The sequence below is a fragment of the Lepisosteus oculatus genome, chromosome 8 (assembly GCF_040954835.1).
Source record: "Lepisosteus oculatus isolate fLepOcu1 chromosome 8, fLepOcu1.hap2, whole genome shotgun sequence".
In the NCBI taxonomy this organism is placed as follows: domain Eukaryota; kingdom Metazoa; phylum Chordata; class Actinopteri; order Semionotiformes; family Lepisosteidae; genus Lepisosteus; species Lepisosteus oculatus.
In genome coordinates this window covers 37,548,757-37,692,935 of record NC_090703.1, presented here as the reverse complement: position 1 = coordinate 37,692,935, position 144,179 = coordinate 37,548,757, and the positions used below count along the sequence as shown (strand labels likewise).

General features: G+C 38.2%; 2 protein-coding genes and 2 long non-coding RNA genes across 7 annotated transcripts; 2 read left to right on the top strand and 2 right to left on the bottom strand.

The window, feature by feature from the left end:
- Positions 1-10,151: 10,151 nt before the first annotated feature.
- On the bottom strand, positions 10,152-12,112 carry LOC138241042 (uncharacterized). The gene is made up of 3 exons (XR_011190253.1): positions 11,873-12,112; positions 11,125-11,227; positions 10,152-10,591 (listed from the first exon to the last, which is right to left on the bottom strand). It is a non-coding gene; the product is annotated as an uncharacterized lncRNA (long non-coding RNA).
- Positions 12,113-32,416: 20,304 nt separating this feature from the next.
- Positions 32,417-50,049, top strand: il13ra2 (interleukin 13 receptor, alpha 2). The gene is made up of 10 exons (XM_015351104.2): positions 32,417-32,511; positions 36,838-36,945; positions 37,995-38,152; positions 41,143-41,296; positions 41,748-41,868; positions 42,552-42,736; positions 44,104-44,249; positions 44,670-44,814; positions 45,765-45,876; positions 46,533-50,049. The coding sequence occupies exons 2-10, from the start codon at positions 36,858-36,860 to the stop codon at positions 46,591-46,593; spliced, it is 1,170 nt and encodes a 389-aa protein (XP_015206590.2). The 5' UTR covers positions 32,417-32,511; positions 36,838-36,857; the 3' UTR covers positions 46,594-50,049.
- A 35,892-nt stretch (positions 50,050-85,941) lies between these two features.
- Positions 85,942-142,713, bottom strand: slc16a2 (solute carrier family 16 member 2). 4 transcript variants are annotated; one of them, XM_015351089.2, is made up of 8 exons: positions 142,676-142,713; positions 141,526-141,994; positions 107,879-108,023; positions 100,302-100,758; positions 97,148-97,291; positions 92,980-93,208; positions 88,762-89,004; positions 85,942-86,866 (listed from the first exon to the last, which is right to left on the bottom strand). In XM_015351089.2, the coding sequence occupies exons 2-7, from the start codon at positions 141,947-141,949 to the stop codon at positions 88,781-88,783; spliced, it is 1,623 nt and encodes a 540-aa protein (XP_015206575.1). In that variant the 5' UTR covers positions 141,950-141,994; positions 142,676-142,713; the 3' UTR covers positions 85,942-86,866; positions 88,762-88,780. The 4 variants fall into 4 exon arrangements, with proteins under 4 accessions (XP_015206575.1, XP_015206574.1, XP_006632705.1 ...); XM_015351088.2 differs by lacking the exon at positions 142,676-142,713 and adding an exon at positions 142,532-142,611; XM_006632642.3 differs by lacking the exon at positions 142,676-142,713 and adding an exon at positions 142,406-142,525.
- LOC107077832 (uncharacterized) lies at positions 128,815-134,487 on the top strand. The gene is made up of 3 exons (XR_001478814.2): positions 128,815-129,104; positions 130,376-130,455; positions 134,275-134,487. It is a non-coding gene; the product is annotated as an uncharacterized lncRNA (long non-coding RNA).
- Positions 142,714-144,179: the final 1,466 nt, after the last annotated feature.

Here is a 144,179-nt window from a genome sequence, read left to right as displayed (position 1 = left end):
GCTTCCTTACTAATTCTTGTAAGTTGAACCTGTCTATGTTGCAGAAATTATAAAAATGTTGGGAGGGATTTTGTCCCTTGTTTTTCACAGAAATATTTATATATATATAAATTGCACCTCTTAGTTAACTGTAATTACTGCATTTTGATTAGGAGAATGCTTTGCAACTCTGTACTCTAGATTTTTTTTTTACAGATAAAAATATTTTCAGTTGTTCAGTTAGATCCAATTAATGCAATAGAGGGACAAAATATGTACCGTGTATTTTGCCTAACCCTCCGAGCTGTGGGGATGGTGTAACTCAGCTTTTGATCAATATGTGTTCCCAGATATTTAATACTCTCCACAATCCCTACATACTGAGCATTGAGTACTATTGTCTGCAAATAGTATCACCACTGGTTTTAGCATTGAAAAGAAGCTCTTTAGTGTTTTGTGGACATTTGTCATAAACAAATTGTGGACATTTGTGGGAAACATTTTGCCAGCTTGCTAGAGTAACTTATATTCAATTAATACAAAAGATATTTTTTTTAATTGTTGAACAAACATATTTATTGCACTGTGGTTTTATGTCTGCATGAAGAAGAACAGAATCATTGTCACCCATTTTCTGTTTTTGTACATTCATATTGTAATGCTTATCATTATCTCTAGTCCAAATACTTGAGAAAATGATCAAACATTTTTTTAATATAAACTCCAACACAAAAGGTATCTGATCTAAACTGAGACTACATCGTCCTTACCTCTTATCTACCTAGTGCCTGTGAATGACCAGCAGATATCAGATGCTGAAGATAATAGTGGAAATCCCATAGGATTGCTCAGATTTCTCGCTCTTTATCCATTTTCTAACAGCTTCATCCAATTTAGGGTTGCTGGGGAGACAAAACCTATTTCGACAAGGGACGGGTGCAAGATGGGATACACCCTGGATGGGAGACTAGTCCATCATAGGGCACACACAGACAGACACATTCACATCAGGGCAAATTCTTTCCAGAAGCTAATCTACTAGTATGTCTTTGAATTATAACAGGAAAATGGAGCACCCAGAGGAAACCCACGCAAAGGGAGGAACAATTCCAGTTCCAAGATAGTTCCCCAGGTTCAGAATTAAGTCCAGGGCCCCAATGCTGCAAGGTAGCAATGTTAACGATTATGTCATTGCACCACCTTGATCCTTCCTCATTTTGGGCTAAATGTCAGTTCTATTGCTGTTGACTTGGCAAAATCTGGAAAACCACCTTCAGTGGAAAATAATTGAAAAATGTATGTATCAATTGAAAATATTATTGTTTGGTTTTCTGTTACAGTTCAATGAGCTTCCCACACCTTATCAAATAATTTTAATGTGTTCCTTGGCAGGCTCCTGTTATTTTAATATTTTTAAATTGTACAGGTGTAGTTCTCCTCCACAAGTTTTTATTAGCTGTGTTTGATACATATCTTACTCTCTCCTCTGTGTTCAATATTTAAAATGCTTACTTGTTCCCCAAGGAGAGCTTGTGTATAAAATGGAAACCAAAAGTGTATTTAGTCTAGTTACTTTCATCTGTCAACATGCAATGCATGGGCTTTGTTGAAACCTGTGTCCAAGATAGAAAATCTTGTACTTTAAATTTGGTTGTGTACTAGATGTCAAGATTGCATCATGGAAACTCATGATATTTGCCAAGAAAATGTTAGAATGTATTAAATTAGACAATACTACAGGCCTGATTTTAAAGCAATACCTACCCCATTTTGAAATGTAAAAATAGTCAAATAAATGCAGCTCACAATAATACAGGAGTATCAGAACTGATTGTGTTGATGAATGGTGTATAAAACATAAACTGTACCTAATTTTTAAAGCTCAAAACATGCTTATTAATCTGAAATGTAACAACAAATATTTCTTACCAGTTGAATCCAACTATGTTATTGTTCCATACTTTCTTACACAGGAATTACACCAATATTAGGTCTTCAAACGTATTGAAAAGGATAAGATCACTAGGTACTAAACCAGAGCAATAATTTGAAACAATCTGAGTTCTGAGCTACAATACACTGCTTTAGCAAGGCTCAGAACCATGACCTGACCTGTTAACCTTGTAACAGGATTTAAATTTATCAGATTATCATTTGATTGAATATTTTGCAAATGCTGACAATATGAACAAAAGACCAAGCAGCCGTAATGAAAGACATATTAAAACAAAACGCCCATTAATAAGATAATATCTAGAAAAATCCCTGAAGGAAGACAAGGTACTGTATGCACATGCCCCAGCAGACAATTGTCTTCACAAGGCTTTTCTTACAGACAGAAATCTGATACAGGCTCTTAGACAAAGTTGACAGTAGTGGCCATTTTCAATTTTCAGGTACTGTAGCTGACTACTCCAGCTTGTAATTTTAAAGGTACTAGAAGTCTTTCTCCCCACATGGGCTATCCGATCCCAGAGAACCACCAGTGCAACCACAGACCTACAAAAGACAAGGAAATTCAATAGATTTTCTTCCTATTGCTGCTCCTAATCAATAAAACAGTAGCAACAATTTTAACTCACAAAAGGAAACCAGGTATCAAAAACAACTAGTTAAAAAAACACAATCCAAAATAGCCAAAGAAAAATAAATAATAATATCCCCTTGCTATGTCACAAACACAAAAGAAAAAATATATCTTCCAAAGAACATTACATTCAGTTTTGCAGCAGAGAACCAAAGTGGCCTCTGTTTAAAACATCCAGACTTTGTTTCACACTTTTGCATTTACAGTGAGCATTTACTCAGCACTGTCCAGCCAGCCCAGCATACGTGTCATACTGAAGAAAAAAATCTCAGCACAATCCCCTCGTTGTACAGTATATCGGTAGAATCTTGCTTACTAGTCCCAAAGCAGTATGGTCCATTATACCTCCCTTTCCTTACCAGAGTGAAAGAAAATACTCTACTGGCCAGGGATTGTATATACTGTATCTTCTTCTGACCCGAGAGCCAGGACTTGACATGGGCAGGAATGTCCTGGTGATCAAGTGCTTTCATTGTCACTCTCTGAAATCATCATTCTGCTTCAATGCCTATTTTGTCTCTTCACAGATGACAATGTAAGACAAAATTGATTAACATCATCTTTGATCATCTCCACACCAGAGGGTTTTAGCTTTCTGGGCCACAATTGACAGTCTTTGCATCAGTTTGATCAGATGGAGAGACACAGTGCACAAATGTGCCACCCTAACCATTTGATCACATCCTAATGAAGTAACACCAGTACCTGCTATATTGCCACCATATCACCACATCATGTCTCTTGATCATCAAGGCCTGACTGAGCAAGTAGTCAACTTACACTCCAGAGTTTGTAACATTAAAAATAATAATGACCATTATTATTCAGTTTGCATTCGTGACACATAATTTAAGTATATAAAGGAATGAGGAAGCATTACATGTAATTGTATACATACACACACAGATATGTATTAGTTTATGACTGCACATTTTAATGGGTCTCTATCACAACAAGGTTGTTAATGAGGTGTGTAGAAATGTAGATAGGTCACAGAAAGAATAATGGCATAGCCACATTTAACTGATCTCTAACACTTTCGCTTTAACATTTTTCTACACACATATTCACACATTTCTCACACATATTCCAATTATTTGGACATGAATGACAGGCTAAAAGCTGGCTAGATTTCACACGGTTTTCCCCTCCAAGGGAAAACTGCCTTGTCTTCTGCACCTGCGTTCTACCAGCACAACATTCACTTCCACAAATACACAGACAATACCTTTTCGGTGTCTGTGGTTGATAGCCTTCGGCTATCCAGCCACGCTACATCACTAATGTCTCCAAAAGGCATTCATCTCTGCTGTCTAGACTTGCCATATTGCTGGCAACTACCTGTTGCCACTCATCAGCTCCCATTGCCCATAAGTTTGCTTTTCACCAGTTTCTCTGTCAGAGCCCCAGATGATAGAGTGAACTTAATTCCACCTACAGTACATTTCACATACCTCCACCTCCTATCTGTCTACTTGTCCTGCACCTCAGTGGTATCTGGGTCATTAACATCTGCTGCCCAGCCTCTTGTATCTACTGCCCAGCTTCTCTCCTTCCCTGGTGAACACACACACAAAAAAACATCCCCAGATCAGCCAATCTCTCTGTATCAAACAAACACTCCTTTGGGGCAGGTTTGGGAGAGTTCTCCACCAAGGAGGCCAAATAAACAGGACAACCCTATTGCTCTCCAAGCCATCAATTTCCCACAGCTGTGGCTTCCTAAATGGACACTGGCTGACGGCGTGTCACAGACTCATTAAGATGTGTTTCAGTTTTATAGTTTGCAGCAGACCGTGGCTTCTGTGTTCTGTCTCAGTGATTATAGAAGAGTATTTTTGTTACACCATTGAACATCTATCCAAGGGCAGAATCACACAGTCTAGCTTGATTCTGCATCATGGAAGCATAATGTCTCTGGATCAAGTTCCTTTTAACACCCTTGACATCTCAGAAATAATAATGGAATGCTGCCTTTAGAAAATGAAAGGATACTGGCTAATGTATTAAATGAATAGTTCACATTATTAGTCCTATCCCTCGGGAGGGGGATCAGAATACCTCCTGGGTATCCCTGCCTGTCGTAAGAGGCGACTAAAAGGGTTGTGTCAGGAAGGGCATCCGACGTAAAACCATCTTGCCAAAACCATGGTTGCAAAGAACACAAAGCACATACCGGATCGGCCGTGGCCCGGGTTAACAACGTCCGCCATTAGTGCTGTGTCCCAACAGGGTACTAATGGAAATTATGCTACTGTGGGGAAAACTGTAGAGTGGGGGCTACAGAAAAGAAACAAGGTGAAGGGGCCTGGAAGGAATGTTAAGTCAATGAGAGTGGGGAGTTGGAATGTTGGCACCATGACAGGGAGAGGGAGAGAATTGGTTGAAACTATGGCAAGGAGAAAAGTGGAGATCTTGTGTGTGCAAGAAACCAAGTGGAAAGGAAACAGCTCAAGACACCTAGGAGAGGGATACAAGATTCTATACACTGGAAAGAGTACAAAAATGAATGGAGTGGGTGTGATAGTGTGCAAAGACCTAGCAGACAAGATAGTGAGGGTGGTTAGACACTCAGACAGGATTATCAATGTATAGGTGGCTTTTGAGAGTGGGTTATGGAATATCATCTCTGTATATGCACCACAGGTAGGAAGACCACAGGAGGAAAAGGATAGCTTTTTGGAAGATCTCGAAGAAGTGGTTAGCAGAATCCCAGGAAATGAAATGGTGGTAATTGGAGGAGACTTCAATGCACATTTAGGAGAGAAATGTACAGATTATCCAGATGAACATGGTCAGAGAGGGCTAGGAGAGAGAAATGAAGAAGGAGGAAGGCTACTAGAAACACTCCAAGCTCTTGAATTGTTTGCAGTGAACACAGGGTTCACGAAGAATTATGAGCAAAAGGTGACATACAGGAGTGGAGGCCATGATACCCAAATAGATTACATATTAGTGAGAAGAATTGATAGAGCGAAAGTCCAAGATGCTAAAGTCCTGCCCTATGAGGCTGTTACCAGACAACACAGGCTACTGGTGATGGACATCACAATATTGAAGGAGCGAAGAATAAGGCAGAGGAAACACCCAGCACGAACAAAAGTGTGGAAACTGAGAGAAAACAAAGTAGATTTCAACAGGCTGGTGAAAGAAATGAAAAACAACACAGAGGAAACAGAGGAGCCTTCAGTTGAAGAAGAGTGGACTGAGATGAGCCACATCCTAGAAGAGGCTGCTACCAGGGTTTGTGGAAAGACAAGAGGAGGCAGACCGAGGGAAAATGAAGAGTGGTGGTGGGATATGGAAGTTCAGGAAACACTGAAGGAAAAGAAAAAAGCATACAAGGCACTGAAAGATGGCACTGGAGAATTACAAGAATATAAGAAACTAAAGAAGGTAGCAAAAAGAAGTGTAGCAAGAGCAAAGGAAAGAGCCTGGAAAGAATGGTATGAGAAACTTGAAACAAAGGAAGGAGAGGACCAAATCTACAAGATTGCTAAACATAGAGCGAGACAGAAAAAATATATTATCCGGGTGACGGTACTCAAGGATGGAGAAGGCAGAGTCTTGATTAGAACAGATCAAGCAAAGATGGCTGGAGTACTTCAAAAATCTGTTAAATGTAAAAAATGAGATGGAGAACCTAGTGGAGGCAGACGTAGTGTGTGGACCAATCCAAGAAATTTCAGTAAAGGAAGTGACAGAAGCTATCAAAGAGATGAAAGTGGGCAAAGCAACTGGACCATCAGGAATAGCAGCAGAACACTTTAAGAACCTCGATGAAGAGGGGATTCAGTGGCTGACGAGATTGCTAAACAATATTGCAAAGGAAGAGAGAATTCCAGAAGAATGGACAAAAAGCAGTATGGTTACCATCTACAAGGAGAAAGGAGACCCAATGGAGTGTAAAAACTATAGAGGAATAAAACTTCTGGAACATGGATTGAAAATCCTGGAAAAAATTCTGGACAAGAGACTCAGGAAGATAATCAGGATCCACAACTCACAATTTGGATTCTCAGCGGGGAAAAGCACAACAGATGCTATTTTTGTGATGAGACAGTTACAGGAGAAGACACTAGAGAAAGGGAAAAAGCTGTATGTGGCCTTTCTGGACTTGGAGAAGGCATATGACCGTGTGCCCAGAGAGGTGGTGTATTGGTGCTTGAGGAAGAAAGGAGTACCAGAAAGCATGGTGAAGTTAGTTCAAGCAACCTATAGAGATGCAACTACGAAGATGATAACACAACAGGGAGAGACAAAAGAGTTTGAAATCACAGTTGGAGTACACCAAGGATCAGCACTAAGTCCTTTCCTTTTCATAAACATTATTGACACACTGACAGAGGAGGTAAGAACAGAAGTGCCTTGGGAACTCATCTTTTCTGATGATGTGGCACTGATGGCAGACTAAGAAGTAGAACTACAGGAGAAAGTGTTCAAATGGCAGAGGAGTCTGGAAAAGGGTGGACTGAAAATGAATGCAGAAAAATCTGAAATAATGGTAATGGAGAGAAGAGGAGATACTATGACCAATGTTGAGGAGACAAATGGAGGAAAACTGAAACAAGTTGATGACTTTAAATACCTTGGATCAAAACTGGTAAAGGGAGGAGAACCACTGGAGGCAGTAAAACAAAGAGTGAAAGCTGGATGGAACAAGTGGAGAGAAATAACTGGAACAATCTGTGACAGGAAAATTCCCAGAAAGTTAAAGTGCAAAATGTACAAGACTGTGATTAGACCTGTACTACTATATGGAGCTGAATGCTTGGCAGTTGGAAAGAGGGAAGAGAACTTGATGAGAAGAACTGAAATGAGGATGTTGAGATGGATTCTGCAGATTTCAATGAAGGATAAGATCAGAAATGAGGAAATCCGTAGACGATGTAGGGTGGTGGATGTGGTTGAGAAGATGCGAGAGGCGAGGTTACGGTGGTATGGACATATCATGAGGAGGGACGTTGAGGAAGTAACAAAGAGGGTAATGGAATTTGAGGTGGAAGGTAACAGAGGAAGAGGCAGGCCTAGAAAGAGATGGATAGATTGTGTGAGAAAAGATATGGAGGTATGTGAAGTGAGTGAGGAAGATGTGCTTGACAGAGACAAATGGAGAAGAGCAACCAAAGCAGCTGACCCCAGGACAGTCTGGGACTAAGGCTGTGAAAAAGAAGAAGACATTATTAGTCCCCAATATGGCTCAGTCTAGGAGCGAATGGGGACTAATACAGTATATGAGCCAGGGATTAAACAGACGGAAATACACAAACAAAATAAAAACACTACTATTTCCTACAACCCAATACCCTCTAAACCTGTCTCCAAAGAAAAGGGGTGGCAAAGCCAAAGAAAAGTCTTCCACAAGCTAACGTATTACACTAAACTAAGGTGTAACGGAAAAAAAAACACAACAATCCCAATCCCCTCCACAGCCAAATAAACAAAGCCAAAAAATCTTCCGTTTACCAAATCTCACAAAACTTTGCTGTAGATTATTCCACACCTCTCTTCTACCCCTCTCTCCGGATGTCCCATACCGGCATTTTAAAACTGGACCGCTCTAGTGAGAGACCCAATTTAGGGACACTCCCACCTCCAAAAATGCCCCCACATACAGCAGGGGAGTAAAAAAAAACAGAACATAACATACACTATAGGTCTTTACTATGGATGAAATTGACAACATACCACAGGCTGAGAAAAGACAATCCTCTGTATTGAAGTAAGAAGAGGAAGTGCTAATGGTATAAGAAAAGCTTAAATTAAATATTTAAAATGGAACAGCACTAGTATTTGGAGCTGAATTATAGAACCACATCCGAAGGAAGCTCTTTTCAGCACTGAATAAACTTTACTTGTTCTTTTGTAGCCTACACATGCTGACGCAGCTACCTACTTGAGTTATAGGATTACAAGTACTATATGTGACAGATCCTCCTTGAATGGTAGCTAGGTGTGGAGGAATCTGCACACATTAAAACCTTTTTAACCTAAATTACTGTAGGTGGTGACTGGCATGTAAGTTGTGCCTGTTACATTCTTGTCGCTACAGGTAGTAGCAGTGGAAACGTTCCTCAAGCCTGTTGTTTCCGTTTGGTCATTGTCGTTCTTAACCATCTTCCTATTACCGGTGAGCCGACATGGAAACAATCAAGGCTTCTACTAATCAACAGCCTGCTCTCAATAACCTGCAAGAATAATAACTTGTAACCAAAAGTCTCCCCTTCAAACTAATAATGTAACCTGAGCCTCACCACAAGACCATATGAAATTAGAACCTCACTCCAAGGCTCTATTAATGTGCAATCCCACCCCCAGACTTCACAAAACACTCTATGTAGGTCTCCCCTTTAGACCCAGGCAAACAGGAGCCTCACTGCAATACTCTATATGCCCTAGTCACCTCTGGAAATGTTTCTAAAACCACATCTGAGGTTATGATTTTTAACTCTCTCAGGAATCTCCCAGTGAGACTCCATTTCTTACTGTCCCACAGTGAGGTTCTAACCTTAACCTGAGCCGACCACCATCGTATACTCACTAATATATAAGGAAAACCTGCTCTCAACAGGCAATGTCAATTCCCCAATAACCTTGTGAGTATTCAAAATAACTTGTTTTCCGTTTCTAAAGTGTATTGACGTCTTGGTGACTTAACCTTATTTTGACACACCAGTTTTGGCAGTTCAGTTCCACAGTAACACAAGAGGATCCTCCAAGGTGTCAGAAAAGCCAGATCTTGTTTAAAAAGTTTATTAGGATTTGAAAAAGCAACAGCAGTAATAGACTTCTGCACAGAAAATGAAATACTAGATTCTTGATTTTCAAAATATTCCAGCTGCAATTGATTTCCACTCCGACTACTAGTAGGGACAAGAAGGTTACAGGCACAGGTGACGTACCAGTCACCATCTACAATAAATCTTAAATGTAATTTAGGTTAAAAAGGGGTTAATGGGTGCAGGTACTGTACACCCAATCACAGTTCCCATCCAAGGGGAATAAAAGATCAAATCTCAAGCTAATAGAGTTAAGGTTATAGACAACCAAGTTAAATGTATTTGGATTTCTAAATAAACACATGACCGTAAGAACAATCAGAGCTAAAATATTTTGAGGTGATATTAGTGGACTACCACAGGGGTCTGTTTTCCATTTTATATTGCCTTTCCTAATTTAGATCAATGATCTAAATTCCAGGTTACTTCATATTTAAAGAGCTTTTAAACTGTTTAATACACCAATAAGTAGGTTAATTCACTCTTAATAGGTGACTGGAATGAAAGCCAGCAGAGAAATCAGCCCTTAAGGTCTGGAGTTAAGCACACCTAATCTAACTGCTGGAAGAGTAAATCTGTATGGAAGAAGATTAGTAAAGAATTTCAAAAAAACTGGACAAACCACTGTCAGGTGGCATTGAATGTAAGCCAGTAAAGTAGCAGGTAGAAAACACAAAAACTTTAATATACTGTATAGATGATCCTGAGTTTCAAGATGCTACGCGTGAAAATGTGATGTTTACATTTAAAAAAATCATTTTCTTGACGATATAAAGAATTAATAAACATGCATTATTTATTAGGATATTTAAGTGTAACATTGCAATCAATGGACTTTATTTTAAGGATTTTAAAGATGTATTAGGAATAGATCCATTTTGAACAATTGTTACCATTTTACGACCATCACGACTGGAACAAGAGCAAAAACCAAGGTCAAGGTCTAAAGGCGAGCAAAAAGTCAAGAAGCCAAAAGGTTACCGATCCAAAGAGAAACTTTGCAAAAGGTGTCCGAGACGAATTACAAAAATCAAGGTCAAAAGAGTAGGAGGGTATCACCGTGGAGTTTGTGTATGGCTCACAAGGCCTAAAGCAATACTGAGAACTAAAGGAACAGATCAGGGTTTAAATAGGCTGAAGAGAAGGCGTGGTGATGGGTTAATGAGGTCTGGATAACCAAGCCTCCCCAGAGAGGATGAGGTATGTACTGTCATTTTGGGTGCTGTCTGGTGGCTGGATGCTGGTACTGTAATAAAAGTAGTAAAAAGAAAGCAATATACATACAGTATATAGCTTCAGGCAATGTCCTATACTGAGATGTAGTCTTCATTTACTTTTCTAATTAAAATGTTAAAAGCAATTAGCTCCAAAAAGAACTGTCTCTAAACAATTACAATTCAGATTTTGAAAAAAGGAAGCACTCTGGTGCACTTCTATAATTACAAACTATTCATTTAAAACAAAACTCTGTGTTCAAGATTAAAAAGTTAATGGCATTACTAACAAACATATTTACACAAGTAATTGGCATTACTTACATTTCTAGTTGATAAGGAGGTGAAACCAACAATAAACCTTTATTTTGTTACTGTAGATACTATTTAATAATGTGAACCACTGCACCACTCTGCCAACCCCTTAGCTAGATATGTCTGCAGCTTTTGAAATACCTTAATCCTCACTTTGTCCTGTGACCCCTGAAACGTTCTAAAATCCCTTTCAAATCAAGTTCCAACAATGATTTTATAAATATAACAATGGAAAAAAGAAAAGCAGCACCTCCTCCTCCACAGTCTGGCCCTCCTGTCTGGACAGGCTGAAGAGTGACTCATCCGTGAAGAGGACCTGATGCCACTGCTGACGAGCATTGTTCCACCTGGACCTACAGTAGTTGTGTGAAAGTGCACCTAAGGAGCTTTTGCATGATTGGCAAGTTGCAATGCCTCACTGCACAAACTGTACTGCTGGTCAGAGGGCTTAAAGCAAATGTATACATAAGCTATAACTACAGTATTATCATTCCAGAAAATGTTCATTTTCTTTTTTCCATCAGTATATATTTCAAAGGCATTTTCAGCACCCGTTATTTAATTGCAATTAACAATATATTACTTTAAGACCAAATTAGGGTCTAATTTTTAAGCTTTCAATTATTTAAAAAAAGATTAGGTATTCAAGTCCAAGGATGTTGTTATTTTTCATTGTAGCTTCTCTGATCATCTTTAAATAATTGAATGTAAAAGTATAAGCATTAAACAGAAACAGAATAAAGCTGTTTGCACTATTCCCTTTATTTGCTTTTGTTACTGTTACGCATCCCACTCGCGTCTCTGTCCCTTCTTGCATTCCCATGCGCACACCCTTTTAACAAACGCTCACACAGCAAGTAACATGCCAATCGCCGTTCACTCCCATCCCTATTTTAGTTCTCCTTTTTCCTCATTTTCCCGCTCACTATTGCGGATTCTCTTCAAGCTCCCTAGTGCGCGTTTATCACTTGCTTTTCTCCAGTATTTGATCTCCTTACCTGCTTCTCGTTTTTGATTTCGCCTTGTGTTTTGGGTTGCTGCTTCCTCGTTGTACTTCCGTGTTCTGACCTACTCGCAATTCAGCTTAGTGTCTTTCTGTCTCCTGAGTCCTGCACAGGATCCATTCATCTTATCAGCCCCACTCTGCCAGTCATGCTTTATATTTTGTGCAGTTACCATAAGAAATTACTGGGAACAGCAAATATCCCTATGTGACAGGAAGGGGATTTGCCTTCTTCACCACAGCTCTTCCTCCATCTCGGCAGTAGCACTTCACCAACAGAAATTATGGTTGGATTCAATGAGACGACAGATGCCAACCGAGAGTACAAAAACAAACATGCATTGATTTAAAAAAGTATTGAAAATATCTTCTGCTTTGAACTAGCATCCCATCCAAGGCGTATCTTGCCTTACGCCCATTGCGTAGGGGTAGGCTTCACCTCCGCAGTAGCCCTGCAATGAATAAAGCAGTTAGAAATGGTTGGATGTAATTATGTTAATAATCACATACAAGACAGTGCTCATTCTTTGATAGCAATTTGCCTGGCTATTTCCAGTTGCTAGTTTGGACTCAGTCTGTAATCCAGAGGCTGTTTTGGAACTTCCATCCATCCATTTAACTTTATCCATTACAGGATAAAGGTTTTGTAAGTTGTATAATTTTAATGTTATTAAAAGCAAGGATTAAAGTGATAGTCCTACCACCTACTGTATGTGTAAAACTATTTAGAAATAAAATAACCATTTGTTTTTTGTATTTCCAATTTTTTTAACTAAAACCTACTAGCTTATTACTTGCTAATTTTGGTCCTCCCCCTCGAGTGTTGTTGGTTTTATGTAGTTTTGGAGCAAGCACAATTAAACAAGACCACGCATGAGTGAATACTTGCTGAATTACAGGAATCACAAAAGAGGTTTATTGCATTTATTTTAAAACTGATAAAAATTCCAAATTACTTTTAACATTTTTTTATAATATTTTGTCAACAACTTTATGTGAGAGCACTAGCAATGAATGCATTTGCTCAACATTTATCACAACCAAAATACTGTAAATGCTTACTAGTTTTTAACACTGGTTAAACTGGTGATGCAGCCTGCCATGCAGAATAATAATAATTTAATCATAATTATAATTGCTTACACTTATATAGCACTTTTCTGGACACTCCACTCAAAGCTCTTTACAGGTAATGGGGTCTCCCCTCCACCACCACCAATGTGCAGCACCCACCTGGATGATGCGACGGCAGCCATAGTGTGCCAGAACGCTCACCACACATTGGCTATTAGTGGGGAGGAGAGCAGAGAGTAATGAAGCCAATTCATAGAGGTGGATTATTGGTAAGAGCCAATGGGAAATTTGGCTAGGACGCCGGGGTTAAACCCCTGCACTTTTCGAGAAACCCCCTGGGATTTTTAATGACCACAGAGTCAGGACCTCAGTTTTACATCTCATCCGAAGGACGGCACCTGTTTACAGTATTGTGTCCCCATCACAATACTGGGGCATTAGGACCCACGTGGACCACAGGGTGAGCACCCCTGCTGGCCCCACTAACACCTCTTCCAGCAGCAACCTTAGTTTTTCCCCAGGAGGTCTCCCATCCAGGTACTGACCAGGCTCACACCTGCTTAGCTTCAGTGGGTTGCCAGTTGTGAGTTGCAGGGTGATATGGCTGCTAATGACAATGACAATGACAATGACAATTGACAGCCTCTTACTTCCAAATGGAAAAATTGTGAACCTCAAATTGTATTCAAAAACATCATTTGGCAGGTACGAAGGCCGAAACTTATTTTTTCTGTGTGATCCAGCAATCCATTTTAGAATTTAGTGAATTTGAGATGGGCTAGGGATCAGGAATACGATCGATAATTGGATTCCGGTCCTTTTCAGTAATAAAGCAAGGTTCTTAGAACTTCAGACAGGTTGGCCAGGCCACAGAGACATGTGATGAATGCTTGTTCTCTCAATATGTAAGAATGAGGATACATCATTATCTGCGATACAGTAGAATTGCATCGAGGGCAGGATAGTGTAACGCACTCCACGGGCCACTTCTGGGTTACTTTTTTCTCCAGATTACGTTTTTTATCACCTATACCCCAGGATCCACGAACATCAAAGCGGATGCCCTCTCCCGCCTTAACCATTCCTCTGTGACTGTGGTCCCCCCTGAACCTCCCGGCAGGTTTCTTGCTGCGTTACATTGGGACATCACAGATCAGGTTAGACGTGCCCGCAAGGCCACTCTATACCCCCCCCACGCCCACCTGACAAACTGTACCCAACTCCGTCCGTTCTGCTGTTCTTCACTGGGTCATGATTCACACATTGCCATCCTCCCGGGCACCAGAAGATCCATTGAAATCATCTCCAGGGACCTCTGGTGGCCTTCTCAGAAGACTAACGTAGCAGACTTTGTACAGGCATGTCCCACCTGTGCCAGAACTAAGACCTCTGTCAGAAGAAGACTGGCCTCTTGCAACCTCTCCTCAGTTCCTGCACGCCCATGGTCCCTCCTCTCAGTGGATTTTCTCACAGATCTACCCTAATGCCAAGGCAAGACCACTATCATGGTTGGTTTTCCAAATCTGCACATTGTTTTCCTCTCCCTCCTCTCCCTTTGGGCCGGTAAATGGCTGATCTTTTTGTCCTCCATGTTTTCCGACTCCATAGCATCCCGAAGGATATCATCCCTGACAGGAGTCCTCAATTCATATCCAGGTTCTGGTAAGCCTTCTGTAGAGCCTTAGGGGCCTCTGTCTCACTCACCTCTGAGTGCCGCCTACCTCTTCACTTTGCAGAGTAGCGGACCCCGTTGTTTCTCCACACAAAGAAGCCATCTCCGCAGCTCCGCTGTATCTGACAGCTCCAAGGACGCACTGCAACCCTGTCAGGCCGGAGCGTTTAAGAATATGCGCCAATGGTGTAACACGCCTACATAACACAAGACATTTTTCAATTGGTTGTGATGCTTTAAAACGCATCACAACATTGGTTGTGATGACCCCCCTGATTTATCGAGAGCGAAAAGTATTCACACATCAGTTTATAAGTTTTAAAGTATTAACACACAACGCAAACACAAATGTTGTGTTTCCCCAGAAAATAAATTTTAAACAAGCGGGGTTGGTCTTAAAGTTTTTTAAAATAACGTAATAAGACACAGTTTATTTTTAATAACACATTCGCAACAGCTTTTTTGAAAGTTTGAGATAAATTTCCACACAGCGCAAGCGTAAAAGTCTTTAAGGTATTAATAGGCAACAACTGATGGGGTGTTGTTCTTCATACTTTAACGGATTGGCCCTAAAGTTCTAAAATTACCTAGTAGAGATAATTTGTGATTTTTGGAGACGTGCGGTGTGTGGGGGTTAGTTAAAGGCTCTGGAATGCAGAGTGGGGGGGGGAACCCCCAGGGAAAGTTTACAAACATTTTAAATTCTTGTAAAGTTTTCTAATTTACAAGCACCACATGTATTTCACGCAAAAATGTTCTTAACATCGCAGCGCGAAAAAATAAAACCTCAAAACGTCAAGCTTGGTTTGTGAACACGTCCCTATAAAGAACAGATACATTTTCTTATAGTGTTAATAAAAAACATTTTGTTTGATAATATTTTTAGCGGTCTGTTGGTGAATCAAACACAGACATCGTGGCACATTTTCACCACGTTTTAACAGCTATGAAATTTAGACACCGTTGTATGTCTTAAAATAATATAGATATTAACATTATAACGGTCTATATTCACTTATCAGTTTATACGTTTTAAACTTTAAAAGTATTAACACACAACGCAAACACAAATGATGTGTTTGCCCAGAAAATAAATTTTAAACACGCGGGGTTGGTCTTAAAGTTTTTAGAATAACGTAATAAGACACAGTTTATTTTTAATAACACATTCGCAACAGCTTTTTCGAAAATTTGGGATAAATTTCCACACAGCGCCAGCATAAAAGTCTTTAAGGTGTTAACAGACAACAAATGGTGGGGTGTTGTTCTTCAGACTGTAACGGATTGTTCTTAAAGTTTTAAAATTGTTTCCCGGTAGAGATGATTTGTGATGATATCGGAGACGGGGGTGGGGAGGGGTTAGTTACAGGCTCTGGAATGCAGAGTGGGGGGTGCTAAAATTGACACCAGTGAAAGTTTACAAACATTTTAAATTCATGTAAAGTTTTCTAATTTACAAGCACCACATGTATTTCACGCAAAAATGTTCTTAACATCGCAGCGCGAAAAAATAAAACCTCAAAACGTCAAGCTTGGTTTGTGAACACGTCCCTATAAAGAACAGATACATTTTCTTATAGCGTTAATAAAAAACATTTTGTTTGATAATATTTTTAGCGGTCTGTTGGTGAATCAAACACAGACATCGTGGCACATTTTCACCACGTTTTAACAGCTATGAAATTTAGACACCGTTGTATGTCTTAAAATAATATAGATATTAACATTATAACGGTCTATATTCACTTATCAGTTTATACGTTTTAAACTTTAAAAGTATTAACACACAACGCAAACACAAATGATGTGTTTGCCCAGAAAATAAATTTTAAACACGCAGGGTTGGTCTTAAAGTTTTTAGAATAACGTAATAAGACACAGTTTATTTTTAATAACACATTCACGACAGCTTTTTCGAAAGTTTGAGATAAATTTCCACACATCGCAAGTGTAAAAGTCTTTAAGGTATTAACAGGCAACAACTGATGGGGTGTTGTTCTTCATACTTTAATGGATTGGTCCTAAAGTTCTAAAATTACCTAGTAGAGATAATTTGTGATGTTATTGGAGACGTGTGGTGTGTGGGGGTTAGTTAAAGGCTCTGGAATGCAGAGTGGGGGGGGGGAACCCCCAGGAAAAAGTTTACAAACATTTTAAATTCTTGTAAAGTTTTCTAATTTACAAGCACCACATGTATTTCACGCAAAAATGTTCTTAACATCGCAGCGCGAAAAAATAAAACCTCAAAACGTCAAGCTTGGTTTGTGAACACGTCCCTATAAAGAACAGATACATTTTCTTATAGCGTTAATAAAAAACATTTTGCTTGATAATATTCTTAGCGGTCTGTTGGTGAATCAAACACAGACACCATTGTAACGAACAGTTCTTTCTGGACCCTATGCGGACGACACAGTCCGACGGAGTGGGGAAACACTAGGGAAACGTCATGCAGGAAAACAGGGCTGAAGACAGGGGGGCGTGTCCAAGGTGCGCTGGTGCACGGGGGAGGTGTGGCCGAGGCGAACAATCCGAGAGAGTAGTCCTTTGGGAATATTCAAAAACACACGAGAAAGTCCAAAACCAGAAGATCCATCAGAAGAAGGAATTAAAAACCACGAAGGCCGGGTCGGAACCGGCGGACGGGGAACAGGAACGGGAACGGGAAGGGGAACAGAGGTTAAATCCTTAACGGGACCAGGCGCTTCCAGGTCCCGGACTCGCATGATATGGAAGTCAGATGCAGAGCCCGGATGAGCGTCATCGCCTGGCTTTTAAGGTGGGCTGGGAATGGGAAACAGGTGCACCGAATAAAGTCTTGAGTGAAAGGGCTGGAGCACCCTTAAGGAGCTTAATATATAAGGGGGGACTAATATCGTGACAACCATGGCACATTTTACCACGTTTTAACAGCTAGGAAATTTAGACACCGTTGTATGCCTTAAAATAATATAGATTTTAACATTATAACGGTCTAAAACGTTTTCTAAAATGTTTCTTAAAATAATTTCTACAGTCCAGTACGTGCACCCCCAACGATACCTAAGATTAATGGTTTTATGGGGGGGGGGGTTACTTAGAAGAGTTTATCGGTTTGGGTATAAGTACCAGCGGTTTAACAGGGGAAGTTTTGGCTGGATTCCAATTCTTACAGTCTCACGTTATCGCCTAACTCGTCAGAATGGATCACGCCGATCAATTACAACAGTCTGAACATATTCTATTCACAGACTTAACACTGCTTAACTTGATAGACGAAGACCAGGACTCCATGAATTTCAGCGGTATGTATATCCGGCTTTTTGTGAGACAATTACAATGTCACGGTGCATGTCTCATTTTTGCTATAGTTAAAAAACATTGTATAATATTTGAATACTAGGCAATATTGAATTATTATAATGGAATTACCAGGGAGTTGTTCCGTAATGTGGTCGTGACTGTGTGTATCCATTCATTTCCATTAGCCCCGAAAACCACAGCTGTAAAAAGGCCAGTTACGGCGCAGCCCAACACTGGTGAGTAATTACGACAATGTTTTGAATAACGCTTTACGACCATGTGAGTCTTAAAGACATCGGGGTACATACTCCACACCAAAACTCGTATGTGTCTATTCCGCAGACGCGGGCGAAGGGACAAGTCGCTACACATTTAAAAAACCTCGTTTGGGGTTTACAATACCACCGCAAAACCTTGGCAGCTTTACAACCGCCTATGCCCGCTTGGAGTTATACAATCTGCTAAATGCTTTGCAAGGCCGCTGTCTGTACCACAACACAGATTCCGTTATCTTTGTGAGCCGGGAGGGTGAGTGGAATCCGGAACTGGGTGACTACTTGGGTGAGCTGACCAGCGAAATCGCTCCTCGACAACACATCACCGAGTTTGTATCAACAGGACCCAAGTCGTACGGGTACAAACTGTCTGGAGGGAAAGCCTGTTTAAAGGTAAAAGGCATTACGCTCAATGTGAACAATTGTGAAAAAGTTAACTTTGAGAGTCTGCAGGACTTGGTTTTTGACTATGGCGTTAACCCTTATGGAGAGTGCCGGGAATTTAAACACATTTCTATTCAACAGCCGATGATCGTGCGTGTTAAAAAGGATTGGCGCATTGAGACCCGGACCTTAAAGAAAACCCAGAAGGTGGTGTACGACAAAGGGGTGCTGCAAGAAAATTTGACATCATTGCCGTACGGATATTAACACGATGGATGTCAGGTTAAAACACCCTTTTTCATGCATTTTGTCCGGACCCTCGAATTGCTGTAAGTTATTTTATAAAACAGCTCTTGGAGAATGGTGATACCATTATGACTCGTAAACCCGAAAACATAGTCTGGTGTTTCAGCTGCTGGCAACCTCTATACGCTGAGTTGCTTGTGAAATTTCCATACATTCAGTTTATAGAAGGACTACCGACGTCGTTTTCCGACGACCAGCTACTGCCGCCGGGTAGAGTAAATTTGATTATAGTTGATGATTTGATGGAGTCTGCGTGTGAAAATAATGAGCTAGAAAAAGCTTTTACCAAATACGTACACCACCGAAACCTCAGCATCATGTATATCGTCCAAAATGTGTTTTGTCAAGGCCGGAAAAGTAGAATCATCGTGTTAAATACAAAGTACATGGTGCTGTTTAAAAACCCTAGAGATAAACTACAGATTACAACCCTGTCCCGGCAGATGTACCCCGATAAAGCCAAATTTGTTTTGGAAGCATTCGATGACGCTACTAAAAAACCTTTCGGTTACTTGTTGGTGGATTTAAATGCCGACACCCCAGATGACTATCGCTTGCGAACAGGTCTTTTCCCCCCAGATGTACCCACGGCTTATGTATTTAAAAAATCTAAAAGTCGGTGATCTCGCAACCACAGACTCAGTCGAAAAAACACGTTCCGGGCGTCGTCATGTCTTCACGCGTTCGGAGAAACCTGACTCTCTTTCATTTTCTGGTAAAAGCAGCCCCCAAGCAGTGGAAAGCTATTCTCTGTGGGGCTACAAATGATCTTGTACAGGCCATAGCTGAAATCGCCTTGAATACCTTGAAAGGGAACATACCATTATCTGCTAAGCAGTTTGGGACCCTGAAGAGAAAGCGTAAGCTTATAAAGACTTTGAGTCGAAAGGGTCTTTCTCTTAAAAGAAAGAGACTCTTGGTGAACCAGTCCGGTGGTTTTATCGGGACCCTGTTGAGTATTGCAGTACCACTGATTACGGGGCTTCTACAACGTCAATAATGGAGCACGCTGAAAAAATGTACCTGGTACCTCAGAAACAGCTTGATCGACTCCGAAAGCGGTCTGGGTTCGAAAGCGATGTAAGAAAAATAACAGCCCGTCGGTTGGATGATGAAATGTGTGACATTCTTCAGGACTTGCATCTGGCCGAATATGAAAAAGTGAAATTGTACAGCCAGGTGTTACAACGGTATTTGACATTAGTACACCAGGAGACTTCCGAAAAGGGAACTTTAACCGTTGTACTACCGGAAAATGCGCCCACCGAACTATCACGCACGTTAGCACAACCGCCGTCATCGAGCAAAGCTGACTTTGGGTATATTTTGGACAGCGTGTCTCAGCAGTTCCGGAGAAATGCCGAGATATTGTTTAAGACCATGGCCCGCAATGAACCATTAATAGCCTGGAATGAAAAAGGGGAATTTGTGTACAAGGGGGCACCTGTTGAGGGCTCTCACATGATTGATCTTGTCAGGGCTCTCACGCAGCAGCAAGCAGTTGCGGTCGGTAAGAAGCCAAAAGGTTGGCATGTGTTCATGGAGGCTATGGCAGAAATCAACGTGCCGGGCACCTTGCTAGCCAACGCTGGTAACCGAGAGCTACTTGAAAAACTCAAGGCTGCCCCGCTGGGGTGTGCAGCGTCGGTCAAAACTTTAAAACAACTGGTAGAGTTGTCGACGGTCGACCCGGTCTCTAAGATAACCGCTGAAAGGAGACGATCATTAATACCTAGACCCACATGGTTGTCTTTGTAACATTTTTCTCTGGGTATGTGTGTTTGTGATAAATGACTTGAAATGTATATTAAAAAGCGTATGCAATATGGTTAAAAATGGCTTGGCTGTAACATGTATTAAAAAAAAGCTTGAGCGCTATAACAGCGAATGTATAATAAAAATATTGTGTTGATTTTAATTCATGTTTTGTGTTCTTTCTAAATAATAACCACACAGACATTTTTATTTTAGACGGTTGATTAGAAGAAATAAGGTTCTTGATCCCGAGATGAAGTAAAACAGATGAGTTTATTGCATCCAAGGAACAATAAAGCCGAAGTCTTGTTTCCCGCAAGAAACAACAAAACCGAAGTATTGTTCCCCATACTGTTACAAACTTTTGGGTTATATAGTGTTTTCTTCTCCGTTTCTGACGTCACTCGGTCTGATGGTAAAGAGGGGGGTTCATGGTATTTGGCCAGTTTACGATGTTCTGGGCAAATGGTCAGTTTAACATTACACCCAGGGGGGTTCCTAGCTTGCATCTGCAATCCTTATCAGTTAACCCCCTTTCCTGCCATAAACCCCAGCTTGTGACTTAGAAGTCTAAACCCCCTACAGAAAGGATTAAATTCAAACCCCCGTCTTCACATCTTTCTTCATTCCCCCCTTATAAAATATGGCATACGTCAGTGTAGCCTATTTTTATACATACAATGTCAGGGCAGATCTTTCCTTTCTTGGCGAACAGGTATGTATTGCCATGTCATTGTACGTTCCACGGTTATAGCAAGATGTGATACATGTTTTTGTGAATGTGATGATTACAATTATACATATAAACAATACTACTCCTACAGATAAACACTATAAAAAGGTTCCACCCCAGGCCCCAAACACAGACTTTACCCAAAACCCAATTCCCCAATTTTCAGTATAATAGTCCTGATATTTCTGTCCCTCATTGTAAATGTGTTGGGCCAGATCTGAGATGTGCTCAGAATTATCAGGAATATATGTGCAGCATTCAGTGCCAATTACTGCACAAGTTCCTCCTTGGGCCGCCAGTACATAATCTAAAGCTAGTCGGTTCTGCATGGCCACTGTTCTGCGGGCTACCATCTCATCATTAACAGCCTTCAGACTAGAGGAGGTAGAATTTGCTAATTCTTCTAAAGTCGAGGCCATTTGAATTAACTCTCGACTCAGAAAGTTCATGCCGGCTTGTGGAAATATTATACCTAAATAATATTCCCAATCAGCCAATTTTCTTTGTGGTCTGTGGTTAGGTCCGAAGGGGCTGTGGATTTGAACACGGATATGAGGAACCACATATCCTTAATAACATGAGCCAGACCACTGGGCTGGCAACCATGGGTAGGCTCGTTTTCCACAAATGAAAGATGTTCCGTTTGGCGCTCCCCATGCCTCTGAAAATAAGAAGCTTATACCGAATTGTGGGGTGTGCCGATCCCATCCTGGAATTTGGAAGGTAGAGGTGGATATATTTGCAGCTATGGTAAGGTTGCAACGACTCCATCCAACCAAGTGCAGACCAATTAGTGTGCTGAAAACATATGTTTCCCTCACGTTCCTTATTTAGAGTCAGGTATGGTGGTGTATGGCTTCTGTTATATTTAGGAGCGTAAGAGCCTGTGAAACTCGTGGGCTCTAAGCCTTGCTCCTGTAGATATTGTAATGTTGTGCAGGTTAAAGTCGTGTTATGGCAACCCCCCATAGTTTGTCATATTAAAATCTCCTAAATTATCCCTCCAAATGATCATGCCTATGACTTCCTCGAGACGCCAAGGAATGGCTCCCATAGGAAGTCCTCCCTGTACATATTTGGGTAATGCGGCACACACCCAGCAGGAACTTTGGTTGGTTTTCTTAGCTGTCAGATAGGAGAGGCCTAAAAAGGAATTAATTCCATGTTCTCCTTTGTGGGAGAGATGATCATTAATTCCTGCGGAACATAGTCCTACAGCAACAATTATTGTTATAAACAGAAATGATTTCATTCTGAGTCTGTAAATGGGGATGAGGCTCGTCGGCAGTGTGGCGCGTGGATCCAGCAATCTTTTCCTTCCACTCGAACCGCAGACTCGGTTGTCAACAGGATCTGGTAGGGTCCGTCCCACCTGGGCTGGAGAACCTGTGAAGGAAATTTCCTGATCCACACCCACTCTCCTGGGATGAGGTTGTGCCCTCCTTCAGGTAGTGGTCCCCACGCCTCCAGGACCTGCTCGCGGGCTCCTTGGGTGGCCTCTGTCAGCAACTTGCAATAATACAAAGGAATGGTTGATCCATCTGAGGAAACCCCAGTCTCAGCACCTGTAAGAGAACTTGTTTCAAATTATTAAAGGCGGCTTTTGCTGCGGGAACCAAGGCAATCTTGTCCTTGTACTGCACTCCCCCCTTAAGCAGATCTGTTAAGAGTTGTGCTCACCCTGTAAAAAACATTGCACCCAGGCCATTTTAAAATTTCACAATGCTAGACACAAAAGGGCCTTATCATAACTGCTTCTATTAGACACTCTAAAGCTGAAGCAACTCAGACTTGTGGGTTTCCTCGTCAGGGGAAGCACTCAGAATACCATCAACATACTGAGTGATCACAGCCAGTTGAAGCCACGTGATACCCTGTTCTGCATAGTCATTCTTTGTAATGCATAATATTCCAACCCAATAGATCTGGAATAAAACCACCCATTAAAATCTGGTACTCGGCAAGTAAAACTTGCTGTCCCAATACTCCTGTGGCCTCCTGCCATCTTCCCCTATACATTGCTCTATAGTACACTGTTGAACAGAGGAGTGAAACAAGCAGGACAGTAGTGCTCCAGTATCCCCTAACAGAGAAACCAACACTCCATTAACAGTACATTTTTATCCACTGGACTGGGACAGACTTAGGGAGGCTACAAGGGATTTACAGGATCTAATCGTTAGGTAAACATATTTTCTCACAAGACGTTATTCTCCCCAGTCTCGATTCTAAACCTACAGCGTTTCAGCATGTCTGGTTTCGAGACATTCGAATAAAACCAAATTGTTTCCACTATTGCAACTAATTGTATAAATTACAATTTATAATAATTTATAATAATACAAAAACTGTTTAACTACTTTTACGTCCACCTGTACTGTACTTATACGTTTCAGACGCTCTTATATTTTCCAATCTCCTTAAGTTGATTTTCGTCAAGTCTCTTTAGTTACGTCTCTAGCCAGTCCCGCTGGCTAAACACACTCACACCGTCATTTAGTATACCAAAACTCACAGTTACACACATACATGCCGGCACACAAATTCATAAAACACACATACACATCGAGAATATATTTTTCTCTTCGTAATACAATGTGCTGTATTCTTGTTTTACTTCTACATGAATCCTTTTAATTCCTGAAGCACACTCCAGGTTCGCTGCATTTCTAATTTCGGGTGCGGTACTTTAGCCCACCGGTCAATATCTTACGGTTTTGGATTTGATCGTATGGGGGAAATCAGGGAAGGTAGGTGCGATTGCAGACCCCCTTGACGGGGTGCGAGACAGTGTTAGAGTGGCGCTGTCATCAACGGCGCCAGCCCCTGCTACATCAAGTCCTTTCCCACTTCGAGTGAGAGTACAGATCTGCGGGCACCCTCCCTCTAACAGGGGAGACCCTGATCCGTCTTTATCACACAAATACCAAGTGTTATCCCAATCAGACCCCCCTTCTCCATATGGCCACTGAGGGAATTGATCCCAATTATTTTCATTTCCTGCCTGTTTGTTCCCCTGTGGGAGAGCAGGACATAACTTAGTCGCCGGCTGCAGCACATTAACCAGTGCAGCGTGACCAGGAGTTAATTCCTTCTTTAGTTTGTCATTCTCCTGTACTGCCTCTTCTAGCTTTTTTTTCCCTATACTCTTTTGTAGCGAGTAAAGTATATTTTCTTCCGGGTTTTTATTTTCCCCGTAAACACACTTTTAAGTCACATCCCAATTTCTTTGTTTTTCGTCATGTATCTGCCACCACTGGTGCCGGCCGTGCACCAGGGTGGGAGCTACATGCTTGTGCTTTTGCCAATCAATACTCATATATGCTTTCTTTACAGGCGTCTTCGCCCCAAATTCCCTCTGACAAACTCAGTTTTTCCATATTTTTCTCCTTCTTTTCCGTCAATTTACACTTTTCCGATATTTAAACGGACCCTTCCACCACTTTCTCAAACCATCCGTTAGCGCACATGTTCGGTCTCTTTAAGATTTACTTTTGTCGTGTGTGAGGTAACAGCTCATTCAGTAGGGGGATGTTTTCACTTGGAAAAACCTGTGCATTCCTGCACTCATTCAGCTAAGGGCGTCTGTTACCTCCAGATCTAAATGCCTCTCAGAGACTTTAGAGAGGACTTACACCGCACTGTTCACGGGTAAGAAATGAGACCTCGAAAACCCCCTTTCTTGATCAGTAATTCACCATCCCCAGAACGCCAGCATCGCTGCTTTAGCCCCGGGGTGGATTTACGCACTGAGCTCAATCAGGGCGATTCTCGGGTCTCAACGTCCTTTAAATCCTGCTACTTAATGCTTTGCTCTTTTATTATGAGGTGTGTTTATGTTAGTGTCGTGCGTGTATATATGTATTTCACAAACAAGGAAAACACCAAAAACATACATACATATATCTCTTCTACTCCTGTTTCCTTTAAAACAAAAAAAACCACGCCACGCCAGAAACCACGCCACTCCAATCTGTGCACGATCAAGGCATAGCTAATCTCAGGACCCCGGTCGTAATTAAAGCCCACACCAATCCTGGATTATACGTGCATTTAATGCACCACTCAGCTCCAGAACCCCGGGCGCAATTAAGGCCCACACCGATCCCGAGCCACAGAACTCCGGGTGCAATTAAGACCCACACCAGTTCTGACCTTCAGAACTCCGGGTGCAATTAAGACCCACACCAGTCCTGAACTACGTGCATTTAATGCACCACTTGCTCTAGAACCCCGGGCGCAATTAAGGCCCACACCGATTCAGAGCCTCAGAACTCCGGGTGCAATTAAGACCCACACCAGTCCTGAACTTCACGGTAAGGGTCCAAAACCTGTTCAAAACTCCACGCGCAATTAAGGCATACACCAGCTTCGAACGCCTGTACACAATACCGCGGAACCCCATCCAGACCAAATTCTGGGCTTACAGCAAACAACCCATTACATACACCGGTGCCTTCCCCGGGCCAGAGGAATTCAGAAACTCACGTTTACTCCGTCATCTCGGGCGATTCTCGCAGGGAGCAGAGATTTCCCAATCGGTCAGAGAGAGTCGGGACTTTTAAATAAAAGAGGAGTCCTTACCTCTTAGTTATGTGCGCGCTGACCGTCTCTCCTGCCGATGGGAAGTTCTGCGCCTTCTGGAGCATCCTGCCGACTACGCCAAATTTGTTGTAACAGAAGAAATAAGGTTCTTGATCCCGAGATGAAGTAAAACAGATGAGTTTATTGCATGCAAGGAACAATAAAGCCGAAGTCTTGTTTCCCGCAAGAAACAACAAAACCGAAGTATTGTTCCCCGTACTGTTACAAACTTTTGGGTTATATAGTGTTTTCTTCTCCGTTTCTGACGTCACTCGGTCTGATGGTAAAGAGGGGGGTTCATGGTATTTGGCCAGTTTACGATGTTCTGGGCAAATGGTCAGTTTAACATTACACCCAGGGGAGTTCCTAGCTTGCATCTGCAATCCTTATCAGTTAACCCCCTTTCCTGCCATAAACCCCAGCTTGTGACTTAGAAGTCTAAACCCCCTACAGAAAGGATTAAATTCAAACCCCCGTCTTCACATCTTTCTTCAACATTTATGACATGTTTTAAATTGTTGTAAACACCCGCATAATTGAACATTCCTATTTTCAAAGGGCTTGAAAGGGTACAGGGGGTCTCCGTCTCACATGACGTCAGTTTTTCAGAAACATTTCCACCATGCGGTCATTCTGGATTGCATTCGTAGAATAAAGTTCTGAAATGTTTCTAAAAGATAAACCTTTACATCTATGGTATAGAAAAAAGACGCAATGTAGACCGCAGGTCACTGCAAAAGAATCTTGCAATTGTCTGTTGTTGTAAAATATGGAGTTAGCATTTCTGTTTAAGAAATCAATAATGTTCTTGGGAAAGAAAAAAGGCTTCGGGTGAAAATTCGTAGGAGTCGAAAAATTCTGCGCCCTCGTCGTCGGGTAAGTAAATAGCCAGCCAGTGTTCACCGTGGCGGTCGTGTGGGTGAGTATTAACTATTAAACACAACGGGCGCCGCGCCAGTCTCTCGCGTGGTAGGGCATCACTGGGGAACACGCCTAGAAAACTGTCTCTGGTGTAGCGGTCTCGGGTTAGAATGTCTTCCAGCTGTTTGGTGTTCATCTTTATGTGCAGGTTGTGTGGCCTCCCGTGCTTTTTAGCTGAAGTCGTAAATGACTGTGGGTAGCGGTAGCGCGAAGCGTATTTCAGCTCTCAGATTACCCGTTTTGATAAGTGAATAATGCCCTGTGCACTCGTCGTCGGGGCTGAGGTTGAAAGCGAACAATGTGTAACCGCGCGCGTACTCCTCGCGGTCCACCAGAAGTGATTTGTCTTTCAGACGCTTCCCGGCTGTTTCCACCAGATTAAAATATTCACGGACGCGATGTCCATTCTGGAAGTCTGGTTGAAGCGGTTTAGTGGGGATTTGTTCACCGTCCGCGTAGAGAGCCAGAAAGTTAACGTTGTAGTGTTTAAAATTGAAGGGGTTTTGGGTAAAACTGCCGCTGAATGCCGCGTTGTCCACAAAACCCAAAATGACACTTTGGGTAATTGTCCGAGAAAGAGGTTTTCTTGGTTACACACACGGCTCCCTGCAGGCAGGCTGAAGACTTTCATCTGTTGGCGGTCTATGGGTTATTTAGCGTTGGCCGTCAGGAGTGCTTCGGCGTGTCCCAGTCTGACCCCGGGTGACACTCTGACTCTTTTCACAAACAAAGATGCAGAGAGTACGCTCAGTTTGTGTTCTCCGGCGTTGTTCATTAAGCAGAAAGCATCTCTGTTGCGCGTGAGTTTTATTTTCAGGTCTACGCCATTCAGTAGTAGTTTGTCCTGAAAAAACAGGTTGGCGTGAATGTGACCCAGGAGCTCCAGTTTTCGGCTTTGCGTCATGTATGATGCTCTTTTTCGGAACCCCTGATTGGGACCATCCAAACGTGTTCCCCGGCTGTGTCTTTGTAAAAGAGCCCTGTTGAATATTGCGTCTTTAGCGTCTCTTCACTGTAGTTCAGGACAGACTCTATAAAGGCTCTGTAAGGATAGCAGTTGTTGCTCTGGCTGATCAATCGGTCTCCTACGGTGATGTCAACCTGGCTGAAGATGGCAGCGATGGGGTAATTCACCAGGCTCACACGGGCTGCCGCATCAATGTCCCAACCGTCTGCTTCCGTTCTTTTACAGGTCAAATAGAGCAGGGTGTTGTTTAAATCTAAATAATCTTCTCCGTTGCCTGCGACGTAGAACTCCAGAGGTGCGTTTTCCGTTAGGGCCTTGAGGGGTGGAACTTCTATGTAAAAGCTTTTCTCTACGCTTGTTTGGGTAGGCGCTAATTGAAATATGTCCAGCTCCGACTTGGCGCATTCTGCAGACCCGCCGTAAACAAAAGCCATGTTTAAAATATGTCTCGTTTCGTGTCTCGTTGATTGCGGTGTGTCACGCCCTTCTTGGTTGACTTGAAGCTTTTATGAGTTGCCTGTCTGCGCTTAGCCGTTCTTTTATCAGGTTTCGGCGGCCCCTGACGGTGAGATGATGACGTCTGTCTTTTTCTCTTGACACCCCTGCGGATGTATGCTAGACCCGAACCTTCCTGCTGATGTGCAGCCACCTTAGACATGACCGTGCTTGTAACATTGCCGACCACGTCTTTGGCGATGTTTTTAGCTGCCGATGCCATGTGCGGCTTAGCTATTTCAAACCCGCGTTTCAGAAAAGGCATGGCTTTTCTAAATAGCGCTCTGAAAATACCCCCGATACCAGCGCCATACTGAACCGGTAGCCCTGAAAATCCTAGTAATCCATAACCAGCCTGTTGTTTGTAGTAGTGCGTATACAAAGAAGGATCCCCTTAGCTCTTGATGACCGTCATCCTTTTAGATGTTTGTCGCTTTCACAGGTCTGAAATGCAACTTGACGATGACCTTTCCAAATGCAAATGACACGTGTTCGTTTTGATCCGTCTTTATTCCAATAGTGATGTTGTTAAAATGGTCGATGCTCACCGGCATGTAATGGGGTTTGTCGTACAATACTGTGACGAATTCACCATCCACGCCTCTGAAGGGCACACAACACAAAAGCGGTGCGTAGATGTTGCCTATTAACTGGTGTTCTATGACATCGGTGTATATATACATGGTGTTAAATCCGCCAGTCATATCGACGGGGTGCGGTGATTTTACACCCCCGACACCCGAATTGAAACCCAACATCCTCGCCAGGCGGTTACGCACCTGCATAACAAACCGTTTATCACTAACAATCCTTACCGACCGGCTAATGGGGTTGTATTTAAGACTTACAGCCGTTAACTTGGATTTTTCTGCAGCCCGTTTCATTTCATGCAAGAGCTGCTCGATGTTGCTGTAGTACCCTCTCGGTAAGGTACAGCTCCATATAGTCTTGAGCTCCTCGCTGACGAACAGAAAAACTTTGTCTTCATCAAAAGTGTTTAGTGTATGCGGATAGTGCAGCTCGACCAGGCCCACTTCCCAGCCCCCGTCCAGGTCAATCGCCTTTGCCAGATGCTCTGTGAAGCACGCGTTGGTGTTCTTTGGAAACATCTTTGAGGATGAATTACCAGCCAGCGTCACATAGAAACCATTGGGGTTCATTTTTCACCACCATTATATGTCTCGGACCTCGGAAGCCTTTACCCAACTATTGAATTTATCGCTCCAGCCGCGCCACTTTACCAAAAGCTGTTTGTTTTTGCCACGACCCCTGGCTGCTAAAATCGTTTGGATGCGGTAGACGTTCTCAACATCTGGGTTTATCTTCTGTAGTTTGTAATTGGGTCTCAGAGCCGCGGTCCGCTCTTTGACAATGAAAATTTAATCTGTGAAGGTCTGTTCATATCCCTTCTCAAACGCTCCCTTTATTTTGGACACCTGCACGCGATCACCCACATTAAATGAAAATTTTGACGGTTTTCTCTTAAAGTGCTCGTCATAGACCATTCTCCACACCTCAAGGGAGTTGTCAGCCGTAACAGAAGCCGGGGTTCGTTTAATAGTCGTGTGGTAACTATGGTTATAAGGGTAAATAAGATCTGAAAGGACGTCAATATATCGAAAGGTGTTTTTGTGTGTCAGGTACCTCCACATTTTTGTTTTAATAGTTCTGTTAAACCTCTTGACCACGCTAGCCTTCACATCGCTGGCCGTAACGAAATGTTCAATATTCTCACGTTTGAGAAAATTTTGGAAGGTCCTGTTAAGAAATTCTTTACCCTCGTCCGTTTGTAGCTTTTTAGGAGCACGCCCCTCTTGCAGTGACCATGTCACTGGTTTTCAGCGGCACGGCCCAAGCGTATTTAGACAGCATGTCTATACACATTAAGATGTAACAGAAACTGTCGTTTCTGAATTCGCGGTGTTCTCTCATGTCCACCAAGTCGGCCTGCCACTGCCAGTCCATTTCGGACACCAGCATCCTGTTTCTCTTAAAACGTATGTGCACTGGCTTGTGCAGCGTATAAGCAGCTTGGCCAGACAACCACTCGGCCACCCAGCTGCGGCTGGCGCCGCTCACACCCCGGGATCTCGCGGCCCGCACAAGACTCCCCGCGCCACCGTAACTACCCGATTTCCTAGGGTTATAATAGAGCGCACTCAACCCTGCGGCAGACATGGTCCCCTTCCAAACCAATACACACTTTCACACACCTAAAGCAAGGGATGCGCCGCCTTGGGGCTTTGGGACCCTGAGGCTCCGAAACGACCGGCCAGGGGGAGGCGGGAGTTCCGACAACGACACACCATTGGCTCCTGAGGGGGCGGGACATGCACAAATAACAACACGCCATGGGCTGACAAGGGGGCGGGGCAGCCAACCACCGCAGACGGCCATTGGCTGGAAAAGGGGGGCGTGGTACCTGTCAAAAGTTTGACGAAAGGTGTCGCTTTATACTACTCCTCTAGTTACCATCCAGAATCCAAGAGCCAGGCTGAGAGGATTAATCAAGACCTCCTTACTTACCTCAGAGCAGATGTCTCTACCTCCCAGAATGATTGGGTCCCCCTCCTCCTCTGGGCCGAGTACACCCACAACTCTCTCTACACGTCCTCCACCGGTATGTCTCCTTTCAAGTGCTCACTTGGATACCAGCCCTCACTTTTTCCTAACACAATTCCAGACACCGATGTTCCCTCTGTAAAGGAATATCTCTCCCTTCCCTGAAGTCTCTGGAAGGCTGCTAGGACCACTCTGTTAAAATCCCCTCTTTAAACAGAAGACCTCTGCCAACAGACGTCGTCCCCTGTCTAAGACAAAGGCAATATGTCTGGCTTTCCTTTAAGAACATTCCTCTCCATCAGCCATCCGGTAAGATTCATCCCACCTTCCACGTTTCCCTCCTAAAGCCTTACCATAGATCCCCACTGCTATGATCACGACCATGCCAACCTCCTCCCAGTCTTATTCATGGGTCTGTGAATACACTGTGAACAACATCTTGGACATTCTATGGCACAGAGGTTCCATGCAATTCCTGATTGACTGGGAGGGTATGGCCCTGAGGAACACTCCTGGATTCCAGAGGCTGACATCCTGGACAAAAGCTTGATCCAGGATTTTCTTCGCACCCACCGTGTTCTTTCTGCTGGGGCATTCAGAGCCGCCCCTAAGGTAGCGGAGATACTGTAACACATTCCACATGCACCCTTATTCCCACACTCTCGCATTCCGCTCATTCTCACATATCCATGCACACCCACTTATTTTGAACATCCACCTCACTGCTTCCAAACATAAATGAGATGAGATTCTCCTTCTGATACAGTAGATTTAGCTTATGCTGGTGCTGGAAAGAGTTCATGGTTGTAGATACAATTTACTTGTTAAAACAGTAGCCTTTTACTGAATTGAACCATCTATGATATTGTGAATTAGAACCAGCTATTGATATTTATCTTAATAAATTATACAAAATATAGATTGTAACTGTACAATTATTCATTGCCCTATATGATGTATAGTTTATGAATATCACTGAGAATTCCATTTTAAAACCGCTTTATCCAACACAGAGTTGTGGGGGTGCCAGAGCCTGTCCTTTCAAGCAACAGGCATACGGCATGATACACCCTGGATAAGACAGTCCATCACAGGACAGACATTGACAATTCACTGAGTATGAATTTATTTCCTATACACTACCCTAGACAACTGCCAGTAAATAACCAAGAATAAAGAACCTCCTAGGTACTACTGTAACTAGTCTGAAATTTAACTTGATTATAATTAAAAGGTAGTGGTATTATCTGTTGTAGTGTCATTTATGTCACATGCCCTTTTTTAACTGTATCAATTTCACACAATGTAAACTCTGCATTGACATTACCATCCTACATATTCCGAAACTGCTGTTTCAGGCAAGCGTAAAGCTGTGTTTGGATCTGTGAATAGCTTGTAAGGTAAAAACGTCCTGTTCCCTCTCACAGCCACAGGGTAGAGCTGTTATACCACAGCTTAATCTGTACAAAGATGGGACGCAGAGTTAATTGTCATGTGTGTGTTTTAATACTGAAGCTTCCATGGAACTAACCTGTAAAGGAAGTGCTGATAATAATCAGGCATTAGTATTACTTCACCACACACCAGACACAAATCACTTCAGTCTGTGCCTGCTTTCTTCAGGGTAAGTTCTTTCCTGATTTTAAAGTGTGTGAAACAAGCCAACAAGTAAATTTCAAATGAATTGTTTTTTTTTATCCATTTTTTTGCGTTTGTATATGATCTTTATCATATTTTGGTTTTAGCAGAATTAGAGTTTTGTAATGAGAGGTGGAATTAAAGAAGGATGTGTGCTTCAAGTAAATCATTGTCAACCTACAGTTGTAAGGTTAAATAACAATGCAACATGGTAACAACATGGTAATGTTAAAATATTTTAAGGATATAAATAGTTCTGTGTATCTATTTTTATACATTGAAATACCAGATATTGAAACAATGTTATTTGACATAAATGTAAAGTTCTTTCTTTATGTAGTCTAGTTACATTATTTATTTATAATGCATTCTTGTTGTTTTAACAGAAGGCTTAAGGTGTTTTTTTTAATTGAAAACTTTTTGTTGGGTGTGTGCAGAGATGTACATACTATATTTACACTGAAGAATACTTACAGCCTTTTGAATTCAGCTTGCATTGCTTATTCAAGTTTTCTACTTCTGCTGCCTAGAGAAAAATGCAGATCACTTTCAGAAGTGCCAATGATATTATATATTTGACAATATAGAGCCCTAGCAAGGAATGAAAACATTTTTTGAAAATAATGCATGTTACTTATAAAAACAGTTAGGAATATGTTGCTTCATTCAAATGTTTGCTTTTCAGTATATCAGCTCTCTATAGAACTGTCCCAGCTACAGTACGTACTATTGAGCTATATGAATTTTAAAAGGAAGAAAAAATCTTGATAATTTTAATGGAATTAATTTTATGGAACATAAGGGTAGTGGCTGGTCATTTGTTAATGGTCTTTGGTGGCACAACTTGTGCTCAGACTTCACTTGTAGTGACGTGCATTGTAAGACATATTGAAAATAAAATGTTTCAAAAAAATATTTGTACAACGGCTGCTTTGTGCTTAGTCCTGTCTTTTGTTTTGCAACTCTTTTACCATGGGTTGATGCAAATGGTGAATCATCTAGAAAATATGTGTTGACACTGCTACTATTGTCATGCACAAATACAGTAATGCGTGCGCTAGAACGATGCCTCTGATAAAACAGACACAGATGTTTAATGCTTATAGTTTCCTGAAGGTGCTAACTGATCTAGTTTTTTTATTCTTCATTTTATTAGAGACCCTATAAGTACGTCAGTATTAAATTTGACTTCACTAGGAATGGCAACACCCAAGAATAAAGTGACCTGAGAGGATTATGGAGCGTTTAGTGAATTGAACTTGGTTGTTGTAATCCTTCCCAAAGTTTCATTACAAACTCCATTTAAATTGATTTCCAGTGTGGGGAGGTGTGATGTGTCAAGAGGCTTCAGTCTTTTATCCTGTTTATACTTTGTCCTGTCATTGAATGCTTGATAGATGGGATATGAAGCATACCAGTGTGCTGTTGTATAATCTAGTGATCAGTGTTGAATATCTAATTGGATTTAAACCAAGGCTCAATAGAAAGCCAAGAAAAAGCTGAATTGTCTGGGACACACAGTGTCTGAGGGTTCAGACCCTCCTGATGATTTCTTTATCTAGATATCCTGCTGAACCTGCTTGCTGTGACCTTGTTTTGGATAAAGTGGATAGCCTCATACTGAAAAGTAAATTATAGCCTGAAGCTACTGTATATCTTACTCCTAACTGGCTAACCTCTAATGCTAATGGAAGATCTCCTGGGAAAGCTAAGGTTGCTGCTGGAAGGTGTGTTAGTGAAACAAGTAGAGAGTGCTCACCGTGCGGAAAAAGACCCATATGCGTAGCGGCGAGACGGGAAAAAGGCCCGGGCTCATAGTGCAAAGAGTTCAGGAATACCGTATAGAAACCTATGCCCTCAGGGAGGGGACGTGGGGCGCCCTGGTGCTAGGCGGGTCTCAGGACATCCGAACGTCAATGCTGAGCGAATGACAGAGTGCAAGACCCGGAAATATATAGCCCAAGGGAAAGAGAGGGACAGGAAGGACAGCAGACCGGAAACTAGGGACAGGACAGAGAAGGAGCGCCCTCTGGCTGCAGAGGGCGTGACAGGTGCTGCCCTTCAGATGAGATGTAAAACTAAGGTCTTGACTTGATGTGGTCATTTAAAATTCAAATTTTCTTAAAAAGAGCAGGGTTGTTAACTTCAGTGTCCTGGCCAAATTTCCCCGTGGCCTTTACCCTTTTACCATGGCCTCCAAATAATCCCATTACTTCATTATTCTGTTCTCCTCCCCACTGATGTGTGGTGAATGTACTAGTGCTACACATTGGTGGTGGTGGAGGGGAGTCCCCATTACCTGTAAAGCACATTGAGTGGAGTGTCCAGAAAAGCGCTATGTACTGTAAAAGCAAGGAATTTATTATTGTTATAATTATTTGAGAAAAACACAACATTTAGGCTAATTAAGGTGTGTGTAGGAATGAGAGCAGAAATTTGAGGCAAATGGTTGGATAAGGTGAAAGAAGAAAGATAATATTGGATAAGATGGAAAGGTGGAAAGGGGTCTTACAGATGGAAATATGGCACATTCTGGGTGTAAAGAAGGTAGAAAATATGTAGATAAATAGATTGATTTAAGAATAAATTAGTTCAGTTCAGTTAAATTAGATCATTGAGAGAAGGTGGAAAGTTTGAAACCTGGTAAACTCTACATTCATTCCAAACTAGGAGTTTTTGAATCTCTGTTAAAGGATGCAGTCAGTGTACTCAAGGCCAAAGAGGTAAAATGAGAAAATACTGTATCATCTTGGAAAGATCTTTGATCCTCACTTCTTTCAGTTATTCCCAGGAAATGTTGGCCAGTCTTCTTACTGTTATGCAAGTGTACTTTGGCAGGGCATGTTCTGCAAGATATCTCGATGTTCCCATAAGTAAGAAGATGAATTTTAATATAGAAAATGTGTGAAGTTAACTATTTAATTGTGTAACAGGATTACAGTCTGGGTGGGACACCAGTCCACCACAGGGCAGACAATTAATTGAACTAACGAGTTTCTTGATTGAAACTACTCAATAGTTATCATCTTAAATTTCTCATGAAATGTAATAATGCAGCAGGTCTGCCACATCACTGTGCATTGAGATGTTGGTGCCATTATGTTATTGTACCAACAATGCTTTAAGGGAATTGATCTAGAGAAAACTTGCTCCCAAACAAATTTTGAATAACATAAATTGATGTAATTAATACGAAATAAAATATTAAAATGTGAACAAAAATGCTTAAAATCATTTTTGAATATTTTTCTTTTGTCTAATAAAGTTTATGTGGCATAGTTCTCTCACTGGAATTTAGTACTTTTATTTAACTTCCCTAGTGTAAAGTTCATTGTATAACATTTGATTTTATCAATTTGTTTTAATTTTTGTTTTCTGTTTTATAAAGTCTAAGTGTGAGAAAAGATTTCAGTGTGGTTGATTTCAGTATACCATGCATATGAGCTACGAAGACAATATTGTAAAGACAGTCTATTTGGGTTTTTTCCTGTCAAAAAGTTATCTTCCCTTCCTGTTCTCCTGATTACTTTAAGCGTTTGTTGGAATGTAAAATAAATTGCTGATATTGAACTTTATAGTATAAGCCAGGAGAAGGATTCCACTGATTTAATCATCTTTTATGAGATCAGCATAGTATATACTGTAAATGGTTTTCATCTAGGTCCAGGACGAACTGTCTTGTGTTTCACTCCAGATAAGTTCTTAATCACAGGATTATTAATACTACCTGGGGCATATTTGTGAATTTGCTCTCAGTTCTTAAAACAATTGGGATTTGTATTTAGTATCAACCCTGTATCAATCTCTGAGTCTTAGAGCTGACTGTAAGCTGCCAAAATTTTAACCAACTGGACTTGTGCAGAAGAAAAATAAAACACTCATCGTAGAAGTGTTTGGTCCATTGTCATTTCCACTAATTTCAATTACACAAGATTTTGGAAACAATACCCTCAACTCAAGACTGAGTACAGAAAACAACCAATCAGATCAATTAAAGTAATCAACTACCACATTCTCCCTGTGTTTGCATGGATTTACTCCAGGTGCTACCGTTTCCTCCCACAGTCAAAAGACATATGTACGGCTCTGGAGTAAGTGTGTGCATGTTTGTGTATGTGTATGCCCTGCAATGGGCTGACATCTCATCCAGGTTGTATCCTGCTTTGAATTTGTGTTTTACCGGAATAAGACATTGATGCATTGATGAATATATACTTGTGATTAAGTATGCAGTTTGGAGCAGTGATGTGAAAAACGTTCAAATTGTCACCTCAATGGTGTAACCCTTTCTTTTTCTGGTTCATTTCAACAGTTATTGTAGATATTTAAGTCATGAAGTTCAAAGCCACTTTGAAGATTGCAGTGTCTTTGATAATCACAATGTACTGGAAAGCATGCATGGCATCCAATAAAATTGCAGGTAAGCATCTCTTGGACATTTCATTAGAAACCTGGATTTCATTAAGAAAAGAGTAGAGTATTTGACTAATCCAACTCAATACTTGTTGCCCATCCAAAATGGTTTTGATTTTGAGTCTACTTGCAAAAATCATTTAACGAAGATTGCTTACATGGGCATATTTATTAATTAGACATTATATAAGACATTTTACAATCAAAAATACAATTGCAACATAAATAATAGAATATAGAAAACATAAACCTATATATAGAAAACAGTATTGTTTGTGGGTGAAAGCAAGTAGCGGAGTACTGGTGGTCACACTAAATGTCTTGCTAATTGTCGTTATTGTGGCAACACTAATTTGCCAGTCAAGCTCTTCGGTAATAAAAACTAAATAAAAATAAAGCTGTTTGAGATTGAATTTTAAGAATAAGAGGACTGCCAGGAACCGAGTAAAACTAGAGTAGACAAATGGAGACACCGAGAGATAGGATAATGAAGAGAATAGATAATATCAAAATTACTAAATTGCATTAAAGTAAAAACGGCAGCCAATGAGAAATCAGCATATTGACTGCAGCCCACAGTGTGCATTAAAATAACTTGTACTGTATGCTCAAAGGCTGATGCCCTGTCCAGGGTGTACTCTGCATTGAGATTGCTGGTTGTCAGGATAGGCACTGGTTCCTCCGAGACCCTTAATTGAAAGAAGTGGTTAGAAATTGGATGGTTAAATGGATGTTTTTTTGTTTAAATCCAATTAGTGGTGTTTTGTACTGTCTTTGTGCATCAGTAAAAGAGTTACTTCGTTATATAAAAAACTCAAAGGAACATGAAATGACAAGCATGCCCACCAGACTTTGTCAAGAGATCCAATGGCACTAATTGGTAAAAAAAAATTGTAGATTAAATACTTTATGTGACTGTATAATGCAGTATTAGGCAACTATTACTGTTACTATAATAGACTTTTCCAAGGTCTTCCTGCTGTTTTAAAGTTGTAACCTTTAAAAAAAGTGAAAACAGTTTGAATCAAATCAAAAGTACTGTATATCTCAATTTAGTTTCAGTTGACCCTCCAACCAACCTACAGATACTTGATCCTGGATACCTTGGACATCTTCACATTACATGGCAACCCCCTGCCAGCCTGGAAAATGTGAAAAACTGTTCAGTGCGATTTCAGCTTCAATATTTCAGCACCTCTGAAGGAAGATGGGTGGTAAGAAAATTATTCAAAATGTACCTAGAACTGAAAATTGGGCAAGATTAAAAGGATACTGGATGGAAAATGTCAAAATGTTAGTACGGTATGTAGATATTGGATGTGTTATATCTGTACTGGCCTGCTTCATTAATACAGTAAGTGAGTCCAGTTGTGGAACAAAGAAATCCACAGCAGAAGTAACTCTAGACATTCCCCTGACATCTCTCAATAGAACCATGCTAGATTTCCAATAGTTCTGCATTTTTACTCATCTTTTAAAACTGTGATCTGGATCAAATTCATTTTAAAAAATCACAGAGGCTACAACAAGTTGCAAGGTGAAGCAATACTGCAGCACAAGATGTAGTGAAGACAACCAAGGCAAAGTCAATTAGAACTTTTTATAATTCCACTACAGTAAATGCTCAATGCTGTCCACGTAGGGAATACAATGCTGTCCATGAGGGAATACAAAGTTGTCAAAGTTGTCAAGTGGACGAAGTATGCAGTCTGTCACAGAAGGCTCTTCTTCTGAGAATGGATGACACAGCGTCCCGTGGAGGTTTATAGTTTGGACCCTATGTGGAGTGGCATTACCAAGAAAAGACAGGAGACGGATTTCTGGAAAACACACTCGGGTTTATTAATGGTGGAAGAATTCAGTGACAGTTTGTGTTCTGGTGCTCAGGAAAATAAACAAGGCATGCAAGTCCAGGCGAATTCACATGGAAATTCAGGGTACAGTCCATAACTCCAGGCCGGGAAATCCATCCATCCAGACACACAGGAAACATAAACAATCCAGGAAGGCACTGGGCCAGGTTAATCTGGCCCTGGGCTCAGTGGTCAGGATGTCTCTGGTAAGGCCTAGGTCCTCTGGTTGTAACGAAAGCATTCTTTCCAGACCCTATGCGGACGACACAATCCGGGGTAGAGTTAAGGAAATACATTAAGGAAAAAGGCATGCAGGAAGCGGGGATGAAAACAGGGGGGCGTGTCCATGAAGTGCTGGTGGTCAGGGGAGGTGTGGCCGAGGCAAACGATCCAAAACAGAGTCCAATGCAAAACCCAGGACAAAAGCAAAAGGTCCAAAGCCGGGCGGTCCATCCGAGACTGACAATTAAAAATGGGAACCAGGTCGGAACCAGCAGGGGGAACGGGAACAGGAACAGAAACTTAAAACCATAACGGAGCCAGGCGCATCCAGGTCCCGGGCTCACACAATACGGAAACGAGAGCAAAGCCCCGAATGGAGTGGGCGTCTGGCTTTTAAGGGGGGCTGGAAGGAGGTTGGAACAAGGGGCAGGTGCACAAAATCAGGTCCGAAGTGAAAGAGCCGGAGTGCCCTTAAGGAGGAGGTACTATAATCGTGACACAGGCGTCTCCATAGGCAGGCCTTCAGATCCATGTTCCAATGTTGAGCCCTGGCCACAGGATTACCTAGGCTTATATACAAAAGTCCTAACAATACACACCAGGAGCTAATCCAGACATCAGACTAACATAAATCTCAGGAAAGGTTAGAGTGCCCTCTAAAGGAGGGATGTCAACCCTGACACTATCCTGTTGGTTAAGTAGCTTCTTGCACTCTGAATTGTACTTCTTCTTGGTGTTTGTGTTCAGCTGCAAATTGCTGATATTAAACCCATAAGAATATCTGAATAGAAGCAGTAGCCAGGTCTTCGGTTACCTTCACTTGTTAGAGAGAAGTGCACTAACAATTATGCTACATGTGAGATTACTTGCATTAGCCATCTTTCCCTTTGCAAACCACAATACAGAGAATACAAGCTGCTTTTACTTGCAAACAATGTATTCAAAACAAATGAAAAATGATTGTGCCTCAAAGATTGTTCCAAGCATTTGATGGTGTAAAGAGCCACAGCAGTACTGTATATACAATTGCTTCAGTTTTGCAAAATTTTAGCAACTGGAAATTCACTTAATGCTTTATAGTTACAGAATATTCCCTGTTAATTTAACAAAATATGTACATTTCAAATTTGAAATAAGGACAAAGCAGAATAATGAAGTAATTGTAATGTTTCTGGTCAAGATTATATTAATCTGATATCCAGCAATCCTATTCTATGGAATAAATGTATACTTTATTCAAAGAGGTGCTAAAATAGCAGGAAATAATATTAATATTTTGTTATCTTGAAACGTATTCAAGAACAATTGCTGTGTTCATATTTCAAAAGATTGCTTAAAGCTGTATAACTAATAGCTCATGTAACAACACCCTACTGTACAATTATGAGAAGATGGCCTTGTGCTGTTTTTATAGCCATAATCTAACATTATCAGCCCAGAGGGAGATGCTGTTACTGTTTTTGACATTACTGTTTTTCTCTAAATTCTACATGTGTTTTGTGTCATACAGTACCTTGCATCAGACATTATATACTGTATAAAAAATGACTGTAGAGTAAAACAGTGGCAACAATAAGAGTGGATATGCTCTGTGATCTGATTCAATGTAGCACAGAGGTTATGGCTCTGGACTAATGATGGAAAGCTTTTGAGTTCATATCCTAGGAGGGATGCAGTTTGTTATACCTATGTGCATGTCCTTCCAGTGATAGCAGGTTGCATAAGCAAATTCTGTAGCTATATACTGTACATGTAAGTATATAAATGTAGCTATATAAATGACATTGTCTTCCAAATTATTTATTTATTAAATAAGTATAGAGGGAGTCCAGGTCTCCATGAACAAAAGCAGATTTCATTAACTTCTAAACCATTCATATGACTGTGTGGATTTTTGTCTATGGAACTGCTAAGACACAGAATCAATACGTTCATCAGTAAGTGACAGCACAGAGTAGACATATCTGTAATAGTCCTTATGCTAGTCAGTCAAATCACTTTGTTATCCTAGTCTTAGACAAGGCAGCTTTTTTTGTTTGTCCGATCCATCTCTCTTTCTAATCATGTCTAATCATCATCCTGTATTGTGCTTCATCCAATTTACCAGAATGCACTCTTTTCTAATACAGACAATCAGAACTAAAAATTTCAACTACAGTGCACAGTTTGACCTTGGGAAAGAAGTTCAAGTTAAGATCCAGACTTTGTTGAGAGGACAGTGCTCTAATGGAACAGATGTGCTAAGCTTGCCAGCTGAAAAAACAGTACTGCCTTCCAGGAATGGTAGGTCAATGACTTTTGGAATTAAGCCATAATATACTTTACCAGTTCCTAGGAATCAAATTAAATTACATAAACAAACCAATGAACATCAAATAAATGCTGATTCCAATAAATGTTTAATACTTATAATTATGAGAAAACATAAACTCTGAAGTCAACATTTGCTAAAAATATCCTTAAAGTCATTTTCATATCTCTTTTTCCCAAAACCTCTCAGGGACTGGGTATCTGTGAATTATTTCATTACAGCCAAAATCAATGGCTATTGTATTGTATATTCCTTTGTTGGGTAAGAAAAACATAATCAGATTTATATTTTCTAATGAAGAATTAATTGATATCATTAATAAAAGCAAAGTTTCTTTTATTAATCATTACATTATATCATTAGGTTAAAGCAGAAAAATATTTGATTCTTTCTTAAACCACCAAAATGTTTTTATTTATACAGGATCATCAGAATCCAAGATTAAAGATTTCAGATGTATTTTCTATTACCGGGAGTATATGGAATGCACATGGGTGAAGGGAAATGAAGTCCAACCTCAGTCTGAGTACTTCTTGTTTTATTGGTATGTTTCATTTTTTTTTAAATGAAGCTATTTAGTCAAGTAAAAGTGAAACAAAGAATGTATTCAGGCTTTTTGCCAAGTTAAAATAAATGGCCAAGTTAAACTTTTGTTTTCAGTTAATAATTTAAAGTCATTGATATCTTAGTGTTTTCTTTTCAATTTAGCAAGGACCAGTTAGTATGTCTGTTAATACAGTTAATGTTAATGTCATCGGAAGTTTGGATCTGCCCTTGTGAAAGCTGTAATGCTCACAAACACCCGCAGCTTTATACAGGTTTGATTAGTAATTTACAGCATGTCACAACTGTGAGCCTGCATTCAAGACAGAACGCAAAAAGTGTCTGAAGCCTTGGAAGTATTATAGAATGGGCTTTGAAAGACCAGTGTAAAGTAAGATGCAACCAATATAATCATGGAAAATGCTGATGACTAGTGAGGGGACTAATGTTACGTGGCACAATGCCTAGAGTATGGGCTATTTTGATTGCCATCAAGGGATACATTTTCATGAGAAAACATTTTTCCTTGTCCATCTTTTAATTCCACAACCAGTATAAACATGTCAGCAATTAAAAGATTAATATAATTCCCTGTCAATGTTCTCAAAAAGGCAATAATGAAAGTAAGTTAAATTGTATTAACTTAAATGAATAGCTGACAATGCCCTTTGCACTTTTTACTAGGCATAATGGAATGGATCAAGCAATGGAGTGTCCTAAATATATCAAGTCCAATGGATTTAATGTTGGGTGCAACTTTTCCAGTAAAGAGCTTGTTGAGTTTGCTGAATTCAACATATGTGTGAATGGTTCTTCAGCCAAATCACCCATGAGAGCTGCATATTTCACACTGAAACCACAGAATCTTGGTAAGTAAAAAAGCTGCAGATCATCAACACATCACTTTCAAAAACGATCTAGCGTTTTTGGGACATTGTGGACAGAATGCCAGTCCATCACAGGGAACACACAGACACAAACATTCTTACGACAAGGGACAATTTTAGATAAGAGAATTAACCTACAGTACCAGTATGTCTTTGAACTGTGGTCGGAAACCGCAGGAAACCCGAGGAACAAGAAAAAACTTTTCTGGACAGATCATGCAACTCCATGTACTGTAGATAGCACCCCAGAATTTAAACCAGTGCTGCTATCCTAAACACTGTGGCACCATTCCACCCCAAAAGCTGAACAGAATTGAGAAACACACGCAAATACAGTGCATATACCTTTATATCTTATACTGTATGTGTGTGTACCTGAAAAGTTTGAAAAACATGTAGTTTGTCTGTTCTCCATGTAATTGTGTGGGTTTTTCTCTGGTTGCTCCAGTTCCAAAGACATACTGGTTAATTGGCTTTAGGTAAATTGGCCCAACCTGAGAGTGTGCGTGTTTGTGTCTCTGTACAATGTGCTCTGTGATGGACTGGTGTCCCATCCAGGGTTTACTGCTTCCTGAGAAAGTCTCCTGCTCCCTCTCCCAACACTTTGCTGGATAAAGCACTTAGAAAATGGAAAGAAATTTGACAGCTGTCTGCAGGGTAAGATCAAGGGCATTTTAAATAATTGCATTTGGTTAGTATAACATCCATCTGTTATTAGAAACTTGCTTATTTGTAATAAGAATTGGTCGTTGGGGTATCATACCCTGATCTAGATACCAATCCATTGCAAGGCACACAAGCACACAAACAAGAAGCACATAGGGACGATTAAGATTAACCCCACCAACATCTCTTCAAGAAACAGTAGGAATCTGGAGCACCAGGAGAAAACTTGCTTGAACACAGAGAGAAAATAGATACAACCCCTGGTCCAGATTTGAACCCAGGACACTAGACCTGGGATGCAGCCAAACTAAATTCCATGCTACCTACCATGCATAGAAAATATATTATATGTGGTTGTGGTTAAATTTGGGCTACAATCAGCAGTCTAGTTCATTTATATCAACTGTCCGTAGTCCTCTCAAGTTCTTTGAAAGTTATATGGCTTGTGCACTTCCTTTAACTATGGGCAATTTCATTGATGCCTTCTTTTGTAAAAATTTATAAATATTTTAATGTTTTCATGATCTACACTACTTTTTATTGGTTCTGGATGGAGAACCCACAATTGTGCAGTCAGTTAGGCTATTTGTAAAGATTTTGTTTGTATGTGTTTTGTTTTTCATGAGTATAATTACAGTGTACAGTATATCACATTTTTTTCTGTTTGCTCTTCTTTATCCAAGTGAAACCAGCTGCCCTTGAGATTCTAAACTTGACAGCAACAGACAATGAGAAAATCCTTTTGGAATGGACACCACCTACAGGAAAAATTCCTAAACATTGCTTGGAGTATGAGGTTCAATATGGGCGTGAAGACAGAGAATGGATGGTAGGCTCTACTATATTTTGCCTTACAGTCAAAAAGAATAGCTTGGAAAGTGTATCCGAGTTCTTGAGTTTTCTTTATAAATTATAACACAGGTATGGCAGTCCAAAGAAATTGCAATTTTAATGTGGAACCCAATATCTGTAAGGATTGCTTTAGATTATATTATTATATTTTCCTATTGGATGGCAAGTGTCACACCAGGATGTCACAAATGGCTCTACAGTGTTGGCTAAGGATGTTTTACTTGATAGGAATTGACCCGACCTGACACAACCGGGACAAATGTTTCATTTGGAGACCCCGTGCAGTTGATTTAGTTTCAATTAATCAGGCTTTGTTTCTTTCATCTAGGATTCATCTAAGAAAGCTAACTTATTAATTACTGAGATTGTCTGTTTGTCTTTTCCTTTATTTCTGCAGAATCACATAATTAAAGAAACAACATTTGCCATTGTTAGCATTGACCAAAGCGAAAAACACTGCTTTCGACTTAGAAGCAGGATGAATATGTTCTGTGCAGACAGCGAAGTCTGGAGTGATTGGAGCAACATTCAGTGTTTCCCTGGTAAACCGCTACAGTTATCCTCGATTGTTTCATTAGGAAGCTATACTGAACAAGTACCATTGTAAACACCAGTTATGAGCTCTTTCCTAGTTTTCCAGGGAAGTAATAATTTATGTAATGCTGTCTTAAACCAGGAATTCTCAGACAAGTTAGGCTGCTGGATCCATCCCAGATACTAAATATACACATAGGATGAATTTAAATAAATACATATAGCATGGGCGATATGGTGGTGCTGTTACTAGCATTGCTGTGTTGCAGTGCTGGGGCCTTGGGTTTAATTTTGGACCCAGGGTACTATCTATGTGGAGTTTGTACTGTATGTTCTTCATGTGCTTATGTGGGTTTCATCAAGGTGCTCCAGTTTCCTCCCACTGTCCAAAGACATACTGGTACAGTAGGTTAATTGGCTTCTGGGAAAACTGGCCCTGGTGTGAGTATGTGTGTTTCTGTGTGTCTGCCCTGTGACTGGTGTCCTGTTGAGGGTGTATCCTGTCATGCACCAGCTGCTTGATGGGATAGGCTCCAAATCCCCATGCAACTCTGAATTGGATGAAGCGTTTAGAAAATGGATGGAATATAAGTCTTTATCTAAACATATTTCTCCTTAGAGACCAAATACAGATGAAAGAAAAATATTTAAAAACTATTTCGCTTTACCATATTTGGTGTACTGTGTTGTCCCCTACGCCCATGTATTACATAAAGCTGATGGATGAATACGTATCCAAAATAAAATAACAATACTAATATTCACAGAAAATATTAAGACAGTACTCTAAAGTTCAGTTCCCTACTCACTGAAAACAGTGACTTACTAGTTACTAGTTTTAAAATAAACTTATAATGACTGGTCTTTGGCATTAATTTAAAAATAACAAATACATCATTTTTCAAATCATTTGTAGGAAATATTAAATCTTAAACTTTTGTTTTTTATTTCTTTGTAGGTGTAATGAAAGAAAAAGACACCGCATCAGAAGCTGTGTTATTCAGCGTGCTGGCTGCTACAACAATTGTCCTGTTCACAGTTTTCCTATGTTTACTGATCAGGAAACGAATGTAAGGATATTACTGTGCATTTTTTCCTTTACCTTTTGTCCTGGTGTTCATTTTGAAAATAAGAAAAAACTGCCCTTGTTTGAACAAAATATTGTAATAGAATGCTTCCTTTCTATATAAAAGCACTATATAAGTGTAAGCAATCATTATAATTAATTATTACAAGATTACAGGACTGTACAGAAGGTATAAATTAAAAACAAACTGCTTCTTGTCACAAGGATAAATGGTAAACATTCCTATCAGTCACAAATGAACAACATACAGTACATAACTGACTTACCAATCAACAAATCAATTCAATAACTTTTTCATTAACTATTTTTTCTTCAGTAACTAATATCTTCATTGGGGTAAATGATTGTTTTAACAAAAGACAATGATCCTACATATCACAGAAAGATTAATTTCAAAATTCTGTGACAACATATCATCAACCATTAATCACAAATCTTTGCCCCTACTGTATACTGTACTGTAAAGCAAATTCTAAGAAGGTTTTTACAACACATATAAACTAATAACATCAAACCAAATTAGTTAGTTGGGCCGAAAGGTTCTTCTCTTGTTTGTAACCTTTATTATATTCCTATCAGTTATGAAAACTAAAAATTATCTGATTCTCTAACTGTTTTATTATCTTTTTTGTCTTTCAGGTTCAAACCCAAAGGCATAAAAGATATAAGTCTGCTAGGAGTAGAGAGCAGCCAGAATTGAGACTCTCTGCATTTACCATGAATGATGATTTTTTCCACTTTGAACTTTGCTGTTAGAAAACAGGAGTGTGTTAATGCAGATACTGAACACCACAGCAGATGTTTTGTAAGTGAAGAGCATTAATAAATAAAAAAAAGTTGCTTAATTACCAACGATAAAAAGAAAGATCCTAGGTGGGTTAAAATTAACAACACCTACTAATTAAATTACTTAGATAAAAATTGAATCTGTTATCTACAGTAAGATCATAAAACCGGGAATCCATTCTCAAATACAATGAGTCTTTTGATTTGATTCTGGCAGAGATTGTTGTTGCTGGACACGATAGACATCACTGTTATCACATTTCTTCTCTTGAAATGAAAATTGTTTTCTTTTCATGAGTGTTCAAAAGTGAATGCTGGTTTCTTATGCACTCTAGCAATTCGATATCTAAGTGATGTCATTGTGCAGAATATTGTGAGCAATAGTCATGGAAAATTGCTTAGCAGATAATTCTGCATTGAGTTTTTTTCTTTTGTTTGCTCTTAGAAAAGATGTACTGTACGCTTAACAACGCAACCATTTACTGGATAAAATCCTAAATCTTCAACTAAAACTTCAACATCATTAGATATGTTGTAGCCTAATGACTGATCTCTTGTTTTATGGTTGCATTCAAAACCACAAATGTAAAGGTTTGGTTTGTTTTTGTAAGTTCCTTAAAACTTGACTGAGAGAATGGAAATGGAGTACACTATATAGTATATAATACACTACACTATATTGATATAGATTTAGTTTTCTGTGTCCAGTAGATTTTGTGCAGATTATGTTGTCATTCTAAAGCTTTGTTTATTCATTTAATGCTGTACAGATAACTAAGAGATCTGGAATTTCCAGAAAAATGATATACCACAGTTAACTTCACTTTAAACGTCCTCACACTACTTTGCCAAAGTGCCCCAGCTAAGCTTTTATTGTGACATTGTTGAAACAGTAAACCGAAATGTCTGTATCAACTTCAGATCCTGGATAAAGATGATTCCTCAAAATGATTTCAATATTCATAGACTATAATACTAGAAGGGAAGACCTGGGTGGCAGACTTACTGTGTATACACAGGCAAGTGAAAGTGTGAGAGATTAAGATCTAACCTTCTTCCTGAACTTCTTTTATAAATTCCATTAATTACCATTAGTTGTTTTCCTGTCCCAACAAGGTTGTTATCATCACCAGGCTGTTGCACAGTATCCCACACAGATTGTGTTTAACCTTAAAAAGGAGTGAAATACAGTAAGATTTAGATTGCAGTGAGAAAAAAAGAGCTGTGCAGTCTAATCATTAGCTTTGACTGATGAATCCTGGAAACCTTTTGGAATGCTGCCTGACCATTCCATCGAAAACATTGATTATAACGATTGCTGCTGTTGCTGTTTTAAAAAGGACCAACAACAGCTTGTGGTGGTATTCATAAAATCTTTTGAAAAAATACATGATAATAAGAAACACATTATTTGCCTAGCACCAATTGAAAAGTTTTTCTAAAGGTATAAATAGAATGTTCCTAATCCCATTCATACTAGCATGTTTTATGCCTTTTATACCTACCCAAATAGAGGTTATCCACCTTTATACAACATGTTGTTTCCTGTTTTATAATTAGTCCTCAAGCCATGTGTGTACATTACTTTGTACTCATGTGGTGTTTAATTTAAGAATTAACTTTTTGTGAGACTAAAGTTTACAGCAAAATTAACAATTTTAACCAAATCTTTTGTAAATCTCCATAATGTCATGTTCACTCATGTTATCAACTGCTCAAGTTGATTATTTCATTAATTCTGGTACGTTTAATAGGATCCAGCCTGTCTTAACCCACACTGTCAGTCTCTTAACAGTGCAGTTGTTTTTAAGTATTTTTCTAATGTACTGTAGCTCTAACTCTCATTTCCTAAAATTTACATATTCTAATGTAAGAGCCTGCATGAAACATTATTTACCATGTTACTCATTTCATTTTCATCTATTATCTTACAAATATTCTCCGTTGCTTGGTATTATAGTCTATGAATATTGAAATCATTTTAAGGAATCATCTTTAGAATGCTCTCTGCCTTCTTATTGTTTTCACAATTTTTCTATTAAACTATACAGGTTATGTTTACCTAGACTTGATCTTTTTGTTTTAAGTATAAAGTTTGTGAGCTTTAACATTATGATTTAGAAGTATAATCGTCCTTCTTCTATTATCTGTAATAATCTGTAAATCCATCAGCTCCAACTTCACAACACAGGCTTCGTTCCTTTATAGCCAGCTTTTCTCAAATTAATCACAAACGTTTGAGATTTAAAGTATACTGTAAATACATCACCATATTAAAGTCATAATTACCAAGTGGTTTCAATCTGTTACCTGTTATCTTAATTATATCCTGGTTGCTTGAAACCACCAAATCCACAAGACCATCTTTTCTCTTTGAAACCTTTACAAACCGGCCTAAGAAGCAATCATTAAACACCTCAGCCTGTTTCAGCTTCTGTGTGCCTCATCATTTATGTGTGAAAATTGAAATCTCACAGCCATGTAACAGACACATGCTATTATCATGTAACCATTACTGAAGTCTTTCACAAAAAAGACAACCAGGTGCATTAATTTACTTCACCCTTTGTTTAAATGCCCACTAAATGATTACGATGAATACTTTATCATAAAGCACTTTGCATCATGAAGATTAATATTGCTCAACAGTAAAATTAATGATTTGCCGAAATATATATTTGTGGGTTTGCAAATATGGATTCATTTACACAAATAAATTATACTTCATTTATACAAACGGGTCATTACATCAAATAAAATGTTATGCAGTTAGTTTCTTTACAGACTGCAGGCTTTAATGGGCGTATGGTTTTATTTTTCATGTTTATTAATTCCATCTACTATGTGAATATTAACAACACAAAATCTCTAAAACATTAATTGCATATTGCACCCTGAATTCAACACAGTTAGCTTATATATGAGTTGTTACATATTTTATGTTTGACAGATATAGGTATTTTATTTCAAGATGAAAAAATATAAATTAGATAACTGACGAGGCACTTTTACAAATTTACTTAGTGCTGTGTATTAAAATATTATTCCAAAATTAATTCAAAACATATTAACATAAATTATGTAACACTCTAAATACAATATTGTATAGTATTTGAGTATTCCACATACAGAAAATTATCAGAATTGCCGATGTTCTTGCCAGCCTTATTTAATTTGTGTTTTTATCTTTCTAAGCTTTGGAATATGTATTTGTCACCTATTTATTGCAGAAAATTGTCATGGTTAAAAACAGGATATATTTTTGTAACTTCCACATATTGATTGTTGGACCTAACTGTATTATTTCAAAAACACATTGTTAAATAAATTATTAATATTGCTTTAGCAAACCATTTTGGTGCTTTTTAAATCTGTATTGTCATGTCATGTCATTTGCCAAACTGCTTTAAATCATGTTATAGGTTTATTCCATGCTGAAAAAAAGAAGAAAGAGAACACAACGTTTCGGCCGTGGAGCCTTCTTCAGGTGTGAGAGAGACAGGGCAGTAGGCAAAGGTAAAGTAGCGGGAGAACAAAGGTTGGGAGGGAGGAGGAGTGAGAGGCGGGAGCAGGGGACAGAAAGAGAGGCCAATCAAGAGGTGTGAAGTCAGAATGGGTGCAGAGAGGTGTGAAATGATCTTTGATCTTTAATCAATGATAAGGGAGCCAGGGGAAAGTTCCAAAGCAGGAATACAGGATGTGTGAAAAAATAGGGTTGCTATTATCCATTTGAACAAGACACAAACCAAGGAAGTCAAGAAGTATAATTATAAATAATTAATCTATTTTCCAATTGCTTCTTCCAATACAGGGGTTACAGGGGATACAGAGCCTATCCCAGCAAGAAATGGGCATAAGTCACAGAACACACCACACAGGAGACCAGTCCATCACAGGGAAGACACACAAACAGACATATTTATATGAGAGCCAATTTTTCCAGAAATATTTTTAATTCACCCGTGTGTTTTTGCAATATGGGAGACAACCGGGGCACCCAGACCAAATCCACACAAACAAAGGGAGAACATATGAAGTCCACATACTGTAGATAGCATCCCAGGTCAGGATTTGAACCCAGAGCCCCCATACTGCCCAAATAAAACTTGTATTTAACAACACCCATTAATTGAAGATGATTATATTTCTAGCAGCAAGAAATTATTTCTATTTTATTCTGTAAGGAAAATTTGTTTTTCCAACTTTACCCTCATAATGGGTTCCCATCATGAAAACTATCCAAACTGGAAGTACTGCAGGATTAAATTAGGAACTATAAAAAGAAAATAGACAAGGACAAGGAAAGAAGAAAAAACTGTATCAACTCAGCTGTGGCTGCTAAACTGAATATTTGCTCAAGTGTATTTCTCCATTCAGTGGAAGTTTCATTTCACACCTCTCTGCACCCATTCTGACTTCACACCTCTTGATTGGCCTCTCTTTCTGTCCCCTGCTCCCGCCTCTCACTCCTCCTCCCTCCCAACCTTTGTTCTCCCGCTACTTTACCTTTGCCTACTGCCCTGTCTCTCTCACACCTGAAGAAGGCTCCACGGCCGAAACGTTGTGTTCTCTTTCTCCTTTTTTTCAGCATGGAATAAACCTAAAACTTGTTCCTTTGCAGCCTACGCATGCTGACGCAGCTACTCACCTGAACTGCTTTAAATCATATTGTGTCACGGGAAGCCAAAGCCTTCCTGGCAAGCTACAAGCTCCATTGGCAGTAGTTACAAGTCTTTTTTTATGTCTCTCAACATATGTTCACACTGTGATCATTCAAGAACATTTATTTACTTCTTGTTAATCCAGTTTAGCTTTAGCCTTGCGTTTTAGTTCATTGCTCTGCTGAAAAGTGAACTTTCCTTCCAATATCTTGCCCCATCCATTTTCCTCTCCAGTTTGACCTGGTGATGCATTGTATACCAAAAACAAATACATGAAATTTGAATTGGAAATTTTCAACAAAACTTTTCTAATTGTATCATGGCTTCTCACAAAAGCATTTGCCACATGTTTGTAGAACCACTTAAATGCTTTAAACTCCCAGATGGATCTGAGATGGGTTTGCCTGTCTGCCATACATGCCAGCTTTGTATAGTGACTGGGATATTGTTGTCTCATGAATATTTTCTCCCATCTCAGAGCCTGACCTCTGTAGCTTTTTGTCACAGTTAACCTGAAAATACATCCTCATCCAGTTTTCTGTTTAGAATGAAGCGCAAGATCTAGGAATATTTTTGCACTGTATACCACTGATAAAGAATCCTGATGTATTTTAAAGATAATTATATATCACATGAATTGGAGAGGAAGCTGGCAGCATTGCAAAAGAATGGGAAAGACATGAGTAAAGGTTACAAAAACTGATGCCAGCAGTACCTAAGAGATGCCAAGATGTGATTCAGTGAAAGGTACTGTAACCTTAGAATTCATTCCCAGTTCAGTTAACATTTATTTAGCCATGTGGAGGACAGATGAGCAAGTCACTTTTTAATTGCTTTTTGCAAACGAAATCTTTAGCACATATTTTTCTTGATGCCATTCCAAACTATTTTAATGAGGTGTTGTTACGTCCCAGTGTGTGTTCTGTGTGTGTTTTTTCTGTTATGTCCACACTGCTGACCCTTGATTGTTCTCCCTTCCCCATTGGCCAACCATCACACCACTGTTTCAATATGATGTCATCATCAATCAGCCCTCAGCCAATCAGAACACATCTTATTCAGCATATAACATGGAGGTTTTCAGCAAGGAGAGGCCTTTCAGTTGACTTCGGTCCCATTTGGTTTTGGTTATCGCGTCGCGTTGCTTCTGGTTATTGCTTCGGCTTCGTTTGTTGGTTTGTTTTGCTTTGTATGTGTGTGTATTTTCGTATAGCTTCGGCTTTGTTGTTTTGTTGGTTTTTTGTTAGTTTCTTTGTACTTCCGTTTGTTTGTGTGTTCATCCTTGTTTTGTTACATTACCTTGCTCCAGTGTTACATGTTCAACTTTTGTGTTCTTTTGTACCCTGCTCCTGTTTATTACTCTTGTTTTCCCTTATTTGTATTCCTGGTTCACTTGTGTTTTTGTGTGAACTTTTATATATAAGGTCAGTTTAGGTTGTTGGGTACACTTTACACACTTACTGTAGTTGATTTTGTATTAGTACACTAGGTTAGTACGGGTGAGTGCCATTTGTCTTGTATGGTTTTGGGTAGTCAGTGCAGATTAGATAGGGTTTCGAAGATGCTGAAGACCGAATGTTTCAGGTTTTCTTTTGTAGTCAGATTAGCTTTCCCTCACTTTCCTAGCCAGCTCCATTTTGTTTGTTATTTTCTTTCCTTTGGCACCACTCTAGTTCCTTACCCTTATCACGCTTCCTAGTCCCTCACCAAAACCCCCCTGCTTCCAAAATAATTATCCTAAATGTTACACCCCTTTTCCCCTAGACACTTGGGGTTGTAACAGGTGTGTTGCAATGAAATGACTTAATATTTTCAAACCATAATTATGAACTTTAATGGATAAGACAGAAAATTCTAGAGTATTATTTTTATTTTTACAGTCATAGGTAAAATAGGGATACAACAGATTTGTACCTGGTATTATTGTATGTGTCTGTTATGGATAAGCTTTGTGTATATTACTGGTAAAAAAGGGAGGTTATTTACAATCACTCCTCTTAGTGAACAGCTCAAGGGGAAATACAATGATCCATTATCTAAGGGTTGTACAAAGGTCTCCAGCATCTTATCTTCAGAACTGCTTCACAGTAGCCTAATTCATTAAATGTATGAAAAGTTCAGGTTTCATCAGACATTCAACATCTACAGGGTAGGTACTGTAGTTTAGTACTCACAAAATATATATATATACTGTATATAGGTTTCCACACCCAGTAACTTAAACGTTATTACTTTTTAGGCAAGGATAAAGGCAAACATTAAGAACAAAGGTATTTATTGAGGTATGTTTTTATTTAAGACAATTGACAATTAAATAAAAGATAAGTACCCAATTCTGATATCTACATTGTAGAAGCCTTATAGCAGAGGTGTTTAAAGTTTCAGGAAAAATGTTTTCATTTAATCTCAGCCTACAACCTCCTGGTTCCACTAAATGACCCATTTTAACAGCTTTTCTCAGTTCTCAAGATGTTGGTCATTTAAAGAGACCTATAAAAACTGCTTAATATTCTCTCTCTAGTGTGAAGACCCGAACACTCCTGACTTCAAGACTTCATGTCCTGATTTTAACAGAATATTTAAAAAAAAAATGGTGGCTCACAAGAATGGACTGAAGAATGTAATCCAATGAAACTAAGTACTGTTAAAGACATCTGATATGAATTTAATGCAGACTTTATTTGGTATTTTACCGAGTGTGTTTTTGTTAATGTGTCATATGTTTTATACTTATTAGACAGTACTTCTTTAGAATAAAAAATACATTCTCATCATTCAAAGTCTGTCTTTAATGAAATATTGAAATATTTTACTATAAAAATGAGACATGGTCTAAGGGAACACTGGAAACTTTAGATCAGTAGTCCTCATCTCAAGTTCCCAAAGGCCAAAAGTGACCAAAGGACCCTTTGATAAGTATTTTTAAATATTTTATTTCCAGAACAGAATTTGCTATTAATTTGCTGAAAGCAAATTTCTGATTTAAAATGTGCTCTTTTATATGTGAGAAATAGGTTGGCAAATTTTGCACTGGGAGATAAGCTGTCTTGTTATTGACATTATGAGGAACAGAAGTGAGGAAAACTGATGTAGTTGGAGAAAAATGGATAGATTTAATCAATAGTACAAACATCAGTGTGCGAGAGACAGGCTGCCTTTCAAAAGGAATGAGTGAACCTGTTCCTCTTGGAAAATCGAAGTACTCCATACCGTGCCAAATGTCCACTGTATGATATAAAAACATCCTGTGGGTTAGCTGAAAGGCTAACAAAATATTTGCAAGTATGTCATCAAAACTTTTAAATAAAGAGGTGATACAAGTATTGAGGAACTAAGACATATGATAAAGCAATTAGAATAAACCTGCATGGGAGATACTGTACATCTGCAAAAAAACAATAGATCTCTAAGAAGCGGATAAGGAGGCATGTCGCTTCATTATACTTTTTATGAGAAACTGCCAAGGGATCAGAGATCAGTTCTTATCAAAAAGAGATAAAGGTTGTACAGTATAAGATGTTTTTATTAAGATAGTGTCCTCCACTTTACAAGCTATATATATATCAGTGTCTCATTTGAAAATCACCTGGATGACTACTGATTGCCGATATGGACATTCTGCCCTTTTCTGCTTGTTTTTATCACCAAAAATGAGATGTCACTATTTGTTAAAGTTACTCCAGGCATGTTTAAACAGACTCAGTCCTTGGGTTTACTTAACAAGATTCACATTTGTTATACTTACAAATATATACTGTGAGGCAATAAAAAGTATTTCTGTGAGTGAAATACTTTAAGACTCTATGGCGTCTTGTCAAATACAGACCCTTTACTACACTCTGTACCAGTGCTGATCAGACAAAAGCTGCTGTTTGAATGTTCTGGATGGAAGAAACAACTTGGCATAACCATTTGTAAGCACAGAAAGCCATTATTTTCTGTAAAACCACTGAGCAGTGTGAACACAACCTCTTCACAAAATTGTAACACAAAACACATAATGGAGATATTTCATGCATGAAGATCCTCCACAATAGAATCAGAGTTAAGGTGCACAACAGAGATGTGGTAGCTCAGACAGCAAGCGCCTCTAGCTCCTAACTGGAAGGCCCTGGGTTCAATCTCAGGGAAGGGCAAGCAAAGTAGCTTGCTCTAATTCCTTCCAGATGGCTCCCAGGTCCATTCAGCCTGCTTTCCAAATGAGTAGTGGGGGCTAATCTTTCTGGGGGTAACAGGCCAGCTAGAGTGTAATGATGACCACATCACCTCCACCTCCAGTGTTGGATGGTCAAAGAAAAATGGTGGCCCTTTCCCCATGAGCCTTTATGGCCTGAAAAGGGACCTACCTACAGTACTTGTAATGTAAAGACAGAAACCTTGTTGTTCATGTTTTTATATGTTCACATTCCAATCTTCCCAGAAAGTTTGAAAATAAAGTTTAAATTTGTATCCTTTATCTTTACTATTTACAGGAAAATTTCAACATACTGTACAGTATAGTATGTACTATCATTCTTTTTTAGTTCAAAAGAAAGAAAATGCAAAAGTAAAATAAATGTGAATAATATTGATTAATTGATTTTATAATAACAGTACTGCATTTTAAGTTGGAATTTAGTGTGAGAATAAAAACTTTAATATTTTATAGCAATATCTGTTTAAATATTGCAGGATTCTTGCATTCATAACAGCTAATACATTTTTATGTAGTGTATGTAAACTCAGCTGAAAGTGGAGAGCATACAAATGTACTGTAAATAGGTCACAAATGAGAGGAGGTAATTTAGCCAATCAAGCTTGCTTGCTAATATGTGATCTGTGGTATCTCATCCAGCTCTTTCTTGAAGGATATCTTCAAAAGGATGTCTTGTTCCAGACACCCATAACTGTTTGCATAAAAAAGTGCCTTTTATTCTTAATCTTAAATGCACTTCTTCTTATCCATTTGCATTCTCTGGCTCATATTTAACTATTAATCTTAAAGAATTACTATACTGTACATCTGATTAACAGTAAATTAGGTGTTACTTATGTAAGGTACAATTTGAAAATAAAAACTTTCACTAGGAATAATAGAACCTAAGAATTGAGTGTACTGAAAGGATTATGAAGTGTTTTAATTAAACTTTGGCTTAACCAACTTGGCTGGCTGTTAAAGTCCTGGCAATAGGAAAAGGAGGGTGAGGAGTGATGAAGGGGTAGCTGTAGAGGTGGAGAAAGACATACACAAGAGAGATACAGATAACTTATAGTAATTATAATGTTTTATTTGAGGAAATGATGTCTGAAGTAATTGAGAATTACCGACAACAGAGTCTGATTGAGCTTGGTTGCTGTCATCCCTCCCCTATGTTTTGTTATAAACCCCATTTAAATGTCTTAGTTTAAATTCTTTATATCTTCTTTTCAAAAGCTGCCTTTCATGCATCACACGTTCTTTGACAATTCTTACATTTGTCTAGAATTCTTGGGAAATTGTCATTTTCAATTGGTGATAACTGCAGTTAACCTCCCCAATCCCCCCCCCCCCCCCCCCCCCCACAGTGCCCAACTGAGTTATTTTTAATTTTTAAGTCAAAACATAATCCTAATATTACTAAACACTCTTGATAGTCATTCAAAATGTTTTAGCGCCATTAATGTTTGTCACAGTTCATTTCGCAATGTATTGTAGCAGTGAACAAGCATTGCAGTCAATAACAACAGTGATCATGACTGTGGGATTAAACTGATAGATGATCTTATCTAATTAAAATGGCCTTGTTAATCATTAAATTATTATGTTGCAGTACCATTTTCCATGTATGCACCTTTGCAACAGACCTTACATCTTTATTCTCTATAAAGTTGGTAAATTTTGTTTCTCTGAATCATCTACCAATTTAGACAAAGTTACCTTTTTTCTAAAAACAACATTATCAATAGAGTGTAGATTATTGCATGAGATTAGTGAAGTATGATGAATCTACCGATGATGCTAATCTAGGCAGAAAAGCCAACAGCTGGGGTACATTAGTTACATATTCAGGGTGGAGATTGAATTCAGAAAGACATACGCCCAGCCTATAGTAATGGATGCATTAAAAGGCAAATTAAATGTTGATGAAATGAAATGTTGTGCTTGTGACAAAGGAATGTATATGACATTAATATGTTGTTGGTGACACAGAAGTAGAGTAATTGGAAGTAAAAAGTGGATGTAACTTATTTACTTTCTGTGCCTAGGAAATACACACATACAAGTTCAGAAACAAGGTTTTTACTATTTTGATTTTGTGAGTTATATAGAAATTCAATTTGAGATAATGTTGAAGTGCACTTGCATTATAAACATTGCTGATTTCAACTCTAACCAAGGTTTTGACCTAATTTCACAAGAAGTGACATCCATCAACATTTATTCTGGTAACTGTCCAATGATTAAAAAAACATGTTGTTTTGCTTCAGTTTTTCAAGGTCTTTTCAATAAAGAAATCCAATGACTGTGTTGCTTTGTTGATTGAATGGTTCAAAGTTCTTCCCTGTTCCTGCAAAAAAGAAAAATATCTTCCACTGTATAATGTTCAATGACGACCTTTCACTAAACTTTCATGAATACAGCTGATGTGGAAAAATAAACATCACCTGACACTGAATGATGACTCATTCAGCTTTTCTAAATTTCTGTGGAAAAAATTATTAATCATTGATGTGAAGGGACTGCCCTTATTTGTGACAGAAGTGTCCTTATTGGTTTATTTTTGTTTGTTGATATCCACTTCTCTTTTTTATTCATCCAACAATGATCCTTTCTTCTAGTGTTAATCAGGATTATTACCATTTTAATTCCCTCACATTTACAGTCCAATGGTGTCACATCTCTTTTTGTGCTTTAAATAACTTGTTTCTTTCCTCTTCTGGATATTCCAAACTTACATTTTGGAACTTACATTCCAGGTTTCAAATCTGTTTGTTCATACAGGAGCACCATTAAATTATTTCCTTTCAAGACACAAGGGCTTCCCTTGGATTTCCCCATGTAGAATCCGACTTAATCTAATGTTCTTTTTATTTTCATTTTTTTCTAATCCATTTACAATCGACAGTGTAGTAATTTACATTACTGCATTTCTCATAAAGAAATCAATTCATTTTCAGACCTGATCTGAGGCATCATTTAAGTTCTTGAACTCAGAAATACAATTAACAGATGTAAAGAAACAGATGTACTGTATAAATAACAGATATAAGGTTCATATATCAGATATAAGGTAATCTCACTCACTCTTTTACACATATATTTCACCTCCTGAGCACTGTCTGTATACACTTGATGTTTTACTCCTGCCAGAAATACTGAAGGTGTTTCTCACACTTGGTGTTGGAACCTTGCTTGTTCTTGTACATCCCCATGCTCCTTGCTCAGTTGCCACGTCATCTTCTTCTCACCTCCTCTTCAACAACCACCATTCACTACCTCCAAGCAGGGACAGGAGTCACTTTCTGGCTCTGCCTTGAACAAGCACCTCTTCAAACTCTACCTCTCCACTTCCTACAGAAAGAAACTGGCTCCCTGCATTCGCCAGGGTGTCAGGTGGGTTTTTCCACCTCTCCCGTCACCCTATCCCCAACCTCCAAAACCAAAACAGCCTCTCTCCCCCTTCTCCTCAACTCCACCTTCTCACCTCTTTGCGCCCCAACTTAACTTTGGCTGCAGCCTTTATCTAATATGTAAGTCCCTTCTCTTTTTCCAGTCCTCCTCTCCAGATGCCCCATAGAAGCCCACACCTGTCAACACTTATTCAGCCCTTTTTATTGTTATTACTCCCTTCTCCTTTCCCAATCCACCACTCCAACCTATTCACTGATGAACTTCAGGAAGTAGTTTTTCCACTACTATTTGCAGCAACTAATTTCTTGTCAGGCTAGCCAAAGCCAACCACAGCACCATAGCTTTGGCTTACTACTTCTGAGTCAGTGCAGCATCTGTACTGTCCATTGTGAAATCCCAGCCCCTACCACTGAAATGCTATATCAGCATTCCTCCGAAATCTTGTATATCCACTCAGTCAAGCTCAGACATCTCAAGTTCTCTCACTGAAGGACTTAACATTAGTGTTGTAGTGGTTTTATGATTTTACTGAGACAATTATTAATTGTAGCAGTAATCACGAGGTGGTTCGTTGTGGCATTTAGAAAATCAATCGTCAGAACAACTAACAACGCACACACACGGATTCAATACACGAGATACATTTATTAAACATAAATTGTGCACCAAACATACAGTATACCAGTCTGCCTGGATACAGGTGGGAACCCTTACTGTGAGGGTTATCAATATACAATGTATATAATCTCAAAGAGATGAAAACACAAAGATATAAACAACAGAGAATATATTTCAATATATCGTTCGGCTATACCAAATCACTAACTGTTATTACCCACTGTTACACTAGATTCGGAAGTAAATACATTACTCATGAATTAAATTGATAACAGCTTGTGTTGAGGTAACAATTAAATTCTCAAGACGCAATGTGGAACATGGGGTTTACTTATCCACAGTACAGATTCGGATTTCCTGGCACGAACACCAAACCAGCTGACAGGCTCTGTGGCAACCTCTGTTCCAGTGGTCGTCCAATAGGTGTCCGTCTAGCCGTCCTCTGGTTACCGGCCAACAAATCGAGGTGCAGCTTGGAGTAGGATGGGCGGAGGAATCTTACTGCGGCGCGCAGGGCAGTAGTTGCTCCCAGGGATCTACCAGTAGCCCGGCTGACTAGTAGAAAGTCTCTATGCACAGAGTGTGACCGCGGATCCTCGCAAGTCACTCTTTTGCATGGGAGTGCAATTGGAGGTTCTCAATTGGAGGTTCTGTTACCTTCAACCTTCTGGTCAGGTTGCCAATTCCTCTACCAGGGAAGTTAATCCTAGATTTGAATATGCTCACTCACTGGTTCTCAAACTGTGGTACATGTACCACTTGTGGTACGCGGAGCGCCCCCCAGGTGGTACACCAGATGTCCCTGGAAATGTGTTGTGTGCACTGAAAAATTGGGAATTAAAAATTGAATAATTAAAAAATTATGTAAATTGTTCTGTAATCTACTTAATCGGTTTTAGAAAGCTTGAAATAGGTTTTCATATTTTTTATTTTAATAAAATTAGTTTATGTGTCAAATACGCAAACTACGTACTTAGCTACATCGATACAGTGTGCACTAATACTTGAGTGTTCATACTCCTCTCTAGCTTTCAGAGACACAGTTTAGTGCCACGTTCGCCAACAGAACAAGTGATCGAAAATGAATACCTCGCAAAAATCAAGTATTATGTCATGGCTGAAAGGAATAGACGCCAAGAGTACTGACACTACCTCCAATAGATCACACACACCCGTTGAGAACAAGGAGGATTATACATCGGCCACTAGGGTTACCATATTTAAACATTAAAAAAGAGGACACCCTGAGAAACTTTCCTATTGCCTTATCTGGGAAGGGGCTCGAGATGGAGAGGGTTTTCAAAATATCCCATGTTTTATGTTCATTGGTAAAGTAACTGTGATGATGTTTAACTGTATGAAATGCATAAGTCCCCTCTGCTGCAATAACAGTATCCGTTGTTTTGCTGCCAGATTTTACAAAAGAATCTGCTAATTTGGTTGACAAACTCTCTCCTCGAATTGCCTTTTTGTGTTTATCTGAGTCAACATGAGCTTGCAAGTCAAGAACACCTTTATTTGACACGGAACCAAACATTCAGCTTCCCAGTCTTGTCTGACACTTTGAAAACAGAAATTTATTTTTAGTTCTTCTGTGAATTTACACTTTTGCTTTGGCATTGTGTTTGAGGGTAGGAAAACGAGAAACAAAATAGGGAGCCTTTCGAGGGAATGCTTCTGCATTGCACAGACTGAGTAAAGACACTGATATCGGCAACCGATTTCCCTCTTTCATGACATAATCATACACGTTGTTGTGGGAAATCTTTCATCAAAGGAGCAGGACACAGTCTTGTGTGGATTCAGTTGTTTTATTGAGCTCAATAATGACATTAACGTGCATATCTTTATAACGTTTGTTAACTATTCTTCATGGTGAAAACAATGTGATCGAAATCCTGGACAGAGCTTTAAAGATCAAAACAGATGGCTGGGAAAATACAGATTTTAGATATACTACAGTATGTGTTCTATACTATGTGGGGCCTATGTGTGACCAGGACAACCTCACAGCGCGATTGTCAGACTCAAAGGAATATAGAAGCTCATATGAAGGGATCATTTCCAATAGTTGTAAAAAGGGCTGCTAATGCAGTTGCATAACACCTGGCAGCAGAATGGGTTTGCAGTCAGACAAGGTCAATTAGACAAGCGGTTACTAAATACGGTAAAGAAAGTGTATAAATACTGGAGTAGTATTTGCCTTAGGTAATGCCTGAGGTCATTTGTTATGGTTCCATCTTCTTGCCAATAGAAGGCGCCACAAGCTCTGGTTGCTGGTCCAGCTGCACAGCAGAGGTGTAGACCACACAGATGGCTCTAGCCAATGACAGATCAAAAGGTGTACCTAGGGCTCCACCCCTCGCCTCCTCAAACCTATATCAAGAGCCATATGTGCTCTTAGTCCATTCAGCGTTAAGTGTACTTACTGTATCTATTTTTTTCCGTTTCTAATATTCTGTTCCTTGCCTTGCTTCCTTCTCTTCAGTCCTTGATTCTTTTTCTTGTTCTTCTTTTCACATTTTTACTTCCTGCTTTCACCTTGTTTCCTGTCTCCTGCCGCTGATTTTTTATTTATCTTAGAATTGCCTTCCAGGTTCTTGATTTTGCCTGTTTCCAGACTTCGATTGGGAACTGCAAATTACATATATTCTTTTACAATCCCCTATCAGTCGGAACCCCTACAGAGTCTCTTTTGTTTATTGGAGCTGTCTAGGCAGCCTTAACCTCACTGCAATGTTCAAAGATGAATCCCTGCCCAGCAAGACATATTCGGTACCATTTGGTACTGTGGATCAGAATCTGCATGTCTCTGTTGGCAGTCAGGATATCTTTAACTTGACTCAGGACCGTGACAACATTAAGTGCCTCCTATTCTTCCAAACTTCCAAATAGTTTTTACAACCCAGAAACTTAATGGGATTACTCAGAATAAACAGTGAAAAACTGTTTATTGTGTAGTCTGCTGTGGGTTATGGAGTGTGTAGTGTCCCATCTTCAAACAAATTGCCCCTGATGATTGCAAAACAGCTCACATTTGGACTCATCTGCGAAAAGTATTTTTCCCAGCTTTAATCACTGTACTTTTAATTATTTTTCCACTTTCAGTGACTATTTCAATCTTCTAATTTTGTTGCTTCATCTCTTCAAAGGTTTCCATGTCAGGACCAGGACCATGTCAAGACCATTTTGTGATCATGTGTGTCTTACTGTTCTCAAATAAACTTTAACACCTGTATCTGTAGCATTCATTTACAATATCTCTACTATATTGCTACCTAACATACCAAAAATATGCTCTGAGAAGTTTACATCACAAGTTTACATCATTTGTGGAGAGACTGGGATTTTGTCCTAGCCCACATTTATTGTTAATAGTAACACTTTCACAAACCCTCTTCAAGTACTGGATATGGAACTGGATGAAAAGACAAAATAGAGCTGAGGCATGTTCACTGTATGTTGGTGTGTACTTTACATTACAATGCAATGGAAAAGTATTCACCCTCTGCCATTGATATCCCTTTTTGTTATAAATTATGTATACTATACACATGTTTTTAATGTGAAATTTTTTAATCAAAATGTTCATGCTTGAATGGAATACTTTTGTGAGTAAATGGCAGCAAGACCTGCAAAGTAAAAAAAAAATATTTGAGTATAATAAGTATTCACCCCTTTGTTGTGCAGTTTTCCATCTGTGATTAAATATTAGTTGATGTTGCAATTAAATTATTTTTGACTGGAAAATAAGTTTAAAATTTTTCATTTTTTAATGTTCATTCATTTTTAACAGTTTTCATGAATTCTCATGCATTAAAACATGTTTTTGCAGATTTGACCACTTCATTTAAGGTTTTCAGAAGATCGTTCAAGTGCGAGTGGTGAACTAAAAGTCTAATGCCCTTCCATTTCCACTCACCCTGTCTGCAGTCCCTCTTTTCAAATTGTCATCAAGCCAAGTGCATTTTTCGGCACAGAACTTTTTGCTAAAAAAAGGAGTCACCTGATTAAGAGAACATGCATAGGCTGTTAAAACTATTAACTAGTTGAACTCAGTCAGAAGATGGCAATATATTCTGTGAAAATTTCTCAGAGCAAACAGCCAGCAAAAATTTAGCAGTAGTTCTTATTGTCTTAAGGGTGACAATAAGAGCGACCACTTTTTTTACCTTTATTAACCACTAAAGAGGGGAGCTGTATTTAAACAATACACTTACGTTGTCTGAGATACCAACATCTTTAAATACCAGACTAATTAGTTGCATCGCCAAGGAGAAAACAAGGTCAAGACTATGACCCTTCACATGTGTTGACCCTGACACACGTTGCAGCAAATTAAAGGACTCAGTGAGACTTAAAAACTCAATAATAATGGGATCTGCCGACTTACTGTATTAAGGTGAATATTAACATCACAAGAAATAATTATTCTATTGTACATTATTACTGTACATTGGAAGAAACGGAGAGATCCATGAAAAAGCTGTTTATCACTTTAGGAGGGCAGTGGACAGTTAAACAAAAAAATGAACCTTCATTGCAGAACGTTAAAAGCAAAATCTTCAAATGATAAAAAAAATCCCAATTCAAACCAGGTGGCAGTGAAAATATAATTTATGGATCTTCGCTTAGGCCCCCTGTGACCATTTGCTCTTGGTTTACTTATAAAATTATAGTGGGGCGAGGAAAGCCTCATAAGTGGGCCATACTCCCATACTCATCTTTCTATAACCCAAGATTCATTAACAATGAAAGTGTTCTGTCAAAGTGTTAAGTAAACTGGCAGGAGAAATAGATGTATAGTTAGTAGTAATCAGATTACCCAGAATTGCACCAGTGGGAGTTCTTATACTTTCTAGGAACTGCAACAATAAGAATGATCTTTTCATAAAGTGAGGGTGATATAGAGTTTCCCCGGCGGGAAGCTAGTCAAACGTTTTCACACTTATGTCAACATTCTTAGACAGCTGTTTGTGCCTGACTAGGTTGGAAACCATCATATGCAAAACAGCTTTCCCAGAAAGTATCCCAGTTATTAAGTCGTTATGCTGCACATGTTAGGGATATTAAAGAAGCCTGCACAATTTCTCACATCCATGATTAAAAACTGGATTAGGGCTTGACATCAATCTGTCACACAAACCCCAGAAATGCTGCTTCCATGTTTCCAAGTCCCGCAATATAAACTGATTTGTGCTGCAAAGAATAATAAATGTTGATACATTACTTTCTGCAAGCACACTGTTCAACTGTAAGAGTTGTTCTTTACCTCTAGCTTCAGGACACATTCCACTGATGTTTGCTAAACATTTCTCACCTAAACGGCACAAACAGTATGATGAGATGGCGTATTTGTTTCCTGCTCTTAAAAATCTAGTCATTGTCCCGGGGAGTGCGCTGGGTAGAGCACAGCAACAAACACTCTGACTGAACTAGGGACACGTTTTTAATAACACAGTCAAGTTTTTCTTCTGACTGTCTGGTATCTTGTAAATTTGTATCCGCTTCTTTTGGGAGATTTTGCGGGTGAGCTTCTTAATAAAAATGCACTTCTCACTCAAACTTATACTTGAAACTCACCCACCTCAACCAAAAGTAACAAACCACAGGATACACATAGTACAATCCTATAATCTTATAAGATTCTTTTTTTTGTTGCCGTTGTGAGTAAATAAATGTAAATTACTCCCTTAGCTATTAAGCTATTAAAAGCAAATTACTGAAAGAAACTGAGACAATAACAGTGTCAAGTAACACATAAACAGAAAAGAGTAAGTCATAGATAAATACTTACAAGTATACAAGTCAAGGTATATTAAATACTAGTTACAGTATAATCTCTGAGGATGGCTGTCTTTTAATTGAAAGAACCAACTGAATGACACACAGTTCCTCTGAATGAGTAATTAGTACTCAGATGGAGTGAAATTTGCACCTGAGGGAAAGGAGATGGTATAAGTGACTGTGTGTAATTGGTCACTCCTCTGGGCAAATTGTGAGACTAACAGTATAAGAAGAGCCAAGTTTGAGGTGGTGCACAGGACTGTGAGACTCAGAGGGTTAGGAATACTTGAGGAAATAAATAAATATATATATATATATTTTATTTGTACTGAGGGGCATTGCAGTTGCTGAACAAGCTGTTTGGTAGAACATTTGCCTTTAATGGTAAAGTAATGGTGAAGTTTGCTATAGAGAAACAGGATGGGCGAGCTACACCAGGTCTTCAGGTCCCAAGACTTCTATCGGGAGTTTGACATCATTTGTGAGTGTAGCAATGTACTATCCTCTCCTCTGGATAGTCCAGATGACCCTGAAGGTTCCATTTTCTTATCAGCTCGTAGATGAATAATAAGTGACTAGAGAAAATACATTTTTCTCATAACATGAGACATAACATGTTGGCTGTGTTGGTTATTTGGTGCTAAATAAATGAAGAGTTAAAATTGTGTGCCAACAAAAACACATTGAAACCTGTTGTAGAAAGTAATTACTGGAGAAGTTTGATTATTATGTTTCCTGGAAGACATTGATAGATCATATTCTAAAGAAAGTGCAGCTAAATAGTGATTCCACAGCAAATGCCTGTCCTTACTTGTATCTCATTTCCTTTGTGGACTATCATTGCAGTTTTATTAAACAAATTATATACTAATGTATAGAATTTTTTGTTCTATTTCAACACCGGAGTTTTGTTACAAAAATGTTTAGGAACATAAACATTCTACAAAAGAAAATTAGAAGATGAGGGGATGTCTCGGAGTAAGTGGAATACCAGCAAAAGATAAAAGGAAAATCTAACATGCACAATCTTAGCCAGCAGCAACTCTGCAATTCATAACTGGCAACCCACTGAAGCTAAGCAGGTCTGAGCCTGGCCAGTACTTGGATGGGAAACCTCTTGGGAAAAACTAAGGTTGCTGCTGGAAGAGGTGTTAGTGGGGCCAGCAGGGGGTGCTTACCCTGCAGTCTTTGTGGGTCCTAATGCCCCAGTATAGTGATGGGGACCCTCCTTTCCAAAAGCTGGCATGAACAAGTCTGATCAAGGAAAGAAGAAAAGAACTGTTTTACGTCACTTGTGAAGCAGATTGATAAATGACCATATCAAAAATGTGCTGTGAAACCCTCTGCATTATGTAATTTAGCTTAAATTCACATTATATTTTGAAAGGCTGTTTGAAATTTGAAAGGAAAAAACATATCAGATGACCCAAGATCATATCTTTCCTTTATCAGAAGGATCATGTCCCAGGCTTTGAATCTATTGCCAAGGTTCACCACATTAGCCATTTGCAGTTAATTGCTACTGTAAATGCTTTTAAACAAAATAATTTGAACTTTTGAGACAGTATTGTGAGGCTGCCATATGTATACCAACATTTGTTGCAGCAGATCTGACTGTTGGTATTTGCCAGATAAATATTTTTCTGGTTCACAACTGGAAGTTTTTAAAAAAGCATAGGCCAAATTTAATTTTTAAATGATGCAAGAGAACAACTTGTTCATTTTTTAATTGTCTTGTGCCAGGAATGAAACTTGCCAAGTCAGAATGTAATCAGTTTCACCAAAAGGAGCTTTGTTAATTATTGCTGCAAGTACTATACTGTAGTAAACATAAATTTGCAAGAATGGGATAAATATGTCCTGAAGTGTGATATCTATAGCTTATCCTAAAACACAGCACATACAGTAAAAAGGTGACAACTAGAAACATCTTTGTTTGCAGTTATACTTCCCATGTTAAATAATTTAATAAACGTTACATATTTCTCTGCTATAAGCAGAAATAAACAGAAAACAATTACAGTACATTGACAATACAGAAAATTAAAAATGTCTGGGGGAAAAAAAGCAATGAAAAATGTATAGTTATATTTTGTGTTTCATACAATACATTTCGTAATTCAGTAGAAAAGACAGCAAAAAAGGAGAATATAGTTCTTTCTTCTTTCCTGTAATTACAATGTTCGCTGATATCAGTTTTCTTTCATTTAAAACTTAAACTTTTCAAACATTATTACTGTAGTATTAAGTAGAAGCTGAAATGTAACCTTAATATTATTTTTCAGCTAATATACTGTACACATTATGTGTAGTTTTACAGATTTTCTAGTAACTAGGCAATAAATGTGGCCACCAATACACTTCTAAAACAATGTCTGCATACTAGAGGAGACACAATATAGGGGGTGCAAAGATATTAGAAATTCAAATATCAAATTGAAGAAGAACCACTAGTTTTGTGCTCAGTCTCTGCTTGTATTGCTTCCTAACAATACTTTCATTCAGTAGAGAAAAACCTGAAATACAAAAGAGAATGAAAGCAACTAGTACAGAGGCCATAAGATCTCCAGCACACTGGAGAGCTCCTCATCAATGTGCATAGTGTGTTTGAAGAGTAGACAGTTATCTGCTTGTGAAGGCATAGATTAAAGGGAAATTAGGGATTACAGTAAAGAATGAATGGTGTTTTTCTTTTCTCCAGCCTCTCTGTATGTGGAATTGGCCCTGTATATTTAAAATAGTACAAAGTGTATAAATCTATCACTTTCAAATTCACTTATTTCAAATTTAACTATGCAGTGTTTTCAGTCCAGTTCAATATTGTAATGGCTAACAAATTCACATTATGAATATTTATATTTCACTCTTGTGTAAGACGTTTATCATTCACTCTTCATCTTGACCACTAGTCACTACCTGAGAAAAACATATTTAATCTTTTATGAATTCAGACGATAATGTCTTTATTTATAAATAAAAAAATTATTCTGGTTATCAAAAAGAAGCATGCATGCAGGCAAATTTTGGTTCCGTGTGTGCATGGTTTTGTTGATGAAATAAGAAGTCTAATGAAGCCACCTAGTGGTAGATTTCTTGAAACACTTGACAGCTGCTGTTAACTAGCAGTGCAATATAATAATCATCATTTTCCCATTATTCACACTAAACCAATTACAAAGTTATATTACATGTGTTTTTATTCTTATTAATGATTCCTTCAAAATAATCCTGAAATTGTATTGTACCAAAAAATGTTATTGATATCAGCATAATCTGGCTCATAATTTATACATGGGCTACTGGGACACTTTTTTACTAATTTATGGAGACACTTGCAATCTGCTTTAATCTAAAGCTTCTGCTTCAGTCTTTCAACAGTATTGCTGTAATCCTGTTTTTTTTCTTTATAATTTGCCTTATTTCTGTTTTCAGAATAGTCCAAAAATGCAAAACATGCATATTTAAGACAAAGCATTATAAAATACAATACTGTATGTTAATACTTTATTGTCTGTTTTCTCCAAAATGGTATTGTATCCAAGCAGCTATGTTTCACACACACAGACTTACAGAAAACATACAAACAATACAAATAAACATTCTTCCATTTTTCAGTGTTTCTTCCGATTCAAGGTCACAGGGGAGACGCAGCCTATCCAAACAAGCAACAGGTACAAGACAGGGAACATCCTGGACAGGATGCCAGTCCATCACAGGACACACAAACACTCACACATAAGGCCAATTTCCCCAGAAGCCAACTAATCTACCAATATATTTTTGGACTGTGGGAGGAAATCTTAGAGGTTCAAAATTTGGCATTTGATCCCAATTAGACAGGATAAAAGAATTGAATATTTTTATCTCAAACAGAGAAGATTACAAAGGACAAAAATCTCAAGGACATTGACAAACTCAAAGCATTGTTTTTTTTTTTCTGAAAGAGGAAAGTAAGACCAAAAGATATAGATGAAAACTAAGTGAAAGAGAATTTACAAATGGAGAACAGAAAGTGTTTTTACACGAAGGTTTAAGGGAGTATGGAACAAACTGTACAGCCATGTTACTGAAATTGATACCTGGCTTCTATCAAGCAACTAGCAAAGGAACAAGTAAGTGGAGTTGAATGGCCTTTATAACATTTGTTTTTTGCATAATGTCTTCTTTGGTTGCTTCTGTTGTATATGTTAAAACACATTCACTGTACAATGTAATTTTTAAAATGATGTTTGTGCTGTATAATTTTTTAGGACCAATTTTTTGTGGGGTACTATATTTCTCCATTTAGCAGTGAGTTTATAATGTTTCAATTTAAACAAATCAATTGTGGTTATGGTTTCTTTGGATAAAGGTGTCAGTCAGATGAATAAATAACATGGTAATGAAACCTCTCATAAGGACTCTACTGTCGTTCTAGCCAAGTTCTCTGTTACTTCAACTCTAAATTAAATAATTTACAACATAAGAGCTCTATATTTTTGTATCACCAGGAAATAAAACCTAACTATCAGGCAAGCTGGAAAGATCTACAGAAACTTCAGATTTATAACTTTAACTGAGTTCTCCAGCGATGCACTCCAATTACAATAAATTCTGTTTCTTTTGTATTAAAGATTTTACCACTAGAGGGATTGTGCAAAAAGTGTTCAGTGGATATCAATACTAAATATTTCTAATTTACAGTACCTCATGCTTGGTAAAATGTGTTGCATATCAGCAAATTGATGTAGGCTAGTATTGTATAAATTTTCTAACTCTCATGATTTATGAATATTTTAGGAATTTAATAAAAGATATATACACAATCATATATTAAATAGACTAAACATCAATACTACCAACAAAAAATATTATTCAACCATATATGACAGGTTTGAGGGACTGCAATTCAGTCGGTTTTCTTAGTCTCTTCGATTTACAGTATCTGCAGGTTATGACCTAAGGAGAAACATCAAATTTGTCTATTATTGTTTCAGTTGATGCTCTATTAAAATCCACAGATCTCCAAGAATTATGCTGAATTGAAAATCTGATGGAGTTAGATCAGGAATCCCAGCAATATTTACTCAGAATTTCAAAACCAACAACCCTGTACATTAAAGACTTATATGGACAGTGATTTTAAGAGTAATGGCATTAACTCCAGAGTCCACATTGGACTTCCTCAATTTGGCCTGCTTCTTTTTTCCAATTTTATTTTAATTGGTGCAGTAATTTCTTATTTCTCTACCTGTTCTGCTGTTTAGTGGGGCTGCACTTCAGGGGTGTAAAGAGTGAAGGCAAACATAATATTAGGTTGTATATGTAACGAACAGTTCTTTCCGGACGACACAGTCCGACGGAGTGGGGAAACGTCATGCAGGAAAACGGGGCAGAAGACAGGGGGGCGTGTCCAAGGTGCGCTGGTGCACGGGGGAGGTGTGGCCGAGGCGAACAATCCAAAAGAGAAGTCCTTAGAGTATCCAAAACACACGAGTAAGTCCAAAACCAGGAGATCCATCAGAAGAAGGATTAAAAACCACGAAGGCCGGGTCGGAACCGGCGGACGGGGAACAGGAACGGGAACAGATGTTAAAACCTTAACGGGACCAGGCGCTTCCAGGTCCCAGACTCGCACGATATGGAAATCAGATGCAGAGCCCGGATGAGAGTCAGTGCCTGGCTTTTAAGGTGGGCTGGGAATAGGGAGCAGGTGCATAGAATACAGTCTTGAGTAAAAGGGCTGGAGCACCCTTAAGGAGGGGGAACTAATATCGTGACAGTACGCCCCTCCTTTTCAGGGCGGCTCCGAAGCCCTAAGAAACAAAAAAGGGTGAGAAAAAAAAACCCGATGGAATCCGGGCTGCCAGGGTGCCATCCGCGGGGTCCAGGTGTAGGCTCTGCATTCTGTAACGAACAGTTCTTTCCGGACCCTATGCGGACGACACAGTCCGACGGAGTGGGGAAACACTGGGGAAACGTCATGCAGGAAAACGGGGCTGAAGACAGGGGGGCGTGTCCAAGGTGCGCTGGTGCACGGGGGAGGTGTGGCCGAGGCGAACAATCCAAAAGAGAAGTCCTTAGAGTATCCAAAACACACGAGTAAGTCCAAAACCAGGAGATCCATCAGAAGAAGGATTAAAAACCACGAAGGCCGGGTCGGAACCGGCGGACGGGGAACGGGAACAGAGGTTAAAACCTTAACGGGACCAGGCGCTTCCAGGTCCCGGACTCGCACGATATGGAAATCAGATGCAGAGCCCGGATGAGCGTCAGCGCCTGGCTTTTAAGGTGGGCTGGGAATAGGGAGCAGGTGCATAGAATACAGTCTTGAGTGAAAGGGCTGGAGCACCCTTAAGGAGGGGGAACTAATATCGTGACAGTATAGATAAAAACATAGAATTGGAATTAAGGGATGTTATATTTTAAGTGTATAACACACCAGTAAGAGACACAAACAACCTGCTGCCAGTCGCTACAAGAGTTGAGCCCAACTCTTCAAATTTTATCCTGGAATTTAATATCAAAAGTTGAATCTTAATTTTTTGACAAACAGATCACAGAGAGTGAGGGTAAATGAGCTTATATCAGAGCAGCTTTGCTTGTGTTTCTTCAGGGCTGTGTGCTATCCCCCATCCTATACATTCTGTATAGAAGTAGCTGTAAAAGCCCATTTTTAGATTTTTAGACACATCATTAAGTTTGCCAATGGCTCCTAGACACAGACACTGATCAGTGATTGCTCCATTCTTCAATTTAATGTATCTAAAACCAAAGACATGATCATTGAATATAGAAAGCAACCACCAGCTCCAAAGCTTAACAATCACTGAGGTGCAAAACATTTTCACAAGTTACAAATATACTATAGTTCAGTGCCCAGTGTTTCTTTACTGTAGTGTTCTTCACAGTTTTTTTTTCTTTTAATCTGTACAAATTTAGTAAATTGAACAGTTTTGAAGCCAAGAACTTGAAGACTCACCCGAAACAGGAAGAAGGCTTTACAGGCATGACAAGATATATTACCCTATGCATTTCATCCAAGTCACACCATTTTGGGGCAACACTAAACACCAGTCTCATTTACGAGTATGTTACAGTGCAATGAAAGGATTGTAGTGTGCTCTCAGTTCTGTAGGGTTTGGGCATTTACTGGTACAATTATTAATTGTAGCAGTAAGTCACAAAATGATTCTTTTAATGGCTTTAGAATCCAACCATGCGATATAACTCAAACAACGCACACACAGGTACTAATACACGAAGATACATTTATTAATACATAGAATATGCATGTAAACCTAACAGATCTTATCGTGAGGGTTATCAGAATACAAAAGATATATATTCATTCAGTTACGAAGAGTTACACATATCAAGAGGACATACGTTCAGTATATCATTCAAAATCATTCTGGCTCAGTGCCAAGCTGTGCTGTGCAGCTTGCGACGGTGCACTGCTGATGCTCTCTGAAGACTGCTAGTTAGTTTTGGCTGAAACTAGCAAAGTTGTGCTCAGGAGAAAAGATGACTGTGGATCCCAGCAGGTCAGGAAGAGGACCAGTTCGTTCCTGATGAAGCGCTAGTTCTGAATACTGATTCAGCTGTCCACAGTTCTGACCTGTTCACGAGGCTTGCTGCTGATGCTAACCTTGGGTGGATCCTCTGGTTACTTTTTGGCAACCTCCGCTCTAGACTCTTAGAACAGAGGAAAGTTCTAGCACTCGGACACACTGGCCGTTCCGTGGTTGTCCGGGCTGAGTCTCAGGATGGTCAGGAGGTGCGCTGCGAGAATGTCCTGCCCTTGGGAGCCTTTCTGCTCCTGGGCCGTCCTGCCCTGGAATTGTCTCGCACCACTGGAATTCTCCTTTGAGATTCTCCTTCGTCTAGTCCTACAGGCTCTCTGTGTCGCCTGTTTTTACCTGGAGGAACTTCAGCTCGTTCATTGGCTGTAAGTTTCATGGGCATCAGAGACCCACGTGGGTTACTCGGCCCTACCAGGCCCTGATTGGTTGATCAAGGTGAGATATGAGTCACTTACTCCTGACGATTAGGAATGCAGTCCAGATGTCCATCTGGCACTCCCTAGACAGATAGGCGCCAATGGATGACCATTGATCATGATAGCCAGGCTTAGCTAAGTGCATCCCCATTTGGGAGCTGTCCCTTATCAAAAGTAAACATCTTTAAATCAGCCTGCATGAATAGCTTCTCTGTGGCTGCCCCACTGAGATGAAGAGAGAAGAGAGAGGCCTCATTTGGGAAAGCACAGCAACACTTAATTCTGTCTTATTAACAAGCATTGCCGCTACAGGATTTTAGTAAGGTTAATGTGTTTGGTTTGATAAAGTTGACATAAAGAGTTTCTTTGATACAGTGGCAGCATTATAATTCCACAAATGTGTACTGGTGATGATCACTTTTCCTTTAGCTCCCCAAGCAACATCATTTAATTTAATTTGTAATTTATTATAGGCACATGACCTCACCCATATGTCACACTATACTGTACATGCATGAATCAAAACAAAATTCAAAAACAAAAACTGGCCTGCCTACAACTCTTCTATAATAGTTCCAATTAAGTGGTTCAATTACAAGACACGACCGTCAAGACAGTCAAATTATTATTGACCTGCCAAGTAAAAATGAGATTTAAATTGAAAAAAAAATCTTATGGTCAATGCACCTCTTTAACATAATGCCAGTAAACATAGTAAAGGCAAAACAAGGAAATTACACTATTGACAGAAAAAGTTAAAGGAAATGTTATATAAGGGAAGCTAAAATGTCCAACATTGTAATTGTAAAAATCTAAAAGTTGACTAAATACCCTAAAATTCAATTAATAGAATTTTTGTCATGGTGGTGCCATAGTTAGCATTGCTGCCTGGCAGTGCTGGGACCCCGGGTTCAATTTCAGACCTAGGTGTTATCAGTGTGGAGTTTGCACTGGCTTCATCTAGGTGCTTCAGATTCTTACCACTTAGTCACAAAAAAATACTGGTAGGTTAAGTGTCCCTACAGTATGTCTTTGTGTCTGCCCAGCGATGGACTGGTGTCTGGTCTATGGTGTACCCTTGTGTGCTTGTTGCTTGCTAGGATGGGATCTGGCTTCCCTGCAACCTGGCAGTGGAAGTAGTGGTTAGAAAATGGATGGAATCTAGATATGTAATAGATTTCTATGGATACTATGAAGACAGAACTATGAATTCTGGATTGTACCAGCAAATTCTACAGGAGAATGTCAGGGTATCCGTCTGTGAACTGAAGCTCAACAGAAGGTGGGTCTTGCAGCAAGACAACGACCCTAAACACACAAGTCAGTCTACCAAAGAATGGTTGAAACAGAAGAAAATTCACATTTTGAAATGGCCGAGTCAAAGTCCAGACCTTAATCCAATAGAAATGTTGTGGCAGGAACTGAAGCGGGGAATTCATGCAAGAAAGCCTACCAACATCGTTAAGTTGAAGCAGTTCTGTAAGGAGGAATGGGCCAAAATTCCTCCAAGCTGATGTGCAGGACTGATCAACAGTTACCATAAATGTTTGGTTGAAGTCATTGCTAAAGTTCTAAAAATTCTAAAGGGTTCACAACCTTTCTAGCACCACTGTGTATTACTATTCACACAAGAGGTTAGGGTGTGTTTTTATGCAACTGTTTGAAAATATTTAAGTCATAGTGCCAGTAATTGTGAAACATCATGCACAGTATTAGCAAAAAAATGAAGGGTAGTTAACTGAAGCCTAGAATGTTGACATATTTCATTTATAGTGAGCAAAAGTTAATTAACAACAAAAGTCTTTATTCTGTTCCTACCAGAGCTCTTAAAAGACATGGCTTAAATTCGTAACTAGGTTAATGACAACAACACAAATGTCCCAGTCATGTCTTTTTTGTTGATATTTCCATTCATTGGAAAATTGTAAACTAGGCACATCTCTAATGGCATAAACACATAAACAGGGCTTTGATTTATGACTAGAATTATTGAGCCATTTTGGAGTACTGATCTGAACAAGAGCTGTGGCTATTGAACAACAGCTGACCCTATTGAAGGGTCTCTGAATATGACGACACACATTTTAACAAATGAATCTACCCAACAACAGTTCTTTTGTTAAGAATACTATAGATGGCTCTTAATTGCTTTTTAAGGACATCTTTAGTTGAAGGGTAAGAGATTTGTGAAATTTTAATCCTAAATGTTAGGCAATCACTGTAGTGTCATCAAATTGTCATTGCTACTTATTATTGCTACACTTACTTCAGCATGTATTCCTTTCTGTTGTACTTCCATCTCTCCCTTCATGAAAAATAATTTTGGATAAACTTGGAGTAAAAAGGTCCTTGGCTAGATCAAAATGAGGATTAAGATTCTATATTGACATAATCATACAATTCCTGATTAAATCGGGAAAGGAGTGAGCTCTGTAACCCAGCAGAGTGCTTTTTTCATCCTGAAGCTAGAAAGTTGGTCAGAAGTATTCCTGAGCTGAGCCCACGGTGGTTATTAGGCCAGGTCTCTGCAGGTTTCAGCTTCAGTATAAAATGATAAAATATAAAACCCTAGGTAACAGAATTAGCTCAAGCTTGAGGAATCAAAGGCAGTATTTAACATTGATAACTTTATAACTTGATAATATTGTTTTGTATATGTTTAATGCTACATTTACACTTTAAACTAGAGATAGAGAACAGAAAACAGAGGTTCCCGAACAGAGAAGAATAGGTCCTGCAGTTCAGAAGCTGCTGGTTCAGTTGGCCTTTGTCTATGTGGGTAATTTAGAGGTATTACAAAAGTCTTTCACAAAAACATGGTGTTAAAAATGCCTTTTATTCATTTGAATATTTTGATTTGATCTGCCTTGGACATTATAATATTATTGTAGGTAAGTTATGGAGATTGGTACTAGTCATTTCTTATTAATATTGTCTCTGAAAAAAGCACAGAGCAATACTATGAAAAGCATAAAGAGGATCTTAAAATGATTAAAAGACTGTTTTCTTTGTAATTTAAAAAAAAACAATGTACTGTATGATACACTGTTGCATCATAATGCAACAGGCAAATAGAATTAAAAATCTCCTCATATCCATCTTGAGATTTCTCTAGGCAAAAAGTGAGTCCAGGTGACTAAACATTTAACACTGTGCTGAACAAGTTAACTGCTGTCTACAGACTTTTTGTCCATTAGCTTTTAATGGTCTGGCATTCTGTACAAGGTGTAGTTTCAACTAGTGCACAATGCTTCCTGAATATGCTCTGTATTGCTGTGACACTATGGAATAAGCAGATTTCAGATAATGGAGGAATGTCATCATGATATCCGAGATATTGAATTTTCTGTGATGCTGATCGCTTATCCCTGCAGTCATATTGCTTGCTGATGGAGCTGGTTCCATTTTTTCTTTTTTCCCTTTATTCACAGTTACTTAGTGCATTACGTGGATTTATACAGATTATCAACATGACACAGCTGTTATAGATAAATTTGATTTTTTAAAACACATTAATGAACCGTATCAAAATGTCAGATTTAGTTTGTTCTCTCACGTGTGCATCTTGTAGCCAGGGGAGATAAGTGAATCCAGGCTTTAAAATGCGAAACAAAACATTGGAAAATCTAAAGGTCAGCCACGGATTCTATTTTTAACTCAGATAACATTGCTGAAGGTCACGAATGAAAGATGAATATTTGCTTCTTCATAACAGATGACTAGTAGCATGTAATTCACTCTGAGAATAATGGAACCTGTGTGTTTTCAGGGAAATCAGATCAGCTTTGTGAGACGTTTATATTTCTGAATATTTAAAAACTGAAAGACTGAACAGGAAAACTAAATAAATAGAAGACACCAAAATGCTATAAGGAATGGAGCAGTTAGACATAAAACTAAAGCTTAAAATTACAGAGATTAAATTTTGTTCTCCTGGCTGGGCAGTTGTGCATTACCATTTCAAACTTGCCACTCTTCACTGTCAATGATAAACCCTCTGTGTGATCCATCAATTACCTGGCTATAAGACACTTCCTAGGCTCACACTCTTGGAAGATGAACCACTCTAAATGACTATCCCTCCTACGCCACCAACTTTAAGATTCTAAAGTGTGCCTTAGCCAGAATAAGTAGCCAATGTTAAAACTTTGGATGTTTTAAACCACTGGATAAAATGAACATGGAACTCAGCCCTCTGGGGACTACCACAAATTGAAAAATTGAAAAAGAACCACAGCCTGAAGATTTTATTTTGTTAACTTGTTATTTGTAAGTAATGCCCCACACCACACAATTCATATTACTGCCTGGAGAAATAAATGTTCTATTTGATTTAAGGACAAAAATCTTTGTGTGTGAAATGTTGCCAATATTTGAAACAGATTTTTGTAATATGTTTAAAATGTACTCAAGAAATATTCACAAACATTTTAACATTTTATTCCCTTGCCATGTCTCCTGTGCCAGTTCTTAAACTGCGGGAGAGAAGAAAAAAATAATTTAGAGAAGGGATGGCCGTATCAGTTGTCAAAATGTTTTCAAAAGGAGGGCAATTTTGCAGCAATAGATAAGAGCTTCAAAACTGGCCAAGAAAGAAATTTGAGTTCATAAACCAACCTTGTAAAAATCTTTACTGCATGGTAGAATTTACAGTATGAGGAAATTCCCATTTCAAACAATATAGTTTTGAATGAAAAAAACAACAACAGGCACTTCAAAATATATTACCTTATAAAACATATTGCCTGAAATACAGATTACTTGATAATTTACCGTATTTATTTCCCGGACATATTTGTTGAGGTTTGTCCAGGTGAAAGGAAGCAGATGCTGTGCAGCTTGCAAAAGAATCTACAATACATGTCCATCATGATATTCCTACACTTCTAAACTGAAAAATAGATCTGCTTATTTTAATTTAGCAGGTAGGTTTTATTTTGTAAAAACATCATTAAGACAAGGATGCACAATACAAGATAAATTACCCACGGATAACAGAATTATTTGGAGCTAGCTCCATATTTTATATTAGTTAGTTAAATCTTGCCATTAATTTCACAATCGCAGGGGAAAGGCCCCATTGCCTTTCTTTATAGTGTGGTCTGGGAAGTGTTCCATGAAAGAAACAATAGCTCCCTCTTTAACATCTCCGTAAAAATGTGGCAAAAGCTTAATATCTGTTCCAGAAAAAAAAACTATAGTCTGGGTCACTAGAAAGATTTGGGTTCATTCCAGCTTAAGTAAAGTAGGTCATCTGCTTAGAACAAGCATAATGTTGTGGTGTAAAGGATAATCTTTGCAGCTTTACTGGCACTTGTGGCAGTTCATCTCTTAAAAGAAGATTTCAATGTCTGACTTGGACAAAGGAAGAGAGCAACTGTGTCTAGATTCTGTGTCTGAGGTACGGTGTTTAGGATGAACCAGTTTGCTGATTTACTTTCCAATGAAGTAATGCTGTCCTCATAAAGCTGACAAACAACAAAATGGTTATATTGCTATATGACTGAACAAAAGGTCTAACATACTAAATTACAGAGCAGTAATAAATCAGTGATCAATAATAAAGAGCAGTGATCAATCACTCCAAAATATGCATTCACTGTAAGGATTTCAAGGATCACACAAGGTAAGAGGTTTTCTCTTTCTCACATTTATTATTTCATAGAAAAATTACACTTAAAAATTACATAAGGTTCACACACTATTACAATTAATACAGAATTACCCGAGTCTAGCAGCTTCATACTTCATGTTTACAGTATGTTAAAAATGTTAACAGTCTTTCAGAACTGTACAGTGATGACAGGAGAGAGAGCACAAGCAATCTGGCAGCTGTCCAATGTGCCAGCACAAGGCAATGTGCAGAGGCTCATTCTTCTACTATGTTGCTGGTTTGCAAACACTACAAGAGTGAAAAACAGGAACAGCTTTTTCAAAGCATCTTTATTGGACAACTCAAATTAAATTCCACATTAAAGAGTGTGCCTTCTGTACTTATTGAACAGTGATATACATTGTGTAGAGCTGCAGAAATAGTCACACCCTTTGTTTTAATTGGTTAATTGACTAAATCTCTTAATTGGAATAAACCGATTACTTGTTCCTTTGCAGACTACGCATGCTGACGCAGCTACCCACCTGAACTAAATCAACCAATTCCTAGGATGGGCTTGATAAGCATTCAACAAAATGAAATAATCTGAATTGATATTGTGCTCAATAAATCAGAGAATATTTTATGGAGATTTTGATTATCAATACTTTGCAACAGATATATGCCTGTGTATACACATTCACACAAGGTACAACTGTACACAGTATACACAGATTTTGAGAAAACAGGTGACCAGTAGTGGCTACTGTACCTCACAATTGAGCTACCTTTGAAACTAGCCTCATTTTCGTATACTGAACAATTAGAATCATACACACATTTAGCCTGGAGACTTATTTAGCCCAATTTTATCTTCTCATAAGGTCATTTGTTGCTGATGATTTAAATACACCTCAGACACCAGCTGGACTGACATTTTGAAACCCAGCTTCATGATCACAAAAACTTCATGATCGATCTCTTTTTCAGTAACTCAGACTTAAAGGACTAACTCGGTATTGAAATGCCCAGACACAAACTTGCAATTCTTCTTACCCAGAATATCGTCTTACAGCATTTTACAATCAGTATGTTTTGCAGTCATTTTACAGCACTTTCCTTACAACGATTGAGTAATGATGTGGTTCATAGTTGACTAGTACTGATAACTACCTTGGAAGTTTGTACACAGTATACAAAATCTCTCTTAAAATATAAAACTCTTCTGGTTTTTTTTATACTCCGGAGGCTGCAGCTGTGCAGTTACCTGCTGCTGTTTCCATGAGTTTAAAATGCCAAACTTTGATTATCTGCCAGCTGCAAAAACATCTTCTGAAAAGCTTATTTTCAGGAACTGTATAAAATACTTCATACTGTATATGTTGTTCCTTGGAAAAGATTATATTATATATTTCTGCATTGTGTTTTTTGTGGGTCAATCTTAAAAAAAAGTGCATAATTAAGTAAACCCAAAATAACATCAAAATTACCTGTACCTATTACAACCATGCACTCCAGGGCAGAAGTGCAAAGTAGGGCTTTGAGTTTTGGCTTTGTTATGTACAGGTTGTGGATTCAAATCTAAGTAAAGATTTGAAGGAACGAGTAATAGGTTTATTCCATGCTGCAAAGAAAAGAAAGAAAACCAACATCTTTTGGCTGTGGAGCCTTCTTCGGGCGTAAGAAAGATAGGGCAGTCAGCAAAGATAATATAGCATGGGAAAACAGAAGCCAGGAGAGAGGAGGAGGCGGGAGCAGGGGAGAGGCAGAGTGGCCAATCAAGTGGTGCGAGGTCGAGAGAGGTGAGGAGAGGTGAGGAGAGGAATCGAAACCTGCAAATAAATAGAGAGAATTAGGTTTCTTAACTTCTATAGCAGAAAGACATCAGAAACTAAAATTATCCTGAAACTTGGTTCACACCTTCCCCCTGCTCTCAACGAGACTTGTTTTCTTCTTATTCTTTCTATTCATTTTTGGTTGCTATATTATCTTTTCTTACACCCGAAAAAGGCTCCTAAGCCGAAACATTGTGTTCTTTCTTATCTTTTCAGCATGGGATAAACCTATTACTTAATCTTTTGCAGCCTACGCAGCCTGAACTACTTCAAGTAAAGATGCTGTTATTATCCCCAGAAAAGTAATATTAAAATGACCTTCAATTAAAATGGAAGGTAATTATTACCTTCAAAGTTTCAAATCAAAATCCCTAAAATAGGACAGATAATATATTGTAAATCAGAAAGCTCTTTCAGTGTTCCATTTACTGCAGGACAGAATGGAGACTCTTTTAATCTCAGAGTAAAACCTGCTGGCTAGTTTTTACAAAAGTTTAAAAATCAAATATAAAACAGAACTGTCAGTATAGTAAAGGCAGGGTAGTTTCCTCCAAAATAACTGACAAAATTCACTGACCAAGATCCAGATTACATTAATACTTTGACAAAATTAAAGCTACCAAATCCCAGCACTGGGATATTTATTGGCCTTCATGCAGTGCTCTGCTTTGCTGCCTAACTTTTACACAGCCTATCCACCATCCTGCAGTCTGTTCCTTAGTGCGGTACTATGGAACTTACAGATGATCACCTGCCAGTTCATGCTGTTCCATGATAATTAAGTTGGACAATGCCCCAGCAGTCCCATGAGGCTTTGAGTCAGGATGGGATTTTAAAACTGCTCTAATTGAAATAAGTTCTTGGAAATTATGTATTTCATTTATAATGTTTTGTTTCAGTGTAACAAACTAGTGACACTGACTATTGGTTCACCATTCCTTCCCCACTGATCAGACTGAATTATACTTCTTCATCAGGAGATATTGCGCATGTTGAATCAATATAACAACGTTCTACCAAGATTTAATTTAGAATATTGTTCAATATTTGGTCATCCAGATACAAAAAAGATACTGCTGCTCTGGAATTAGTCATAAGGAGAGTAACTAGATACATTTCTTGCCTTAAATGTCCTAAATTTACAAGCTAAAAGAACTAGGTTTTTAATCTTGAACAGAGATTGAGTCACGTATTCAAACTCCTCAAAGTCATTGGCAAAGTCAAGCCAGAGAACCTCTTCCAAATCAGCAATGAAAACACTACCTAGTAGACACAAGTGGAAAGTATGTTAAAGTGCATATAGGAGACACTTCTTTATGTAAGGGATTGTGTAAATATGGAACAAGCGAAACCAAAACATTAACCTTAACGTGTACAGTATTTGCATATGAAAAATAATAGAGCTATGGGGTTATATTATATATTATATAATTGTATTATAATAGTATTATATTATACCTTGTAAGCACAAATCTTGAGACATACAGTATACTGTAGTGTACAGAGTAATTCTGATAAACTATCACCATATTTAAATGCAAAGAAAAATCCTGTATTTCAGATTGCCAGCTTCTTCTGCTTTATATAATATCCTACAGGTTGAAATGTTTAAACAGAATTCTCTTAAATATTTTTAAATTTAAGATGGGTCTCGGACTCCTTACCAGCTGCTATTGTTTAACATATCCATACATTTAGTTATTAATAATACTTTGACATTTCTAAAAGTGTTTAATCAACTAAACTGGCCATGCCTTAAAATGTCTACTCTATAGGACACAGCCATAGATCATAGTTCACAATACAATATTCATCTTCTGCATTTCTGAGGTCAGAAATTTCATTGACATGTTTATAATTAAGTTCTTAAGACAAGTTTTGCAATTTCAAAACTCAGTGGAAGCCGTGGAGGTTTGACAGTAATTTGTAATGTAGAAAAGAAACATAGTAACAAGATTTGTTGTTTGAGTGTGCAGTTTCTGCCTAGAGGAAGATATATACTAGGTCTAAATCTTTATTTTTGGAAGTTATCCAGTCATATAAAAGTACAAAAGTATGAGAAACAGGCATACACTGCTTCTTTGTTTTCCAATAGCAGTTTCGTTGTCATGCTGTTCTATTTTGGAGGTTAAATAACAAAACATGTAAAAGTTCTAAACCCTTAAATCTTAAACTAAATTAGCCCTTGAACTTTGCTATTATGTACTCTGATATAATCCTATGTTCAAACAAGTATAGAAGACATTTTACAGTTTTTGTAAAGTTTTCAAATGCTGCATATCATCAGATATATTGTACTAGCTATCTCAAAATTAAACTGAACACCTTTCCTGGTAATAGTATCTTTTTAAAAGGAAGAAGTTTTTTTTTTTCGGAATAAAGAAAATTAATAATTAATTAGCTCTTGCCATTTCAAAATACATAAGAAACAGAACTCTTAACAGACATCTAATTCTATGTTTGCATACAAATATTTATTTAGCAGTGACAGACAGGTGTCCTGACCTTTGGGGTAATTAGAATAGCATAGCTAACCCTCACCAGTGAAACAGGCATATAAAGTATCTTACAAAAGACACCATTAGTGTTTACAGCCTTTCAAATAGACATGTGTAGTTCATAATATGAAAATTACACTTACATGCCAGAACACTCTGATTTATGCAGTTTCTAGCTTTCTTCTTTTCCTCCACATCCCTCAAATTTCTTAAAAAATTTAATTTTTTTAGCCTAATCCACTGATCATGCCCACTCACTCAGTTAAAGGTCCTCATTAACCTTCTAAATCCTTGCAAGAAAATGTTTAAAACATATATCATTTTCTTATTGATAGAGTTCATTTATAGTACAAATCTAGATGCACCTTGTTATAATCACTATGTATAACTCATGTTATGAATTTTCTGTGTTCTGCTAAAAAATTAGCCAATGCAGAAAAGAGTTTCAGTATTAACATGCTTTTCTGTTTAAAAACATAGTTTTTAAAGTGCCAGGGGAAAGAACAGCACAGGATACATTTTAAGCAGAATTAAACAGTTTTAAAGGTCATGATGGAAAAGCACCTAGTGTTCCACTTAGTGATTTGTGCCATTAGTGGAGGTTAAGTTTTCGTGGTTCCAAGACCACCCTAGTGGCTCAGTATTAGTCACCAACTACCTGGAAGAAAGAGATAGTGTACACACACAGTGAAAGGTCAGAGCCAGATCAGCTAGTGATATAGCAGGGTCTGCAGTGGTAAGCAAGTAAATTACACCATAAATGGTAAAATGGTTGAGAGTTAATTTGAAAATAAATAGCAAGAGTAACATCAAATTAACTATTATAATTTAGAAAAGTCAGGTGCAAGGTATGGAACCTTCAGTTTTTGTTTTCTTCCATCTTTCAATAAAAAAAAAACTTTTCACACTAAAGACATTGACTTTCTCCTTATACATACAGTATATGTTTTCCATTCTATGAGGAGGGTCAGATATTTATATTTACAAATATATTACATATAAAGTAGATTTAAAAGCATGGGTATTTTCTGTTTTCTTTTCCCAGGGAGGAACTATTGAGAAGTAGGAAAAAATATAATTAGCATTTTTCTACTTCCCCAAATTATACCTATACTGTATATTAAACCTCCAGTATTGAATGGATGATAACATTCTACAGCCCATCATGGTAGTGAGTGTGTAGTGCCTCTAATTCATTTTATTTCTAAATCATTTTCTAAATAAGAACTATTAAACATACCAGAAGTTATACAAAATCACACAATACATAAACCAAATAAATCCTAGAATAAAACAAAATTTATACATTAAGGTATTTAAGAACAGTCTCTAATGGATTTGAATAGCCTGGATCAGTAGACCTTCGATTAAATGTAGGACTGTACTCATGCAATAAGTTCTTAAGGTAACCTGGTGCCTTATATGAATACAGGAGAACCTTAAAGGCCTTGCTTAATTTCACAGGAAGTCATTGCAATTTACAGAGAACAGAAGTTAAGTGGTGATTCAGTTAAGTGCAGTTATGCATATTTAGTACTAGATGTGCCTCTTTATTCGGATACAGTGAAGTGTATTAAATGCTGATCTTTTAAAATACCCCCAGGTATTTAGGGTGTTACAGTAGACCAATCTTGATTAAATTAAGGCTTACATTGACTTCTCAGCATAATATAGACAAAAAAAGACCTTACCCTGGCAATGGTACAGTATGCAGATGGAAAAGGTATTAGCACCATCAACAAAGAATCTGAAAATCTCAACTTTGTGGAGCTGTTGTTTGGACGTTGCATCTCGATCTTAATCAGACAAGCAGATCTAAAGCACAGAAACCTCAGCAGTATTATCCAAGTCACTTTGTAAGTAAATCATGTGGGTGAATATTTTAACCAACTGGCAACATACAGTATATATGGTAAATTATAAAGATCCCAGCAGAAAACCCTGTGGAACACCCTGAGTAAATGGCACTTTATCAGATTTAAAACAGCTAGGATTTACAAACTGGCTACAACAGGATGAATACGAGCCAAACCAATTAAGTACCATCCATCCATTTTCTAACTGCTTCATCCAGTTCTGGGTTGCAGGTCAGAGAAACGCCAATAATCCCTGAATAGTTTTCCATATGATTAAGAAAAATGCCATAATTCACAGTTTCAAAACTGCACCAAAGTCCAGATAGAGATAAATATTAAGTGACATAGCGTTGCATTAAATACTTTAACAAGGTGTGTTTTAATGTAATGCATGTCTAAACCCCAAGTGGAAAGATTAAAAAATCTCAGATCAAAATATTTGCTGGACAAATTGGACAACAATCTGGAATTAGACTCTTCATGATTGTCTGAAGCATTCTGCATGAACTCGCAAAAACACATAGCATTTAGCATTAAACATGTTTGTTTTTCAAACTGCCCCCTATTGAATTCCTACAGCATTTAATTAGCTGGTAAAGCAGGGGATTGCAACCATGAATAGAAGGTACAGTATTTTTTTCCTAAAGTCAATTTGTTTTTCCAGCATTGATCTCTTTATTGCAATGCATTAACAAGGTATTGCTGCATTCTAGCAGAATGTCTCATAGTCTCTACAGGCATTTCTAGTTCAGCCCCTATCCTTACATGCCCTAAGAAAAGAGGTTGAATTAAACCAACATTCTGCTTTATCCATTACAAACTTTTGGCAAGTTTGTAATAAAATGTCCTTCTGAGACAAAGTAGAATACTCCACAAAAAGGGCACATCTGACATCTAATTTCTGTGATGTAAAATGCGATTCTGTATATCATAGTTAATGAATATCCTAAAATGAAACACCTGAGAGGAGAAAAAAGACTATATGTGAAAGATCTGGGCAATGTGCAACAGGAAAATGCTAAATAGATGTTATTTGATGTTAAGACTCAAAACACTTATTATTGTGGTTAAAACTTAAAAAAAAAACTACAACTTAAAAACTTGGCAAATGTCACCCTCTATACTGGTATTTTGAAAGGTTCCAGAAACCCAAAGTAGATGCTATACTGAAGGTTTATAATGTGTTGCTGCATACTGTATTTCAAAAGGATTGTCCAGTCAGTGAAACATGTCCTGTTCAAACAAAAATTAATGAACATGTTTCTGTTTTTGAGAATTCTAGAAAGATTGATAACATTGGACTTATATTAACTTTTATATATACACACATATATATATATACTTGGTTTAAGTAGGAAATTAATATAGATTAATTACAACATCAGAAGAAACACAATGGCAAAATCTAGCCTATTCTAAGTGAAAGTAGATAATTAAGAATAACTTGAAAAGTTGGACCTAACCAATACATATTTATGTTACTTTTATCCTTGTTTCACACTGCAGTCTAGTGCCAGTCTGATGAATCTGGCCATGTGAAAATGCCTTCATATAATTCAAAAGATGATGGTCATGTTTGAGACAAGGTTATTAAATGTCTTCATCCACAAAGTGCTTTCTACCAGTAGTTGCTGCTCCTGAGTTATGGTCACGCAGTTGAGAGTACAGTACATCTGAAAAATGACCTGGGTCTGTCATTCCATAGGAATACAAGGACGCACAGAAACACAACTGGGAATGGTCATATATTGCTGGTGGATGGAATCCCTAAAAGCAAAAAAAGGAAAAAAGAATTTCAGATAACATCAGAATATTACATTTACTTTTGTACAATGTAAATTAAATGTACTGACAGTGAACATATTCTCGTGAAATTACAGAATTAAACAATGCAACTTATGTGCCCCTTCAGACGTCTCAGAACTTGGAAAATAGTTATATCGTAAGTCTTTCAGAAAGTTATAAAACAGAAGATCTTTGGGTTATTCAGTCTTTTTTAAATCCATTCACGGCCAACATGCTGCAGTGGTTTTATCTTTTGAGTGAAATTCAAGTTCTTGTCTAAATCTGTCCCAGGGTACCTTATTACTTTGTTCATGTCACCTCTGACAAACTGGGCTCAAAAATGGCCTACATGTCCTGTATGAAAACAAATATGGTAGATTGATGCACAATTCAGGAGATCAGCTACTTAAAAATGAAATAGTGTACTTCCCTAAAGGAGAGTTAGCCTGGACTGAGAAAAAATAGTGAACGAGCTAATAGATTTACTCCTTCTATGTTACAAAGAAAAAGACAAACCTCATAACGGAAGAGCCAATTTTACAGAGGGACCATTCAAAACACAGAATGAACCCAAGTGTTTAAAGGGACATGAGCTTCTTTGTTCGCTTACTCTCCTTTTTGCCTCGGGGGGTGAAGAATAGTGAAAATAATTAGGGTCTCCATTGTACAACTGTGCTTTATTTTTGATACAGCAATAGGAACTTTGATTTGCAGTCAAAGCTACTGGGTAAATATTTATTTTGGAATATTTCCATGACTTTCTGCAGCAGAGAATAGGACAAGAAATGCAAGTGGGCTACAGTGACTTCTAAGAACATAAAAGCCGCCAGCCAGACCAAGGTATGGGAAAAGGACAAATAAACAGGCAGCGCAGAAAGAAGCACATGCCATAGCAAGACAGGGCTGAATGGAGTATTGCTGTAGCTTTGAGTCCCACGTGGGTCCAGCGGGATACGTAGTAAGGGCAGACAGAGAACTGAAGGAAGCAAAGACAAACTGTACAAGCTCACAGAAGACACTCTGTTGTTAATACTGTAAATACAATGGAAGTTATGTCAGGGCACAGATGTGATGGAGCTCTGGAAGGAACTTCAGACAACCATTCCTGTGACCTACAGTACTGCAGTCCTTCAGGTAATTAAACCTGGAAACAGTGAACTTAGGCCAATGTAATGCATAATCAATTCAAGCTATTAAGGTAGAACAATGCAAGCAATCAATAGTTCATCTGGAACAGCATTATGACTTTTACTGCAATAAATGAAAACAAAAATTCTGACATAAATACTCACAGATATGTCTGAAGGCCTCTGTAATTTAAGTATTTCCTTCAGATCATACAGTACCTGAATTCCATTTATTGCTTTTTTTTATTTCTGATTTGATACTAAATACATTTACTTACTTGTCTGGATCCCACGTGAGCTAATATGATTGAATGGTTTTACAAATCATTCTAGGGGTCAAATTTAAATTACTTGCTCATAGACATCACTTTCCATCTTGAAATGACTGTCCATTCAGCAAATGAGAAAATATATTACAGCCAGCTATGTGCACAGTAAGTGGTCATCGGACATCACATTGTATGACACTGGTCCTTTTAGGAAAAACAAGTGAGTGTCACTTCTGAAATAACAGAGGCATGTTCTACATTTAAAACAAAATAAGTTGCCCTCCAGAAAGAACACTATTTTAATAATTATATATTAAATCATTTCAGGATCCTAACACGTAAACTCCGGTATATGAACAGATAAAAGCCCTGAAATTACTGTACATTATCTTTATAATAATATTGATACCTACTGTAGGAAGATTTAAATCAGTGACAAAACTGCATTGGCATTTTTCACAGTTCCATTGAAAAAGATTACCTTTCTTCATCAAGACACTTCAGATGTGAGTCTCTATGTCAGTGAACCCAGGCAGAAGCTCCCCATTGGCTGAGCTCCTGGGGGGCAACATTTTGCTCTTGCTGGGATCATCCCTTGGTTTGGGTCTCTGAAACTGCCCATGCACATATGGGACAAAGAAGAGCACCACGCCCCCAACCATCGGTGGGACACCCGCAAGGTAAAATGCCACGTGGTAGTTTCCAAACCAGTCATGGAGCAGCCCTGTGGAATTAAGTATTAAGAGAAGTAATCCATAAGTACATGCAGTACAATTAAGTTCAGTAAATACAACACTGAGACAGCGCAACTCCATCATCACACCTCATTCAGTCATGTACTCAATCTACTGAAAAATCAAAACCTTCCTTCTATAGTTGAGTCTCTTGTGCATTTGAAATCAATCCATTGTTAATCAAACAGATAATCCGGGAAATAAAATGTAAACCAAAATGTAGAAATGTAGACATGGAAAGAAAATGTAGCTTCTGTGACTTTTATTATTGACTTTAAAATGCTACACCCTGAAATTAAAACAGTAAGAAGACAGATCTTCATTTTTTGACATAGTTTGCAGTTTGGTATTAGTCTTCATAAAACACAGTACTCTGGGAAAATATGCATCTCTTCCAATGATATCTGGTTTAATTGAGTCACAGACTGCAAGAAAATATACAAAATTAAAATGAATTGATTAGAAAAGCAGTCAAGATCCTACTTAGTGGAAGCACCTTTGGCCGCAATTATAGCTGCAAGTGTTTTTAGATATAATCGGTGGTTTCAGCAAAAGTACTTATCGTATCAATGCTCTTCCATCTGAGAAAGAATCTGCTTGAGTTGATTTTTTTTTCCCCAGGAAGAACAGGATCCCAACCACCATAGAAATGTCCAGCTTTGGTTTAAATTTATGTTTTTCTGTATGTTCTGTTTGCAAAGATGACTACATTTCTGCAGAAAATTAAAATGTCTGCTGCACAGAACCTTCTAATAACTTACACACTGTTGTCTAACATTTTTAATTTTATTTTCCATTTAAACTTGTGCTTAACAAATTTAATTAGGACAAGGGCAAAGCTTTCTTAGCACATAATGAGAGGATAGGGATCATATCTATAAAAGAGTGCCAACATAGATTTGGTCAAATATAAAAGCTTTTGCAGCTGGCTCTTGGCAAACATTTTGCACCGTCACGCCTCAATCAAATATTGGATCTTTTTTTGCCTTTTCCTTTTTCCGGAAGAACATAGATCTGCTGCAAAACTTAACAGAGGTCCAACCATCATCTCTTTATCAGCATGACACTGTAACAGGGTAGCTGTCATTGTGATAGTAATTTGCATGTTAGTGGTGCCTATGGACCCACATAATGTATTAATTGGTTGAGAAGGTTATTATTATTAGAGATTGGAGCAAATGGGGGCACATGGGTTAAATGCTGTGTAGCTCGATGTAGTGATCCTCGTTACCAGTCTCTTTAAGAATGGTTGAGATTGAGAAAAGAGAGAGACATAGCAGGAACTGGAAAGATCAAAGAGATCACACAGAGAGAATGTCCACGAACAAACTCACTCATTCAGAGCCCAGTTTAACAGCAGTCTCCCTGAGATTCTCCTGATAGAAGGCTAAGAGGTGTCTCTTGTTTAAAGGTTAGTAGTAATTCATGGTTAGGTTAAGAACAAGGGAAAGAGACAGGGTGAGCTTTCTGGCTCCCAAGACACCAATATCATGCAAACTACCTTAACTTTGACATCTGCCCTGTTACAGATACCCAGATCCATCACACAAACAGTGCTCTCACAAAGATGATAACCTTTGCAACTGCAGTATGATTTCAGTGTTGTGATACCAATGGGAAGGAAACAATGAGAGAAATTATTGAGTTATGGGAAATTGATGGATGGATTTCGCAAACAATAGGACTACAATGAAATATTTCAATCAGAGGCTAAGACATCAACTTCCTTTAGTAGTTACTTGCTTTTAATAATTGACAGGAAACATCAATATATTACTCCTGCTGGTATGATTTGTACATCATTTGTAACCCTAGGTCCAACCTGAGATGTTCTTGGTGTTTTAGGATCCAACTAAATCATTAGTAAATGTCAGTCATACTAAGGAAAGGTGATGACTCTGCTGAGAGAGCAAGCAGCTGGTTGTGGGTATAGGTGAGTTTAGAAAGAACAGAGAGTTATATATATATATCATCATGTGGCTCAAGTCCTCCTCTAGTGCAACAGGGATCATTTGGTTCATAAGATGACATGATCCCTTAGAAACTTCTAAAAAGCCTTGAGTTTGCCCACAGTAAATCCTGGCCTTTTAGTACTAAACATTGAATGTGAGGTGCTGAGTGCCTCAGGACAGGGAGGCACAATGACATAGCTCTAGTTCTACCCTATAAAATCAGAATCTCTTAAAGGAAAAAAAGTCACATATAGTAATAGAGCAGAAAGATCTGCTTTAACTGAGTGGAGGATCTGCTACAATATCCATCCATCCATTTTCTAACCCCTTTGTCCAACTTAGGGTCACAGGGGAGCAGGAGCCTATCTCAGCAAGCAACGGACGCAAAGAAGGACACACCCTGGAGGGGACACCAGTCTGCCGCTAGGCACACGCAGACACAGACACAAACAGACATTCACATCATGGTCCATTTTCCCAGAAGCCAATTATCCTACCAGTATGTTTTTGGACTTTGGGAGACAACTGGAGCACCCAGAGGAAACCCATGTGAACACAGAGAGAACAAACTCCAAGCAGATGGTACCACAGCTCCATCCAGCTCCAGAATTGAACCCAGGGCCTCAGTACCATGAGGCAGCAATGCCAACCACCGCTTCAATATGTTCTTATATATTACCTAGCATAAGGGTTTCTGTTAAGCAAATACACAAATAAATGTGTTTTGACCACGTGCAATGATTTAATTTTTGGTATAATTAAGGTGCGGTTCTCAAAGCCATCCAAGAACCAACAGGAGGAATTCAGTTCCTATGGATACCTATGCAAATTCACAGACCACCTGAAAATCTCAGTGGTTGCCGTGCTGAGGAAAGCTGAGGACATCCTGGCTGACTGAAGTCTGCTTAACCCTTGAAGTACTTGGCCATGAACACACTGGTACTTTGTTAACTCTGGTCATAGTCAGCGAATATGAATTCTTTCAGCAGGTCCTTGTTAATTCTGCATCCTCCACAAATATATGTGCTGACAAATGACATATATTAACCAGAAAACAGGTATTTAACATAGTGGTGTTGACATCATTTCTCTCATTGTATTAATTATTTTCACCTATAAAGAACACTCCCTAAAGATTATAAAAAAAAAATAGTTATGTTGCACTATGACAATTAAGCAGTGATAACTGTGTATCATTTCATGGTATTTTGGTTGTAAATTTTAAAAATGAGCTCTATCCTAGATCAGGTGCATCACTGGAAACTGCAAATTTTGTATCAGGAGTAAAATGTTAAAAAATGCTGAGGTCATTTTTTAGACGTAAGACTTTAGGAAAACAATGAAATTCTCCTTGAGTCTGTCTGGAGCATTCCACGTCCGCCTTTAGAAACAGAAATTGAATGACTAATTCCTTATAGGCTACTGACCTCATCTACAGCTGTGAGAGGGTGATATTTCAATATTAATACTGGTATATGATGTAACCAGACATTGCATCTAAGGCCTTTTTTAAACACTGCATTATAATATTTATAATAACTGCTCTATTCTGTAAAAGCATACTTTATAATAGTTTTATAATTTGGTTTTGAGGTTCTAAGAGGAAAAACTGCATAGCAAAATATGATAAACACCAAGGTAAGGCCAGTAATGTATTAATCGCTCTTTAGCTGTTTAAGTTTAAAATTGCTTTTACTTAAAATTGCATAATATTTGAATGGATCCAAGTATTTTAATTACTAACAGCAGTAGTCCACTTTGGTTAACCAACATATTGTAATCAAAGAAACCCAGATCACTTGCTTCTATCCAAATGATAAGCCTATGCACTATGTAGTGAAGGAAATGTGGGGCACAAAAATGGGTTGATGAGCATTGCATCCAGCAGATGTTTGCAAATTGAATCAAAATAAAGGAAATTATTTCGAAAACTTGAATTATCCAACACCTTGCCTTTTGCATATAAATTCTGAAATTTCTGTCTGTTAATCGTTGGGATTAATTTTCACTGACCTGCAATGGGAGGGCCTGCAGTCATTGGCACAGCCATGAGACCCAAGAGGTAGCCAATGGCCTGGGAAGCCTGCATTGGTCCCACGAGCTCGAAGGCAATAGGGGCCATGATGGTGATGAAGCAGCCATCGCACAACCCCAGAAAGAGGCAAACAGCGATAACCCCCTCAAACACACGGCACTGAGGTATCATCATGGACATCAGACCAAGTACCAAAAAGGAGGCCACCTGCCAAAAGAGAACATTAACATTTTCACCATGCAATAAATTCCTGTTAGAATTCTGCAGCCTCGCTCCACAATAGATTAAAACTTTAACTTGCTGCTGAAACAGGAACAAAACGCTCGCAATAATAATTGGGCATGATTAGTAAAGCGGAGTTATAGCAGTATGAAATGACAAGAAAAGAAAAAAAAACACTCACTGTATATCTATGAATGGTGAAATTACACAATGTCTGTAAAAATGACACCATCCTTTTGGATTTTCAGTTACCCGTATGATTAAGTTCTCAGTAAACACACACACAAGATTAGCAAATATGCATCAGAAAATCAAGTACAAATCTGCATTACGAGGTTTCTCTTCAATTCACATGGAAAGAAAAGACACAGAGGACCATAGAAAAAAAGAACTAGACACACTTCATGTCAACACTTTTGTTGTGGTAGTAGACATGAAATTAACCTTACATATACTGTACATTTTATTTCTAGGTTTATTCCTGACTTATGTAGAGTTCAGTCAGGTATTATTACTTTATGTTAACAAAGCAGGAATCTGTGAAAGAATCCTTGACATTCTCAGACAGTTGGACCTTAGAATATACAGGACATTCTGTGTTGGTGTTGAAAATATTCCTACACTTTTCCTAGTAGTTAAACTGGGTAGACCCTATCTATACCCCATAAGATTTTAACCATAACATACTCAAGTTAAATGTCACACTTTTTTCATAACCAGTTTTTTAAATTTCTTCCAGATTTTGTTTTGATGAGGGCATAAAGGAATCTACTTAAAGACCCATAACCTTTATCAGTGTAGCTTTCTGCAGCAACAAATCATCATCGGAGCAGTGGCTCTGTGGCTAAGGATCTGTGCCTGTGGCTGGAAGGTTGCTGGTTCAAATCCTGCAGCTGGCAGAGGAATCCTACTCTGTTAGGCCCCTGAGCAAGGCCCTTAACCCCAACTGCTCCAGGGGTGCTGTTCAATGGCAAACCCTGTGCTCTGACCCCTGGCTCTCTCCCTGTCTGTATCTCATGGAGAGCAAGCTGGGGTATGTGAAAAGATAAATCCTGATGCAAGAAATTGTAAAGGGTTAATAAAGTGATGTTGTTATTATTATTATTATTATTATTATTATTAAATCATCTACGTGATACACACAGGGCATGTTTCAACTGAGTGCCTGGATCATTTTACACTTGTCAATGTGAAATTTCATTTTCAAGTGTTTTGGTTATGCCAGTTTGACAGTTCGATCTCACTGCTTCAGTGTTTGCAACTCCTGTGATTGCATCATGAGCAAGCTGAACTTGCTTCATGGCTGCACAAGCATCTAAATTTGTAATCGTTAATCATTAAGGCAAAGACTCATGATCCCAAAAAATTGTGAAATTGTGAAACGGATAAACGTTATACAAGGGTATTGGGAACCTTTGGTATAGTCAGAAGGGTAGCAAGACCAACAGGGAAAGTTACAAAAGCAGAAGGACAACTTGTACAAATTATAGGCTGAAGTTCAAAGAACATAATTTGGCAGATCAGGTAACAGGTGATCAACACAATGATACCAAAGATCATAAGATCAAACGGGCTGAGCGGTGGCACAGTGGCTAAGGATCTGCACCTGTGGCTAGAAGGTTACCTGTTCAAATCCCACAGCTGGCAGAGGAATATTACTCTGTTGGACCCCTGAGCAAGGCCCTTAACCCCAACACAGCCACCACTGAAATGGCATATAGTGGTTCCCTACTTATCATACAGAGCTGAAGATGTGAGAATGACAAAGTCAAATACACACTGCCAAGTCAACAACAACATTTCTGAAGAGATAAAGGTCTAATTACTGTAATAAAAACTAAAGGGGACAAAGGAACTGAGAGTGTGAGTATACTTTTTTTCCCATAAAAAGACATTTTGTAATATATGTAAAATTCTGCACAATTTAATGTGATACTACACAATGTAATGCAGTAAAAACATATCAATCACGGTAGCTGTCAAAAAGCCCACATTTGTTGTACATTTTTGCAATGTTTTGTTTTAATTATTGTATTCTTGAATGTGTTCATTAATTTCGAGCTGAAAGTTACAAATAAAAGCAGGGCATTCAGTACATCAAGATTGTTTGGTTGGTAGTAGTGGTTGCCAGGTTTTTTTAAGCACCTGTTGAGTCAAGAAAATGCAAAACAACATCTGAACTGGAGTAGCAGTGTGTAAAGGATTTGGTTTTGGATTACAGTACTGAAAATATATCTGGTAAAAACAATGTTTTTAAACCATAAATTTAAGTGAATTATGTATTTTGAAAGGGACCTTGGAAGGGATTAGCAGTCACCTTGCCTTGAAAAAGAGTGGACCTGCACTATACCATGCCAGGGAAATGTACCCCGCAACATTCCATAACCACCAAAACTCACCACTGTTAAAAACAAGTACTCAGGGCTATAGAGTTCATTAGGTTGGCCGCACATGTACACTCTTCCTTTTGTTGAGAACATGGTAAAGCATGAACTATCACATTTCTCAAATGCTTGGTAGTTCATTAGTTGTACTCTTGGTGAACACTGGAATCACCAATGTGCTTTGCTGGTATGATGAGCAATTTCTGCACTGCAACCCAAATATGGTACCGTGCTCTATAGAGTTTCCAGTGGACTTTTTTAATGAAAATGGCTGCAGGTTGATCTGCTGTGGCTTGCCTGTTTTGCCTCCCACTTCAAATTCCAGATTGGCATTTGTACACAAAGTTGTACTTTGTGGAGGATCTTTCCGTTTCCATTTTTCCCTCAGATTTCCTTGCCGACAATAACTTATACACCATTACTTGTGAAAAATGAGCAAGTTAAGGCGTCTTGGTCGCTGAAGCTTCTGTCAAATGCACCACAACAACCACTCCTCTTTCAAAGTTAGATGAAATGCTAAGAATAATTAGAGACAACAAGCCCTTCTAGTATTTTTATACAAGACCCTAAGCATGCTGGAATGTTATTTTCTTAATTAACAAATGAGCCACTCCTGTGCAGCAGCCCTTGCTTTCAATATACTTGATCCCCCTTATTTAACCAGGTAAATTCCGCTTTTTTGTCCATTACCTGTGTATATGCACACAATATATAAATTAGTCAATGTACCATATCATTTGTACACTAATATTCCAAAAAAAGTCCACAGGTTTGTGATTAGAGGAGAGCTAATTAATATTACAAATAATAAAAGTACAAATAATTTCTTATTATCAGTATGTGAGTCTGCTCTATTTTAAATTAACATGGTTGCAGTTTATGTAATTTTTAAAATATATTAACATAATATCAAAATTGATGGACACATCATATAAATGATATAATGAGTATATCCAGCATTTACATATTATATATGAATATAGGTTAAAAATAGTATTTACATAGGTGAATATTGCCATCTCGGACCTGGACTCCCTCCAACATGGGTATCAGGTATCTACTCATAAAGGTTATTGTACCAGCAACTGGTGGAAGATACAGATGCTGCCACAATCTTGGTTTTCTAAGGATGCACAAAAGCCATCACATAGTTGGATCACATAGCTGGACAGTATGTCTGGTGGATAGCATAAGTTTTGGGTCTGAAGTGCGTCTGATGTAGATGACATAGGACTTGCACTGGAAGAACTAAACACATGATCTGGTACAGCTGAATTTTTAGTTATTTCCTCAATGAAAATATCAAGACTGGTAAAATGACTTCTAAAGGACTTTTAGGTTTCAAAGAACTGTTACATTTCTCCAGTTCAGACCAATTTCCTAAAATATGGATATGCAGAAGCAAAAGTTAGATTAAATTACCCAGGCACAAATTTTAACAGCCCTGTTTCAAACCTAATTTAAATTAAGACCTTCAAAAGAGTGTATGAAATAGCAAAGGTGACTTATCAAAGGAAAAGCAGAATGATGATATTTTTACCTGCATGTAGATTTTCTTCACTCCTGGAATGAGATCTCCTATTTTACCAAACACTAATCGGCCCACTCCTGATGATGCTCCAATGCACACCAAAAGAATCCATTCTTTCTGAGTTTCTTTAAATTGTTCTTTCACATAACTTATCTGAAAGATGAGAGAATGCATTTTATTATTGCATAGAAGAGTTCTTCATTTCTCCTTCTAGAAAGCAAATGTCTTGTAGGTCTTAGGGAGCTCTTTAAATCATCATTATCTTAAGACCCGAGGCAAGAGATTTACTGGCCAATGTATGTCAATATTTATTTGGAATGGAATCCAGCAGACCATTCTTAGTCTTGGATGTTTCATAGAATTGTATTAACAGGTGCAGAGCTCCAGTCCTCAAGGGTACTAATTCAGCAGATTTAACCTGTCTATTTATATCATCAGCATCTGAAGACCTCAGTTAAATTGGTCCATTTAAGTCCATAATGAGTTCAATTAGATAGTAAAGAGCTTAGATGTAACACAAAAACCTGAAAAACCTGTCACACTACCAGGCTGAAGCTGTGCAATGCTTCTTTGCATTCTTTCGTGATCTGTAAACTGTATAATTATACAAAGACTGAGAGATTTATTGTACATTGTCTGAAGGAAACAGCATTCTATTTCTACTTGTCTTGGGAGTAAGGTGTGAATCGATAAATGGTTTCTAGATAATTACTGGAAAATGAGTTAAGTGATGGAGTATTTAAATTTCACTTCCATTTGATACGCCTTTAGATCTCACTGCCTGGTCTTCTATCTGATGTGAGCCTGGTACACACCTGCTGTTAAATTAAGGTACAAACAGACTTTAATACACTAAGAAGACTTCTCAATGGTAAATAAAATAAATAACAAAATAAAACAATCCTTAGAAAATATGGGGATTTCTACAGCGGCTGAACTCAAGCACAGGTCAAGTTTCAAATGTGACCTGAGACTCCAGGACAGACATGTTACCCATGACATTTTAAAAATTAGGTTTTTTTTTAAAAAATTAAAAAGCAGAGGAGTCAGCCTTCATTTCCTCATTCTCCGTTTTGTAAAGTTATGGGGTTGGTAAATGAGAGCCAAGGCAAGAAAAACACACAATTGTTTGTTGTAAATTGTGTGGATATAACAAAATAATTGGCAATTCTACATTAAAAAAATAAATCAGATTTTTTGAGAAAGTGACTAACAATCACTTGTAAATCCCTGGGTCTTCAAGCAACAGCATTAAAGCAAAATACCTGACTAAATTCCTTTCTTCACCACTGAATTAAGAGTCAATTTCCAAGAGTATTTACAATTCAGATTTTGCCTTTTCAAACTTTTGGAGATCATTTTGAAATGACAAATGTAAATACATTGACATACGACATATACATTCTGCCAACAACTGTAGCTCTCTGGACAGATGCATTTGGATTTTAAAATCACAGGTAGCACAAAAATAACAGAATCAATCAGGAAAAGCCTTCTAACTTGACCTCTATGGCATTGCTCCAAAATGATCCAAATATACCATGGGTATAGAAAATTTGAACTTTAAACAGGGAACAGTTTCTTATCTAAGGTTAGAACTCAGTTAAATATTTTTCTTCTTTGTAAGATACCAGAGAATGGATAGGATCTATGGCTTTGAAGCTAAATGTTTAAAGAATATGCTGTACTTAGAGTTTCCTGAGTCTATTTCTTTAATATCAACAGTCTTTCCGACACCTTGGCTTATGTTTGATAACTCTGAAGCATGAGTTCAACAAAAGCCGGGATACAGTTTATTTATGGATTGGAACAGCTGAAATAACACTGAGAGGTCTCGTTACATTTTGATAAATTAATCCTTCTTTTAATAGCCTAAAAGATATTTTACATAATACCACTGAACATTCACAACAGAAGCATGCAGCTAGCTGTTGACTTTTTCCAGATTGGAGCTTTTCTATAGAAAATAGCTATAGAATATGGAAGAAATGGAACAAGGGGAAAGTATATCTTTGAGTTTATTTTCAGCATAGCAAAACAAACCATCATTAACCAAAGGGCTAAAGTGGTTAATGCTTATTACTTGTTACTTTAACAAGTAATAAGCAGTACATAGTATGTAGCAGTATGTATTACTATACTTTCCAACTGTTTCTACAGTTCTTTAAATAATATGCACAGAAAATCTCTTTCTAAAGGTACATTTGTTTATTTTGTTTTTAATAGTAAAAGGTTGAAGGGATATTATAATTTACTTACTTAGCTGATGCTTTTATCCAAAGGACAATTCTAATCATTTATACAGTTGCTTATTTTGCTACTGGAATAATATGAGTGAAGTACCTTGCCAAGGGTACAGCACCTGTGGTTTGTGAACCCAGAGTCTTCCAGTTAAAAGTCCAGAAAGAAACATGAACCGTAGAGCTATCCTAAGATCCACAATTCTTCCTTGCTTTTGTTTAGTCCAAGTATCAGTTACTTATTTGGATAATTTTCTAATTAATTAGATAACTCTAATACTTTTCCCAGCCCACAACTGTTTAAAGATACTGTACAGGAAATGGACTGCAGGATTTAATCCAACAACCATAAGACAAAACACAAGGCACACTGAAACCCACCAGGAATTTAGTCTAACTTGGTGTGAGATATCTTAACCCTGTGAAATATGTTTTTTTCTATGTATCACAAATACCCTGTAAAGTAATGTTTAACCTATAAGAACACCTTTCTGCAGAGTTTTAATATATCCACACTTAGGCCAATCTATAAAGCTCCATAAGTATTGTTCTTTGACCCAAGTCGACCTCTCATAGTACCAATCATTAAAGTCTTGTACAAAAAACATTATATACATTCAAACGATAAGACAATAATAATGAAACTCAATCAACAGAGGTCTTAGGATGGGATAAAAATCAGAAAACCCTTTAGCCTTCACAGAGATGAGTTTAATTCCTCAAGGAGCAGTATTAACTAAATGAGCGTGGTGGAATTTACAGCCTAAAGAAAAAGGCAAGACTTTAAAACTGACATCCTTTTAGCGTTGACCTCAGTAAATAAAGATACTCTGACAGTTTAATGGGTAGACCACAGTGGCAAATATGGACTACTGTCCTGAAAAAACCTGCTACAAGAATTTAGGTGTAATGATTTCACTCACCAAGTGAACGTATGGCACAAAATAACCCAGAACAGCAGTGGCCACTCCAAATGCCCACACTCTGTAGGTGGTTATGCGGAACACCCGTAGGTTGAAGTACTTCCTGATCTGGGCCAGGCTTCTGTGCCAGCAGCTCGCAGTGTCAGCCAGCGGGGACCTGGTGGTGTCAGGGACTATGGGCAGCAAGGGGCGGAAGGTGAGAGCCAACAAGGCCTGGACCAGCATGAAGGTGCTGAGAATCTGGAACGTGGCCCTCAAGCCCAGAGGCTCCACCACCTCCTTCAACAGGACAGGCAGGCCCATGGAGAAAACACTACTGCCCGCTGTCACCACTCCATTGACCAGTCCTAGTCGTCTGCGGAAGTAATGCCCAAGGATAACCAGGGAAGGCTGGAAGGCAAAAGAGGCACCGCAGCCAAAGAGTATCCCATAAGTGAAGTAACGCAATCCCAGAGACCTGTGAGGAAAAGCAAAAGTTCAGTGTTTTTTTCTCATTCTGCTAACAATAACAAACTGTCTGCAAAGAGAATCACGTAAAGCATGGTGAGATACTTAAAAGTAAAACTCCTGCTCTCTCCATACATTATGCTAAGGGCTACTTATTTTTTACTTTAAACAACAAACAAAAATAAAAACCTCTTAAATGCAAAATGAATCAAATCCAAAAAAACAGGAGAAACACCACACTCTGGGTTCCATTATCATCACCCCTTTTCAGTGTATTTCTTGTAAATCTGTTTTTGTCAGATATATCCAAAAACATCAGAAAACAATACAACATTACCCCCACCCACCCACCACCACTCCTGCGATTTGTGGTACACCCTCAGTTTCTACCACAGGATTCCTAAAGTTAAAGCAATTAAGATAAAAGTTGAAGATTTCACTCCATCAGCCACAAAACCTCAAGTCTCTACTGTACAACCCCATCTCACAGGCACCAAGGATATGAGAAGTGAGCAGTAGATGGAGAGAGCTCCATATACAGTAAATAAAGTCAAGCCAGGATTTGACCTAATAGGGCTTAATTATGCCAAGATAGGGAATCCTTCATCTAACTTGTTTATATGCATTATAAGGATATTATACCTGCCTCCAAGCATGTTCTACTAGATGTGCTAAACACCTGTAGCCTAAAGCACACAAATGTGAGAAGAACAAGTACAGAGGCAGTGTGAAGGAATAGAAAACTGTTCAATAATTTATTTTATTTATTAGAATATATATAATATTTAATACATGCTTTTTACAAGTGAAGAAATAAAAGGTTGTTCTTTTGTTTAAACTAACATATTTGCTCTAGCTTAGTACCACTGCACCTAACTTTTACACAGTTGGCTTTGCACCCAGAACATAAAAGAGGAACCTGTCTTTGTCATTAAGCTAAGAGACATGACATAAGCAGGGAAATCCAAAAGGCAGGAGCAAAGATTTGGTACGAGGAGATCCGCACGCACGCACGCACGCACGCACGCACGCACGCACGCACGCACGCACGCACGCACGCACGCACGCACGCACGCACGCACGCACAAGAATTCTACAGTAGGCTTCTCAATAGTGAGCATGGGTTGGTGTGTAAGGGGACTTTAAATACTGAAGGAAAAGGGATGTGGTTGGATAATTGGTCTTGGGGTGAGAATTTGAGGAATCTGGTGCATGTGGGAATGTAATGGGTTCAATTAGGAATGAGATTGTGAAACAGTGGGAATGCAAGGGCATTTGCAAGGGAGAGTGTGGGGCATGAAAAACAGCTTGCTTCACTAAACCTTGCATAAACCTTATGTAATATATATCCATATATAGACATATTTCTGTATTACTATTAGGGGGAGTGTCACTATAGCTTGTTTGTTTCACTGTATAAAAGACCGTCTTTTGTTACTTTTCATTGAGTTTGGCTTGCAAGAGCTAGGCTTCCATATGCCTATGTAATAAAGAAGGCTTCTGCTACACAGACACCCGAATTGCTTTAATTTTGTTTGGCACAACACAAGAAACAGATTTAGAAATCTAGAGGACCAGTACTGGGAAGAGATGCAACTTTAAACTAGAAAACAAAGCTTTAACACAATTGAAAATACATGTTTTTGAACGCATTATCAATCATAAGACAAAAGCAAGAGACCCTCACCAATATATTCAAAGCAAAATTAGCTAAAAACGCTGATTCATCTATTCACACCATCTTTCATCATTTACACAAATTTAAACCCCAAAGGCCTTGATATGCAAACTGCAAAACCATAACCTCTAATTACGCTGAGCTGAATCTTCCCCTATCACTCAAACATAGTGTCACCATAAATTTAACACATAGTAGCCAACTATTGTGATGCAGTCTTTTTTTAAATTAAGGTCAATTAATTTCCTTAACTGAATAGATACAGATCCTTGATTAATATTTCTGATACTATTAATATCCATGCATAAAGAGGACTCATTCTCTTACTTAAAAATGAACCATAATACAGAATTGCCAATATCATTATCATTGATATTGGAAACTAGGTTATCTAAAGAGCGTAGTAGCTCAGCATCTGAAAAGAGTATTTCATATATTAGAGATTTTAAAGACATGCATTAAACAAATATGGTGGCAGAGTAGCATAGTGACTAGCACTCACAGTTCCAGGGTCTCAGGTTTAATTCCAGACTGGGGTAATTTCTTTGTTGAGTTTGCATGGTATCCTTGTGCTTGAGGAGGTTATCTCTAGGCCATCTAGTTTACTAATTTAATTGGCGTCTCTATGTTGTGCCTGTTTGATTGTGTCCCTTTGGCCAGTGATAGATAGATGTTAAGTGTAGTTCCTGCTCATTCTTTATGTTTCTGAGATACAGTAGGTCTAGGTTGCTGGGACACTTAATGGACCTTAAGACTCACCCAGAATCAAGTAGATTTCTGATGAAGGATGGATGGATATTAAGGATTCTGATTTCTAAACACATCATTAAACTTTCATAAAACAATATTTTTCAACACTTCTCAGTTTTCCCTTTAAAATGTCTCTTAAAATGATAAGAGTTTAGTAAGGTTTATATTCATCACTCATTCCTTTGTTCAAAGAAACATACTGTAAATATAATTTGATTTGGTACTTTTTAACATTTTACTGCGCACAAACACTTTAACAAAACATTTAATTGTATTGTTTTAAGCCAACTATGACACCTCCTAGTATTTAAAAAATTGCTGGGGGAAGTTATTGACTATTTGTATGTTATGAAAATTTTAATTTGTAACTCCGAATGTATCAAAGCTGTGGTATTCATTTTAAAATATGAAGACCAATTACTGTGTAATTTATGTAATTAATCTGTTCCACGGCTAATGACATTAAAATTAAAATACAATTCACATAACCCCTTCAGGTTCAGGTTGGCATATTATAATGACATTTTTGTGGAAGCAAAAACAGAAATGTTAGAAAAAGAAACAAGCTGAATTATAATCCATAATAACAGTCACCAGAAAAACCAAAGACACTTCAGCCTGAACTCAAGATCTGAATTAGGAAAAAGACATACTTCGCTACCCTATTGTCCAAAGCTTCCTATTTCTGTGAATCCACAGTCATTTAAATCAAACCACTTTCTCAAAAAAATGACTTTTTTTTGCTTCTCAGTCTATCATCTGCCTTCTGTCAGCCTTCTACAGTACTGTATATCTTTCTCTTCTTTTTGGAATTGTGCACAGTCTGTTAATTATTTATTGTTGTTGTAGCTGACATCCTGTAACAAGTTTGGCTCAGCCTAAAATTAATTACCTTTGATAAGGCCTATATAAATCTAGCGGATTTGCAAATGTTACATAACCAAACTTCAGACAAACAGCACTAACACAAAAGGAAACTCAAGAATATCCTAGTAGGAAGCTCCCACAGAAACCTTTGGAAAGGGTTGAAAAACTCTTTTAAAGGCATATAACTGCACATTTTTAATTCAAATCCAAGGCACAGTTCACATCTTATCATTTTAAAGGAGTGCCTTGGAAATGGAGTTATCGAATGAGGAGACCCATTAACCCTTATGAATGTTATTTATTCTTGAGCACCTTAATATAATCTACTGGAGCCAGTAAATGAGTGATAATGTATTACTTAACATATATTATATTATTAAGCTCTGAAATTATAAGTTATTTAGGTTCCTTATAAAGGAGATACCATGTAGGATGATGAAAGTTCAGGTCATTTAAGATATGAGTCATGAGATCAAAGTTAAGTGTACATAAAAAAAGACGAAGTATCCATCTTGCAACAAAGATCTAAATTTAATAATGTCAATAAGTAAAACATGAAAATACTGTAGTATGTAAAACATCCTTTTCTCACACCATCTCACAAACTAATTTTATGACTTTCCTGCACACAGAATGTATAGCTAACATTTTTTTAGATTTTATCAGTAAACTGGGTGGATTGAAATCACACATTCTAGATTGTCTAAATATTAAATTGAAAAGAATTGCCACTTCTTGTGTATCAACTCATGGACCAAAATATACCAGCAGAATAAACCTTGCTCGTGGAGTAATGGCACTGAACAGAATTGCATGGAAAACAAAAGTTCTCAGGAAATTATACAGTAATAAGCATAACTGTTGTAGCTATGCAGGAAATGTTTTGTTTTTCTTGATCCAGAATAATAGACTGCAGTATCTTAAAGTTATTCATAATATTCAAATTTCAAAGCTTAATCTGTCCTTTTTTCTATATTGGACATTTAAAACTTCTATAACTTTTTTAGAGACAGGTTAAAAATTACATAATTATAAGACATTAAGACCTGTTTCACTGAGGATTTCCAGTGGAGTTGCCTTAAAACGGTTTATTATTTATTTTACCTAGGTTAATTTATAAGGATAGGAGGTATCTAGTGCTGTTCATATGTGTCCTGAGAGGGCAAAGTTACAGGGGGGCGCCATCGCACCATATCTTTTAGCGTCTGCTGTGGATGGCTGTTTAGCAGTCTTATTGCATAGGGGAAGAAGCTTTTCCAAAACCTGCTGGTCTTGGTCTGTATACTTCGGTATTGTTTTCCAGATGGTAGTAGAGAGAGCAAGTTGTGGTTAGGGTGACTGGGGTCCCTAAGGAAAGACCAGGCCTTCTTGAGGCATCTAACAGAGTAGATATCCTTGATGTTTGGTAGCACATAGCCGGTAGTGTTTTGAGCCAGTTTCACCAGCCTCTGGAGTACCTTGCGCTCTCGAGTAGAGCAGTTACTATACCATGCAGTGATGCAGCCGGTTAGGATGCTTTCAGTGGTGCACCTGTTAAAGTTGAAAAGGATGTGTGACGGCATGCCGAACTTCTTGAATCTGCGGAGAAAGAACAGGCACTGCTTTGCTGTCTTGGCTACAAGATTGGTGTGGTGGGTAAAGGTTAGGTCGTCTGTGATGTTGACACCTAGGAATTTTAAACTGTTGTCTTTCTGCACTGCAGACCCACTAATGTGAATGGGTGCGCGGTCTGTTCCTCGATGCTTCCTGTAGTCCACAATCAACTCCTTAGTTTTACTGGTGTTCAGAGAAAGATTGTTGTCCTGTAATCTGTGATGCTCTGGATTTGATGGCTTTTCTGAGATCGGATCTGGATTTTCTGTACTTGTCCTTGTCCCTTGTCTCCAGAGTTGAAGGCGGATGTTCTAGCTCTGAGTTTAGCGCGTACTTTGCCATTTACTAACGGTTTTTGATTTGGGTATGTGCGAACAGTAATCCTGGGGACAACATCTTCTATGCATTTGTTGATGTAGCCAGTAGCATAGTCCGTGTATAGGTTAATGTTGTTCCTGTCAGGTTTGCATAAAATCCACCAGTCAGTGGTGGCAAAGCAGTGACTTAGAATAGAGTCCAATTCCTCCGACCTGCGCCGAATGGTCCTTGTCACAGGCTTCTCCTGCTTGAGTTTCTGCCTATAGGCAGGGAGCAGCAGGATGGAGGTGTGATCGGATTTGCCGCAAGGAGGTCAAGGAAGGGCTATATATCCATCCCGGAGAGAAGTGTAAACATTGTCCAACGTGTTTGTTCCACGCAATGGGCAATTTGTATGCTGATGCAGGTTTGGCATGATTTTCTTCAGTTTGGTGCCATTGAAGTCCCCCACTGTGATGAATGTGCCCTCGGGGTGTAAGTTCTCATGTCTGCTTAGGTGTTCGTGTAGTTCATCCAGTGCTTTTGTGGTGTTCGCTTGCAGTGGAACTCCCTCAGTAGATAGAATGAGCGACATTTAATTGTGAGATGTTCAAGATGTGGGGTTCATGATGATGAAATAGTCTCCACGTCTGTGCATCAGGAGTTATTAACCATGAAACATACCTCTCCGCCCTTGATCTTCCCCGAGTCTGTTGTCCTGTCCTGAAGGTGCATGGAAAAACCTCCCGGTAGAATAGCGGTGTCCGGAGCGGATGGGTCGAGCCAGGTTTCAGTATGTCCCGTAGGAAAACAAGGCTTGCCCTCAGTGCGTCCAGCTTGTTGTGAAGTGATTGAACCTTAGAGAGGAGTATGCTCGGAAGCGGAGAGCGATTCCAGCGTGGTCTCAGTTTAACCAAGACACCTGCCTGCTTACCTCTCTTCCTTTGCCAATGCTTGCTTTCGGGAACAGGTACAATTGGAACTCTGTACTCCAGGTTATCCATCATCGTATTCGGTGCAGACCTTTTTGGGATAGTCGATCTTGTGTCCATTAGTGTTTGTCGGTCATAGCTGATCATCAAGCAAGTATTATGTACAGTTAACAGTATAAAAGACATCATAAAGTAGAGTACAAGACAAAAACAGACGGAAGCTTTTAGGACAGCAGCCATCCTTGTCAGCACCATGTTACAGTGGAATACATTTACTTTACATGTTCATGGAGAAATTAAAATAGTGAGTTAAAAAGAGTGAGCTTGTATCCTTTCATTGTGGTCAGAATACTATTCTGGAAAATAATGACTTTAATGCACATTCTCTTGCAGAATTCTGCTAGTGAAAAGGCTGCTGTTAGGTGAAAGGACTGCTCTTCAGTTTGATTTTGATTTTAAAGGCACAGACAAACAAAACCAGAATCACTTAAATTTCAATGAAAAAGCTGAAACTGTGGTGACTCCAGTTTCTTGACCTGAAATTCAATTAAATAAATTGAATGAGCTTAACAGGAGAAAGAAACTACAGTATACAGTATAACCAGAATGTCCCTAGGACATGTTTAGGAGTGTGTTGACTGCTATAGATGGCGATCTACAACTAAAGCTGTATGAGAATATTAAGGTGTAACCATAAGAAAGTTTTTCATGAGAAAAATGTCCTAAAATACCTCTTTTATGTTTTCTTTTGAGAGGGTTAAAGCATTTTCTTGTGAATCAACATTTTAAGATGAGCCTTACTTTTTCAGTTCCATTTCAGTAAGACTGCATAACCCTACAACGTTGGCCACTAAAAATCAGTTTCTTTTATTTTTAATCATTACATGATACAGCTAAAAATCTAAATTTCCAATGTGGTGTGCTGAATTAATTATGTTTCTGCAAGGGTGTAAACTGTAGTCATCAGTGTCTACAAATCTGAGGATGGAAGCAATTCACAAAGTGCTCCTTACGTTGCAAAGGAGCTGGTCAGCAACCCGATGAATGCCACGACCGCCCCCAAGACAGCAGTCTTCCGGCAACCGAAGTGGTCTGTAAACATGCTGACAACAGGGGAGCAGAAGAAAATCATGCCCATGGCCAGAGCACCCACCCAGGCTGGTGAAAGAGGAACAGAGAAAGAGAGAGAAAGAACAGAGTGTTAGTATGGTTGGGACTGGAGGAAGCCTGAGCCATACACTCACACAGGAGCACAAATGCCGGGTTTTTAGCAGCTCACCACCAGGAAGTGTGTGGGGAAGCAGATTAGCATCACACCTTGCCTATAATTCTTGAGAAAGAAAAGGCATTCTAGGAAACGCCAACATTAGTAAGCTTGGAAATAATCTGCATAGAATCACACACAATGAAGCTAGGCCTAGACAGTGCTCCTGTATAACCATATGTACAAAACTGTTTGCCTTCTATAAAAAAAAGAATTTCCATGTGCTCAAAAGAGGTTCAAAGAACACAAAAATAATTCATATACTAAAATAAGTCTCATATACAGTACAAAAAAGTATTCATTGCTGCCTTAGACCATTGAAGACATTGTGGAGGTTTTGGCACAGTTATTGAAAATGTCGAACGAATTTGACAGAGGTATCCAAGGTAACTGCTTCAACATCAACATGAAATCTAGGACCAGAAGATAGTACGGTAACAGAAAACAGATGGCACTTATTTAACAAGAATGTTTGCTTCAAACTGTTCACCACTTTTTGCAAACTGATTCACTGGGACTTTTCAAAAAGCCTTCTTGGACAGAACTTTAATCAAATGTTACTATCAACCTAACCAGAAAGTTAGGCTGAGTGACCTCTTTTCATCCTTATCCTTTCTTCTCTGTTTTTAGGATTGTTATGTACTGAGAGGCATTAAAAAACAAATGTTATTGGTGCCAGTACACACTTAATAATATCCATACAGTGTGCCTGGGCAGTCACATTTATAAAACAATCTGAAAATATGACTGAAACACAGCTAGGGAAGGAAGAATCACAACTAAGCTATTGGTATTTATTTATTATTTATTATTGGTATTTATTAAGGTATTGGTATCCATCACAGCTGAAGAAGATTCTCTTCCATGAATTTGAAGGTGACTGTTTGGACCAATACAGGATCCACATACTCAGGCGGGTTGTGAAGGTCATGTCTTAGGAGATATCACTGCACTTTCCAGCCAAGGAGTATACTCTATGATGATGTTACCTTGCTCAAAGTGTTGCTGTCACTACTGTAATTCCTCGAACCTTAAGGGCGCTCCAACTTGTTCACATTTTAGTTGATTTTGTGCACATGCTCCCTGTTCCAGCCTCCTACAAAAGCCAGTCGCTCACTCTGTTCCAGGCTCTGCATTGGAACAAGGACGCCCAGAGGCCCGCCTACCAGCGAATCGCCTTACGTCCCCGGCTCGGAGGGCATTCGCCTCCTATTGGCGTCCTGAACCAGCCGTGTCCAGGACTTGGAGTGCCTGGTCCCATTCCCCCTTTTTTCCCCGACCCTTCGCTGGATCCCGCCCCGGTTTTTAACTTTGTCATGTCTGTCTACATCCCCTTGCCGGATCCCGCTCCGGCTTTTAACTTTGTCTTCTTCGTCTTGGATGGATCACTTGGCTCTGGACTTTTGCCTGCACTGGATTTTCCCTTCAGACTCCCTTTTGGACTATTTGCCTGGACCACACCCCCCCCCCCGAGCACCTTCATCACGCCCTCCTGTTTCGTCTACCAGCCCAGTTCCTCGTCATGTGTTCACTCCCTTCCGGATTGTGCTATCCGCACAGGGTCCTGAAAGACGCACCGTAACAGTGGATCTCATTCACAGATATTGTTCTTCTTTGCATTGGAAGAACAGCCATTACCTCCAAAGATTTGATCATTACTTTTGCATTTCTTCAAGTTTTCTGTTATCCTCTCATCGTAACACTTCTGTCCTCCTCTGATATAATTACCTTGTTTATGGTAAGAGAAAACAACTTCTTTAGGAGCCTGGAGATCCAGGCAGACATTCAGATAACATAAGCCAAGCAGAGCTGACGGTGAATGATCACAGCTTCAATGTCTGACTGGAAAGGAACACAGAAGATGGAAACAGCACATGTGATATAATTCAAATTCTTTTAATTTTCTCCCATGTGCTGTGCATGAAGTCTAGAAATCTTATTTTATCAATCCTCCTCCTGGACCAATTATGTAAGTTGGATGCAAGTAAAACATAACTCAGTTCTTTATCCATTTTTGTTCTTTAACATGAGACAGTTCATGCTGAAGGTTTTTATTTCCATCTTAACAACAGTTTAGGTATAGATTTAGGGATCTAGTGGACTGTCAACAGCCTGTAGGATGTCTAAGGACAAATTACTACTAACAGCTTTCTAGCTCAGTCTTCTCACCATAAGAATGAGTGTTTTCCAAAAAAATGCTCTTGTCCTCGTTGTCTGTATGAAATACTGTACTTATATTAAGTTCTAAAATTATCATATGCATCTCAGTTTTGGAATTAGAAATACCAGTTTTATTGCTTCATTTTTATTTCTTTAATCTTTTATTTAACAAGAAGAGTGAAATAAAATATTCTCCTTAACAATGACAACCTTACCAAGGAGCTTACATCATTAAAGAATTTTGGTGGGTAAATATTTCTCACAGTTGACTTTAAGGGCACAGAGGTTCACTACACCGTACCACATCCATCCTAAGCTAATTAAGTAACCTAATATGCTGATTCACAATCTAAAAAAAAAACACCAGGAAAATGATTTTCAGAGGCATGAACAACTCAAATGATGAATATTCAAAAAAATATTCTACCTCTTCTTACTCAAAAACAGATCACTTTAATTAGATACTTCCCCCATATATAACCCTTGCAAGGCACAGGTGTAAATGTTGTGCTCCATGATGAGGAAACACAGGATTGTACACCTGTGCTGAACAGCTGCTGCCTATGGCTCGGATTTGAACTGGGAATTTCCATCTGTACTGTATGTAGCAGCACGGCACTGCCCGATACTCCTGCCCAATTTCTGTTTTTAAGAACCACAATCATATTCCAAGACAGCTCAGACTTGGTGGCACACAGATGCCTTTAAAGATGTAAAACTAAGGTCCTGACTCTCTGTGGTCATTAAAAATCTCAGGGCTTTTCTCGAAAAGAGTAGAGGTGTTACCCCGGCGTCCTGGACAAATCTCCCATTGGCCTTTACCAATCATGACCTCCTAATAATCCCCATCTATGAATTGGCTTTATTACTCTGTTCTGTGTGGTGAGCGTTCTGGCTCACTGTGGCTGCTGTCGCATCATCCAGGTGGATGCTGCACATTGTTGGAATTGGAGGGGAGTTCCCATTACCTGTAAAGCGCTTTGAGTGTAGTATCCAGAAAAGCGCTATATAAGTGCAAGCAATTATTATTATTACAGGTGGGTAGCTGCGTCAGCATGCATAGGCTGCAAAGGAAGAAGCAATAGGTTTATTCCATGCTGTAAAAAAGAAGAAAGAGAACACAACGTTTCGGCCATGGAGCCTCGGACGAAACGTTGTGTTCTCTGTCTTCTTTTTTTCAGCATGGAATAAACCTATTACTTGTTATTATTATTATTATTATTATTTTTATTATTATTATTAAATTATTATGTGAAAGAGAAGAAATTGCAAAGCATAATATCACTCACAGATTAAAATACTTACATTTGTTAAAAGCCAGGACTGCAAACATTCCACTGGTTATTTAATATATGTTCTCAGACTTTATTCCTCTCTCAGGTAATTGAAATATGCACTTTAGAGCTAGATTTACTTTAGCAGTAAAACACTCTTTGCTCTTTCACAATTTTTTCCCATGAATTTGGTAAGCCACATTTTCTTTTTCATTTGATGTGTACTGTGGAATCCTGCCAGTCACGAAAATAAAGCACTTTTGCTTTGCTGTTTTTAAGAACCACAGTCATATTCAGAAAGGAAATTGTAGAGAAAGTATAGAACTGCAAATAAAATACGCAATGCACATCTTACATTAATGGGGTTAAACTCAAAACTGTTGAGTTTAAAGAAATTATTGCATTCCTGTCTTCAAGGTGCCAATGCAGTAAACACCGGGATATAAAACTGTATATATAAAAATCTATTAGCTACAGATTAAAATCTATAATTTACACTGAAATCTGAAACCTGAAACCTCAGATTATTCTGACATTCTGTTCAATCTCCATGTGTTTGTACGTTAAAGATCTTCACTTACAGACCATGTAAATCTAAAACAGTCAATCTGTGTGCTGTGGGAAGTGTTACACTAAATCCAAGTGATGTGACAAGTCCATCCATTAACTTTGATGGATCAATGTTAGTTCCAAGCAATGTTTTGGTGGCTAAACAATGCACTTTCCATAACATGTCCTTCATCAATATCAAGAGCAGATACCTTTAATGTTTATTAAATGTGTGGAAATAACTGGTTTGCCATATAGGAGGACCTCATTAGTTCAGGTCAAGCCAATTTTGAAGGAATACTAGTGTCCTACCAAGCATCTGGCTGGGTGTCAACAAACACCACAAAAGATAGCCCTTAACTTTGACTCAACTGCTAAGAGACTTTAGTGTCTTTTTTTACATTGTTAAATGCAGTGAATAACTGTGGGATACATGCCTTTCACTGTCTCAGAACCAGTCATTAAACTTCTAACTAAAACCATAAACAGCAGCTGTTCAGAAACCAATGCAAGTACTAAACTAAGACATAGACCTTGGCATAAATAAAATGGGGAATTTCATAGTGTTGCATATATGTGATTTTTTTCTCTAATACTCACCTCGTGATACTAATACTGTGATAGTTTCAGAAGTCTGTTTCAATTGTAGCCAGAATGCCATTATGCATATATTATTCTGTCTGCACTGATGATGTCCCAGCTTAGAAATCTTTAAACTTGTTTTATTTATTCAGTGTCAAGAATCTTCAAAACAATACCTCTCCATTCATGTAGTAAGCTAAGAGGATTCTGCTAGATGTCTAACACCAGCTCAGCACAAAAATAAAATACTAGCATCTAATCTGACATAATGTTTGGCATTAACACACACAACGCACTGCAGCAAGCTAGAGTGACACATATGGCTACATTTCTTTAAATACAATTAAAAATCTTTCCTCATAGCAATACGATGAGTGAATCAATATATACAGTACATGTACAGATCTATACAAAGATTAGCAAAAAACAACAGAAGGTGAAACAACAGAAGAAAAAAAGTGCTCACACATCACAATCCACCATTACAATGAGTAAGGAGAATGACAGGCATATTTATAGCCAAGAGGATCAAGAAATCTGATCAAATTAATCAAAGCAGAATAGGTATTTGCACAGAGTATAGGAGGCGAATCCCGCTGCCTCTGCTGAGACATCCAGATTTGCTTTCATATTCCCATCGAATATCAAGAAAGCTAAAAATATGTTTCAATAAGCCTAAGGAATCTAGAGATCAGAATGAAAATCAGGAAACAGAAAGGTACTCCCTCACCTCTGATAAACACCAAATTACTGCATTCCTTAACTGAAGCAGGAAATTCTGTTCTTACAGAATTGATTGTTGAGAACCAGTACCTTTTGAAAAACATAAAAGCCAAAAGAGAGCGGGGGTTGTTTTTGAAGGAAATAGTTAATGAGAAGAGGAAATAACTATGGCCACACCATCTAGCACTGTACACACAACTGATCAGGTGCAGCTTAGCAGTAGAAAAAAGAAATGCTAAATTAATGTTGTTTCATCTTTATGCCATGAAAAATGTTTATATTTCAATTTGCATGGATTTCACAATACCCAACCATGCAAAACTAGAGGTATAGAAATAGTCTCACTGTGGTATTTTATCAAATATCAAATGTACATAAAATTAGTTCAAATGTAAGCCCTGGTTTAAGCCCTCCAATTAATGACAAATACACATATCAGAAAACACGGGTTATTCAGAACGAAAGGTTTTAGCTTATGAAGGAAAGGTCTACTGTGTTAATGCAATATGGTGAACCTGACTAGCACATCTTTGGAAATATCTTCTCGATTTCTGGACTTGTACCAGTTCTCCAGAATTTTCACCTCTGAAACAAAACCTCCATTTCCTCTAAGGAGGAGGAGCTGCTTCCAGTTTATTGAAATACGTATTTCTGGACAACATCAAGTAAACCTAGATTTAGTTAACTGGAAACTCCCACATTGCAGGTGCTTACAATTAAAGCAAATGATCATTGATGTGATAACAGCAACAAACAGAAAACAACAAATAAGAGTGCCAGGCAGGTCAGCATTTTGATTCTCATCATCTTGATTGATGATGACATATAAATCACTACTTTATGATCTACACTCCTTTTGCAATGGTAAAGCTTCTTCCAACACAAGAATTAATGGTAAGACCTTACAGTGAGAGCTCATTTTCAATGAAATTACTTATGGAGGAATATATAATCTAATACAGAGTTGCTGAGGAGCCAAATGGTGGAGCTAAGTAGCTAACGGTGGCTCGGTAGCTAAGGATCTGTGCCTGTGACTGGAAGGTTGCCGGTTGAAATCCCACAGCCAGCAGGGGAATCCTACTCCGTTGGGCCCCCGGGCAAGGCCCTTTACTGCTCCAGGGGTGCTGTACAATGGCTTGTACAGACTTCAAGCTTCTCTCCCTGTCTGTGTGTCTGTGGCTCATCGAGAGCAAGCTGGGGTATGCGAAAAGACGAATTCCTAATGCAAGAGATTGTATAGGGCTAATAAAGCAACATTAACACATTACATTAACATTAACATTAAATGTCAACAAGCAAAAGGGCACAAGGCAGGACACACCCTGGACAGAACGCCAGTCCATCATGGAGCACACACAGATGAAAACCCACACAAATGTGGGAAGAACGTACAATACACAAACTTCACACAGACAGGTCCCTAGGAATTTAACCCAGGGCCCCAGTGCTGTAAGGCAGCTATGTTAAGCACTGTGTCACTGTGCTGCCCTTTGTCTTCTGTTCCTTATGAATTAATCATTGGAGGGACCTCTTAAAGTAACCTCTTAAGTGTGATTGTATTAACCAATTAAAATTGTGCATTTAAAGTATGAAAGGAAATGATCTAACACAAATGACTAAAAGATTACTCTCTCACTTTCATCAGTGTTAAGTCTTTTTTTCTGCATTGTAAAGAAACAATACAAAAAAGCTGTATCATATTGGAAGAGTGTATTAGAAGACTGGGTGACCTTCGTGTAATGTTGCCAAAACAACACACCTGTCTTGTCAAATGTTCTTGCTTTTGTGGGCCCATTGACAGTGTATCTCAATGGTGAAAGAAAAGAATCTGGATGAAGACTAAACAAAAATTGTGCAAGATGGAAGCACATGTTCAGGATATAGTCTGCAACTGTGCGACATATACCTGCTCATACACAATCTGTCACAATGAGAAATATGCCTACAAATAAGAGGAATTAAACGCATTCTGATCAGAAATGTTTGAAGGAAGGCCTTGTAACCATGCACTGGTAACAAAAATTCACATTTTCAGAATTCAGTGCTGCTAAAGCTCTAAAAGCATGCCACAGAATTAATAGTTTTAAACAGTTATCCCCAAACATGGTTTTGCAGTATCTCTCTTTTGTTTTTCACTCCAATTAAACTCCAATTAAGCTCTTAATTAATTAAATTTCATTGAAGCCTTAATTGAACCAATAGACTTTTTCCATAATAAAAGCTCACAATTCTTTTATGTGTGCCATTCCCAATAAACATAGGGAATATAACTTTGTTACAACTTGATTTAAAATGATCTTCCCCTATAGCTTTCTAAACAACCAGTACTGTTTATCAATTAATGATATGTAGGCACAGGTGGGAATGACACACAAACACTCTTGTAATAAGCACTCTTAGAGCTGCATGGGTCCATAGGCTAAACTCAGCCGTGTCTTTCATATGTAAAAATAAAGCAAACAGTTCAATTTAAGAGCTTTATGGGCCAGAATGAAAACTGGAAACCATAGGGGTACCCCATAACCTGGATTCCGACATTTAAAAACCATAAACACTTGATGTTTGCAAAAGGTTCTATCATTCTGCTGTAAAGAAATCATTAGAGGATTTTCACCTTTAAATTATGTATGCTACATAATGCTACAGTATATTTAAATGGTGGAAATGTTATCATATAGAAATGTGCTGGTTTAAAACCTTATTAAACAGACACACAAAAACTTATTGACTGTCTTGAAAAGTGCACTTGAACAAAGGCTGCATTTCCCAATGAAAGTTTAACCAGACTCATCAGTCTGTCAGGTCTCCTCATATAGCCTGCCAGTGGCTGGTACATTTCCCCCTCACAGTTCACAAAACTTGAGTCCTTATTTGAAACTGATGCACTCCAGGTTATCCACCTCTTTGTTAAACATTTGAATGTTTTCTCAAAGCCAGGTTATATTTATTTAGGTTTATAATGGAGAAAAAAGGATTATTTATCCAGGAGCTGTATCTAATCACCAGATAACTGCTTATGTCATCTCAGGTAAAAAAATAAATAGATGTTTTTTGCAAGGTTGGTGCCTTTTTTTGGACTTTGTTGTGTACTGGAAAAGCACAGCATTTCATTGTAAAACAAAGGGTCTGCTTTTCCAAAGTTGGTAAAAGGTCAACCAGGTCAGACTAACATAGACTCTCTTGTCTATTCAGTTTTTGAGCTTTGCAGTCACTAGTATATTGCAACAGTATTTTTAGTTTATTTGTGTGCTTTGCGGTGAAGCTTTAAAAAGTAAATATGTGTGAACTATATAAAAAATGCTTTTAAAAATCATACTTTACAGTTATGAGTGATACATGAGTAGCACTCCTGACTCTTTGTTTCATTATTTAATGTGAAATAGTCGAGGGGTTGACTTTGTGTGTACCTCTTCAGACATGAATTTGCTATAGCCTAACTGTATAGGATGTTCTTTAAAGACTAACAAAATTGTGGAAACTCTTTGAAATTTCTTTCTTTCAAAAGCATCAATCTCCCTTTTCTAAGTGAATACCAAAGCTAAACATACTATTCTAACATTACCCACCAACATTTTAATTACACAGTTTTTAATTTATATCCAATAATTCAATTGGCCTCACTTTTTGTTCAAGAGGAAGACTAGAAAAAGTCATTTAAATGACTAAACTATAACATTTAAATGATTTTGTGGGTTTATTCTTCAAGTTATCCAGGAAAGTATTATTTTCTTTAAACAAATCCAAAACCAAAGTTCAATATTTTTTCTAATTGTTTAAATTAGCACCTTTCACCACAAAAAATAGGAAATCCACAAATACACAACACTGAGGAAAAATATTTATGTTGAAAAGCAGTACAAGAATTATGAGACAAAAAGTACCCTAGTACCAAGCCTTCAAGCTATTCATGTCAAACTATGCCTATTGCAAATATTTTTTAAAAACTAATCGGATTGAACTACTTAAATTCTGCTGTATCAGAACTTTGATGGCTGAGAAATGAAATAGTGTTATGTACTAGACATTCTTCTTAGAATTAAATTTGGATTAGTTGAGATGGATGATCTCAGCCAACTGCAACATGTAAGATGTTTGAGACCATATTAACAAAACACAAACAGTACAAATGTCACGATTGTAGTCTCCCTCCTTAAGGGCGCTCCGGCTCGTTCACTTTTTAGTTGATTTTGTACACCTGCTCCCCTTTCCTGCCTCCCTACAAAAGCCAGACGCTCACTCTGTTCCGGGCTCTGCTTTGGAACACGGACGCCCGGGGCTCGCCTATCACCGAATCGTCCTACATCCGCGGCTCGGGTGGCATTTGCCTCCTTGGTTTCCTGAACTAGCCGAGTCCGGGACCTGGAGAGCCTGGTCTCATCCCCCTTTTTCCCCCTGACCCTTTGCCGGATCCTGCTCTGGTTTTTAACTTTGTCATGTCTGTCTACAACCCCTCACCGGATCCCGCTCTGGCTTTTAACTTTGTCTTGTTCGTCTTGGATGGATCCTTGGAAGGAGCACCTTCGTCATGCCCCCCTCAGTTCCTCTACCAGCCCAGTTCCTCGTTCCCCCCTGTGTGTGTTCACTCCCTTCTGGATTGTCTCGTCTGCATAGGGTCCTGAAAGACGCTTTGTAACAACAAAAAGCAGTTTTTATAACTACCAAGCAAGTTTCTTTGTCATGAAGTACACGTGGCACAGCAATGTGGCCATGGGATTGTGATAGCATTGATTTTAATAGCAAATAATGAATTCATACAACATATTTACATCTTTATTAATGCAAAAGATTATGTAAATCATGATGCAACAACAGAAGTCACATATATGAAATACTGAAGGAAAGCAATGAATTTAAATAGGGCTTTTTCTTTCTGGTGGTTATTTTAAATCAGGTGACGGAGCCGTGATGACACTGTTGTTGTTATTCATTCTTGTTTAATGGTGTTTTAATTTGTGCCAACATTGTCATAGATTGTACACTTTCCATAGGGAACAAAGTGGAGAACTGGTACAAATCAGGGTTTTATTCATCATGCTAAACTGAGAAGCTGCAAATGTTGATCTGTTAATACAACATGTAGCTCATAAACACTTTCTCAAGCACAAGAAACCTTTAAGTTTACTGCAAGTGAGCTAAAGAAGTAAACATTTTTTCATTATTAAAATCGTACAAAACAATAAAGAAGAAATTATAGTGCTTCACAGGTAACCATTTAGTCCTGCTTTTCCTTAAAGGAGCCCAGGGTTTGAGCCTAAACATGCTGTCATAGAAGCTTATAAACAGAGAACAACTTTAATGAGTACACACATTCATTAAGGGTACAGTTGTTTCCAAAATGGGAATAGAAAACAGGATTTTACAAGAGTTGAGGGTGTCTACAACAGGCTTCTCTGACAGGTGTATGGCATCAAACCTAGTGCCCCTTTCTGAACAGCAGAACCAAAATTTTTATTCACTTAGCTACTAAGCTTTCAAGCAATCAAGGTCTGTATTTGTTTCCTCATTTTCTTTGGGACCCTCAATTCGTTCCTATTAGGAAGTATATGCAAAACCCATGGATTACATAAACAGGTTTGGAGGCCTTGTTTTTCTTTCTGTCTTGCCTGTGGAAGGGACTTTTAATTCCCACAAAAGGTAGGAGACAATGGTTCCAGAGACACACAGGCGCCAATGCCAACAGGCACCACCCATGTTTCCTGTCACAGAGCTGCATCTAGGTTAACCACATCCCCAATCTGAAAAACCATTTAGATACTGGCCTCTCTCAAGAAAAAAAGCCATTTGAACTGGTTGTGATGATTATAGCATCTGGTTTAGCTGCTGATATGATCTATCCTGTTTAAAAGTACAAGTCTCCAGAGAAGACTGATTATTTAGTGAGTATACCCAGACCGATATACGTTTACGCCTTAAAAGCTATTGTGATATAAAAACTTAGTTTGATAATATATTGATATGTTGCCATTTCAGAAAAAAACAAACTTACTGATACACAGCTGTTTAAAAAGCCATTCAAAAAGAAACTGCTTAGTGTTTCAAGTAGTAAAAATCCTTGTTCAGAGAGCAAGCTGAGCTTTTTAGCTCAGATACCGGACTAAATATCTTTAGGATACTGGCAAGAAGTATCCTTTCTATGTAACTTTACAGACAGCCTTAAGTTGCACAGTATGTTATTTTATGATATAAAACAACTTTTGGCAGTACAAACAACAGGATGATAGATTCATTGCAATCAAGCTACCAAAAGAAAAAATACGATAAAGTATTTTTAGATAACTGTAATTCCAAAACTCTTTCAAACAAAAGAGGCTCTTGTCTGCTCAACTCCTTCCCATTCAGAAGGATCTCAAGGATTTGGCATGTCTACCTAAATCAGAACAACAGGCTTCATTGCACAGTCATTTTCCCCTGCCGCCTATTACAGTATGATTGAGTAGATGCCAAATGTATCTTTCACATTTTCTGCTTAGCACTTTTTATTTACTATTTTCTGTATTAATAAATATATGTTGTATGCAATTGTTGTTCCTTGAATCTTGAACATGCACCAGTGAAATAAACATTAAAAATTGTAATGCAGCCTTAATATTTATCCCCAAAAACATCTTTTATCATAACTCAGACAATCCTCAGGATGAGTGCAATGAAAGTATAGTAGACATAAATGAACATAATAATTATAAGTTCAGGTGGGTAGCTGTGTCAGCATGCGTAGGCTGCAAAGGAACAAGTAATAGGTTTATTCCATGCTGAAAAAAAGAAGAAAGACGACACAATGTTTCGGCCGTGGAGCCTTCTTCAGGTGTGAGCAATAACACCCCTCACACCTGAAGAAGGCTCCACGGCCGAAACGTTGTGTTCTCTTTCTTCTTTTTTTCAGCATGGAATAAACCTATAATAATTATAATCCATTAATAGTGCAAGTCAGAAAACACATCCCTAGGAAATGAACTGACTGGACCCTTTATGTCAGTCATTTCAGGGTTGAACCATGGTCAGCATAATGTTTAATCAACTTGCTGTCCAGTGCAGTTCATTTGCTCTTTCTGTTCTGCAACAGAGTACTTCCATACTTTCCACCCCAGCAGTCAGGCCCGTTTGGGCTGGAACATTGCAGGTGAAAATGCCTGTGTTTCCAAATCACTGTTTTTGGGACACACAATCATAATCATTAAAATGAACACCTCTCTATATATACTTTGTGTAAATTCAAAATATCAGTCTCGTTCACTCCATTTGGCTGTTTAAGTACATTTCTACAGATTAGGATGATACATTATATGTATGTAATTCCAACATTATTTTTATATCACTATTGTGTAGACACTATGAAACTGTCAGTCAATGCAGCAAGTACATGAAGCCCACTGCATTCTGTGAATGAGGTCAAAATAACTGGTGTGTAGCAAAGCAGGGGTTGGAAACACAGTTAAATTCCCCAGGGCTAAGGTCATCTCATTTAGGAGAATCACATTCTTCAGATTCTCATGGGGAAATCAGTAAATTGGCTGCACCTGGTGACTTTAGCTCCTTATAAAAGGAGTTCCTAGACGAGTCAGAGGTTGTCTTTTCATGGACCCTCATGGTTTAATAAGATAGTGAGTACTCAGAGAGACAATTTGGAGACAACAGTTTTGTTAAAGACTACCAGTCAAAGAGGGCTTGTATTGAGATAAAACTAGTAGCAGCCTTGATTGTTTTTTGGGTTGGGATGCCTGTAAATGAGAAGAAGGTTAATGAGTGTACTTGGCCAACTGGAATTGACCGAGAGAGGTTATTGCCACTGCTATCCAGGGAAGATAGGTATGGGTAATGTGGAGACCCTTTGCCACGCTTTCTAAGAAGGGAATCTACTACATGGTGTGGATTCTTTTTATCTACCCACGTACACTGAGTTGATTGACTGGTATCATCATTCAAAACGCTTGATTTACTGGTACCCACAGTCTTCAATGATGCATATTTAAAATCACCAGGATATGAAAGAATTACAAACATAGTGTAACATATCATATGGCTTATGGACACAGCTTGTTCTTCCTACTGAAACAAAGGTCCTTTATACCAAATGGAACACAATTTCTATTTAATTAAGTCTGTTTTTTAAAAATACAGCTCCATCGCGGTCATTCATTCAATAACATCTGGTTTCTTGCTTCAGCCATCTAAAAAAAATAGAACTTTTTGTAAAAAATCTTGCTTCTGATATGTCTGCTAATTCCAGGAAAGTGTGTGCCAAAGTGTTTCGCTCTCTGGAGCAAGGTATGATACTTCCGTTTCGATTTGCAGATTACAGCTTTGGCTTTCTCTTTGATCCAGCTTTTCGGAAATCACTGTTTTGCAATTCCACCTTATATTCCCTACTCACTTTTGAATAATGACACCAGGCGTATTAAAGAGAGACAAATGATGGGTTTTGTGAGATGTATTACATTCTCTAAAGCTGAAAAGATTAATCCCTCACTGTGACACCCCATCATAATAAGAAGAAAAATGAAAAGACCTCAAGGGCATTACTTTTGAGCTTGAAGGAATATTGTAGGAGCTGGTATTATTCAGAATAAAGTTAAGTATACATGAAGTTAGCAAACTTTGATTAGGTGAATGACCTGTCCTCATCTTAAAATGTTTCATATTTTGTTTATCTCAACATCTGTTCACTGTTAAGATAGCTGCAGTGGACATATACTTATCAGGTGTGGTATAGTGCATTTAATAATAATTCCTTACATTTATATAGCACTTTTCTGGACACTCTACTCAAAGTGCTTTACAGGTAATGGTGACTCTCCTCAATCACCCCCAGTGTGCAGGACCCACCAACCACTGCAGCCATAGTGCACCAGTATGCTCACCACACACCAGCTATCAGTGGTAATGAGAACAGAGTGAAGTCAATTCATAGATCGGAATTCCTGGGAGGCCATGATTGGTAAAGGCCAATGGGACATTTGGCCAGGATGCCTGGGTAACAACCCTACTGTTTTTGAGGAACGCCCTGGGATTTTTATTGACCACAGAATCAGGACCTCGGTTTTATGTCTCATCCAAAGGATGGCACTTTTTTTTTTACAGTATAATGTTCCCATCTCATTCTATCTATGATGTGGATAACTGTGATAAGTGAACCAGGGTGATATAATATCAATCCATCCATTTTCTAAAAGCTTCTTCGAAATCAGGATCTAGGGGAGCTAGAGCCTATCCCAGCAAGCAACGGGAACAAGGCAGGTACACCCTGGACAGGATGCCAGTCTTTCGTAGGACAGACGGATACAGACACACTCACACAAGGGCCAGTTTTCCAGAAGCCAATTAACCTACCAGGATGTAATTTGAACTTGGGGGGGTGAACCAGAGCACCTGGAGGAAATGTCTCATTCTAGAAGCGAACAAAAAAAACCTCCACACAGACAGCACCTCAGGTCTGGAATTGAATCCTAGCACTGTGAGATAGAAATTCTCACCAATGTGCCAGTGTAATACTGTAATCTAACTACAGAACCGAAAATTCACCCCCAAGAAATATTATTTTTGATGCGGGGGGGGACATTTGACATAATAGCAAGCATCCGATTTCAAAGGAAATTTCTAAAGTTATTAATATAAGCAGTCCCTCTTCTCGCTAGTAAACAATAGCTTTATGGATGTGAACAGGGATCGGTGTCCAAGTGTGGCAAGCAGAGGTTAATTTTATGCTGAAAGGTAGAAAGAAAAACAAACACGATGTTCCGACTGTAGAGTCTTCTGCAGGTGTGAGCACACTCAAGTTTCTCCCACCTCAAAAAGGCTCCACAGTGGAAGTCTGTAAAATTGAAATGGCACAGAAACAGATTCCTGTTCAGATCTGTGCATGCATTTCATCATCAGTTAGCTGTTAATTCAGGGAGCAATAATATTTTTTTTTAGAAATGATCACATAGCTTAACCTAAGGACAAAGAAATCTAAGAGGAGGTACTTTGCATAGAAAGTTATATTTTTACTTAGCAATACAATTGGTTGCATTGTCGAAGCTCACTGAAGTTGCAGGATGTGACTCTCAGAATAATAAGGTCCAAACAACAAATGAGTGAAATGAGCCGAACAGCTTCTTTTTAGGAAAATTACATTCCTATACCTTTAAACCAAGAACTTAATTTTCTGCAAAGCCACAAAGGAACAAAACTGTATGAAATACAGCTTGGTCCTTTCACTACAACCTAAAAAACAGAAGAATAAAAATAAACAGGGACATGGTTTTAAATAACCCTGGCAAGCTGAGGACCTTTTCGAATCTGAGAAAATGAGGGATGCTTTTTAACCAGGGGCTGTATGCATTAGTATGACAGTGCAGAACACTGAACACAAAAATAGGACTCAAAAGAATCGCTGACAAACTGAATCAGAAGCTATAACTGTCGCTGCATTAAAAGGATGTTCTTCATAATATTAATGGGAGAGGGCCATGAACAAACCATCAGGAAACATGGCCATTGGGAATCTCATTAAAGGGAATTAGTCCCAATCAGCTTCAAAAAAGCATTTCTATCTAGGATTGCATGCTTGGCCCTGCTGACAGATTTACTGTGACAGGCTCTGAGGGGTTGCACAGTCCCAATCGTAAAAGAGTGGAGGGACTAGACAGCTCATCTGAGAATCTGTGGGAATGTTACATAATGTAGTTTAAAGAGACAGTGCTTCCAGGTTGTGAAGGAGGATATGGTGTTCAAACAGCTTTCATTGTAGGTCACTTAGTTACAGACAGGTATTTCTCAATTTAGTCTCATTTACAAGTCCTCCAGCCTCAAGAGGTTAAAAAAACTGGTTAAAAAAAAACAACTTTATCATGGTTTAATAAAGGAACCCTCAGTACATACATACTGTACATATACACAAGGATGAATGCAAATGTGTGGTGCTTCATATTTTTTTAAAGCACTTACCACAATGGAGAGATATTTTTTACATTATTTAATGTGTTTATGCCATATAACTGATAGAACTACCCATCTGTTATTCCTGCAGTCGGTTTTAGAGTGATGTCCTTTGAAGTTTCTTTCTTTGTGGTGTAGTCAGAGTGAAACGGAACTGCATTAATGTAGAAGTTTGTATAAACATAGTCTGAAACTAGAAATTATTTTAAAACATGCTTACAATACAGATAGAGACAGATATGTTGATATGTTTCGTTTTCTCTATCATCTTAGCTTCAGTATATTTACCCTTCTCGTGGTGGATGCCATGCCCTTTAGCTCTGAACCAGCTCAGCAAGGATTTCTCAGGAGGCTGTGCAAATCTGGATGGAAGAGTTTTAAGCCAAAGCTTCAGAGAACTCCCATCTTCCCATGAAATAGTGTCCCCAAAGGCTGGAAATTCTCTTCCATGCCTTGCCTTTAGCTTTTGGTAAATGCTGCAATTTGCAGGGAAACACTAACAAAAAGAGAAGCTTGAATGCTTATAGAGGCTGATTTCATGGCATTAGCACTGGAAGGAGGTTTGTAACATCCAGTTAAAGTTGTTTGATTTCATATTGAATGGTGAAATACAAAGCAGAGGGCACCATATACATAAAAGTACATTTAAAACTTAGAAACGTGAGTTGATTCTGCTACTAAAAGGCTTGTGGGAGTCTGGAATTAGCTATCCCTTCCATGTTGTTCAAGACAATATACTGGTTTCTTTCAAGAAATGGCAGGATGAGCTCTTTGAATCAAGTAAATGCTAAACCCCAAACAGGAGATAATCTGACTGGACACTTCTCACCTTCTCTCCTCTTTCTTATGTTCTTAATGTTCATTGGTATATTAGTTTCTATCCCAAAGGATAATAAGGTGCCTCACATATACAGTAGCAGGGAACCAACTTCATCCACAACTGAAGTGTTGCACCTACCTGTGTAGTGTGTGGCAGCTACAGTATTCTGCACAGTTAGCAGCCCCACTATACAGGTGATTAAGTCTGCAAGAAGAATTTTGCAATTGTTACTGAAATTCTTTTGCCACGTTTATGCCCTGTCCAACACCTTCTATAAATCTTTTTTAAATGTTCTGCTCCTACTTTAGTGTTAACAACATCCACTAAATTTGACCTCCTGCAAACTCCAACTTTGCCTCTGTTGGTACTATGACCAACAATTCGAAGACTTGCTCTTAATAATGTTCATTTTTAGATTAAAGGAGCCTGCTTTTTTGAAGTTGGATAATTCGATGCATCAAGGAAGAACACATGACAATTTAATTTATCAGACAATATTTCTGTTTTTGCTGCTTAAACGCTGCTGTCAGGAGGACACTCGTTTATTTATATTATATAAGTTAGTGTTCTTTAGTGCAAGACTGTTTAGTGCTTCTAACATGAAGACTCAAAATGCTTCAGAGATCGCATTAGACACTCCAAAATGTAAAAGACACATAAATTAAATTTTAAATCACATTTGTAATGAGCCATTATCAATTGGCTGCACAACAAACAAAATATATTGAAATTGCAGGGCTGAATTCAGTTTCTGTGCAACTAGTTATTAAACAACTTTAGAACACAAAACATTCCGACAGATTACAAACGAGAGAAGTCCTTTAGGACCATCTAGCACATTCAGTTACTAGCATATACAGTAATGCATTCAAAGACCTCATTCATCCTCCCCTCAAAATAACCATCTTCAACAAGGCTGGGTATATTGTTCCAGACTCCCCGAAATACACTGTGTAAAAAAATTCACCTCCCCTTGTTTTCATATTTTGTTCTCTGGTTAAGTGATACACTGTTGACTTTCATTGCTTCCTTTGAACATTCAGAATATTTGAATCAGGTCCCATTGTGAGTCTTATCAGTTCAGGTCTACAGAGATTTGACCTATCAATGCACAATATTCCTTTAAGCCGGGAATGTACCTGGTCACTCTTTTTTTACTGATTCTGGAGCAGAAATATATTTTTTGTAAGTTATCTATTATCAGCATGGTGATCGAAATTGAACACAATATTCTACAGAAGGTTTTACTTGTGCATTGTACAGGTTTAAAGGGGGAACTGCAGTCCCAATTTCTCAGACTACTTATTCAATATTGGTAATAAAATAAATTAATTGATGGTAGTTTAGAAATGATAAATTAAGCACAAACTTTGTGAAAGCACTGTATAGCCCATGTTTACAGGAGCGCCCCTTCCTGCTCACTAGTCATTGGTAATGACTAATGTAATGAGATGTACAGTATGAGCAAACAAGTAAAGGTTCTGAACCAGACATTTCACCACAAAAATGTTCCAAAGTGATTTACTTGCAGAGTTAGATTGTTGGCAAAACCATCTCGAAGTCGAGAGCAATATTTGTACTGGATTAAGAGATGACCAAATTCATTGAGAAATGTATTCACGAGCATGTTAGGGCCTCTTCACCTCACCAGAAGTTTGGCTGCCTCATTCTGAATCGCAAACGTTTTACAGGTTAGTCCGTACATTTTACTTTGTGGTTTGAAGTGCACTCTTTCTATTCTTTCTAACCACAAAATATAAAAATAGCATTGCATTTCCCCATTACGTTTCCCTTGATATACATTTTTAACTTTTAACTATAACCTATCATTATCATACGTCCCTACATTCCCTAGAGAAGTGTTAAAATAAATACCAAAGTCTTTTTAATAACTATCTTTTTTAAATTGTGATATCTAATATCTGATCTTTCAATTCATTGTACTCCTGTTGTTTATCTGGAAGTTGTGCTTTTTTAATCACCCTGTAAAAAGTGCTTCTTTTGTGTAGCTGAATTATTAAATCATCCGGGATACTGTTTTCTTTTCTGTGTGTCAAGTAAGATTATATTCAAAGTGCTGCCTGGAATGTCTACTGAGTTTATACACTGTAAATCCCATTTGATGTCTTTTAAACTCTTTCTTCTTCCTACATAGTCTACCTTCCAGAAATCATAAGCCTTCTATCACTACAGTTTCAAAGTATACTTCAAAGCATGTCAAATTATGATCACAGCATTCTAACAGTTCAGTACTCTCCTCTTTGAATTTAATGGTGTGCATTTATTAAAGTGTTTACAATGACTATAGGCCAAAAAGAATGTAGGCCAAGAAAGAACCTAAGACCACAAGAACTGTTTCAAACAAGAAGCAGAAATTTGGATCATCTTGCCCGTTTGTTACTTTAGTAGCACATCTTGTATTTTTCCAGCCATTTCCTCTTTTCATAAAATGGCTTTCATTTTCAGTACAAACAGCAAGGGGTTCTTTTAAAAACCTCTTTGCAATCTATACTGCAATTTACAAAGGTTTACAAAATACATCAGTACTATCTGAGGTTGAAGAGATTGATTGGCATAATTATTTAAAGTAGTTCAGGTGGGTAGCTGCATCAGCATGCGTAGGCTGCAAAGGAACAAGTAATAGGTTTATTCCATGCTGAAAAAAGAAGAATGAGAACACAACGTTTCGGCCGTGGAGCCTTCTTCAGGTGAGGAAGAAGTCACCTGAAGAAGGCTCCACGGCCGAAACGTTGTGTTCTCATTCTTCTTTTTTCAGCATGGAATAAACCTATTACTTGTTCCATAATTATTTAAATGCTTCTATAATACTTATTTTACAATAAAGTTAATAAACTGAAATTTAATATTAACATCATTAAACGCAATATTCCTTTACAATAACCTTTCACCTTTTGATTCTGAGGAGTAATTTGATTTGATCTATAAGAAAAAGATGAAACCACCATCAATGATTTGGTTAAGAGTAGGGCAAACATGTTAGTGTCAGATTATTATACTGAGCATTATTTGCTCCTTAATATTATTCTGAGACAGGTTTGCACATGGTTTCAGCGAGTTCAGCACTAGTTGCAGTGATCAGGACAATGTGTGTCATATGAACTCATGAACATTTCCTCATGAAGAGATATTGGGGGTAGCAAAGCAGGTGCATTTTGAAAGAGCTTTCTCAAAAAGGCCTGATCTCAATCCAGTCATCACAGCAAGCCATGGTACACACTAAGTGTACACTGAGCAGAACTAAAGTTTACAGAACAAAATATCCAAAAGTGAAAGTATAAATCTCTGACTAAACAAGGAAAAGTATGGATGCAAACGTCAATGAAAGACACAGGTTTATAACAATGTATTGTTATGGGAAAGGTGACTTCGGCACTATCTTATTCTCTCGGGGGGTTTTGTGATTATTTTGCTTTAGCAAAACGTGTAAAATATTTTTTTCCATCTCACAAAATGTGGTGTCCCCAGATCTCTAGGTTACATGGACTTCTTGCTGTAAAGATCTCATACAGTACGTGTTGTGGTGCAATGCGGGGAGCGTCTGGTGTGGGAGGGTGGAGCCCCAGATTAAGGGAGAAGCGTTGCCGCGGAAACCACACCTGACGTGAATATGTGAATAAAAGGCAGGTGTAGAAGTGGTTTAAAACTAGCCTGAATAGGTTCTGGAAAAAGGGGGAAAGATTTTGTAGGACTGTAGTGTTGCTGTGGCTGTAGTGGAGAGAGGACGAATGCAGAGGCTTCGCGGTGAGAGAGTCGGGCTGAAGCATGACAGTAGCGGCTGTGAGATCTGAGACGCTACTACTTGGGGCGCTGTTAGAAGAGCGTGTCGCCGCGTATGAGTGAACAAAGACTTGATAACCAGCTGTAGTAACCCCGTGAGGGGGTGAAGAAGAACGACGATTACGGAGAGGATTGAGAGGGGAATAGCCTGCGAGGTAAAGAGTGAAAACGTCAACCTGCGAAGGCACTGACAGAAGAAACGGTGCTTTATGAGATCATCGAAAGATTTAAAGGGACAGCATACTACTAGGGTGTGAGAGCAAGTCTGTCGTGCCCGCTGTAGCAGCGAGTTACGAGTTGATTAATGAGTTAGTATGTGGGCCAGAGTGGGTTGTGTGGTAGATGGATGCATGGTGTAACACAGTGGTGTCGGGAGAGGACATCAAGGCTGGAGGTGGACCTGGGAGTCTGAGGCACTGGTTGTGCGTGTCCTAATGGAGTAGGAGCAGGAGGCTCTGTGTTGGTGTTTGGGAACAGGAGATTCCTATTTTGAGGACAATGGGATGAACTTGTGACTATGAAGGCAAAGGGCCCAGACGTAACGGAATATGGAGTTGTGTATCCTGTTACCCCGAATTTGATCACCACTCAGAGGAGTGTGTGTAAGATAAAGAAAAGGAACCCAAAATAGTTTATAAAGGGGTGTGACAAGGAAGAATGAGAGCCTGACCACACCCAATATGGTATCTGCTACTCCCATGGCACCACAGTGTATAGAGCTATCCATCCACAGGACCTATTCTGGTCACCGGTCACATCCTACCAGGGCCTATTTTCCCAGAAGCCTAATTAACTTGGCCTAATTAAATTACTGGTAGGTACCAGCAGGTCTTTGGACTGTAGGAGGAAATGCCCAACAGGGGGAGGACATACAAGCTCCACAAAGATAGCACCCCAGGAACAGTGAGGCAAGGAGCCACACTGCTACACATAGTAGGGGACCTATGTAATCAATTAAGCCACTTCTACATTAATCTAAAGACATGCATTCTTTATTTATGTGTATCAAGTAAAATACCCTTAATTTTAATTGGACAACTTTCATGAATTGCAAATGGAACAGTTAAAGTTCCACATGGTTTAATATTATCTGTGTATATATACCTGTATAAAATCAGATGGAACAGAGATACTGCTGTAGGAACACCAATAATTGAATAAAGACTATTATTTTAAAAAGGAATAAAGTAAACCTTTCTTTCAGTTTAATAAACTGTAAAATTACTATTGCACACTAATGTAACATGGTTACTACAAACAAATATGAAAATATACCAAATAAAGCAAGCTTATGTAAATAATACATAAGTGGAGTACAGGAATGTTTTGGCTTGTTTTGCTCTGGATTGGCAAATCCTTGTCATACATACTGTAGTTGATTTGTCTCCTGTGCTTTGACCCATTCCTTTTGCTATTTTTTTTTAAGCTGGACACTTCATCTTCAAGGTGCAGTGATGATCTCTCTTCCATATTGTTGCAGGATCCAGAAAACATTTGAGCAATCAGGTTTTTATTTCCTTTTATAACTGATGGACACCAAATTACTGTAGCCAACAGTTTCTTAAAGGTTGTGCCAACGAATCAAGCAGTAGATTTCTCTTCTCGACTCAAAAATAATGAGTTCAACACAAACTAACTTCTTCTGACACCTAACAGCCACTATACAAATGATTGTCTTACAAATTTCTCTTAAAAACCCATTAACCTGCACAAAGCCGTCTTCACTACAGTGAAGAAGCCTGCCTTAGTGATCTGCATAATTGAACTTCCTTCTTACTTTTAAGATCATGTGATCAAAATGCATTGGAAGGGATGTCACAAAAGTAATTTAAAAAAATGAAACCATTATGTCTTTTTAAAAAGCAAATAAAAGCAAATATTTTTTCTAGCTGTAAAAATAGTGATTTAAAAACATCCACAAAAGCACTTAAAAGACATTTGCATTGTCGTTAACTCATCTGCTCTGTTGTCATGTTTTGTAGTGTTCACCCATTTTGTTTATCATGTTAATCAGTGTATCATAAACTGCAATGATGTTCTTATTTTGTGTTCAGCACGATTTTCTATTCAGTACTCTTGAGGTAACAATGGATCTTAATGGGCAATATTCTTAATCTTGGGAACAACTTTCCTTATGCAAAATTTCTAAAGAGTTATTGGAAAAACAAACCACTTTCTTTTGACAGGCTATTCCCTCTAAGATCAGGTCATTAACTTAATGTACTTCCCTTCATTTTGCACTAAGATTCTATGATTCTAAGTTCATCTATTTGATAGTCATGCTGAATCCTGGAAAAACCATATTTTTATAGAACTAACCCAAATGTGTACAGTACGTCTCTCTCAGGTCAGTGACATAGAAATGATTACCACTAGGGGGCACTAATTTAGCAAGGTTTTCATCAACATACTGTATGACTGACCTCGAAGATCATTACATCAAATGCACAGGACATGAATGGCCTTTATAGGAGCACATGTAAAGCAGCCTTTTCTATTTATTTTGAAGACTTGAACATTATATTTCTTGACCAGTTGCTGCAGTTTTTTTTATTTCCAATTTTAACTTCCTGATTCTATTTTTTCTATGATAAAATAATTAATTCTTATTTAATCTGTTGTAAATAAAAATGCTACACAAAAATAAAGTAAAAGAAAGTAGGTTTTCAGAATGACCTGTGCTGCAAAGTGCCTCCCTGGCTTCAGACACAATATGAATTTTTGAGAAATAAAGATACTAGGTGGTAAGTACTCTAGTAGTGCTTAAACACGTACACACTAACAAAGGTCACCCTTGACGACGCCTACCAAAAATGGCAGAAGAGATTCCCTTTTTATAGCCCTCTTGAGGCGATGCTAAAAGATGACATGAGCGTTCTCAATAATGACAAGAGTCCCCTATCAAAAGAGATTATGCATTTATTATCTACAGTATTAGAGTTTCTTGGTACTCTTTTATCCCACTGGGTCTTCCTATTTTTCCAGATTTTTTCCTAATTTGTTTTCCCACAAATGTCAGCTTCCCCCAACACTCACAACTGCCAGACCCCACCCAAATAGTCCTTCCATTTTAATTGAATTTAAAAAGTTATTCCACAGACTAAAAAAATACTTTGCATGTGCACTGTCTGACCCAGTTACCAGAGTCTAGCTTTATGGCATTATAAACAAAAAGAAAATCATAAAGGATATCCTATATGCTCCATATGAGTAGATTTTCTGCAGTCCCTTATTCCTGTTCCAATTTAGACTTGAATTTCAGAAGGTAATCTACAAAAGTGCAAGTAGTTCTACTGCATACTCGGTAGCTTTTTACTAATAATGACCATTTTTTAGGGTTTTCACATGTACAGTTACTATATCATGACTGTGTGGGTGTTCTTGGATGAGACAGAAAGCCAGACCTTGAATATACAATAGCTGTATGTGTAACAAGTGACACCTGCAGCTGGTATAAATACAGGAACAGACGTCCATGTTTTCCTTTCCAGAACATTTGTAATATCCAGTTGGTCACAAAAGTTCAAAGCTGCTGTGGTTAATCTGCCTTCAGCTAACTCTGTCCAGGTCCCTATCCTCTCATCTATAGATGTCTAGGCCACAGGCTTTGAAGATTTGCTTTTACAATGTTGTTGTAGTGCTTGCATGTTCTTCCTTGTGGTCTATTCACTTGTACAGTATGCTGGCTATAGAGTACACCTTTGTGGATTGTGGTTTCTTCCATCATTAATACACAGCCCAGCAATGAAAGGCAGGCTTTCACCACCACATTTTCTATACTTTTGATGCATAACATCTCGCAAGTATATGTAAACTGGATATTTTTCTTGCTACTTGATGTGGCAGATGAATCGCAAGCAGTGCTGGTGAAACTATTACAGACGTTTCAGGAGACTTCAATAATTCATACTATAGGAAAGGCTAAAAACAAGAGCAGACCATTCAGTCCATCTCCAGTAACTCATTTGATATGTAGTAGATTATTGATCATGGGTCTCAAACACAGTTCCTGGAGTGCCCTGTGTTTTTGTCCCAATCTGAGCCATCAATTAAACAATTAACCTACTTACATTCTAAACTAGACACTTATAGTATTTTTGTTAAGATCCTTGACAGTTTATTAAGCAGGAAATTCACTTAATTACATGTACAATTACCTATGAATCATTTCAGAGTCTGGTCAGAGGCATCAAAATGATGTGCTGTAGCTAATTAAATAATTTGACCAACTATGTAACTGAGAACCCAAATGAACAGGCACCAGACCCTTCAGGACTCAGGGATCTGGGTTTGAGACGCCAGTTATTGATCCAAGGATCTCATAGCTAATGAGTTAGCTATAAGTCAGGGCAGTGGTCTTAGTGTTCAAGTTCGTAATCACAAGCAAATTAATTTCAGTTTTCCATTTGGGGCATATTTACAATTTAGCTTTCAAATCTTAAAAGGTCAAATGAGATTTGTAATGGGTATCAACCCTGTACCAGTTACTGAGTTTCAGAAATGCCTCCATTCTCATTCAGGTGAAATGATATGTAACCAATTGGACCTATTTGTCATAGTTTGATCAAATAATAGATAATTAGTCAGAAATAACAGCCAGCAAGCTGAAGAGAGGTTGCATAAAGTTCTGGGTGCTGAAGTTGTTGAAAATAGTACCCCTGAAGTAGGGTTTTCTTGACACTTGGGACTGACCGAAGAAACAAGTTAAAAGAAAGTCTAATTAAACAAGTAGGTCAATTGAACTGATCATTAACACCTAAGGTTTAGAGAGAGCTCAGCCAGAGTGTAAAGCAACAAACAGTGTTCATCCAGAACCAGAACCACTCAGCAAATGGCTTCCACAGCATGTCAAAGTAACATGTTCCATATTCCCACAACACACAACATAAAGCACTGCCTTCTGTCCTCAGTTGATGCATTTCATTTGATGCATTTCAATTGCTTCCTCTTATGTCTTCTGATTTATGTTTTACTGTTTATTCTGAAAAAGTCTCCTGTGTTGCTCTTGTCAATGATCCATGTCCATATTTATATCTCAGATATCTCATATCATCAGATCTCATCTGATGATCTACAGTACATCCATACAATATTAAAAACAACAACACGACCTTTGCTGAAAGCCTGACTCCTTTCTCACTCCACAATTAAAGCTGCAAGCAATGAACTGGCCTTAGTAATGTGCTATGTAATACCATCAATGATGGTGGTGGCTTACACCATAAACTGCTGGAAGATTTGAGCAGGTACCATCAATAGAGACCACAGACAGGGTCAGCATGGTTCTTCATTTAAACAGGAGAAATCATTTTTGTGTTTTTTCAGGCTTGTGATGACACCAAACCAGAGCAAACTGGCTGGTGACGTATTGAATGTCTTCTAGGAAGTGAGTCATCAGCAAACAGCAGATCCCTGACCAGGAGTCCGAACATCATGGCAAGAGCTTTCAAGTGCCTCAGGCTGAAAAGCCTCCATCTGTGCAAAACATAACAATACACTGCAATAACAGCATCAGTAAATTTCCTGTAAACTGCCCAATGCATAGCAAATTAACTGATAGGTACTGTAGTTTGCTCATATGAAAATTTAGGCCCACTATTTTTGGGTAGCTTCAAGACTTCCTTCCACCTCTGGAACTTCAAAAATCCAATCTGCGGAATACATCATTCAGGATCTTTGGATAATTAAGAAGAAATACTTCAACTGTGAAGAGATCTCTATATTTCACTTAAAGTGTCATTACCTATATGATTATTCTCCCTGAGTAGATACAATATAATTTCTCCATACATCCAATAGAGTTGTAATATACACAAGGAGAAGCAAGAATTTATGGAAGATACTGATGATCTTTAGCCTGAATTGGAGCGAGGCTTTATGATTGTACATTGTAAATAACCATTCTACAAAAACTTTCAAAAGACGTTTTTTAGAAATTATTTAAACCGCCTTTATTCATCTACGTTTAATCTGAATCATGAATACTAATTTTATAAGGTACTCATTATGTATGCACCACAAAACTATTTTTTGTATCTTATAATTCTGACTATCTAATAAATGCTGCGATCTAATCATGCTTTGATAATGTTAATGTACTTTGCTGTGCATAACTGAAGTCTGAAACCACAGTCCATGGAATCTTTCATACACAGAGTACAAATGTATCAGAGCCTTGTCAAAATAACCATTCAAATCAGTGTCAGAATACACAGCCAATGTGTGAAATGGCTATGTAATTTCACATTATAAAGGGTAAAAACAAAAAGGAAGAGCTATTACCAGAAAAAAATACCAGACTTCTGTTTTTTTCTAGGTTTCCTTAATTTTATGAAATGACTGAAGATGTTGAGATCTTCAAAATTTCCTTGACTTCCTTCAGTATGCTCATCACTCAGTGCTGTTGACCCTGTACAGTATATCCAACTCACAATGAAAAACACTTTAAAAAGAGTATTGAATACAAGATGCAAGATGGTCTATTTCATGTGAAAAAAACGTGAAAATGGATTTTCTTGACCGCTCTGTAATGTCCATTTAACTGTGTATGATGAATTTACAGGGGATTTACAGGGGTTGATGGTGAAATGACTTTTTAATACGAACTTTTGAATCCTAATTCCACAGAATCCTTCCTGAGGATGTACTCCAAGAAGACCTAGCAGTTGATCTTTTCAAAGACGTAGGTCTAAAATCCCTTTTTAGTAGGCCTCCTCGGTATTCTAACTTCAGTTCATTTTCTGTGGCCAATGGAAAATACAAGTGTTCAGAAACATATTCATTGTTTCTTCTCCATCCTTCTCCAAGGTAGTATTCTGAATAATAAAAAGGCTGGATAACCATCATCGGTTTCTAGGCAATGTGCTTTAAAAGCTATAAATAAATACTTTTAAGGCTATAAAATTGTTTTTTACAATTTGGCAGATTAATCATTATTGTATGTGCATAGTGTTATTCAAATAAAAACATGTGAGTTCTTTAGAACTCCCCTGATGAGTATCAGTCAATATAATCTAACTTTGTATAGTATCTATCAAGAAAAAAGCACAAATTGGTAAACACAAAATTTAATTAATAGAAATTGCTTGAATAAAGTGGGATAGTATTCAACAGGCTTGTCAGAAGATGTTCAGAAAATGACCATGAGTTAGACTATGCACCTCAGACTAAATTTGTACATTTTGTGTGCCACTGAATTTTTTTCAGTGACTGAAGCACAAAAAGCCTCAATGGGTAATGAAAACTTCAAACAGACTGCTGAAGTATGTATTCCTTGCTTTTAGAACTGCTTAACTTTCATTTCCTTCCTCAACATCAGGGCACAAATATTTGAGTCAAAAATGTTCAGTAAAATCAGCCTTTAAAAAGTGTAATACGTACTTCCATGCCAGTCCCTCTCATTTACAAAGATTCTCATAGAGGTCTTTCTCTGATAATGTTTTACTTACAATTCTTTTCCTCAAACTGTTTTGAAATTGATATTGTGGAAACAACTGAGTAAACCTTGGATTTATTTAATGGTTTTCTTTCCCAAATATTAAGAGAGAACAAAGCCTTAAAAAGGCTGTTCTGAGCCGCAATAATATTTTCGGTAATACAGCTTCTAGAAGCTTTGACCCATATTTCACATAGTAGGAGCTCAATCATAATCCCTTTTGAATGATTAAACGTCGAAGTCCCCCATTCCAGAGGCCTAACTAGAGCTCTGCATTAAAAATTCATAAAACACCGACTACTTTTGAACTGAGAAAATGCGTCATTCGTAAGCCTGTGTGTTCTGCTGTTTTTTTGCGATGTTGTTTTACCCCACACACACTGGATCAAGTCTGTACTGGCAGTTAATTTAAAACCTCTTAAAAAAACAGTGGGGGTATGCTGCAAGTTTAAATGAACAAACAAAACATATTAAAAAATCTGACAGAAAAATATCAGTGCCATCACCTGCAGCTGTATACATTGTGGCCAAGAAATTAAGAGAATGACAAAAGCCTACACTGGTTCTGCATGTACAGTATGTGCACACTGTGCGGTGCCTGTTTGCTTGTTTTCTCACATTAGAAATAGTGAACAAGTCAGATTTCAAGGTCACGAATAGAAAAAATGATCAACATTTCCACTACCTTTTTGTTTACAATATTGTATTCTAGAAAGCCATTTACAGGTCTAATGAATATGCAGATGTCTCAATAAATCAAGCACGTCACCACTGAGTGACATCATTAGAATACTTCTCTGTTTACATTGTCTCATTCGAGGGATGGCACTGGTCCAAGGTATAGCAAATATTTGAAACAAAACCACAATAGCAGTTTTTACACAAACAAAACATTGTTCATGGGTTTCCCCTCTAGGAAAGGAAAGCACCACAAGAAGGAAAAAAATGGTTTCTTTCAATTTTTCAGTTGGCAACCGTCAGTTCAACAAATTTATTTAACCACACTTCTACACTCATATCCTCGAATGCACACGTTGATAACACCAGCATCAACAGCTACTCTGGAACTTTTGCTGACCACAGAAAACACAGGAAATTAGATTCTAGGATTGAACTTCTCTCGCAAGCATGATACACATGACTTTAGTTTCCCAGACAGAACTGCTTGAAGCAATACATGAAGTCTTTCCACACTGCAGCCTTTACTGGAATAATTCACAAAAGTGTCATGGAAGACAAAAGCATACCTGAAAGCTGACCTGTATGACTAATATAAACATCTTAAAATTGAATAACAATTTGACCTTTAAGAACATGAGTGACAACCATCTGGGTATAATACATAACAAGCCAAAGAAAGAGCAACAAACAGAACGGAAGAAACAACATGCAACAAGATGCTGATAACTAGGCAAATGTCCTGAGTTACACACCTTGTTTGCAGGAATGACTTAGTTCCCCAGAAGGCACCACTGACCATAAAAATGTATTACATGATGAAATATACAACTGACTTTATCACAATAAAACACTGTTCCAAACAAGACAATTATGAAAATTATAATACATACGTTTTACACTTTACTATATTTAAGAAAACCTGGACCTGAAAGTATGTCCGTAAATTATTTTAAACAATTCCTGTACAGTAAGCCCTTCGTTTAACAGACAGTAGATGTTGTCTGTTAAATATGAAAAGGAGAATTTTGGCTATAAGATCAGAAATCTGGACCTCCCTCTCAACAAAGGACAAAGTTAGTCCAGGCAATAGACTTGGTTATTCTTATGAAATAGGACAAAACAGAAGAAATAAAAATAAAAAAGGACTTGTTAAACACATTTAATGTAAAACATTGTTAAAGTGCATGTACTGAACTGTGAATGCATCATGGTTTGAAATTGAATAAAAGAGTGTATACAACATGACAAAAAACACAATTACAGTAATGTACACTTAAATGATACGTAAATAAATTCAGTAAAATACAACAATAATAAAATATTAATAAATAACACCTTCAAATAGGTATAAAATATAAATATGAATGGCACTCTACAGAGATTGGGCAACTGATATAGGGGTAGGCAAATTGCTTTTATCATTTACTAAAATGCTTACAAATTGTAACCCTTTGTAAAAAGCAGAAATAACATAAATACCACATAGGTTTACATTTCAAAACTAACAGTGATGCAGGGGAAGGGCAATTGCTTACGACAGGTATTATTTGTATTCCAAATGCTTCAGTAAATTATTATACATTGTATTTTCAAGGCATGAAAAGCGCTTTTATATTTATGATATAAAGACACAGGAATAGACTGTTGATTGCAATTGCTAAAAAATAAGTCAAAAGATCCAGAATATATGTATACAGTGTATATGTTTCTCATATAATTGTGTTTTACACTGTAAAAACACCATAAGTGGTTTAACGGACATTCAGAAATAACAGACACCACTTCTCACTTTTAGTCCTTTAAACCAAGGGTTTACTGTATTACAGTTCTACTATTCAGATTTTCTGTATAAAAATTAAAAAGCGACATAAGTTGGAAGCATCACCTAGACTGAGATGTTTAGAGACCAAATGTTGAAAATGCAGTGAAATGCTGAGTTTAAAATCTAAGAAAAACACATGCCCAAAGAATACTTTACCACTCCAGATAACTACACACATTGCAGTGATCTATATTATAATTATCTAATCTAACAAAGTCACATTGAATGGGGAAGGTATGATTCAGATTTGATCAGATTAATTTTAATGACTCCCCTTCTCTTTACATCCATTCATTTTCTAACCTCATCCAATTCAGCATCATGGGGGAGCTGGAGACTATCACAGCCACAAGGCAGGATACACCCTGGATGGGACACCAGTCTATCACAGTGCACTCAAGAGACACGCACATACTGTACTCGCACCAGGGCCACTTTTCTCAGAAGCCAATTAAGCTACCAGTATGTTTTTGGGTTGTAGGATACTATGCTTGATCTTAGCCAAAAGGCCAAGATGTTTTTGGACTGTGGGAGGAAACCAGAGCACCTGCAGGAAACCCACACAAACACAGGGAGAACATGCTAACTCTATGCAGATAGCACCCCAGGTCCAGAATTAAACCCAGGGCTTCAGCACTGCAAAGTAGGACTGATGCCCATTCATTTACAGATTTTCTTCCCCAGATTTCACTTGGTGTGGACACCTTTGGTTTATACTCTAGCCACTCTCCTTTCACTCCCTCATGCCTGTAGAAGACTCTGCAACTAGAATATTGTATTTTTCCATATTTCTTTTCCAATGAGGAATTAAGCTTACATGAAACAACTTAACATGACTCATACAAACAGGTAATAACCTCTTCCAAATTCAAGTCAAACTCATCTATAAAATTCCTTACATTTCAATGAGAACAGAAACCTCAAGATATTTATTTTTTATATAGATTCGTATTATATTTATTAATATAGTTTATGTTTATAAATGTTTTGTCTATGTATTTTTATTTAAAACCGATACATAGACAGCACAGTATTGAAAACAGAAGTTGTTTTATTCCCAATTGTTTTTTAACAGAGTTTTGTTTTGCCATTACTTGATGTTATGTTACGATTTTAGTATAACACTTGTTTGGATTATGTTTTTTAACCACAAGTAAGAAAATAATAAATATCTAGCAGTTGCTGTTCCTTTATACTCCATCTATGAAATACATTTTCCACATGATTAAGTTAACAATAAAAACATCAACATTATTATGCAGGTTAAGCTATATCTCATGATGTATAAATGTATAAATATCACAGATTATTTTTGTATATTATAGAGAATCAGAGTACAGAGATCAGAGTATGACAGATTTCATAGAGAAGCACAAGGAGCACAGCTGTTTCTGGTCATGGATATAAGTTACTTTCAGAACATAACACTACTTTTCAGAACAATATCACTGCTCGTTTTATCCTGCTACATGCAGGTGTTTGTTTTTCTGAAATATACAGTGTGTATTTTGCATACTCTTTTTTTTATTTGCATACTCATTTTGCACAGTAGTCTGATCTGGTTCAGGTTTAATTAACCACAAATTAATAGCATGAATTATGCATATATTAAATAGCTTTCACAACATACATGAAAAATAATTCCAAATGATGCCACAAGCATAAAACACTGTATCTAGCATCAGCTAATATATTATTGTCTATGGCAATGAAGCAGTTGAGAAATAAAACTAAACTTTTTGACAGTTTTAAACAACCAATTCAACATTATATTATACAAAGACAAATCATGTATTCTGTGTATTTCAGCGAGTCTGAGTTCTCCTCAGATTTTGCAAGATATTCAGTGGGACTACGCGATGTACAGTAGGGACTTTTAAAACCGATTTTGCACTTTACTGTGCGAAATTATACACTCTTTTATGACGTTAACGAGCTGCAAAAGAAAATAACTTTGGAGTGTCACTGTAAAGAACTACTCCTTTTCATGCACAGTACAAAGCGTGTGTTAATTCACGTTGTGTAATACTATAATGTGCATTTGAAAAACAGTCACCCTAGTAACAGCTCCTTGTACGTAACTCTGTTAGGTCTCTTTTGAGAAGAAGGGAACTAGCTACGTACGTTTGTCTCGATTGAATTCCTTTACCGAGAGACTTGATTTTTCCACTAGTAATTTATTCCAGTCGTTGCGAACGACAGAATGCTGAACAATATCTGAGCCCAGGATTTCACACTAAATGCCTTGTTCGAATGAATTGCTCCTCGACCTTGGCATCTGTAGTTGAGTTTAAGTGTGTCGTTTGTTACTTTGTGCATATTCGTAGAAACTGTACGTGGGTATAGTAATCATTCTTTAATTTATTGCCAATAATTCTAGTTTGTGATTAGAGGATAATATGATAGACACGAAATAATATCACAGAACAATTTTAGTACGCCAAAGACGCGGTAGAGAGTATAACAGTATAACAGTAAAGTACTACAGTAGTACTTTAAATGTTTATTTTTAATGTTGAGGCGTCTATTGACAAGCAACCTTGCTACCTGTCAAAAGGGACAGTGCCAGAATTTTAACTTTCCTAGATGCAGAATTCGCTTACCTGTACCTATCAACAGGTGCCACTTTTACACTCACCTACTTTAAACTGCGAGGCTTGGTCGTCTGCTTCTTGGTGGTCTTTCACGAGCATCACGTGTAGAATGCCAAACGAGTTCTGAATTCCAAAGATTGACCCATTGCACCAAGTGGCGGCCAGGACCACCAGCCAGCCGAAACCACCTTCTGGAGGCACGAATTCGGGGTCGGGACCTGCGCTTGGTGATGCCGGAGTTTTTTCTTGGCATCCTGTCTCGATCAGCTGTGCGGCATCATGCTTCTCTTTGAGATGTGTCTCCTTTGCACCGGCAGCGTGGTGCTCAGGGTTAGCAATCTGCACTTCGCATTTCGTGGCCTCCGGCTGCGTGTCTACCACTCTTACCCCGGTCTTTTCATTTTCACTTGAATCGGGATTCCCATCTGTTTCTGTTACTGGCGCATTATTATTACTCTCTGTGCGCATCCTTCATACAATATGAACACTGCTTCAGGAACTGAGGTGTCGATTCTGTAAGTAACGAAAGGTAAAGTATTTAAAACTCGGTCTTCGCAAAGATACGTCTCCAATCACGAGATAAACATCAGCGAGTCCTTCAAAGCATCCACTTCAACCGGAAAAGTATCTAACGTTTCTAAAATCCAAGTAGTCAATTCAAAGCAGAAACCCATCGATATAAAAAGTGAAGCACAGTTAAGTCAGCGCTGTCTGCGAGAACACTAGTATCTTTATTCTATCATGTAAAGCTCTTTTGTGTAATTCAGGTGGGGAAAATATTAAAATCTCTTCCTGTGTTCTCGATACAATAAACGATTCCAACGTCTTCTCTACCATCGATAAGAGGAAATCTCTATCCACGCGGATTAAAAATTGTTCAACCTCCCCGATCCCACTGGAACAAATATAATCGCCGCCCCTTACAGCAGTTTAGAGTCAACTCCTCCTTATATCACTTGTTTTCAATACATCATGCATAGTAGCTACTATGTGTTCGCGATGACTTCGATCGGCTGATGAAACATCCGAATACCCAAACAGAAAAACAACCTTCATTCAACAGCCTATGTGCTCCCCCTCTCCCTCCACCTTTAAACTCCAGTAGGCTGTCCCAAAAGAACGAATTACAATCCCGGCAAAACGCTGGATAAAGGAATCAAACACAAGCGCCGCCCTAATCAGATCGTCACTCACTCCAGTGTTTTGACTAAGGAAACCGAAGTCTGCGCAGCAGCGAGAAGCTTCGAGGATACCGCAAGTGTGAATGAATGACGTGAACATTGTGTGCAGTGAATACCCCATCATCTTCTATTTTTAGCCGTTTTATCACTTTGAAATACACCATCTGCGCAGCAACATCAGGGACATTCTTACATTTCTGCCTTTGGTACGAATTAAGTGCATGCGGAATATAGAATAATTCGTTCTACTTGCTGCCAGAATTGTGCCGTTCGCGTGAAAAAGTAGGACAACACATTTCTGACCAATTTTGCACTGATAGTAGTGCGTTCTCAGAAATGTACCATAAGATAATTCATAGTATAAACTGGATTTTTTTTTATTTATGTCGTTTGAGACATTTGAGTTAAGCAAAACTGTAATAATTCCTGAACCTATATAATTCCCCTGTGGCTTTAATTATTGCTAATAGAATTTTTGAGGTAAGACTACTCATTATTGACCTTCCTGGTACTTTCAACAGTTTTTATGAAGCCTGTAGATGCTTCTATTTACAAGGAACTTATTACGAACAACACATTCTAAAGTGGGTTTATGACTAATGCAAAGCTGATATAATCATATAAGACTATAATTGCTGGTATTTGCATTTTTCATAACAAAAGTTCCCAAGGCACTTTTTAGGGAGGGGAACCATTTCATCCTCCACTGTATTCTTGCACTAACCTGGGTGTTACTCAGCAGCCATTATGTGCCAGAAGCCCCACTATACTGTAGATACGGAAGTACTTTGGGATTAGACAAACTTTCGTCCGAAAAATAAACAAATGTAATCGCAGAATTCCCACACCTGTCAGAATCAGAACAGCTTCCGATTCTGCTAAGGGAGAGGAGAGGAAACTCAATAGATCTGGCAGCCCAGTATGTGATCCTCCTGTCAGCCTGAGGAACAGACTGAGTGTGTCTCACAAATGATACTTTACATGATGTATGTATATATCGAATGATCAAATTTTTTACTGTAAATTTAGTGTTAATTGTACATGCTTTGACAACTCTTATTCACCAGTCATGCCAATAAAACCCTTTGAATTTAATAGAGATACAGTTTCTGTTAAATGTGCAGGATAGAATATAAACTGGCAAGGCTGTAGCAGTCTAGCATGCTCAGTGACAAAGACATCAGCTTTTTGATTTATATATTACGTTATATTGAACCTTTCACCCCAAAGCAGTCTCAAGGGACTTTATATAAATATACATATAAAAATGTACAGCAAGCAGAAAAAAGAGAATAAAATAAAAAAATGTATACATATGAAATTAAAGAATTGGGTTAGAAAGAATGAAAGGCCATCAAAAACAAATAGGTTTTGAGGCAAGATTTAAAAACATCAGAAGAGGATGCATTGTAAATAAGGTCAGGAAGCACATTCCAAACCCCAGGGGCTACTACTGACAAGGCCCAGTCCCCAATGTACTGTATGATTTGAAGTCCTTGAAATGTTGAGAAGCCTAC

Bases quoted from the DNA above. Each gene is read 5' to 3' on its own strand.
- il13ra2 (XM_015351104.2), top strand. From the start codon at position 36,858: ATGAAGTTCAAAGCCACTTTGAAGATTGCAGTGTCTTTGATAATCACA. The intron at 41,869-42,551 runs GTATGTTTCATT...ACTTTTTACTAG, and splicing joins GAGTACTTCTTGTTTTATTG to GCATAATGGAATGGATCAAG. The intron at 44,250-44,669 runs GTAGGCTCTACT...TTATTTCTGCAG, and splicing joins GTGAAGACAGAGAATGGATG to AATCACATAATTAAAGAAAC.
- slc16a2 (XM_015351089.2), bottom strand. From the start codon at position 141,949: ATGCGCACAGAGAGTAATAATAATGCGCCAGTAACAGAAACAGATGGG. The intron at 108,024-141,525 runs GTGAGTGTAAAA...CTCTTTCACCAG, and splicing joins AGCCTCGCAGTTTAAAGTAG to CCTGGGTGGGTGCTCTGGCC. The intron at 89,005-92,979 runs GTCAGTGAAAAT...TTAATTCCACAG, and splicing joins TGCAGGCCCTCCCATTGCAG to GGCTGCTCCATGACTGGTTT.